General features: G+C 44.1%; 1 protein-coding gene across 1 annotated transcript; it reads left to right on the forward strand.

Moving 5' to 3' along the window:
* Positions 1–6,443: 6,443 nt before the first annotated feature.
* Positions 6,444–105,038, forward strand: CHRNB4 (cholinergic receptor nicotinic beta 4 subunit). The gene is made up of 6 exons (XM_077473751.1): positions 6,444–7,513; positions 34,831–34,976; positions 65,974–66,018; positions 66,867–66,976; positions 76,710–77,664; positions 104,564–105,038. The coding sequence occupies exons 1-6, from the start codon at positions 7,462–7,464 to the stop codon at positions 104,702–104,704; spliced, it is 1,449 nt and encodes a 482-aa protein (XP_077329877.1). The 5' UTR covers positions 6,444–7,461; the 3' UTR covers positions 104,705–105,038.
* Positions 105,039–144,179: the final 39,141 nt, after the last annotated feature.

Genomic DNA, 144,179 nt, shown 5'->3' on the forward strand with positions numbered 1-144,179 from the left:
TTGAGGGGCTGCAAACTCTGCAGGGCTCCAACACACACTCGCTGCTATTCCAACCCTTCACATGTTTCCACATAAACTTCCCTCCTGGCATTAAACTTTGCCAGGTATTGTGCTCAGCTTACCACCCCAAACTGATGTTCCTCCCTCAGCTCACCTCTCTCCCTGCATGTCCTGTGAGCAGAATAGCTGTGCTCCTCCTCTGGGTTCTCTCATCATATGGCACTGAAGATAGAGGAGGGGGGATTCAGTGGGAAACACAGAGCAAGTATGCAGGAGACTGGGGGGGGGGGACGAGGAGACAGAAAATCAGGAGGGCCAGCAGGGAGGAGCGCATCACGAGAGGTCTGACTAAATACAATCTCTTAGCAGCAGGAACCTGATCTACCCATCTGCTAGCTGTGATTGACAGGTAGATCGAAGCGGAAGCTGTCATGGGTCCCCCTACTGGCAATGCCTGAATGGTCAGGTGTGCGGCACGTGCTATTGCGAGCTGTGCACCTGACACACAGCTCGCATACTTCAAAGTCTTGCAGGACACGGCTGCTAACAGGAACTGAGTTCCAGTTGTGGAAAAAGTACAGAAACTTCGTTCCCCATGCGTTCCTGCAGGACTTGAGCCCTGCTCTTGTTATTAACTTCAAATGATTAGAAATGTTATTTATTAGCAAAATATATGTATAAAAAAAATAGCTGTGCGCCGCTAAAGTGTTCGGGTTTGACTTGAAGAAAAGGTGGCAACCCTATACTATACACAGCATGGATGCAACATGATAACATTTCCTTAAAAGTGATACTGGACAAAGTAAAGTGGACACTTTGCAAAGTGTTCACATATATTGAGCCATTAGAGTTTGGTAAAACAGACCATAGATGAGTCTTTTTTTTTTTTTCGTTCAACCAGCAGGTGGGTGGGGGAATCCTTCCTGCTGAACTAATGTATTCTGATGGTGGGGAGACTCCCCCACCATCAAAACACACTGATGATTGCTGCCGAGTATAGCCTGTGGCGCTAAATAAAACTGAGATTCAATTAGGAAAATCAGACAAGGCGATTGTACAGAAATCGATTGGTAGATCATCTTTTGTACAACTTCCCTGCCTATACATGGTTTAAAACTTGGCTGGTCCCTGCTGAACTGGCTGAATTATGATTCATGTATGGCCAACTTTTGACTTATATGTTGTTATTACTATTGTTATACAGGGTTTATATAGTGCCAACACTTTACACAGTGCTTTACAAAGTATACTGTTGTCTTATAAACATTGAACAGTCACAATACATTACAATACAAAAGTTAATTTAACTCATAATATTCTCTCAAAAATATCAACAGATACTTCTTCAGTGGGATTTGTTTTCTTTGTACATACAATGGGTATTTACTAATTAAAAGTGATATCACGTAATTGTTATTATATCTCAAAATGTGTTTTTATCTGCTCCTTTTCCAGCCATCCTCATTTACCACTGAACAGTATTAAAGAGGAAGTAAACCCTGATGGGTTTACTTCCTCCTTTTTTCCCTGCAAAGGTAAAGCATAATGGACTACTATGCATCGCATAGTAGCTCATTATGTGTCACTTACCTGACACAGGAGCCAGCGAAGTCGCCGCTGTCCCCTGTAGTCCGCCGCATCCATGTTGCTTGTGGCGTCTCGCAGCTCCGACGAATCACAGCGGCGCAACCGCGATGACGTCACTCCCGCGCATGCGCACGGGAGTCGCGCCTCGCAGCTCCGCCGCTGTCATACGGCGAAGCCGCGATGACGTCACTCCCGCGCATGCGCACGGGAGTCGACAAATTTGGCAAATCCATTCTTGGATTTGCCGCATTTAGTGCGCATGCGCGCCGCTGTCTACGGCGCATGCGCCGTAGACAGCGGTGCCCATTTTCGGGCAAATATCTCCTAAACCATATAGGTTTAGGAGATATTGCTTGGACCTACAGGTAAGCCTTAATCTAGGCTTACCTATAGGTCCAAGTTGTTTGGAAGGGTTTACTTTCTCTTTAACCACTTGCCTACTGGGCACTTAAACCCCCCTCCTGCTCAGACCAATTTTCAGCTTTCAGTGCTCTCACACTTTGAATGACAGTTACTCAGTCATGTAACTCTGTACCCAAATGAATTTTTTGTCCTTTTTTCCCACAAATAGAGCTTTCTTTTGGTTGTATTTGATCACCTCTGGGTTTTTTATTGCTTGCGCTATAAATGAAAAAAGACCGAAAATTCTGAAAAAAACAAATTTTTCTTTGTTTCTGTGATACAATTTTGCATATTATTATTTATTTCTTTCATGAATTTTGGCTGCAATTTATACTGCTACATATCTTTGGTACAAATAACCCAAATTAGTGGATATTATTTGGTCTTTGTGAAAGTTAGAGAGTCTACAAGTTGTGGTGCAAATCATAAAAAATTGATCACACCTGATGTACTGGTGGCCGATCTCATTTCTTGTGACCCGAACAAGCCAGGAAAGTACAAATACCCCCCAAATGACCCCTTTTTGGAAAGTAGACATTCCAAGGTATTTAGTAAGAGGAATGGTGATGTTTTTGGTGTTGTCATTTTTTCCCACAATTCTTTGCAAAATGAAGATTTTTTTTTTCCCCACAAAATTGTCATTGTAATAGGTTATTTCTCTCACATGGCATGTGTATACCACAAATAACACCCCAAAATACATTCTGCTACTCCTCCTGAGTATTATGATACCACATGTGTGGGACTTTTTCAAAGCCTGGCTACTTAGAGAGGGAGCGCCGTCACATGTTCTAGGAGCATAAATTACGCATCTAACTTGTTGACTACCTATTACACTTTTGAAGGCCCTGGAGCACCAGGACATGACACGTGGCACTGATGGCAGATGGCACTGATACGTGGCACTGATAGCATGTGATATTGATGTGACACTGATGACAGATGGCACTAATACGTGGCACTGATGACAGATGGCACTAATACGTGGCACTGATGACACCTGACACTGATGACAGATGGCACTGATACATGGCACTGATGGCACGTGACACTGACAGGTGGCACTGATATGTGGCACTGATGATACGTGACACTGATGACACGTGACACTGACAGGTGGCACTGGGGACATGTGGCACTGGGAACAGGTGTCACTGATAGGTGGCACTGGGGACATATGACACTGATAGGTGGCACTGGGAACAGATGGCACTGATAGGTGGCACTGGGGGCACATGGCACTGATAGGTGGCACTGGGGATACATGGCACTGACAGGTGGCACTGGGGACAGATGGTACTGATAGGTGGCACTGGGGACGGGTGGCACTGGGGACAGATGGCACTGATAGGTGGCACTGGGGACAGGTGGCACAGGGGACAGATGGCACTGATAGGTGGCACTGGGAACAGGTGGCCATGTGTGTGTGTGTGTTTCACTGTGTGCGTTTTACTGTGTGCATAATGCATAATAATGATACTACTGCATGTGTGTTGAGCTCCATGCACACTGAGCTTAAAATAAATGGCAGTTCTCTTGGCAAAAAAAATTTACTGTTTTTTCTGCCAGAAACTGACAATCAGAAACGCAAACCAGAAGTGTCTTTTTTCCTGCATATAAACGCTGAGCTTTAAAATATGCCTGTAATCATCCTAATGTGCATGGACACATAGGATAACATTGAGCTGCTTCTACAGGCAAAACACAAAACTCCTGTAGAAACAGCGATTTTTAACACCTTCCTATCTGGCCTATAGTAAAATGATGACGGGGGCAGGAGCACTGCTGTTCTGGGAGAATGTCAATGTCAGCTGAGGACTGATCACTGTATCGGCCCCTTGCCAATGTCATGTGATCGATGTGACCAATCACAGCAGACCACATGACAATAGTAAATAGTGGATGGCTTTCTTTTATGCCATCCATTACTTACAATTGTGTTACTAGCTGAGGTTGGTCACAGTGATCGCATGGTACAGACCGGGCCAATCACAGCCCATCCATACCATGTGTATAGCTATGGCCAATCACAGCTAATCACAACAAAACAAACTGAATGATTCGATTTCATTCAGTAAAATGCTTGCTTATAGCAATCAAATTCACTGCTGTAAGCAATCATATTGTGTAAAAAGAAAACAAATCCCGATCACCTCCCCCCTGTAGTACAGTGTTACTGTTGTAATACTGTATTGCTCTGGTCACAGTGTGTTAGATACAAAATTGTAAAAAAGAAAAAAAAGAAAAGAAACAAAATTGTTACAATTTAGTTTTTTACATACTTTCACTAGTCAGTGTCCCTAATCACTGCCACACCAGTTATATGATAACACTCAACTGCACTGGTGACAGTATGTAAAAAAATAATTGTGAATTGTTTTATTTATTTATTAATTTTCCAAATAATTTTAACAAAAAATTGCAACTTCAAAAAACTCACTGTGCCTCTTAGTAAATACAATGGACTGTCTTCTTTCAAAAAAGGGTAATTTGGGGTATTTGTACTGTTCTGATATTTTCAAGCCCCAAGTACATCAGGAATGAGCAATTTTCATATATATGCACCATAGTTTGTGGGCTCTATAACCTTCCTAAAGCCCCATACACATGATCGGACTTTGTACAAACTTTCCCATGGACTTTTGTACAGAGGGCGTTGACCGTAAGTTTGTATTGCATACACACAATCCGACTTTTTAGGCAACAAACATGAACGTAGTGACATTTCAACATACTGACGACACTTCAAAAGAGGACGTTCAATTACTCCAGCGCCACCTTTGGTCAACTTCTGTATTGTTATCTGATCTTTTGCATTAGTTCTGAGCATGAGTGTTTGTAAATAGAAATGTAGTTACGGTGCTCTCCTATACTGGTGGAATGGATCACTTGCAGCTCATAGATGAAAATCGCATGAATAAAAAATCGCATGTGAACTGGGTTACCCCTATTCTACCTTTTCAAGTGTTAGTGTTGCTGAATCGCAGTGGAAACAATATATATTGATACAAATTCTTTAAAAATCTATAAAGAACTTATATAACAGTAAAATAAACATAATAGAAAAAACATAATGTAAAAATTAAAAATACTGCTGTGCAAGAAAGTGCTGACGTGCTACAGTGTAAATTAGTGCATCTAGTGCCTGACTGTCTTACGTTTACTTTACATAAACAAAACTTTCTTTTATAAGGTTCTTTTAAAAGGATCGGACTTTGCTCCATCGGACTTATGTTGTCAAAAAGTTTGTCCGTTCGCACAGTCAACATAAGTCCAATGAAAACTGAAAAAGTTTGTCCGTTCACACAGTCAACAAAATTCCGATGAAAACCGAAAAAGTTTGTCTGATGAAGCGTACACACGGTCGGATGTTGCTCCAAAACAGCTAATTTGCATGTTTGTTGTCAAAAAGTCTGATTGTGTGTACGGGCCTTAAGACTAAATAAATAAACTAAATAATAAACAGGGATTTGGGTGACTTTCACCAAAGAAATGTAACAGAATACATTTTGACCTAAATTTATGAAGAAAGATTATATATTTGCAAAATTTTATAACAGAAACTAAGAAAAACTTGTTTTTTTTTGTAGAATTTTACATCTTCTTTCATTTATTTAGCAAAAAATAAAAAAAACTAGTGGTGATTAAATACCACCAAAAGAAAGCTCTATTTGTGTGAAAAAAAATGTTAAACATTTCTTATGGGTATAGTGTTGCATGACTACGCAACTGTCAATCAAAGTGTGACAGCGCTGAAAGCTGAAAATTGGCTTGGGCAGGAAGTGGGTGAAAGTGCCAGGTAAAGAAGTTGTTAAGTCAGGGTGCATGAGCCCTTATGGAGACAAGCGGAGTCCAAACTAACAATTTAAACTTTTTGGAAAAAGAAAATATGCCTGTAATCGTCCTAATGTGCATGGACACATAGGATAACATTGAGCTGCTTCTACAGGCAAAACACAAAACGTCTGTAGAAGCAGCGATTTTTAACACCTTCCTATCTGGCATATAGTAAAATGGTGACAAGGCGGGGGTACTTGTGCCCTTTCTTTAGGGTCCTTAATTAACAAATGTTTGGGATGTTGGCAATGTCTTAGTGAGATTATTATAATTCTTCCTGTGGTTCACATACTCAATTCTACTAAGAAGATGTGCACACTTATGCAACCACATTATTTAGTTGTTTTATTTTTCTTTGCTTCTCCTCCCCAAAAGATATGTTTTTTTTTTTCCAATTGAGTTGTACAGTTTATAGGTACTGTATTGTACTGTAGAGAGAGTGGTGCTCATTATAAGGTCAACAGGACACAAGTAATGAGCTTACAGAATCAATGTTCTCATATTCTCAGCCATGCACTATTAACCACCTTGATCACAGATGCTCCAAGTGCCTTCAACCATTGCTGGTTTTACAGCTAATAATGTGCAGCAGACATGAAGAATGCTGAGGACTTCCGACCATTAAAACACACAGTGCTAAATTGCTGTGCCGTCTAAAGTCTGGAATCCCAGGAGTCATCCATATGTACTATTGCTCGGCATATTCCTATGTAAAGTCCATTATTGGTGCGCTGCCTCCTTGCCATCTCACATGGTATGTCCAGCTTTCTCCTAATTAGCAGGACATCGCTTTATGCACACTGCTCATTCATTGCATCCGACCTACCCTGCAGGTGCGAACATAGAGGAGGACAACTTACCTGCAAGTGTGTGTTGTGTACTACCCTCCTCCTCCTCGCCTTCCCCCCGCTCCTGAGCGCTGCATTCCCCGCTCCAGGAAAACTTTACCAGCTGTTCTATTATCCATACTCGGGCTGAGTGTTATTGGATGAGCATCTTCTGCCTTCCACTTGTCCCCGTCCCATTCCAGGGTCCTGTCCCCGACCCATCCCTGTTTCCTGTCTCCAACCTGTACTGGAGCCTGTCCCCAACCTGTACTGGAGCCCTGTCCCTGACCCATCCCTGATCCCTGTCCCCGAACTGTACTGGAGCCCTGTGCCTGACCCATCCCTGATCCCTGTCCCCGACCTGTACTTGAGCCTGTCCCCAACCCATCCCTAAACCCTGCCCCCGACCCATCCCTGTCCTCGACCTGTACTGGAGCCTGTCCCTGACCCATCCCTGATCCCTGTCCCCGAACTGTACTGGAGCCCTGTCCCTGACCCATCCCTGATCCCTGTCCCCGAACTGTACTGGAGCCCTGTCCCTGACCCATCCCTGATCCCTGTCCCCGACCTGTACTTGAGCCTGTCCCCAACCCATCCCTAAACCCTGCCCCCGACCCATCCCTGTCCCCGACCTGTACTGAAGCCTGTCCCTGACCCATCCCTGATCCCTGTCCCCGACCTGTACTGGAGTCCTGTCCCTGACCCAACCCTGATCGCTGTCCCCGACCTGCTCCAGCGCTCTGTCCCAGACCCAGCCCCTGGCTCCTCCAGTACATGAAGAGTACTCAGCCATCGCACAGGACATACCATGGGGGATCTGAGCGCTCTGCTTCTCCTCTCTGCCCTCTTCCTATGGGATTGTGAGTAAACCTATCCTATATTCCATGTTCTGATTGTTAGGAATGGGATCACTATGTAGGACATCATCTTATATATATTTCTAAGTGCATAGACAACGCTGGTTATACAGATCCACACTCTCACCCTGATACTTTGTATGTATTTGACATTTTATGACGTGTATCGTTTGTTGGTTTGTATGCATGCTCAGTTCAATTAGTTCAGCTTCATTTACAGAAATATATACATATTATCTCCAGAGAAGTGCAGACAAGGAACAGGATGGGGGTCAGTGATGCAGAAGAATACATTGCAAGGCTTCTATTTGCTGTTCTGTATAGTTAAGGTCATTTCAGTACAATATTTTCCTAACACAATGCCAAAAAATGAGCGCTGTGCTGTTGTGTGTGTGAGAATTAAAGGATAAACACTTTATTTCCCCCAATTATGCAATTAAACAGCTATAATCTGATTATAAAAACATCACACTGCACTGTCATGACTATATTATTGTGTATCAATGTGCTATGCAGGGTTAAATAAATAATAATAAAAAATATTTATTGATCAACAGATTTACAAGTCAATACCATCACCTATATGTATTTTCTATATAATCCACATTCTGCATGATATATACTGTATGTGTACATTGGTTTGCTGCTTGTCACAGTGCTTTGGCAGGTATATATATTATAGTTGTCTATTTTATATAATATAAACCATGAAAAGTAGTTTTGTGGATTTAATACCAGTCCCTTACATGGAAAGTGTGTCTGCAGTTATACACATACACATGTAATATGGTCAGTTTAGACAGGTTTGGTACCTGACAGGTTCCAAATCTTAAAATTTATAGTCAGCGATGTCTGGAGCAAAGTCTTATGTAAATCATTCTGTATTAATTATCACACAAATATACTCTGTCATACATTAGTAACCTTATTAATATATGGAGGTATCCTTAAACAAAAATTCAGGTCTTGGGGATCTTTTGCTAATAATTGTTATATGTACAGCTCTCAAGACATTACCGGGAACAGATGGTTGTACATATAAGATAAAGGAATCAGGTGTACTTTTTGACACACAGGGCTGTTGGACATGAAAAAATTATTTCAGCAATGATAATGAAACAAGTAATAATGATGGCCAGAAAAGAAGACAATGACAACTGTAGTGCTCCCTAACATTAGTGGTCAGTGGCGTCCCTCTAGTACACTGGCTGTCAGTTGGAGGAAATAAGCATACATTGCTAGGTAGGAAGTGGAAATAATGCTCCTTGCATTGGTGGTCAGCGGAAAGAAAGTTCCTTAAATTGGTGGTCAACTGAAAGAATGTTCCTTACATCAGTGGTCAGTGGAAAGAATGTTCCTTACATTGGTGGCTAGTGGAAAAATGTTCCTTACATTGGTGGTCAGTGGAAAGAATGTTCCTTACATTGGTGGCTAGTGGAAAGAATGTTCCTCACATTGGTGGTCAGTGGAAAGAATGTTCCTTACATCAGTGGTCAGTGGAAAGAATGTTCCTTACATTGGTGGCTAGTGGAAAGAATGTTCCTTACATTGGTGGTCAGTGGAAAGAATGTTCCTTACATTGGTGGCTAGTGGAAAGAATGTTCCTTAAATTGGTGGTCAGTGGAAAGAATGTTCCTTACATTGGTGGCTAGTGGAAAGAATGTTCCTTACATTGGTGGTCAGTGGAAAGAATGTTCCTTACATTGGTGGTCAGTGAAAAGAATGTTCCTTACATTGATGGCTAGTGGAAAGAATGTTCCTTACATCGGTGGTCAGTGGAAAGAATGTTCTTTACATTGGTGGTCAACTGAAAGAATGTTCCTTACATTGGTGGTCAATGGGCGTAATGTCCCTTATCTGGGTAGTCAGTAGAAAGAATGCTCCCTACATTAGTGGTCAGTGAAAGGATGTTCCTTACATTGGTGGTGGTCAGTGGAAAGAGTGTTTCTTACATTAGTGGTCAGTGGGAGGAATGTTCCTTACATTGGTTGTCAATAGAAATATTGTTCCTTAGATTATTGGTCAGTGGAAAGAATGTTCTTTACATTAGTGGTCAGTGGGAGTAATGTCCCTTACCTGGGTAGTCAGTGGAAATAATGTTCCTTACATTGGTGGTCGGTGGAAAGAATGTTCCTTACATTAGTGGTCAGTGGGAGTTATGTCCCTTACCTGGGTAGTCAGTGGAAAGAATATTCCTTACATTGGTGGTACAATTAAAGAATAAAGTTCCTTTGTTTTATAGATGATGTTATATGTTTATTATTATAGGACTAACACACTTACCCATTATACATCTATACTTCTTTTCAGTATTGGGTGGTATACATAAGAAGGTTAATATTGTGGTGTTCACCAACATAGGGGATGACTTATGCATTAACCTTTGCTCCTGACTAGGGATGAGCTTCGTGTTCGAGTCGAACGTACGTTCGACTCGAACAATGGCTGTTCGTCCGTTCGGTGAAATCCGAACACTTTGGTCCGTTCGCGTCAAATTCGCGTGGCGCTCACGGCCCACAATGCACTGCGATGGCGCAGTGCATTGCTGGCTCATGATTGGCCAAGCATGCACTGTGACCCCGCATGCTTGGCCAATCGCAGCGCCAGCAGCGAGGAGAGCCATGATTGGCCACAGGCAGGATGCCTGTGGCCAATCATAGCTCAGGCTGTGTAGTGCACACCCCACACTATATAAGGCCGCCATTGCGGCGGCCTCGTGTAGTGTGTTGGCGTCTGAAGCAGTGGGTGTTCTGTGTACCTTCAACACAGTACACACCGATCGTTTTCGGCTGATTTTCTATCTTGCTGTTGTGTAGTGGTTATTGTCTGCGTGCCCTGACCGCAGTATACACCACTATATTCACGTCACCTATATAGCTAGTGATCTATCTTTAATAATAGAGCTTGCAGTCAGTAGTGTTAGGAGATAGTGTGTGCTGTCTGCCTGCTCTGTACCCAGTACATACCGTTATATCCACCTACATAGCTGTTCTCTATTTGAGCCCAATTGCCATCTGCAGGAGTTATTGGAAGTTGTGTGTGCCTCCAGCACAGCACAGTATACATCTGTATATACCCCTTTATCTCTGCTGTTTTCTGGTTGTTGTCTGCGTGCCCTGACCACAGTATACACCGTGATATTCACCTCACCTATATAGCTAGTGATCTATCTTTAATAATAGAGCTTGCAGTCAGTAGTGTTAGGAGATAGTGCGTGCTGTCTGCGTGCTCTGTACCCAGTACATACCGCTATATCCACCTACATAGCTGTTCTCTATTTGAGCCCACTTGCCATCTGCAGGAGTTATTGGAAGTTGTGTGTGCCTCCAGCACAGCACAGTATACATCTGTATATACCCCTTTATCTCTGGTGTTCTATAAAAAAGGCATCTGCAGGAGTTAGTGGGTGTTGTGTGCCTCCAGCACAATATAAACTACCCAACTGCTGTTTTACCCAACTCCCTTCAGGCCATTACCATGTCTGGAAGGCCAGCAAGGAGAGGCAGACAGGCGAGAGCTGATAAAAGAGGGCAAGCAGGCTCTGTGTCTAGAGACAACAGTGCTGGTCGTGGACGCGGTGCATTGTCATCAGCACGTGGCCATGGGACATGATTGTCCTTCTTTTCGGCAGCTGGACATGTTGAACCGCAACATGCCAACGACTTGGTAGAGTGGATGACCAAGCCCTCTTCATCCTCCTCATCCTCTCTCACCCAGTCTCAGGGTAGTAGCAAAGCAGCTGCCAACGCATCGTCTTCCCTCCTCTCAATGTCATCATCAGTGACTCCTTCCCTAGACCCACCACGTCCTCCTGAGGAGTCTCCTGAACTCTTTGAGCACAGTGTTGGGTACATGCTCCAGGAGGATGCCCAGTGTTTTGTGGGCTCTGATGATGACACTCAGCTAGAGGAAGGCAGTAGCGTGAGCGCAGACAGAGGGGATGCTCAAGAAGGACAGCAATCTGGCAGTCATGTTCCACAAGCTGCAGCATACTGCCAGGTTTGCTACAGCGATGAAGAGGGAGGGGATGATGAGGGCACTGACTCCACGTGGGTGCCTGGAAGGAGGGAGGAGGAGGAGGAGGAGGCACATGTCCAACGAGGCAGGATGCCCTCCGGGGGCCAGCTTAGGGGCAGCACACCGACTGAATCACACCGCAGAGCTCCGTCTGTGCAGAGCGCTGCCTCTGCGCGTTATTCTAAAAGTTATTTGGTGTGGGCCTTTTTTGAGACGAGTGCATCAGATCACACCGCTGCTATTTGCAACATATGTCTCAAGCGTATCTCACGTGGCCAAAACATCAGCCGCTTGGGCACCACATGCTTGACCAGACATATGTTGACCTGCCATGCAGCTCGTTGGCAAGCGTACCTCAAAGACCCACACCAAAGAACAAAGCGGACCTCTCCTTGCTCCTCATCAGCTGGCATCTCCAACCCCACTAGACCTTCAGTCCTCTCTGAAACCTGCTCTGAGAGGAATGAAGGTGTAGAATTATGTGTGTCACAGCCAAGTGCTTCCGGGAACTCTGCTAGCGGTACACCCATGTCCGATTATAGCAGGCAAATGTCCCTGCCCCAGCTGCTGGACCGGCGGAAGAAGTTCACTCCCAGCCATCCACATGCCCAGCGGTTGAATGCTAGCTTGGCTAAATTGCTAGCACTTCAACTGCTGCCTTTTCAGTTGGTAGACTCGGCCCCCTTCCGTGAGTTTGTACAATGTGCGGTTCCTCAGTGGCAGGTCCCCAAACGCCACTTTTTCTCACGGAAGGCGATTCCGGCTCTCTACCGGCATGTGGAAGGCAATGTCCTTGCCTCGCTGGACAGGGCGGTCAGCGGTAAGGTGCATATTACCGCTAACTCATGGTCCAGCAGGCATGGACTGGGACGTTACCTGTCTTTCACGGCCCATTGGGTCACTCTTCTGGCAGCTGGGAAGGATGCAGGACAAGGTGCAGTAGTGTTGGAGGTTGTTCCGCCACCACGCCTCCAAAATGCTACTATTGGTTGTGACACACCTCTCTCCTCCACCCCCTCCTCTTCTTCTTCCTCCATGGCCTCTTCCAGTGCTCTGTCCTCAGAACCAGCGGTGCTCCGTAGGCGTTCCAGGGGCTACGCAAGTACGCAGGCAAAACGATGCCATGCCGTGCTTGCGCTGGTTTGTTTGGGGGACAGGAGCCACACTGGGGCGGATGTTTTGTCAGCTCTGCAGGGGCAGGCCGAGAGATGGTTGACGCCACGCCAGCTTAAGCCAGGAATGGTGGTTTGCGACAATGGCACCAACCTCCTCTCCGCCCTCCGACAGGGACAACTGACCCATGTGCCCTGTGTAGCTCACGTCCTTAACCTGGTGGTGCAGCGGTTCTTGGGCAGGTACCCCGGCTTACAGGATGTCCTGAAGCAGGCCAGGAAAGTCTGTGTGCATTTCCGCCAATCATTTAATGCCTGTGCTCGGCTGGCTGAGCTCCAAAAGGAGTTGAACCTGCCCAAGAACCGCCTTATATGTGACATGCCCACCAGATGGAACTCAACATTGGCCATGCTGCAGCGGCTGCACACGCAGCAGAGGGCCATCAATGAGTACCTGTGCGACTACGGCACCAGGACAGGGTCAGGGGAGCTTGGTTTTTTCTCACCACGCCAGTGGGGCATGATCAGGGATGCATGCACTGTCCTGTCACCGTTTGAGGAGGCCACAAGGATGGTGAGCAGTGACAGTGCATGCATCAGTGACACTGTACCTCTTGTCCACCTCTTGGAGCATACGCTGCGTGGAATAATGGACAGGGCACCTGAGGCAGAACAGAGGCAGGAAGAGGAGGACTTCCTTGCCTCTCAAGGCCCCCTTTATCCAGACAGTGTTCCTGCTGTGCCACCCATCACACAGGAAGAGGATGAGGAGAAGGAAGAGGAGGAGGAGGATGATTGTGTCAGCATGGAGGTGGAGGCTGGCACTCAGCATCAGCAGCAGCAGCAGCAGCAGCAGTCCTGTAGGGATGATTTACAGTCCCAAGAAACACGTGGACTTGTACGTGGCTGGGAGGAGGTAGCTGCGGATCATGTTGTCCTTAGTGACCCAGAGGACTCCGGACCGAATGCCTCAGCTATCCTACGCTGCATGGCCTCCCTGATCCTGCAAAGCCTGCGGAAGGATCCTTGTATTCTTCGGATCAAGGAGAGGGACCATTACTGGCTGGCCACTCTCCTTGATCCACGGTACAAGGGTAAGGTTGCCGACCTTATCTTGCCATCGCAGAGGGAGCAGAGGATGAGACATCTCCGGGAGGCCTTGCAGAAAGGTCTGTGCAACGCGTTCCCAGAGACTGGGAGGTTACAAACTCCTGGTCCTGGACAACGTGTTGCTGAGGCATCGGTCAGAAGGAGCGGTGGAGAAGGTGGCCGTCTGACTGATGCTTTCAGACAATTTTTTAGTCCGCAGCCCCAAGGTATGATCGGTTCCAGCACCCATCGCCAGCGTCTGATTTACATGGTGCAGGAATACCTAGGGGCAAGGTCAGACTTGGACACCTTTCCCACCGAAAATCCTCTGGCTTACTGGGTCTTGAGGATGGATCACTGGCCAGAGCTTGCACAGTATGCAATTGAGCTACTGGCCTGTCCTGCATCCAGCGTTCTTTCGGAACGCACCTTCAGTGCTGCTGGTGGCTTTGTTACCGATCACAGGGTGCGCCTGTCCACCGAATCAGTTGATCGACTGACCTTCATCAAGATGAATCAGTCTTGGATCACCCACAGCTACCAAGCACCTGAAGCTGATGTAACCGAATAATTTTTTTTTGAAATACCACATCCCTTCAGGACTGCCTATGCTGATGCTGAGTGACTGTCCTGTTATGTTGATTGTCTATCCTCTTCCTCCTCCGCTGATATGTTGGAAGAACATTTCTGGTTCTGGTTGATGCCATCAGCCCAATTTTTCTGCCCCTGTTTAACAGGGGCGTTTAAGTACAATTTTTGATGTAATGCTTTGCAGCAGGGCTAATTCCTGCAATAAAAGTAGAGTATATGGCAGAGGTTGCAGTGTGGTGGCACCAGCACCAGTGCCTAAGGCCCAATTTTTCTGCCCCTGTTTAACAGGGGCGTTTAAGTTCAATTTTTGATGCAATGCTTTGCAGCAGGGCTAATTCCTGCAATAAAACTAGAGTATATGGCAGAGGTTGCAGTGTGGTGGCACCAGCACCAGTGCCTAAGGCCCAATTTTTCTGCCCCTGTTTAACAGGGGCGTTTAAGTACAATTTTTGATGCAATGCTTTGCAGCAGGGCTAATTCCTGCAATAAAACTAGAGTATATGGCAGAGGTTGCAGTGTGGTGGCACCAGCACCAGTGCCTAAGGCCCAATTTTTCTGCCCCTGTTTAACAGGGGCGTTTAATTACAATTTTTGATGCAATGCTTTGCAGCAGGGCTAATTCCTGCAATAAAACTAGAGTATATGGAAGAGGTTGCAGTGTGGTGGCACCAGCACCAGTGCCTAAGGCCCAATTTTTCTGCCCCTGTTTAACAGGGACATGTAATTACAATTCTTGATATAATATTTCACAGGAGGGCCCCTTCCTGTGCCCACCCAGAGTAACGGTGAGGACTTATAGTGTTGTGGCACCAGCACCACAACCACCAAAGGTCAATTTTTCTACCACTGTTCAACAATGGCATGTAATTACAACTCTTGATATAATCGTTCACAGCAGGGCGCTCCAGCGCCCACCAAGAGTCACTTTGAGGGCTTACAATGTTGTGGCAAAACCAACACCTTGTTCCGCCATTTCTGCAGAGCATATAGGGCAGGCCCCTACTTTCAAACATCCAATTTACAAACATCTCCTACTTGCAAACGGAAGGAGACAACAGCAAGTGAGATGAAAAAAGATGGACGACAAAACAAATTATACAGGGGTGATAACCCTTCCCTATGTTTTCCAAAAAGCTTAAAAATAGTTTTTTTGACTGGAGCTACACTTTAAAAATGTACCAGTTGAAAATTACAAACAGATTCAACTTAACACAACAAACCTACACAGTCCCTGTCTTGTTTGCACCGCCTGTATACTGCTGTTCTGAGTATATAGGGCCTGGGGCCACACGCATTTCCTTTTTTTAATATGGGTACGGGGTTCCCCTTAATATGCGTACAAGACCTAAAGGGGCTGGTAATGGGCAGGGAGGGCTACCCATGCCATTTTTCTCAATGATTTTCAACCATATTGCAGGAACCAGATATAACATTAAAACCGCAAGCAGTTTTAAATGGTGTTATTTCCGTTTAATGTCATTTTGTGCAGGGACTGTTCTAAATACGGGAAACACGTGGCACTTCACAGGCATCCTACAGACACCCCCCAGGCACCATATTTAAAGGAATATTTCACTTTTTTTTTTTCACTTTAATCGTCATTAAAATCAGTGCTCCCGCCAAAACGGCCGTTTTTAAAACTTTTATTTGCATTGACCCATGTCCCCTGAGGCAGGAGTCAGGTCCCCAAACCCTTTTTAGGACAGTATCTTGCATATTAGCCGTTAAAATTAGCACTTTTCATTTCGAACGTTCGAGTCCCATAGACTTCAATGGGGTTCTAACGTTCGTTCGAATTTGCGGTCCGTTCGAAAGTTCTGGTGCGAACCGAACCGGGGGGTGTTCGGCTCATCCCTACTCCTGAGGCCGCGTACACACGGGCGGACTGTTCGTCCAACTTTGTCCGCTGAACAGTGTTTCAGCGGACAGTCTGCTCGTGTGTGGGCTTCAGCGGACAGTTTCAGTGGACAGTCTGACGAACAAAGTTTTTCGGAATTTCCGTAAGACTGTCCGCTGAAACTTGGTTTGAGCGGACAGTCCGCTCGTGTGTAGGCTTGTTCGGCAAACTAAGTCTCGCGCATGCTCAGAAAGAATTTACACGGCGAAGGTTGCATTGCAGTGTATCGGACGCCGAATTTCTCGTCCCGTCGTACGTGCCGTTCACGTCATCGCGCAAGTTTTCAGCGGACTGTTCGTTTGTCGTGTGTGGTCAAGTCCGTTCATGCTCATTTTGAACGGACTGTTTGACGAACCTAGTTGGGCGGACAGTCCGCCCGTGTGTACGCGGCCTGACACTTCCAGAATGACTCTTGCTTTACAGTCTACAAGAGTCCAATGACAAAACACAATAAACGCAATGTCACAGTCCCACTAAAAATCGCTGATCACCGCTATTACTAGTAAAACATTTTTTTTATAATAAAAATGCCATAAATATATCCCCTATTTTGTAGATGCTATAACGTTTGCGCAAACCAATCAATATATGCTTATTGCAATTTGTTTTACCAAAAATATGTAGAAGAAATGATTTTTTTTTTTAATTTCTGGGGATACTTATTATAGCAAAAAGTTAAAATATTGTTTTTTTTTCAAAACTGTCGCTCTTTTTTTGTTTATAGCGCCAAAAAATAAAAACCGCAGAGGTGAATAAATACCACCAGAATAAAGCTCTATTTGTGGGAAAAAAGGACATCAATTTTGTATGGGTGCAATTGTCAGTTAAATTGACGCAGTGCCGTATCACAAAAAATGGCCTGGTCAGGAAGTAGGTAAATCCTTCCGGGGCTGAAGTGGTCAAAGAGCTTACAATCTAAGGTCTCTACCCAAATGCATATATACACATACTAAGGCCAATTTACCTTCCTGCATGTCATTGGAGAGTGGGAAGAAGCTCACGCAAGCATGAGGACAACACGAAAACGTAAAGTATAACTAAGGGCAAAAGTTTAGGTTTTGGATTGGATGGAGGGGGATTATAGTGCCTGTGAGGTCTTCCTTGCTGTCTGTGATTCACCCTCTCTATTTGTCCTGTTTATCATTATCACCGAGAGTGAAAGTAAAAGAAAATCCTCAAGTTTTGGGTTGCCACTAGAACAGAGGAGAAATTTTCCAATTGGGACACTAGTTTTGGTGACATAGGGATTCCCTGTTTTTGGAGGGATTGATTCACTACCACTTCCTGTTATGGCCACATGACAGGAAGTGAAGGAGCTTACAATCTAAGGTAATCATCTCACGTGTGAGAAAATAAAAAAAAATTATTGGGATTTCAAGTGAACACATCTTCAACATTTCACTAAGATTCATGTAGCAAAAGTGAAGACCCTTTATTCCTTTAGTAAATGAACCCCAGTAGCTTGCTTCCATGTTTCCCCCTGCCCAGGAAAGGGGGAAAATGATGGACTGCTAGAAGAGAAATAAAAAATGTTCTTCAGTTAGCCATTTAGACTCATATTGGGGTCCCCTGCCCCTAGGGTCTATCTACTGCCAACATCCCACAACTGGCCCTACCTGTACCGCACACTTTCTTAAGCCTGGTGCTCACTGTGAGTTTTCGCTGGGTTGAACGAAAAAAAGCGGTCAGCTCGGGGTCGGAGCTGTTGTACTAACTATGCAAAGTTAGTATAGCGATCTTCCCTACTAAGCTGTTGTGTTATGACAGGGGGACGCACCCCCCCGCACCAGAACACTCCAATCAACGATCTCTGCCATTGGCTGAGTGTGCTGATCGGGAGTTGGTCGACTGCTGGTTTTCCAGCATGTTTGTACGACAGAAGCTGGCCAAACGCCCAGCTTCTGCTGGACAGGGTGGCATACACATGGGCCAAATGTCAGCTTTAGTTAGTATCATGGTCCCACTCTAACATTCCTAGTTCCTCATCCAAACACTTCTATTGGAGATGATCTCTGCGATATGGAAGTTGGATAAGTGTAGCTCACCATTGGGATGATGTGGCATCATTTCTTAGGAAGGTTGGACTCAGGGTCATCTTAATAGCATCACGGGCAACAATTTTTGCACCTACTCTTAAATAGGAAGTAAACCTTGATGGGTTTTACTTCCACTTTATTTCCTTGCAAAGGTAAAGCATAATGGGCTACTATGCATCGCATAGTAGTCCATTATGTGTCACTTACCCGAAACCAAAGCCTGCAATGTCACAGCTGTCCCCACTAGCAGCGAGAGTCCATCTTCACCCTTCTTCCTTCCGGGGTTGCTCTTTGACTGGCCAGAGTCGCGTGATGTCACTCCTGTGCATGCACGTGGGAGCCGTCAGTCATGGCTTGACCCCCTTTAGAAACTGCGCAATCTGCCTTTTCTGAAGTGCGCATGCGCTTTAGACAAGGCTTTATTGTAAATATCTCCTAAACCATGGAGGTTTAGGAGATATTTCCAGCACCTACAGGTAAGCCTTAATAAAGGGCCTACAACCACTTTAAGAATGAGTATAAATAGTTGATATAATTAAACATATATTTATTAGTACTTTCAATAGAATCAATTTTAAACAATAAGAAAACATGCCATAAATCAAAGTCAAATCAACACAAAGGGCACAGTACTGAGGAGGGAGCCAGGAGGGTACAGTACAGGCAGGACAGGGGGCAGGAGGGCACAACAGTATAGAGGAGGCGGGAAGGCACAGTACACAGGGGCAGGAGGCACAGTATAGAGGAGGCAGGAAGGCACAGTACATGGGCAGGAGGACACAGTAGAGGGAGTTAAGAGGACACAGTATGGGGGGGGGGGGGCAGGAGGGAACAATATGGGAGGGGGGGCCAGAAGGGCACAGTACAGGGGGTGCTGGAATGTACAGTACGAGGAGGCAGGCAAGCACAGTACAGGGGGTCGGAGGGTGCAGCAAAGGGGACAGAAGGGCACAGTATGAGGAGGTACGATAATACAGTACCGGTGGGAGGGGCAGGAGGGCACAGTATAGGGGGCAGTAATGTATAATACAGATACAGTCTCCTCAAGCAGAGCAGCACAGGGAAGCTGCTGTCACAGATCTTCCTTCTTCCTTAACCCCTGCATAGTGCCAGAAGAGCGACAGAATCTGTAGGAGGAAAGAAGCATGGGAAAATGTCATTCTGATTGAAGATTTAACCCAATGACAGGCTGCCCAGGGGTGCCCACACTGCCCATGCATTAAGACAACCATGGATGGACCTAATGCCGTATATCCATTAATCTGCCTGATGTATGAAAGTCAAGGTGATAATCTGCAGCAACAGAGCCCTATCTCTTAAATACTTTGACTTCTAGATGTATTTATAGCTAGTATAAAGAGAATCACAGGGCAGTGACAGAGGATGTGGTGAATAGCCACAAAAGCCATAAATAAAGAGCAGCCAATGTACAGCAGTCAATAGGATAAAAGTCATGGAAAGTAAATCAATGTGTGAGATCAACATATTACAGACCTTATTAATCATCTGAGGGTGACGACTGTTTTATGTTGTGCCATAAGATTCAGGGCCCGTTCATTTCCTGTTCACGCTAGTGCAGATTCTCCTTCATCTGCCATCAGGCTACAAGGCACAACAATGGAAATCACATGTCAGTTTTTTAAAAGTGGACTCCACTGCAGCACTAAGATGGGATCACACACTATGGGGGTTATTTACTAAAGGAAAATCCACTTTGCACTGCAAGTGCACTTGGAAGTAAAGTTGCTGTAGATCCGAGGGGCACATGCAAGGAAAATAAAAAACAGCATTTCAGCTTACACATGAATGGATGATAAAATCAGCAGAGCTTCCCCTCATTTCAGATCTACCCCTTAGATTTAGAGCGACTGCACTTCCAAGTGCACTTGCAGTGCAAAATGGATTTACATTTCGGAAATAACCTCCTATATTTCTTCTGGAGAAGTTGTACACAAGCACTTGTAACACATGCATAAAAACAGTGTAAATAAACCCTCAGAATTTCATTCTTCAACTATCACTTTCCAGTGCAGGTTGGAAGCTGATAGGTGGATGCTGTGCCTGGACATGGTCGTTTAGAGCCCATGCCAAATTGCGCCCCTCCCCCCCAAGATATATAAGCATTATGTGTTAGCGAAAATCCCCTCCCCTCCAGAAAAAAGCACTAATCTTTACACTCACCCCCTAAAAATTCCTCCTCCTCCCAGTACAAATCTGCCTCCTGCTGAAATTCCCCCTCCCAGCAGAAATCTTTGTCCCCCCCAAGCCACCCCCCTTAAAAAAAGTCCCCCTCCTAGCACAAATCATCTACTCCTTATATTACCCACCAAGCACAACATCCCCCGCTCCAAATACCCCCCTCGCCCCCTTCCAGCACCAATTTCCCTCCACACTCCTTGCACAAATCCCCTCCACAAATGTATTTTCCTAGCACAAATACCGCCCCCAATCATCCCTACTAGCACAAATCCCCCCCTACACTAAAAATATTTCCCCTTTACTATATCACATTTATAGCAAAGAAACAACAAATAAAAAACCCAAATCCCCCTCCTACCACAAATCCTCTTCCCCCATCCCCCCACCCAACATAATTCACCACTCCTAGCATACCTCCCCAGTTTTGCCCTCATAGAGCAATTCTTACCCCTTGCCCCCCCCCCAAATTTCGATTTTCTCAAAACACAAATCCCCTCCCCTCAATCTCCTTGTGGTCCCCCCTCCTGCACACACACCACCTCACATGATACCGCAGTGCTCAGTGCAGCTGTTCCTCCTACTCACCTCTTGTCCCAGCCCTGGGTGGATGCAAATCAAATACATTCCTTATTCTAGACAAAATAATTGGGACTGAGATATGGTTTAACATTGGGCTGTTTGTCTAATTAGTTCACACAACAAATGGAATATTAGATAATTTTCTATTAAGATTTCACTCTGAGTCATTCTGATTTTATAGACAGAGATTTAAAGAGGAGTTCCGCCCGTCCCTTTAAAATTTAAAAGTCAGCAGCTTTTAACATTAGGGCACTTACCTGTCCTGGAGTCCAGTGATGTTGGCACTGCAGCCGATGTTTACATCGGCTAGTCAGGTGCTACCGCTGGCATTGCTGGTAAGGGAACCTGGCAGTGTACCAGAGGCATAACTAGAGCCTTCAGGGCCCTGGTGCAGGAAACCATTAAGGGCCCCCCTGACCCCCGTTCTGGGCCCTTCCCTGCAAGCCCTGTGGCAGAAAACCAGGGCCCAGGTACAAGTGTGAACTTTGTGACCCTAGTAGTTCCGCCACTGGTGACGGTAGGTTTTTATTTTTGTTATTTTATTTTTTTTATTCTTTTTTTTACCATTTTATGTCATGTTATTACATTTTTTTTACAATTTTATTTCTTATTATTTTTTGAAATATTTTAAGGGCCCCTTTGAGGGGCTTTGGTGAAATATCAGGCATCTAAATTGACCTCTGATGTTTCACCTTTAAGACAAAGAAAGGAGAGGAACAAGACAAAAGAAAAAAAGTGCACATCTCATAGTCCAGTACCGTGAGATTTAATAATAAAAACCAATACAATATTACATTCACAAACAACGAGAGAGGGGATGCGGTGGGAAGCAGGTTGCTGGAGGTGATGTGAAGTCCATGCAAAGGAGGTCTGGCTCTCTGACATGGCCACAGGCTGGGGAGAAGTGATGGCTACTGCTTAAGATACCGATGCTGCAGGAAAAGATGACAGGAGCTGCCGGGGTCCAGGAACTGTCTAGAAAACCACCTGTAGTACTCCACAATGCTCCTCTGGTAACAGGAACCCGTTTCAAAGCAATTCATCTTCTTTATTAACACAGCCCTCAACCTCTCTCTCTGCAGCCTCAGCCTCAAGAATACCTATGTATGGAGCTTCCCATTCATTCACAAACTGAAACATAGTAAACACAGTTTATGTTATGCTTCAGTTATAAATGGACAGAGTCAGCGATCAGTACAGATCACTGAGTCTGTCCATTCAGACATTGCCTGCAGCAGCTGGCGAGAGGGGAGAGAGAGGAAGCAGGCTGTGCTGTGCTGGGGGGGGGGGGGTAGGGCAGGACAGCAACAGGGGGGCACCAAGACCTGGATAGGAGGGGCGGGATGTGATGTAGAGAAACTGAGGCAGGGAGAGGAGGAGAAGCAGTATTTTGGCGACTGCAGTGGGAAAATGGAGGGGTTCGCTTTCTCTACATGTCACCCCTGCCAGACCTCCACGTGTACAAGGGAGCCGCAAATTCCCCCTGGAGCAAGGAGTAGGATCACAATTTCCCATGAGATCCCTGCAGTTAGGTCGCTGTTCCTCACCCTATGCAAATTATTTTCTTGTATGTTTGTGTGTATGGAGGACCACCTAGGGTTGCCACCTCATCCCTTTAAACCCAAATACATAATAATTACACAGGTTCTGTGGCTGATTAAGGTGGTAATTAAACTTACTTGGTGCCTTATCTGCATTAAATTAGACTCAGAACCTGTGTAAATCATATGTGTTCAAGTTTAAAGGGATAAGGTGGCAACCCTAGGACCACCCCTTAAATATATTGCAGTTACTATATGCTATTTACTATATACTGTACAGTCCATAGAGCAGTATTTTAAATAGCAATGTGTTTGTATGCAGTCAAGTGTGTTTTGGATTAAAAGTGGGCATACATGCTTTGATAAAAGATCAATTTCATCAATTTCATTTTTGATCCATCGCTCAATCTATAGCCGACAGCCCACTCATGAATATAACACACACGAGGAAGTAGATTTAGATCAATAATTGGAAGATACCATGGTGAGCTATTGATCTCATGTTTGTTTCTGTCGGGCAATCTCATAATCTCATAATCAATTGAAATCATGTACAAAGCATCTCTGTGCTGCTGAATGATGCAACATTATTAATAGTTTTCCGAGCTCACTGATCGGATTTGATTGAGTCTAAATAGATCAGAAGGGAACGGTGTGCCTGTTTGATGTTTACCAATTTGAAAATTTTGATCAGATCACACATCAATCGGATAATAAAACCAAAGTGCGCACGTCCACCAATATTTTCCTGTGCTGCTACTCTGAATTCCGCATCACTTCTTAGCAGTTGGTTGCAGTAGTCTGCTATATCAGTGTGTTACTATAATTATTGTAATTGATACGGTGGTGTTGTAAGAAATGGTGAGAAAAGTTATAGAGTTAAACTCCATATGCTCTGTATGCTTAGATTATTAGTTTACATAGACATTGTAATAAAGTTAGAAAAGCATGTGACATTCATCACAATGCTGACATCTAGTGGTATGTTTGATTTGGAAATTAATCTATGAGCTACGAATAACTGAAAGTCACAAGCTGCATTATCCAAACATGCAGATTAAATTTGGCATAGTCACTCTAGACAACCTATTTTACTAAATGGAAATCTGTTACTATGGACGATAGCTAAAGTGTCGGTTTCTTCACCAAAATATTTTCCATCCAAAGAAGGAATAGATACATTTGTATAGTAGCCTTTCTTATGCTCTGTACACACGGCTGGACTTTCCGATGACAAAATCCGTCGGATTTTTTCCGACGGATTTTGCCCCAAACTTGTCTTGCATACACACAGTTGCACAAAGTTGTCGGAAAATCCGATCGTTCCGAACGCGGTGACACACAACACGTATGACGGGACTATAAACAGGCCAGTAGCCAATAGCTTTCGTCTCGTAAATTTATTCTGAGCATGCGTGGCACTTTGTCTGTCGGAATTTTCTACACGCGATCGGAATTTAAATGATCGGATTTTGTTGTCGGAAAATTATAGATCCAGCTCTCAAACTTTGTGTGTCGGAAATTCCGACAGAAAAAGTCCGATGGAGCCCACATACAATCGGATTTTCCAACAACACGATCCAATCGCACATTTTCCATCGGAAAGTCTGAACGCGTGTACAGGGCATAATTCTTTTTTCTCATAGAGAAACCCTTGAACTCTATAGCTATAGCTCTATAGCTTACGGTACATTAAATGTTGTAGGTTTATTGTTAAATAAAATTATACAAAATGTGGAGTACACATTTGTATTTGGCACCCAGAGAGAATTTCTAACAATTCTCTATATCTATATGACATATAAGCTGTTTTTTTAGTAATTATATTTACATAGAAGAATAATAATAATGTCCAGTAAATGAAACACAGAAAGTAAAAACTGTAGTGTCCCTTAAAAATGGTGTAGAATAGAAAGACTTGGATACCGCGTTCTTACATTGCGGTCAGTGTAGAAGTAATACCCTTACATTCTGGTCATTTGAAAAGTACTATATTATATAGTTGGTCACTATAGAAATGCCGCTCTTTCTTTGGGATCAGTGGAAAAGAACCATCTTACATTGTTGGTCAGTGTAGTAGTGCCACTCTTACTTTGGGGTCAGTAGAAAAATATCATCTTATATTGTTGGATAGCGCAGAGGTGCCACTCTTATTTTGGGGTCAGTGGAAAAGATCCATCTTACATTGCTGGACAGTATAAAAGTGCCACCCTTACTTTGGGTCAGTGGAAAAGTACAATCTTACATTTGTGGTCAGTGTAGAGTTGCCACCCTTATTTTAGGGATGGTGGAAAAGAGCCATCTTACATTGGTGGTGTCACAGTCTAGGATCAGGCTCGAAGGCCAATGGCTGTAACAGTAGAGAGGTTCATGAGTAGTCAGCAGTTAATATACCAGCAGATCCTCCTTGAAAATGATGCGGGTTCGGCCAAGGTGCAAGTTCTAAGTATTAGCTGGTATTTACCAGAGCTTCTGATGATGGAGATGGGTTTTGCTAAATGCTACTACCAGGTTGCAGTCCTCAGGATCACCCCACCAGGAGTTGAGCAAGCCAGGGTCCGGTAACAGATTTAGCAGATAGGGTCAGTAAACAAGTCAAAGGTCGGTAAGTAGTAACTGGATGGGATCAGATAGATGCCTAGTCAATGAATAAGCCAAGGGTCAATAACGATGGTAGCTAAGATAAAGACAGCAGCAGTTATGCAAGGAGTTAGATATTGGCTGGAAAGAGCATAGTAATCTGTCCAAAAGGAAGTGTAAAGGCTTGCCTTGAATCAGGAAGTTCATGGGAAGAGCAAAGGGTTTAAGGTTCACGGGAAGCAAGAAACAAAGCAAGGTTGTCCAAGGAATCAGGCAAGGAGCTGTACAGTATCCCTAGTGGCACAGCAAGCAGAGCCACAGCCAGACACTGCAGAGGACAGTGTAGAAGAGCCATCCTTACTTTAGGGTCAATTGAAAAGTGCCATATTACATTGGTGGTCAGTATAGATTTGCCACCCTTACTTTGGGGTCAGTGGAAAAGTATCTGGATCCTGACAGGTGGTCAGTGTAAAAGTGCACCTGTTGCACTGGTGGCCATTGCTTATTGCTCAAGGAACCCCAAACAACCTAAGGAAGATCCCCAGGGTTCCATGGAACCCTGGTAGAGAAAGGCTGCTCTGAAGGCATCCACTCATTTTTCTGCACACATTGCTATTCCATTTTTAACCCCATATATTATCAGTGCTATAAACAGGGAGGTAAGGTCTGATCATTATTCTCTATAAGCCAGTCTGCTATAGTCACCCTACCTCAGTACAAGCCCCTGCCACTGTCAGAGATATCTATAGCTAAAGTAAACACTGCAATGGAAGAAAACAAGCAACAGAAGATGCACCAGCCTAGTCCATTATCCCAGGGGTACTTTATTAAATAAAGGTTAAAAACATACTCACAAACAGTTAAGACATACAGCATAATAAGCCACCATTTCGGGGCACAGTGGATAGAGGGACCCAGGGTAGGGCTACATTGAGGAGATGCCACCCGGGATCCAAAAACGGTATACACGTTTTGAGGGTAAACACTCTTTATCAGAGTCAAGCTTTTGGCTCTGATGAAGAGGGTTTACCCTCAAAACATGTAAGCCATTTTTGGATCCTTAGTGTAGGACTACCCTGGGTCCCACTATCCACTGCGGCAGGAGATGGTGGATTATTATGCTGTATATCTTCACTGTCTGTGAGTATGTTTTAAACCTTTGTTTAATAAAACACCCCTGGAATCATACACTAGGCTGGTGCACCCTCTGTTGTTTGCTTTCTTGCAGTTGTTATCAGACTACCGCAGTCAATAAAGGGCAGCAAGGTTTGGCATTTCCCTTGATGTTGTTTGAAAAGGAAGCATGTGCTAATTGACCTTAGTCCACCACACTTATGTGCAGGAAGTGTTATATCGTTTCAGCATTAAAACACTGCATTGGCCCTGAGCTGGAATGGGGTAACAGAGTTATTGTATAAGAGGGTTCCATACTCTATATAGTTTTAAGCAGCACAGTCGAGGAAAAGTTCTGTATTGGTTCATTTACTGTACCTCCTTTTCTTGCAGAGGGATAAACACTAATATACAGACCATGCTGATTGATAACATTTCCCATAAATATGCCAGGATACTATAACGTGAGAGGAAAAAAAATGGCAGTGAACCTTGTGTGCTGTCTAGGGTTGAGGTTTATGTACTTCTTTCTACCTGGCAGGACTTTTTGCAAGAAATAGGGGGCATGGGGAAATTTGTCAACTACAGCAGAGCTGATACTGAACCAACAGGGGAAGTTCCTCATGGGCAGAGAGCTTTTTTCCTCTGAACAAGGAGAGAAAGAAATGGCTGCAGACCCTCTTCCATCCAATGGATTTATTGAACATACAGGAACTCGCATCACGCTGGCTCGCGAGTTCTCCCATTTGACTTTTATATTGTTTGGATACTGCAGTGATTTCTCAGAATGACACACCACAGGACACCAGTCACACTTTTAGATTAGTGAAAGACAAGCCATTACAAGCAAATATACATGATACTTCACACTTTGTCCACCTGCTCTTTCGCTCTGATGAGCATCCTTGTGACTTCCACAAAGAAAGAAATGGAGGCATTGCAAGATGAAATATTGGAGCTACAACAAGCCATCAGACCATTGCAAAGTGCACTGGAATTTACAGACCTTGACAAACATCTAAATGACATGTTAAATCATCTGGAATAAAAAGAAAAGATGCTGCGAGACTAAATCGATTTTGACACAAATAATTTATACGCATGGAAGTGAAGGCGTCCATAGTATAGCCCCTTAACACCGGCCGGTGTCTCCAGCAAAAATGTCAGTTTCTCAGATATGGAAATCAAAAAAGTATTTGATGAAACTTTAGCAGCCTCAGACTCGGATGTATCACCTTCTCGTGTACCCCTTTCAAATTGTCAGGGAGGGGCTAGTGGAGATCCTCCCCAAATAATGGGTCTGCCCGGTGCACAACCCACAAGAAAAGTTGGAATAAGCATGGAGGAAAACACGCCGGGGAAATAAAAGAAAAAAACATTGAGGAAGGCAAGAGATATCCCTCTCGATCACAGCCACAGAGGAAATAAGAGACACATCCAATGTCCTTCATGTTTCTGACAGAGTGCGTACCCATCATGAAACCTCCCTTTTGTCAATAGACACTAGACACTTCAATCTCTTTAAAACAATTCTAAGTGTTTGTGAGAAATCTCACTATTAAAAAACACTATTATGCAGCAAAAAAAGATATTGGCACAGACTGGTCTACACCAAAAGACACTAATGCGATTGTAACAGGTTTGATGTTTAGAGAGTTATGTACCATTAGAGACTTGGAAGACTTAGCCCAAGAGAACATCTCTCGCTCACTGATGAAGGGGGGTGATTGTCTGGCCAGACCAGCATTCATCAAGATTAGATCTGAATTTTATTCAGTTCACCCTCGCACGCCTGATATGGGTCTGTTTCAGAGATTGGTTGAGGGAGATTTGACTGTATTGAATCATCAGGCCACTAAGGGTCTGCTGTCCTGGTGGGACAACCACTCTAGGAGAGAGTGATTGGCCTTAAAATGTCAAGAAGAAGATACGTCCATGATCATCATTCGAAATTCTGACAAGGGAGGCATGATAGTTGTCATGAATGTGGGATCCTATTTGGATGAAACTGCCTAACAGCTGTCGGACAACCACAAATACATGAGACTTAAAGGAGATCCACAAGAAAAATGTTATCTATATTAACAGAACTAATCAACAAGGGTTTTAGGTTGGCCATTTTTAATAAGAAGGAAATGGAGTTATTCATTTCAGAATATCCCACCATCCCCACGTTCTATCATTTACCTAAAGGCTCCCTAAATGAGAGACTAGGACAATGGCTGGATAGGTATTTACAACCGTTGGTAGTGCAACTTCCTGAAAGACACCAATCACTTACTTCAACTCATGAGAGACTTCACATGGGAGACAGATTTTTCATGGATCACTTGTGATTTCACAATTCTCTACTCCTCGATTCTCCATCATCTGGCCGTAGAGGCGGTTTCCTTTTATTTAGAGTCTGGTACGGATCTGATACCTGTACATCACATACATATTCTGGAAATATTAGAGTATTTACTATCTCACAGTTATTTTGTATTCAATGATGTGTTTTACCTTCAAGGTTGCGGGGCTGTGATGGGAGGCAAGTTTTCTCCCTCTCACGCCAACCTCCACATCTTTGGAGGTGAGAACCCATTTAGACCGTACATCAAACTCTAGCTTAGGTACATTGATGACCTTCTGTTGGTGGGGGATAAGGGTGTGGAAACATTTGGGTCCTATTTTAGAGTATATAAATGTCAACAACAAAAACTTGTCATTTACAGGCATGACAGATAGCAGAGAGTTCTGTTATCTGGATGTGTGCCTTACAGGAAAAGGGTCGAATATTGAGACTGCCCTCTATAGGAAACCTCTGTTGGGTAACACATTGCTCCTAGCCCAATCAGGGCACCCTAAATATACCATCAAGGGTATCCCCGTAGGACAGTTTTTGTGCATCAGATGCATTTGCAGCAGAAAAACAAAATTTGAGATGGAGGCTGCTTTGCTTGATAAACGCTTCCTAGCCTAGGGGTATTTGCGATGGATGTTAGAGGGGGCTTTAAAAATAGCAAGGAGTGAAAAAAGGGAAAATCTGTTAAGACAGAAGAAGAAGAAAAAAGAAGATCTGTATCATAGTAAACTCACCCTTTCTACTAATTTCAGTGCAGAATTCATCCAGGTCAGGGATATCATTAATAAATATCTACCTATCCTGAATACGGTTGAAACCTATGCTGGAGATTCTAAGACATGGAGTCAATATAGTGTCTAGAAGAGCACCCACAGTGGGTCGGTCTTTATCTCCAAGTTTTTTTTTATCTCCAGCAAACAAGTGCAGTTGTTTACTTGGCTGTACTTTAAAGGGAATTATAAATGTGGAGCCCATGAATGCACATGCTGTAGTCACATTCTGGGGGTCAACACATTTCAGGCCACAGCCACTCAAAAAGAATTTGAGATGTCATCATTTTACAACTGCAACATTAGGTATGCGGTCTACCTAATCATGTGTGACCTGTACCACATACAATATGTGGGAAGGACCACAAGACAGTTGAGGGATTATTTCTACGAACATGTATACAGTGCACAGAAAAACAAAACCACAAATGTAGTCAGATATTTTGGAGGGTTACACCTCTGTCATGAAAGTCCAGGTCATTGAAAAGATCCTCAACCCCCCAAGAGAGGTGGAGATATGCAGCTGCAAGGAGTGTTCTGGATCTTTCTGCTCCAGACTCGCATTCTCTCTGGTTTAAACTTTGAGTGAATGTAAGACATTATTACGACTAAAATAAAGTGATAATTCAGTTTGACTGTGTCTTCCCACTCAGGTCCTCAACATACTGGCTATTTGCCTATAGGTGTCTGTCAGGGGTTGGTGATGTTGGTGGCCAGGTAGAGAAATGGATTAGTGGAAATGCCATATTATATCATTTTCTCCTACCTTGGTTTTCAATTTAGATTTTTTTCTATTTTTTCAAAATATTTATTTATGTTATTAAATCAGATTTTAGCCAGCTCTGCATATACCCAGACAGAGTATTTGTGGCTATACTCTTATTGCTTTTCAGATATTTTGCATCATACAGTGGGAGTTATTTACGAAAGGCAAATCCACTTTGCAATGCAAGTGCACTTGGAAGTGCAGTCGCTCTAAATCTAAGGGGTAGATCTGAAATGAGTGGAAGCTCTGCTGATTTTATCATCCAATCATGTGCAAGCTAAAATGCAGTTTTTTTATTGTCCTTGCATAATCCCTTCGGATCTACAGCGACTTTACTTCCAAGTGCACTTGCAGTGCAAAGTGGAGTTGCCTTTAGTAAATAACCCCCAGTGCCTTGCAAAAGTCTTCAACCCCTTGGCATTTTTTTGTGTTTTGTTGCCTCACAACCTGGAATTAACATGGATTGTTTGAGGATTCGCATCATTTAATTTACAGAACATGCACACAACTTGGAAGATTTTTATTTTTTTTTTAACTTATGAAGCACACAACAAATAGAACAAAATAACAGAAAAAGTAAATGTGCATAACTATTCACCCCCCTAAAGTCAATACTTTGTGGAGCCACCTTTTGCGGCTATCACAGCTCCAAGCCGCTTTGGATAAGTCTCTATGAGCTTGCCACATCTTACTACTGGGATTTTTGCCCATTCCTCCTTGCAAAACTGTTCCAGCTCCTTCAAGTTGGATGGTTTGCGCTTGTGAACAGCAATCTTTAAGTCTGACCACAAGTTTTCTATTGGATTGAGGTCAGGCCTTTGACTAGGCCATTCTATGGAAAGGGGGAGAGGAATCAATAGCAGGAGAGGGTTATATGGACAAATGGGCATCGTGGAAAGAATTAAAAAAATCATGGAGATATGTAGAGGAAATTACACAATAAGTTGGGGAAAGATAATACCTAGCCAGAAAAGGACGATTCAACTATGAACCTCGTGAGATTTCTGCAAGGAAGGGGGCTGGGTAGGTAGAGGGGTAATAAATGTTAAGTTTGGTATGTATAAACCATTAAGACATTAAGATATGCTGGTATTTGTGGAATAATGCATTTTATACTTTGCTGGATAAGAAAAATATCAAAATAAAGAATATAAAAAAAAAAAAGTGTTGCTTTAGCAGTGTGTTTGGGGTCATTGTCCTGCTGGAAGGTGAACCTCCGTCCTAGCCTCAAATCACACACAGGATGGTACAGGTTTTTGCTCAAGAATATCCCTGTATTTAGTACCGTCCATCTTTCCCTCAACTCTGACCAGTTTCACAGTCCCTGAAAAACATCCCCACAGCATGATGCAGCCACCACCATGTTTCACTGTTGGGATGGTGTTCTTTGGGTGATGTGATGTGTTGGGCCAAAAAGTCAAATTTTAGTCTTATCAGACCAAAGCACCTTCCTCCATACATTTTGGGAGTCTCCCACATGCCATCTGTTTCTATTGAAGAAAATTTCCATCATTTTTTGTCCCAGTGACACCCAATCTTTGGGACAGGAAGTGAGAGGAAACTTTCCCAGGGACACCTGAACAGCAGTAAAATCTTGACAGGGGTTCAAACCCTTCCATGTTATATCCAACAAAATACTGTATAATGAATTATGTTTTTTTAGTGTAAGTTATTTTCCACCCCACATCTGATCATTTTTTCTACATTTCTGTTTGCTGTACATGTTAAAAAGACTCATGGCATTGCCTTCTGATTCCTCCTGTATTGAATTGTATTATAACTGCACTGACTGCCCTCTTGTAAAGTGCTGCACAAACTGTTGGTGCTATATAAATCCTGTATAATAATAATAAAAATGATAATAATAATGGCATGGAGGGGAAGGAGGCAAACTACTGTAGGAATCAAGTGCAGGCTCTAAAGGCTCCTCACATATTGGAAGTAGCCTCCAAAACATTCATAATACATTTTACAAATGGTGTGCAAAATGTTACAGATTTTTTTTTCTAGAAAGCAGCCACAGTCTGAGTAGAAAAGCCTGTCCCCTGCCCGAATGCTTCAGAGAATGACCCTTGCTCTCTGTGTAGAAGCAGTGGCCTCTCTGCAGAAGTCTGGCAAAGGAAAATCTGTCTAATCATGACCTCTGCTGATTGAAGAGCTCTATCTTTGACCCAACCGCTCCTACTCAGGCAGAATGTTAATTTGGGCTTTCAGCACTTAATGCTCATTCACATGTTTTAGAGTGTGGCATAGGCAGGGGGTGTGCCTGGGCACACCTTAATCACTACGTGCTGATTCCCCCTATTGCCCGGGTCTTCCCCCAGTGTTCTGCCCCCCCCTCCCAAACCGTCAGTGCTGCTGGTTTCCCTCCTCTCCTCTCCCCCTGGCTGCTGGGGGGGGGGGGGTGTTTCAGGATGGAGAGGGGGGGAAGGGACTAGTCAATATAGAATTTACATCCCTTCCTTTTCTAAATGAACACAGTAAACACACTTACTCACTGTGTTCATTCATAATGGAAGCATAGTAAACTCTGTGTACTATGCTTCAATCTGTGAATGAACAGGAAGCCGCTCAGCACAGAGCACTATCCCGTTCATTCACTGTTCAGTGCAGCTGAGGCTACAGAGAAAGGCATGTGTGTTTAAGCTTTGGGGTGCACACCCTAATGCAATAGGCTGCACACACCTATAGCATGCAGGCTAGTGTTTGATGTGCATAGGCAGTAGGTGATAGTTTGGGGGGGGGGGGGGGGGGATGTCTTGCATTGTTAAAACACAAGGTTTCCCTTTTTCTTTTTTAACTTTATTGAAATATCAAAAATTACATTTCATTCAAGCGTATGTATAGCAGATCCACTAAAGTGCGATAACTGGCAGTGACGTCTTGTGAGCTGCCATGCATTGCTAAAATGACATGTCTAAATTTTATGCAACACACTGCAACCCACTTCAAGGCCACATTTTGGGGTGAACAGGGCACATATATAAAACAACGGAAAAAAATGCATTGATCTGTACAGATTAATGCAGGTCACCATATATGGTGTGAATGAGCCTTAACTGTGGAAATTTGCCTGTGCATTCCTATTGGCTGTTGGAGCTGTATCAATGGGAATATGTGGAATGGAGTTTAGCACCAACCTGGAAACTTTTCAGACCTTTGCTTCTTAGAACATCTAGCATGTTGCTATAAGTGTCCTCTAGGTGCCTGCACTTTAGACCTACACCAGTTCATCCCTCTTCCCGAGAGACTCATTGAGCTGCTGGCATCCGCGCTATGGCCAAATGGCGGCCACAGCGCAGATGTGAATTTATGGGAGGCCGTCATATGACGGCCTCCACTGCGCACGCTCCCTGCAGGGCGTGCGCGGAGAGCGATGTGATCACCGAGTCACTGAGACTCGGGTGATCACCGATCCAAGTAGGGGGATGGTCCCAGCCCCTTACCATGTGATCAGCTGTCAGCCAATGATGTAAACAAAAGCTCAGTGATTGTTTTTTTTTCTCCTCACGCTTTCAATCACCGGCTTATCTTAAAGAGACATCAGTCCTGAAGAGGAAGAGGCAATTATGGCCTCATTTATAACAGTAACAGTGCCCACAAGTACCACATATTGATGGTGCCACCTATCGATGCCCACAAGTGCCACCTATCAATGCCACCTAGAAGTGCTGCCTATCAGTGTAACTGATCAGTGCCCATCACTGCCACCCATCAGTGCCCATCACTGCCGCCCATCAGTGCCCATCACTGCCATCTATCGTGCCCTTCAGTACCGCCTCATCAGCGTACATCAATGATGGCCAAAAATTACACGTTTATAAAATAAAACAATTAAAAAATCGCACAGGTGATCAAATACCACCAAAAGAAAGCTCTATTTAGGGGAAAAAAATGATAAAAATTTCATTTGTGTACAGTATTGTATGACTGCGCAATTGTCATTCAAAGTGAGACAGCGCTGAAAGCTGAAAATTAGTCTGCATAGGTGGGGAGTTTAAGTGCCCAGTAAGCAAGTGATTACAAGGAATCTGTCAGGATAGGAATATGGGAATTGCTATTTCTACTTTTGAAAAATTCCAAGCTGCAGAAATGTCATCCTTAATCCTTATATTTGCTTCACTGTTTAGGGAGTCACTGACCCAGAACCTGCATATGTGTAGTAGATGCCCAAATACTGTACCTCCCAACTTTTTGAGATGGGAATGAGGGACACCTATCAGCAAAAGTATGCAGGCATAGGACACACCCCTTGTCACGCCCCCTTAAAGGAGAATTGTACAAAAAAACAAGATTGGTTAAACCCACAAGTGCTTTTTTTTACCACTACTATTTCTATATTTTATATACATCTATATGAATCAGACCAAAATGAAGGACACAGGAGGAGGAATGAAGGAGAGAGGGACATTGCTCCAAATCAGGGACAGTTGGGAGGTATGAAATACCAGATAAAAGGTTGTCCCAAAACAGTGCCCCCTCCTGGATAGTGATGGAGGGACAGGGATGACAGGTCTGGAGCCTATATTGTCAAGTCAATCCTAACAGGTTCCTTGTAGACTATTAACTGGAAGTGGTAAATTTCCTCCTAAGATGAGCCTGCATAAGACAACTATTTCATTTGAAGCTGTTATTTTTCTTGAAGTGACTGATGTAATGTTTATGGTTTGCACTCTCATTATCTAGATAGCAGAGCAGCAGATTCAGAAGAGAGACTGATGAACACCCTTTTGAGGGAAGACAGATATAATAAACTCATCCGTCCTGCTTATAACAATACACAGCTGGTCATCATCCATCTCCAGTTGTCTCTGGCCCAGCTGATAAGTGTGGTAAGATGATTTTCAATTGTTAAAGAGCCAAATACATGTTGGTTTATGGAAAATAGTTTTTCACAGTATTCATGGATAAATGATCATTTAAAATTATCAAATTATCTGCATCCTTACAAAATATAATCGCATACTGACAGCTGACAATTCTAACACGCAGTGAAAGGTCTCTTTGCTGAGCTTTGCTTGTCCCCAAGTCTCTCGCTAGTTGTATGTATCATCAATGCAAAATCAGGTACAGAAAAAAAATACTTAAATTTGAACTCCAGGCACAACATTTTTATTTTTAAATATATTCTTTTGTAGTTGTAAAGGATATAAATCCACTTTGTGTTCACCAAATACCTTTGCGAACCTAGTCATGATCTTGTTTTAAAAGCAGTGACCAGGGCAGGGACAAGGGGTGGGCAGGAGGGAAAATTGCCCTGAGTGCAGTGAATCAAAGGGGCAAAAAATGGATGCAGGGTGGTAACCCATTCTATGGCATGTATTAATAGTGGGGGAGGGATGCAATTCTGCATCATTGCCCTGGGCTCTGGATGCCCTGTCCCGGTACTGGCAGTGACATCATCACTAGGGTTGCCACCTTTTCTTCCAGTCAAACCCGAACACTTTAGTGGAGCATGCCAATTTTTTTTTTTTTATAGTATAAACTTTATATATATTTTGCCATTAAATAACATTTCTAATCATATGAAGTTAATAACAAGAGCCCCCCTTTACATCAGAGTCCACAGAGTTCCCCTTTTACATCTGAACTCGCAGAGTTCCCTTTCGCTGTAAGGGGGGGGGGGGGTTCTGCAGACTCTGATGTAAGGGAGAACTCTGGGGCCTCTAACATAAGCAATTCTCTGGGAACCCTGATTTAAGGGGGAACACTGAGAACTCTGATGTACGGAGAGGACGCTAATGTAAGGGGGAACACTGTGGCTTCTGGTGTAAAGGGGGAACTGTGATTAGGGTTGCCACCTGTCCAGGATTCACCCGGACAGTTCGGGTTTGGAATCCTGTGTCCGGGTTTCAGTCTGCCTGAAACCCGGACACATTATTTAGACTGGGCTGTGGCTCCCCAAGTAGCTTAGATAGTAACACAAAAATCTGTTGCCATTCAGGATCTGCTCTCTGATTGTAGGTTTGGCATCACTGGGGGGGGGGGGGGCATGATGTTAGTAAGAGCAGTTTGGCCACACCCACTGTTTGCAGCAGCGCACTGCATTACCACTTTCCTTGGGGGGCACCCAAAGGTGTCCCAGGTCTTTTGTAATCCTATAGTGCAGGGATATCCAATTAGCGGACCTCCAGCTGTTGCAAAACTACAATCCCCATTAGGCATAGCAAGAATCTGACAGCCACAAGCATCACACCCAGAGGCAGAGGCATGATGGGGCTTGCAGTTTTGCAACAGCTGGAGGTCCGCTAATTGCATATCCCTGCTATAGTGTATACTATGAAAAAAATGTGCCCATGTGCCGCTAAAGTGTTTGGGTTTGGCTTGAAGAAAAGGTGGCAACCCTAAGGGCCGGTTCACACAGCGAGGCGAGGCGAGGCGACACGGCTCGCCTCGCTCCCGCAAGTCGCCCCCATTCAGTACTATGGAACCGTTCTGAGAGGAGCGACTCGAGTCGCTCCGACTCAGAAAAAAGGTTCCTGTACTACTTCGGGGCGACTTCGGGGGCGACTTGCATTGACTTCTATACAGAAGTCCTCTGCAAGTCGCCGCTGAGCTCCCCGCAGGTCGCGGCGAGGTAAGTCGGAGACGCCTCGCCGCGCATCGCTGTGTGAACCGGCCCTTACTGTGATATAAGGGGTGCTCTGGGAACCCTCATTTACCTTAGTGTACTCACTCAGAGGCAGGAGAGAGAAGGGGGGAGACTTCAGTGACAGACAGGGATGGATGGTGAGCTCCCTCACCCCTTGGCAGTCAGCACCTCTCATCCAGATGTAGTCGAGGCTGCCGAATTGAAATTTCCGACCCCAAATTTCCTTTTCTGAGGCACAGCACTGGGGATTGGCGTGTGGGCAGACACAGAGGGGTAGGGGCGGGATTATGAGGGGCTGATCGAGCCCTCTCTCTTCTCCGATCTGTGTGTGTGTGTGTTTGAGGGGGTGGATTGTTAGTGCTGGCTTTGGGCAGTGTGAAAGAGTGTAACAGACACTCTCAGCCTAGACAACTGCAGCCAGCAACCCTGCTGGGAAGCCATAAGTCCAGTCTAAATAATGTGTCCGGGTTTCAGGCAGTCTGAAACCCGGACGCATGATTCCAAACCCCGAACTGTCCGGGTGAATCCTGGACAGGTGGCAACCCTAATCATCACTGTTCTGTACATAGCCTGTGCAGAGAGCAGAGCTGTGGGAGGGGCCCAGCAGGTCCACCCACTACAGGCTGCCTGCGATAACTACAGGAGGGGGCAGAGAAAAGACCAGTCACCCTGCATGAGAGAGAGCAGCACTGACCGGTCTTTATTACAGGAAGCTCTTCAGACAAAGTTTCACACTGGATTACTGCACAGATCTGGAAGAAATAAACAGAGCACACCAAGATTCAAGTAGGAATACACAAAGGTCTTGTATTAAAACAATATTTGCTTATAAGCTTTAATTGTCAAATCTGTAGAAGAGTGGTGCACTGTAGCACCCACGAAATGTGAGTACCCGATATAAGAGGTTAATGTTTAATAACAAATAGAGTTTAAACGATATCACACTATCTAGTCTCTCTTATTTTATACATGTGGAAAACATGCCATCAACCAGCCCAGGATCCCGGTACAAACACTGAACCCAGAGGTGGTTCAGATACATGCTTTGACCGTGCTCTAAAGTGAGCACATATACAGAAGAGGGGAGCTCCTGAGTGGACACAAGGACACGCTTACTATCACCAGTTTTTTTTTTTTTGGATTTGATTATTTTGAAAGGACTTTATATATAATTTTATATCAACACATGTTTTCACATGAATTTGTCAACATAGCACTTTGCACTTGAACACGTTTGTGTAGACAATTTGAGCACTTATATAACGGACTTTCTCTTATGACAGATGATGATATTATAGGACTATGATATTATAATAAGATATTATTTCACATGTTGCATTATACTGTGGCACAGAGTCACTTTATTGATAGTTGTTTTGTCACTAGAGCACTTTATATATTTATTTGGCTATAGATATATTCTAGAGTGTGTATATATATATATATATATATATGTGGAAATACACAGGGAAACAATAATTAGTACAGGTCAGCGCAGCACTTTCTTTTATTTTTATGCTGATTGCACGATCTTATGGGACGTGATCAGTGCTAGCAGCTTTCCACATAAGAACTCAATATATGTTTATGGTAGCTCGCAAGATTCTCAGTACTTAGATTATGGCCATTCAATTATTTGCATATTATTAACACAGTAAGGCTGCTTTCACACTGGGGCGGGAGCAGCGTCGGCGGTAAAGCGCCGCTATTTTTAGCGGCGCTTTACCGTCGTTTTAACGGCGGTCTGCGGGCGCTAGCGGGGTGGTTTTAACCCCCCGCTAGCGGCCGAAAAAGGGTTAAACCCGCCCGCAAAGCGCCGCTGCAGCGGCGCTTTGCCGGCGGTATTGCCGCGGTGTCCCATTGATTTCAATGGGTAGGAGCGGTATAGGAGCGGTGAATACACCGCTCCTTCACTGCTCCAAAGATGCGGCTAGCAGGACTTTTTTCACCGTCCTGCCAGCGCATCGCTCCAGTGTGAAAGCCCTCCGGCTTTCACACTGGAGGGAAAGGGGCCGTTTTTTTTCAGGCGCTACACAGGCGCTATTTTTAGCGCTGTAACGCCTGAATACCGCCCCAGTGTGAAAGCAGCCTAAAAGAGCTTTCAGGCATGTTCCCACTCAACTAGCTACATTTAATGTGAAGTTATTCATTTTCAAAGATCACAACAGAGATTCTGACGTTGGGTTTCAGTTGGCTATAAATAACTTACTTATGTACTGTTTGATTGCATGTGAAGGCTGCCATGCTACAAAGATCTTCTCTCTTAGGCCGCGTACACACGGGCGGACTGTTCGCCCAACTTTGTCCGCTGAACAGTATTTCAGCGGACAGTCCGCTCGTGTGTGGGCTTCAGCGGACAGTTTCAGCGGACAGTCTGACGAACAAAGTTTTTTGGAATTTCCGTAAGACAGTCCGCTGAAACTTGGTTTCAGCGGACAGTCCGCTCGTGTGTAGGCTTGTTCGACAAACTAAGTTTGGCGCATGCTCAGAAAGGATTTACACGGCGAGGGTTGCATTGCAGTGTATTGGACGTCGTATTTCTAGTCCCGTCGTACGTGCCGTTCACGTCATCGCGCACGCTTTCAGCGGACTGTTCGTTCATCGTGTGTGGTCAAGTCCGTTCATGCAAATTTTGAGCGGACTGTTTGTCGGATTGTTTGACGAACAAAGTTGGGCGAACAGTCCGCCCGTGTGTACGCGGCCTTAGAAACACACAATGGGGTTGATTTACTAAAATTGGAGAGCGCAAAATGTGGTGCAGCTGTGCAATCAGCTTCTAGCTTCAGCTTGATCAATTAAGCTTTGGCAAAAAAACTGGAATCTGATTGGTTTCTATGCAGATCTGTACCAGAGTTTGCACTTTCCATTTTATTAAATCAACCCCAGCGCCTGTGTGAACTCTGAAAATAAATTAAAACTATGGGAATAATAAAACATAGCATATCTGTTATTTTTCAATTTCCTTTCAAAGCCCAAGCTGTGCAACAAAATTGGCAGTTACGGGGTTGAGGCAAACCATATAACACTGACAGGGGTGCTTACAATGATAGGCTTTTATTCTTTTAGATAACATCCATTCAGTTTATTCCAATTTTTCTCTGTAACTGCTCAAAAGGTGTTAGCTGGGGTTAGGCTATATTTCCTGCACATCTGCACATCTGTCCCACCTCTGTTTCCCCTGCTCTTCTGCCCCACCACTGTAACCCCCTGCTCATGTGTTCCACTGATGTACCTCCTTTCTCCTCTGTACATCTGCCCCACTGCTGTAACCCCCTGCTTATCTGTCCCACCAATGTACCTCCTTTCTCCTCTGCCCCAACACTGAACCCCCTGCTCATCTGCCCCACCGCTGTACCCTCCTGCTCGTCTGTTCCACCTCTGAACGCCTCCTGCTTATTTTCTCCACCGCTGTATCCTCCTGCTCATCTGCTCCACAGCTGTACCCTTTTCTCATCTATGATATGCAGAGTGGTGAAAGGAAGCAGAGATGAAACACATCTACCTGTTCTGGCACACTCATCCTGCTGATTTACCTCTCGCATCCAGCCCACGTGTTTGTATGTGATGTATGGGATGTATGTGATGTCACATACAAGCATCTGGAATGGGTGTCCAATGATGAGCTCAGGTCAGGGGCATTTTCTGAAAGCAGTGGGCCTGTATGCAAGATCATAAATTGGGCCCCCGCAGCTGAGAAAAATTGGTTGGGTGTGATTTTCATTGCCCTGAATACTGGCTGTAGCTTAAAGGGACACAGAGTGCCGGGGTTCAGTAGTAAGTGACACAAAGGTTCAGGAATAATTGCAACAAAGTTCCCAGAAGCTCAACAGTAATTCCACAAACTTTTACCTGATTGTGGTTTTCTCAATCACAGGGAAATTCCTTCTTTCTGAGATTGGTAGTGGCAACCAAGCGAGTCGTCTTCCTCCAGAAGGTGGAGGTGGCTAGCAGGACTGTGATTGACTTTAGAAGTGGCCAAGACAGTCCTCCTCCTCCTGAAAACAAGGACTGCCCCCCCAAGCAGGGCCGTTTTTAAGGCAGGGCAAAATAGGCAGCTGAGCCCTGTCATTGTTGTGGTTCTCAAAGAAGCTGCCTCCTACTTGCCAACTATCCTGGTTTAAATTCCCTCGCCTCTTGAAGTTTTAGTCCTGTGCTGTGTCCCAATATCTCAGTGTGAAGTGCTGCTACTAATGCTGCCCAACTCTGCCCTATTGTTGTGTACAGATGACTCACCTGCAGACCCCATGTTTACATGAAATTACCAACATTCATATGTAAATAGCAGTGGCATTCATATGTAAATAGCGGCAGCTGGCGGCATTGATAGGTATATCATGCCCCCTGAGGTCATAACCACTGTAATCTCTAGCAACCAATCAACAAGCAGAAATCATGTGCTGTAACCTCTAGCAACTAACCAGTGAGCTGTAATGTGTTCTGTAACCTCTAGCAACCAGTCAGTCAGCGCTAATGATATACTGTAACTTCTAGCAACCAAGCGCAATAGCTGCCTGATCTGATTCAGTAAACTGATTTTGAGTCTAGCTGCTATTTATTGTATGTCTCAGGGCAGGTGGAGAGAAAAACTGCATGGGGGGCCCCCCCAAGAAAAGTTTTGCCCAGGGTCCAGTCAATATTAAAGACGGCCCTTCCCCCTAGCAGAACTGCACCTACTCTCTTCCCCATTACAAAAGCTGATGATCGCAGCTACAGCAAAGTTTCCCATCTTTTACAATGTGTGGGGGCACGGTGCCTCCCCCTCAGTGTATGTACGGTGTGGGGAACTCTGAGATTGGAATGCATTCGTGTCTCATTGACACTTCCCTGCACTTCTCTGCTAATGGGGAGGGAGTCGAGTGGCGACAAAAGAGGCATTGAGTCCCGCTTGCGGCACTAGTGCCAGGGGTTGCCTACCCCTGGCCTAGGCCATCTTTATATAGAGCAAAAAATGTACATTGTTACATTGTAGCAAAGTGTCATTTCTTCAGCGTTGTCACATGAAAAGATATAATAAAATGTTTACAAAAATGTGAGGCGTGTACTCACTTTTGTGAGATACTGTATATCCATATGATACTAGTGTGTAATTAAAACCACCTACCCCTAAAGAAGAGGAACTACGTAATCTCTCAAAACACGTTGGGTACTAATCTGATTTTGGTTGTACCATTGACAGGGAACTGTGGTTATTCATTTTGTAATCATTATGTATTTACTATAACACATCAATTGTATCATTTTAAATCTGCACCACAATTTTTTGGCTTTTAATATTTTTAATAATATTTCCAAATAAAAACATTTTTGGACCTTTTTAATGATAAATCCTACTTCTTTGGAATTTATGCCCTAAAAAATCCCACTAGAGGGTTTTTCTGTAGATTGGTTAAAGCGGTTGTATACCCGCTGACACTTTTTTTTGTATACCTCTGTAAGGCAAAAGGCATAATGAGCTAGTATGCACCGCATACTAGCTCATTATGAAATACTTACCTTAGAATGAGGCCCCGACATCTCACCCGATCCATGCCGAGGGAGCTGACATGTTCCCTCGGCGTATCTTCCGGGTATCATGGCTCCGGTGCTGTGAGTGGCCGGAGCCGCAATCTCATCACTCCAGCGCATGCGCGCGGGAGACTTCTTTCTGGCAAGGTCTGGCCAGGCTTTCAGCTGATAATCCCCTGTGCGCATGCGCCGCTACAGTCAGCGGCTCATTGCAAAGGGAATATCTCCTAAACCATACAGGTTTAGGAGATCTTTTTTTTTTGCCTACGGGTAAGCCTTATTATAGGCTTACCTGTAGGTAAAAGTTCAAATTTTGACTATACAACCACTTTAACTGGAGAAGTGGGCATCTTCTAGTCCCTTTCACAGTAATCAGCACATCAAAGTCCCAGCAAAAGGGAAGAATTCTAAAAAGCAACCAAAGCCTCCCATTGATATATAATAGACTTCACTGGATCACACTGACCCAAGCGTAGTACGACTACTATAGGCAAAAGCAAGGAAAAGAGGTTGAAGTGTAATTTAAATTATCTTCCACTTATCCGTGAATAGTTATTATTTACACATCATGGAAAAGGCACTCTTACTACACTTTTGAAAATATGGCACCCTGTACTGTTGGGAGAGCACTGTATGAAGACCTTGTGTCCTTGAAAGGTATTGCTATTATGTTATTTAAATGGTTGTTATCTGGGAACAGACCTGATGTTATAATTCAATTGTGAGTTAACCTGGTTATGTTGGCTTCTAGTAAATGCTCCTCTCTGTGACAGATCATATCTGTTTACTGTCATGCTTTCTGTTTTGCTGTTCTTTGTTGGCTGTCACTGATTGTTACATTCTTGGCTTTACAAGTGACAGAAATCATTTGGTAACTACATGAAGAATGCTTAAAATAGAGTTTCTGTGTCACGGAGACAAAACCCCTGCAGCTTTCATATACAAAGTAAGGTTTTTTGACATTTTCACCCAATGGGATGAAATTATCGGAAGGGCGGGTTGAAGTGTAAAGATCGACTTTTTGAAAACGTACTTCTGTATGTCATCTACCCCCAAAAAAATCACTAAATGGACTTCACGATCTTGAATTCATTATGAGTGAATATTTCCATTAAAAGAGAACTCTGCCTCCAGCAGGATAATGTTTTAAAGTAGTGCCAATAGGTTTACCTCCATTACTTGCAATAGAAGAAAATGAATATGTATCCAAATGCCATCCCTAAAACAGATGTATGGGCAAAGCTTTTTAGCCTTATGTCTCTTCTGGGACATAGGAGTGCACTCACTTACTTAGGCTCTCCTGTGATCCAGAATCATTCACTTATACAGTGCCTTGAAAAAGTATTCATAATGCTTGAAATTTTTCCACATTTTGTCATGTTACAACAGTGGTCATCAACCCTGTCCTCAGGACCCATTAACAGGCCAGGTTTTATGTATTACCTTGGGGAGATGCAGACTAGAATACTGGAATCACTGAGCAGCAAATGATATCACCTGTGATGTATTTCAGTTATCTTGCAAACCTGGCCTGTTAGTGGGCCCTGAGGACAGGGTTGATGACCACTGTGTTACAACCAAAAACCTAAATGGATTTTATTTGGGATTTTGTGTGATAGATCAAAACAAAGTGGCACATAATTATAAAGTGGAAGGAAAATGATAATGGTTTTCAATTTTTTTTTACAAATAAGTATCTGAAAAGTATGGCGTGCATTTGTATTCAGCCCCCCTAAATTAATACTTTGCAGAACCACCTTTTGCTGTAATTACAGCTACAAGTCTTTTTGGGGATGTCTCTATCAGCTTTGCACATCTAGAGAGTGACATTTTTGGCCATTCTTCTTTGCAAAATAGCTCAAGCTCTGTCAGATTGGATGGAAAGCATCTGTGAACAGCAATTTTCAAGTCTTGCCACAGAATCTCAATTGGACTTTAACTGGGCCATTCTAACACATAAATATGCTTTGATCTAAACCAATCCATTGTAGCTCTTGCTGTATGTTTAGGGTTGTTGTCCTGCTGGAAGGTGAACCTCCACTCCAGTCGCAAATTTTTTCAGACTTTTACAAGTTTTCTTCTAAAATTGCCCTGTATTTGTCTCCATCCACCTCCCATCAACTTTGACCAGCTTTCCTGTCCTTGCTGAAGAAAAGCATTCCCACAACATGATGCTGGCACCACCATGTTTCACCGTAGGAATGGTATGTTCAGGGTGATGTGCAGTGTTAGTTTTCCATAGTGTTTTGCTTTTAGGCCAAAAAGTTTAATTTTTATCTCATCTGACCAGAGCACCTTCTTCCACATGTTTGCTGTGTCCACCACATGGCTTCCAGAAAACTGCAAACGGGACTTCTTAAGGCTTTCTTTCAATAATGGCTTTCTTCTTGCCACTCTTCCATAAAGGCCAGATTTGTGAAGTGCATGACTAATGCCGCGTACACATGACCAGACTTTTCGATGGTCTTCCCGACTGACTATCGGCAGAATTCTGGTGGACTTTCCAAATGAACGGACTTGGACACACACAATCACAAAAAGTCAGACGTATTCGAACGTGATGACGTATGACCGGTCTAGAATAAGGACATTCATAGCCAGTAGCCAATAGCTGCCCTAGCTTAAGTTTTTGTCCGTCGGACTAGCATACACACGAACAGATTTCTCGATGGGAACTGGGTTCGGTGGAGTTCCAGCCGAAAATTTTGAATTCTATTTCTAAAGTCCATCAGATTTTTTGACAGCAAAGGTTCGATGGAGCACAAACACGATCAAATTGTCAAACGGAACAAATCCATCGGACCTTTGCTGTCGAAAAGTCCTGTGGACAGATTCTCCACCTAAACTGTGGATCCCTGCAGCTCCTCCAGAGTTACCATGGGCCTCTTGGCTGCTTCTCTGATTAACCACCTCGATACAGTGCACTTACACCCCCTTCCTGCCCAGATCAATTTTCAGCATTCAGCGCTCTCACAGTTTGAATGACAATTACTTAGTCATGCAACACTGTACCCATATGAAACTTGCGTCTTTTTTTTCACACAAATAAAGCTTTCTTTTGGTGGTATTTAATCACTAGTATTTTTTTTATTTTTTTGTGCTGTAAATAAAAAAACACGTCCATTTTGTGAAAAAAATGCTTTTTTCTTTGTTTCTGTCATAAAATTTTGCTAATTAGTAATCTTTCTTCATACATTTTGGCCAAAATTTATACTGTTACATATCTTTGGTAAAAAATAACCCACATTAGTGTATATTATTTGGTCTTTGTGAAAGTTATAGAGTCTACAAACTATGGTGCCAATCTCTGAAAATTGATCGCATCTGATCAGGCCTACAGTACATTAGGTGAATCTCATTTCTTGAGACACTAGTTAGTTAGTAAGGTTGAATAAAGACACCAGTCCATCCAGTTCAACCTGAGTGAGCGTCTACAATTGTCCCTATCCCTGTATATTGCATACTCAGTCCCTACCCTCAAGGAGCCAACAATCCAAGGTCCCCATTCATATACTAGGGCCAATCTTGGACAGAAGCCAATTAGCCTACCTGCATGTCTTTGGATTGTGGGAGGAAACCAGAGTACCCGGAGGAAACCCACGCAGGCACATGCAAACTCCAGGCAGGTAGTGTCATGGTTGGGATTTGAACCAGCGACCCTTCTTACTGCTAGGTGAGAGTGCTAACCACTACACCACTGTGCTGCCAAACTACATCACTGTGCTTTCCTGACTAACAAGTCAGGAAAGTACAAATACCCCCCCAAATGACCTTTTTAGAAAGTAGACATTCCAAGGTATTAAGTAAGTAGCATGGTGAGTTTTTTTAAGTTGTCATTTTTTTCCCACAATTCTTTACAAAATTAAACTTTTTTTTTTTGACAAAATTGTCATATTATCAGGTTATTTCTCACACACAACATATGCATACAACAAATTACACCCCAAAATACATTCTGCTACTCTTCATGAGTGTGGCGATACCACATGTGTGAGACTTTTACACAGCCTGGCCACATACAGAGGACCAACATTGAAGTAGCACCTTCAGGCGTTCTACGAGCAATAATGACATATCTAATTTCTCAACCGTAAGGATGAGCCGAACACCCCCCTGTTCAGTTCGCACCAGAACCTGCGAACAGACCTAAACTTCGTGTGAACTTTAGAACCCTATTAAAGTCTATGGGACTCGAACGTTCAAAATCTAAAGTGCTAATTTTAAAGGCTAATATGCAAGTTACTGTCCTAAAAAGTGTTTGGGGACCTGGGTCCTGCCCCAGGGGACATGTATTAAAAATTGCAGTTTTTTCAGGAGCAGTGATTTTAATAATGATTAAAGTGAAACAATAAAAGTGTAATATTCCTTTAAATTTCCTACCTGGGGGGTGTCTATAGTATGTCTGTGAAGGGGCGCATGTTTCCCGTGCTTAGAACTGTCCCTGCACAAAGTGTCATTTCGCAAGGAAAAAAGTCTTTTAAAATCACTTTGAATTGTCGGCTCCCGTAATACAGAGAACACTCAATGAGTGTTCTCTGTATTATGGAGCCGACAATTCATTCATTGATAAAAAAAAAGCATGGGGGTCCCCTAAATTCAATTACCAGACCCTTCAGGTCTGGTATGCGCATCCCTACTCAACCCCCTGTTACACTTTTGAAGGTCCTGGAGCACCAGGACAATGGAATTGCCCACAAAATGACCCCATTTTGGAAAGCAAACACCCCAACGTACAATCTGTGAGGCATGATGAGTCTTTTGAACAGTTCTTTTTTTTTTTTTTGGAAAATGTGGGAAAAAAATGAAACCGCATTTTTTTTTTTTTTACACAAAGTTGTCCATTTATAAGATATTTCTAACACATAGCATGTAAATAGCAAAAATGTCATTCCTACCTATCACACTTTTGAAGGTCCTGGAGCACCAGGACAGTGGAATTCCCCACAAAATTACCCCATTTTGGAAAACAAACACCCCAACGTATATTCTATGAGGCATGGGCTGCAAAAAGGTACTCGGGTACTCTGATGGGCTGCAAATAGGTACTCGGGCACTCTGATGGGCTGCAAATAGGTACTCGGGTACTCTGATGGGCTGCAGATAGGTACTCGGGTACTCTGATGGCCTGGTGACAGGTACTTGGGTACTCTGATGGTCTGGTGACAGGTATTCGGGTACTCTGAAGGGCGGTGACAGGTACTCAGGTACTCGGGTACTCATATGGACTGTGAAAGGCACTCAGGTACTCATATGGACTGTGACAGGTACTCGGGTACTCAGATGAACTGTGAAAGGTACTCAGGTACTCATATGGGCTGTGACAGGTACTCAGGGACTCGGGTACTCAGATGAACTGTGACAGGTACATGGGTACTCAGAAGGACTGTGACTGGTACTTGGGTACTCAGATGGACTGTGACAGGTACTCAGGGCCGGCGCTACCACTAGGCGGACTAGGCAACCACCTAGGGCGCACTGCCGCCTAGGGCGCCTGGCCGCTGGTTATTTTATTTCTGGCTGGCTGCACTGTCCTTGCTGCAACTACTACCATGCCAGTGCCATGCAAGCAACAGCGCCATCCGCCCTCCCATCGCCCCGCTCTGGCTTTCCAGTAATTCTCTCTTCTGCTATAGTATCACCTCGCTCACGCAGTGAGCCAGTAACCATCATGTGTCCAGTCACAGGGCACCGCCTCTCAGTGTCAAACGCAGCAGCCGCCCGCCCCCCTTCCTCAGCTCCCTGTCAGTCTGTCTGTGACTGTGTGACATTAGTCATGATGATGATGATGACACACAGCAGCAGACACAGACCGTCGGACTGACAGAGAGTGGAGGGGGAGGGGGCGGCTGCTCTCTGGGCTTGGGGTCAGGTGCGCGCAGCCTGGCCTAGCTGGAACAGGAAGAGAAGAGGCACCACTCCACACGAGGCAGGTACACAGGCTGGCAAGTACAGTTGGTGCCAGCAACAGGTTACTGGTGTGACCGTGAGGTAAGTAAAAAACTGTTGTTTTCTCTCTGTTAGGCCCCTTTCACACTGGGGCGGTTTTCAGGCGCTACAGCGCTAAAAATAGCGCCTGTGTAGCGTCTGATAAAACCGGCCCCTTTCACACCAGTGTGAAAGCCGGAGGGCTTTCACACTGGAGCGGTGCGCTGGCAGGACGGTGAAAAAAGTCCTGCTAGCCGCATATTTGGAGCGGTGAAAGGAGCGGTGCATTCACTGCTCCTAAACCGTTACTACCTATTGAAATCAATGGGGCAGCGTGGCTATACCGCCGGCAAAGCGCCGCTGCAGCGGCGCTTTGCGGGCGGTTTTAACCCTTTTTCGGCTGCTAGCAGGGGTTAAAACCACCCCGCTAGCGACCGCAGACCGCCCCTAAAACAATGGTAAAGTGCTGCTAAAAATAGCAGCGCTTTGTGCCGACGCCCGCACCACCCCAGTGTGAAAGGGGCCTTAATGAGAATAACATTATGTGAGTGTATATATATCTATTATGTTGACTGATCTGCCAAATGTCCCCACAAGTCTGTAATTTATGGGCGCTGGTGAAGTGGCATTGATGGGCGCTGGTGAGGCGGAATTGTTGAGCGCTGGGGAAGCAGTATTCAGGGGGTGGAGTCAGGGGTGGAGCCAATGAGGGGGCGGCAAAATTAGGTTTCGCCTAGGGTGTCAAAAATCCTTGCACCAGCCCTGCAGGTACTTGGGTACTCATATGGACTGTGACAGGTACTTAGGTACTCATATGGACTGTGACAGGTACTCGGGTACTCAGATGGACTGTGACAGGTACTTGGGTACTCTGATGCACTGTGACAGGTACTCGGGTACTCGGATGAACTGTGACAGGTACTCGGTACTCTGATGGACTGTTACAGGTACTCAGGTACTCTGATGGACTGTGATAGGTACACAGATGAACTGTGACAGGTACTTTGATGGGTGGTGACAGGTCCTCTTTTTTGGGGGGGCAATCAGTGTCATTGGTGTACACTGTAAGCGGTAACGAGATGTTACCACAATCTCCTTCTCAAACACGATCGAGGAGAACCCAGTAACAGCTAGTTACTGCGGTTTGTTGACATTTAGTGATAGGATGTGAAAGGATCACAGCCGATCACGTGGGTAAACAGCCGGCCAATGGCTGTTTACCAGCGTTGGTGATGAGCAGTGTTCCTGGGAATGCACTGCCACCGACGTGCATGGCAGCACACTCGCGATCGCGTGCATGTGCCGTGCACAGTGGGGTGGAACCATCTGTTCATCACGGCCGATCATGTGGTAAACACCCCCCTCGGTGGCGAGCGGTGTCTCTGTGACTTTCCGCCACTGAGGGAACAGGGAATGCGCACGCACGATCACGCACATTTCCTGTTTAAATGTCATATGATGTCCTCCTGCAACAAGAGCCACGCCACCTGGACGTCATATGACAGCCGGCGGTCGGCAAGCAATTAATGCTCTCCTTGCCAGGCCTGTCACTTTAGGCAGACAGCCATGCTTGGTAGGTTTGCAGTTGCTCCATTCTCTTTCCATTGTCCAGTGATGTATTGAACAATGAGATGTTCAAAGCTTGGGATATTTTTTTTTAACCTAACCCTGCTTTAACCACTTCCCGACCAGCGCACGACGATGTACGTCGACAGAATGGCACGGGCAGGCATATTGGTGTACAGGTACGTCCAATATTCAATGCCGCCCTGCCATCGGGCTGGTCGGGACCCCCGTGAGTCCGGTCGCGGGACCCGCGGACTCGATCGCCGCGGGCATCCCCGCGATCGTCTCACGGAGCAGCCGAATGGAGGAAATGCTGTGTAAACAACATTTCTCCATTCTGCCTAGCAACTAGTGACGCTGATCTCTGCTCCATGTGATTGGAGCAGAGATCAGTGTTCACTAAATGAAAGCCCAACCCCCCCACAGTTAGTAACACACCCCTAGGAACACTTAACCCCTACACTGCCACCCACTGGTTAACCCTTTCACTGCCAGTGTCATTTACACAGGAATCACTGCATTTATATAGCAGTGATTACTGTATAAATGACAATGGTCCCAAAAATGTGTCAAAAATGTCCGATGGGTCCCCCACAATGTCGCAGTCACAATAAAAATCGCTGATCGCCGCCATTACTAGTAAAAAAAAATAATAAAAAATTATTAATAAAAATGCTATAAAACTATCCCTATTTTGTAAACGCTATAACTTTTGCGCAAACCAATCAATAATCGCTTATTGCGATTTTTTTTTTACCAAAAATATGTAGAAGAATACGTATCGGCCTAAACTGAGGGAAAAAAATGTTTTTTTATATATTTTTGGGGGATATTTATTATAACAAAAAGTAAAAAATAATGCTTTTTTTCAAAATTGTCGCTCTATTTTTGTTTATAGCGCAAAAAGTAAAAACCGCAGGGGTGATCAAATACCACCAAAAGAAAGCTCTATTTGTGGGGGAAAAAAGGACGTCAATTTTGTTTGGGAGCCACGTCGCACGACCGCGCAATTGTCAGTTAAAGCGACGCAGTGCTGAATCACAAAAAGTGGTCTGGTCTTTGACCAGCAAAATGGTCCGGTCTGCAAGTGGTTAAATGTCTCCACCTTTATCCCAGGTGTGTCCATTGGCCTTCGTGATGCTGTTTGTTCACAAAGGTTCTCTAACATACCTCTGAGGGCTTCACAAGACAGCTGTATTTTTACTGAGGCTAAATTACAGGCAAGGTCACTCTATTTACTAATTAGGCAACTTCTGAAGGCAATTGGTTCCCCTAGATTTTAGTTAGGGGTATCAGAGTAAAGGGGGCTGAATACAAATGCATACCACGCTTTTCACATATGTATTTGCAAAAAAATGTTGAAAACCATTTATCATTTTCCTTCCACTTTACAATTATGTGCCACTTTGTGTTGGTCCCAACAAAATCCATTAACGTTTTTGGTTGTAACATGACAAAATGTGGAAAATTTCAAAAGGTATCAATATTTTTTCAAGGCACTGTCTGATATCTGCCAAATAGACAGAGAGGAGAGATTTCACCTACAGGCAGGCAGACAATAAAAAGTCAACAGAGTTTCAGACCCAAAACAAATCCCTACAGCTTTAGTCAATCCACTTACCTGTAATAAAGGATGTCCCAGGTTGTGAAGGCAGCTGTATCCTGGATAAATCTTCATTGCGGGGGTGCCGGTCCTCTTCCTGTCTTTGAACTTCCAGTGGTGCAATGGTTTAGAGCTTCAGATCTTCAGACAGAACAGCAATAAAGATGGGGGCATAACCCCTTCTGCCTTCTCCTCCATTGAGAAAAGTTATTTCATTGATTGCTCTACTTGTAGCATGATCTGTGAATGGGGGAGATTCTGATCAGTCACAGCATTATCTATAAACAGTATAATCAACAAAAGGACTTTTCTCAGTGGAGGTGGAGAAGAAGGGGGCATGTTTCCATCAAACCATGTTTACTGCTATTCTGTCTGAAGACCCTAAGCTTTTAATCATTGCAATGCCAGAGGTTCAGAACAGGAAGAGGACAGGCATCCCTGCAGTGAAGATTTTTTCTTGTCCAATTTTTTTATTAAGTTTTGACAAAATATACAATCAAGTTTAGTTGCAGCAACAAAGAAGGGGATATTATCTTATTATCTATCCCCGGGAATGGCCCCTGGAATCACCTTATATATTTTTTTCACAAGCGCTGCATTTTATTTTTTTATTTAACCACTTTCAGACCGGACCAATTTGCTGGTCAAAGACCAGACCACTTTCTGCGATTCGGCACTGCGTCGCTTTAACTGACAATTGCGCGGTCGTGCGACGTGGCTCCCAAACAAAATTGACGTCCTTTTTTTCCCACAAATAGAGCTTTCTTTTGGTGGTATTTGATCACCCCTGCGGTTTTTATTTTTTTGCGCTATAAACAAAAATAGAGCGACAATTTTGAAAAAAACGCATTATTTTTTACTTTTTGTTATAATAAATATCCCCCAAAAATATATAAAAAAACATTTTTTTCCCTCAGTTTAGGCCGATACGTATTCTTCTACATATTTTTGGTAAAAAAAATCGCAATAAGCAATTATTGATTGGTTTGCGCAAAAGTTTTAGCGTTTACAAAATAGGGATAGTTTTATAGCATTTTTATTAATAATTTTTTATAATTTTTTTTTTTACTAGTAATGGCGGCGATCAGCGATTTTTATTGTGACTGCGACATTGTGGGGGACCCATCGAACATTTTTGACACATTTTTGGGACCATTGTCATTTATACAGTAATCACTGCTATATAAATGCAGTGATTCCTGTGTAAATGACACTGGCAGTGAAGGGGTTAACCAGTGGGTGGCAGTGTAGGGGTTAAGTGTTCCTAGGGGTGTGTTACTAACTGTGGGGGGGTTGGGCTTTCATTTAGTGAACACTGATCTCTGCTCCAATCACATGGAGCAGAGATCAGCGTCACTAGTTTCTAGGCAGAATGGAGAAATGTTGTTTACACAGCATTTCCTCCAGTCGGCCGCTCCGTGAGACGATCGCGGGGATGCCTGCGGCGATCGAGTCTGCGGGTCCCGCGACTGGACTCACGGGGGTCCCGGTGCACTCCCGATGGCAGGGCGGCAAATTTAAAGGGACGTACATGTATGCCCATTTGCCTGCCCGTGCCATTCTGTCGACGTACATCGTCGTGCGCTGGTCGGCAAGTGGTTAAAGAAGTGACAAATTGAAATACAATTGTGGAGGTAGCTCCAAAATAAAATTTTAAATTATATATATATATATATATATATATATATATATATATCATAATCTGATCATAGGTATGGTGACTGAGAAAATTAATTCTTGGTAATGCAGTGAAGATTTCTCTAGGATCCAGCTGCCTGCACAATGTAGAATATAGTTCATTACAGATAAATTATGTAACTAAAGCTGTAGGTAAAAAAAGAAAAAAAAAAGTAAGTATAACAATTAGCAGGGCTTTATTTTTCAGAGAATAAGTGCAGGAACTCCCCCTTTGGGAGTTACCCATTGCCTTTGCCCCTACCTAACTCTGAGCACCAGTCCTCAGTTCCACCCACTACCCACCTTCGAGCACTGCCCCTTTTAGAGAATACAGAACCAAGTAACATTTCTGGTACTAAGAAATCTGTATGGAATTTGTTATTGATAACAAGAAAAGCAGTAAAATAGACCCCCCACAGCAACAATAGATCCACCCCTACAACAATGGACCACCTAAACAAAATACAACCTAGCAACAATAGACCCTCCAGCAGCTAGCTATAATAGACTGCTCCCTCAACAGTAGATCCCTCCCACGGACAACTACCCCCCAGCAACATAAGACCCACCCCAGCAACAATAGACCCCCCACCAGCAACAATAGACCTCCCAGTCCCAGCAGCAATGAACCCTTCTGAAGAAATAGATCCCCTCCAGCAACAATAGATCCATCAGCAGCCAGCATCAATAGACACTGTAGCACAACCCAGCACTCCTTGCCATTACATACATTCAGTGGTAGAGGTGCCGGAACTACGTTCCCGCTGAAAAAAAGCCCTGACAATTAGTGTTGTCAAAAGTTGTACAGATACATAATCTGCACTAGTGATGGACGAACGTTTCGCCCGGCGGTCGTTTCGCGGCGAATTTCCGACATTCGCGGTCCGCACGTTCGAACGCCTTTTTCCGTCGTTCGCCGCGGCGGACTTACGTGTTTAATGTATACAAGAACTTTAACCTTTGGTGACACGTTTATCATGTGATACAGGACAGCCAATTGAGACATGACAGCACATGGACACTTGTACATTCCCCCTAACCTATAAATACACCCGATCCGGTGGCCATTTTACATTCTTTCTTCTGTTACGATAGGGACAGGTTCCTGTGTGGAGTAGGGAGAGATAAACCACTAGCTATTTGGTACACAAAAGTTCTTTTCAGGACTGGTATAGGTGTTAGGTGTTGATAGGTTTGCTGTGCTGCTGATTCTTGCAGCAGCCTGAGTGTCTTTTGTTAGTTTAGAGAAAGGGAAAGGACGGTGTATGCTACAGGGACAGCCAGATTAGTCTTTCATCATCATCATCATCATCATCATCATTAGCTGTTACTATCAAGGTCCACAAAAGAGCTGTTCCAGTAACCACTAATCGTTCTCTTTTTTTGCCAATTTGTATAGGGACAGGAAGGAAGCAGTGTTGTCAGGCAGTGAGGGTAATTTTAAAGACTTGCTGTTATTATTAGTTCCACAAAGGTTCTTTTCAGGACTGGTATCAGTGGTACAGTAATAGGCTTGTACATGTATAATATTCTTTCTTCCAAATATAGAAAGGATATTATACTTGACTGCTGCCCTTCTGCTGCAGTCTGCTAAACATTCACAACTCACTTGTTCCACAAAAGTTCTTATAAGGACTGGTAACTTGGTATAGGGTGCTACGGTACATAGGCTTGAGTGCGGTACAGTCTGCTGTTCTGTAAGGACCGCTATCGGTCCACAATAGATAGGGTTGACGTGCACCACTGCTGACCGCTGCCCTATACTGCAGCAGTCCTTCAGCGGTATAGGGACTGACGTACAGTCTGCTAATCACTAACACACAACCTGCTTGTTCCACAAAAGTTCTTATAAGGACTGGTAACTTGGTATAGGGTGCTACGGTACATAGGCTTGAGTGCGGTACAGTCTGCTGTTCTGTAAGGACCGCTATCGGTCCACAATAGATAGGGTTGACGTGCACCACTGCTGACCGCTGCCCTATACTGCAGCAGTCCTTCAGCGGTATAGGGACTGACGTACAGTCTGCTAAACACTAATACACAACCTGCTTGGTCCACAAAAGTTCTTATAAGGACTGGTAACTTGGTATAGGGTGCTACGGTACATAGGCTTGAGTGCGGTACAGTCTGCTGTTCTGTAAGGACCGCTATAGGTCCACAATAGATAGGGTTGACGTGCACCACTGCTGACCGCTCACCTATACTGCAGCAGTCCTTCAGCGGTATAGGGACTGACGTACAGTCTGCTAATCACTAACACACAACCTGCTTGTTCCACAAAAGTTCTTATAAGGACTGGTAACTTGGTATAGGGTGCTACGGTACATAGGCTTGAGTGCGGTACAGTCTGCTGTTCTGTAAGGACCGCTATCGGTCCACAATAGATAGGGTTGACGTGCACCACTGCTGACCGCTGCCCTATACTGCAGCAGTCCTTCAGCGGTATAGGGACTGACGTACAGTCTGCTAAACACTAATACACAACCTGCTTGGTCCACAAAAGTTCTTATAAGGACTGGTAACTTGGTATAGGGTGCTACGGTACATAGGCTTGAGTGCGGTACAGTCTGCTGTTCTGTAAGGACCGCTATCGGTCCACAATAGATAGGGTTGACGTGCACCACTGCTGACCGCTCACCTATACTGCAGCAGTCCTTCAGCGGTATAGGGACTGACGTACAGTCTGCTAATCACTAACACACAACCTGCTTGTTCCACAAAAGTTCTTATAAGGACTGGTAACTTGGTATAGGGTGCTACGGTACATAGGCTTGAGTGCGGTACAGTCTGCTGTTCTGTAAGGACCGCTATCGGTCCACAATAGATAGGGTTGACGTGCACCACTGCTGACCGCTGCCCTATACTGCAGCAGTCCTTCAGCGGTATAGGGACTGACGTACAGTCTGCTAAACACTAATACACAACCTGCTTGGTCCACAAAAGTTCTTATAAGGACTGGTAACTTGGTATAGGGTGCTACGGTACATAGGCTTGAGTGCGGTACAGTCTGCTGTTCTGTAAGGACCGCTATCGGTCCACAATAGATAGGGTTGACGTGCACCACTGCTGACCGCTCACCTATACTGCAGCAGTCCTTCAGCGGTATAGGGACTGACGTACAGTCTGCTAATCACTAACACACAACCTGCTTGTTCCACAAAAGTTCTTATAAGGACTGGTAACTTGGTATAGGGTGCTACGGTACATAGGCTTGAGTGCGGTACAGTCTGCTGTTCTGTAAGGACCGCTATCGGTCCACAATAGATAGGGTTGACGTGCACCACTGCTGACCGCTGCCCTATACTGCAGCAGTCCTTCAGCGGTATAGGGACTGACGTACAGTCTGCTAAACACTAATACACAACCTGCTTGGTCCACAAAAGTTCTTATAAGGACTGGTAACTTGGTATAGGGTGCTACGGTACATAGGCTTGAGTGCGGTACAGTCTGCTGTTCTGTAAGGACCGCTATCGGTCCACAATAGATAGGGTTGACGTGCACCACTGCTGACCGCTCACCTATACTGCAGCAGTCCTTCAGCGGTATAGGGACTGACGTACAGTCTGCTAATCACTAACACACAACCTGCTTGTTCCACAAAAGTTCTTATAAGGACTGGTAACTTGGTATAGGGTGCTACGGTACATAGGCTTGAGTGCGGTACAGTCTGCTGTTCTGTAAGGACCGCTATCGGTCCACAATAGATAGGGTTGACGTGCACCACTGCTGACCGCTGCCCTATACTGCAGCAGTCCTTCAGCGGTATAGGGACTGACGTACAGTCTGCTAAACACTAATACACAACCTGCTTGGTCCACAAAAGTTCTTATAAGGACTGGTAACTTGGTATAGGGTGCTACGGTACATAGGCTTGAGTGCGGTACAGTCTGCTGTTCTGTAAGGACCGCTATCGGTCCACAATAGATAGGGTTGACGTGCACCACTGCTGACCGCTCACCTATACTGCAGCAGTCCTTCAGCGGTATAGGGACTGACGTACAGTCTGCTAATCACTAACACACAACCTGCTTGTTCCACAAAAGTTCTTATAAGGACTGGTAACTTGGTATAGGGTGCTACGGTACATAGGCTTGAGTGCGGTACAGTCTGCTGTTCTGTAAGGACCGCTATCGGTCCACAATAGATAGGGTTGACGTGCACCACTGCTGACCGCTCACCTATACTGCAGCAGTCCTTCAGCGGTATAGGGACTGACGTACAGTCTGCTAATCACTAACACACAACCTGCTTGTTCCACAAAAGTTCTTATAAGGACTGGTAACTTGGTATAGGGTGCTACGGTACATAGGCTTGAGTGCGGTACAGTCTGCTGTTCTGTAAGGACCGCTATCGGTCCACAATAGATAGGGTTGACGTGCACCACTGCTGACCGCTGCCCTATACTGCAGCAGTCCTTCAGCGGTATAGGGACTGACGTACAGTCTGCTAAACACTAATACACAACCTGCTTGGTCCACAAAAGTTCTTATAAGGACTGGTAACTTGGTATAGGGTGCTACGGTACATAGGCTTGAGTGCGGTACAGTCTGCTGTTCTGTAAGGACCGCTATCGGTCCACAATAGATAGGGTTGACGTGCACCACTGCTGACCGCTCACCTATACTGCAGCAGTCCTTCAGCGGTATAGGGACTGACGTACAGTCTGCTAATCACTAACACACAACCTGCTTGTTCCACAAAAGTTCTTATAAGGACTGGTAACTTGGTATAGGGTGCTACGGTACATAGGCTTGAGTGCGGTACAGTCTGCTGTTCTGTAAGGACCGCTATCGGTCCACAATAGATAGGGTTGACGTGCACCACTGCTGACCGCTGCCCTATACTGCAGCAGTCCTTCAGCGGTATAGGGACTGACGTACAGTCTGCTAAACACTAATACACAACCTGCTTGGTCCACAAAAGTTCTTATAAGGACTGGTAACTTGGTATAGGGTGCTACGGTACATAGGCTTGAGTGCGGTACAGTCTGCTGTTCTGTAAGGACCGCTATCGGTCCACAATAGATAGGGTTGACGTGCACCACTGCTGACCGCTGCCCTATACTGCAGCAGTCCTTCAGCGGTATAGGGACTGACGTACAGTCTGCTAAACACTAATACACAACCTGCTTGGTCCACAAAAGTTCTTATAAGGACTGGTAACTTGGTATAGGGTGCTACGGTACATAGGCTTGAGTGCGGTACAGTCTGCTGTTCTGTAAGGACCGCTATCGGTCCACAATAGATAGGGTTGACGTGCACCACTGCTGACCGCTCACCTATACTGCAGCAGTCCTTCAGCGGTATAGGGACTGACGTACAGTCTGCTAATCACTAACACACAACCTGCTTGTTCCACAAAAGTTCTTATAAGGACTGGTAACTTGGTATAGGGTGCTACGGTACATAGGCTTGAGTGCGGTACAGTCTGCTGTTCTGTAAGGACCGCTATCGGTCCACAATAGATAGGGTTGACGTGCACCACTGCTGACCGCTGCCCTATACTGCAGCAGTCCTTCAGCGGTATAGGGACTGACGTACAGTCTGCTAAACACTAATACACAACCTGCTTGGTCCACAAAAGTTCTTATAAGGACTGGTAACTTGGTATAGGGTGCTACGGTACATAGGCTTGAGTGCGGTACAGTCTGCTGTTCTGTAAGGACCGCTATCGGTCCACAATAGATAGGGTTGACGTGCACCACTGCTGACCGCTGCCCTATACTGCAGCAGTCCTTCAGCGGTATAGGGACTGACGTACAGTCTGCTAAACACTAATACACAACCTGCTTGGTCCACAAAAGTTCTTATAAGGACTGGTAACTTGGTATAGGGTGCTACGGTACATAGGCTTGAGTGCGGTACAGTCTGCTGTTCTGTAAGGACCGCTATCGGTCCACAATAGATAGGGTTGACGTGCACCACTGCTGACCGCTGCCCTATACTGCAGCAGTCCTTCATCGGTATAGGGACTAAGAGTTTTGTCACAGGGTCATTTAAAAAATGACAGGCAGAGGAAGAGGCAGGCCCTTCCGCAGGGGTGGTAGGGGTAGGGCAGGAGCAACAGGCTTGAGCCAAAGTGGGAAGTTGCAGAAGGTGCGTTCAATTACTTTAAAGGATGCACCAGACTTGGTTGAGTGGCTCGCTCAGCCTTACTCTTCTGCACCCTCCTCATCCTCTCGATCTGCACCCTCTTCTTCACTCTCTGCTATGTGCACCCCCAAAGACACTACCACCAACAACACGACCACCACCACCACCACCACATACCTTCCGCTTGAGTCACTGGAATTATTTTCCGATCCATATCAAGAGGACATTTCTGATGCGCAGCCACTCTTGGTATTGGATCAGGAAGAGGAGGTAGCAACAAGCGCTACTCAGCAGTCTGACGCCAGTACCCAGATCAGCCCAAGGAGGAGGTTGGTCCCCGGTGTTGCTGCCTACTCCGAGATCTCTACTTATAGCGGTGGGGAAGGTGACGTTGATGATGACGTGTCTAGTGATGTCACGTGGGTGCCCACAAGAGAGGAAGAGGAGGGGAGTTCAGAGGGAGATATGGACCAGCAGATAGGGAGGAGAAGCAGCAATGACTTACATTGCACAGCAGGGACAAAGCAGACTGCAAATGTATCAGGAGCGAGTCATCGACCATGTACGGTCACATCTGGCGCTCCCAGGACACCGGCACATGGCTCCGCAGTGTGGGCTTTTTTTAACGTGTCCGCTGCTGACAATAGCGTTGCCATCTGCAATCTTTGCAGTCAACGCGTTAGTCGCGGTAAGCCCAATACTCACCTAGGGACGACCGCCTTAAGAAGGCACATGAGCAGCCATCACCGAGCCCAGTGGGAGCAACGGAACACACAAAGCCACACTGCAGGCTCTCACCGTCCAGCCTCGTCTTCTACTTCTCCTTCTCCTCTCTCCTCACAATTGTCCTCCACTCCACCTTCCATCACGCCAAGCTCACATTTTTCTGCAAAAAGGCAGGCTTCCGTGGGCCTAATGTTTGAGCGTAAAAAAATGATGACGCCGGATAACCCTCTTGCCCAACGGTTGGCGGCTGGCTTGTCAGAACTCATAGCCCGCCAACTACTGCCATATAAACTGGTGGACTCGGAGGCCTTTCGCAAATTTGTGGCCATTGGAACACCACAATGGAAGGTCCCAGGAAGGAAGTATTTCTCAGAGAAGGGCATCCCAGAGCTATATGGCCATGTTCAGCGGCAAGTGAATGTATCTCTGGCACACAGTGTCGGTGCCAAGATACATCTGACCACAGACACGTGGTCTAGCAAACACGGGCAGGGAAGGTATATCAGTTTTACTGCCCACTGGGTGAACCTTCTGACGGCCGTCAAGCATGTAACCCGTGGCACCCGTGTAGATTTGGTTTTACCGCCACGGATTGCATGCAGGCCTGACTCTTCTTCTCCTCCTCCTACTCCATCCTCCTCCCTCTCCTCCTCAGCTGCCTCCTCCTTTTCCGCTGCTAGCGTCTCTTCCACTGCACCGCCCAAGCTCCCCAGAACCTATTCCACATGCCAGGTGAGACGTTGCCATGCCGTGCTGCGTCTGTTGTGCCTGGAAGCAAAGAGCCACACTGGCCCGGCACTCCTTTCAGCTTTGCGTTCACAGGCAGATGAGTGGCTAACACCGCTCAATTTGACAGTTGGTAAAGTGGTGTGTGACAACGGTGCCAATCTGCTTAGCGCATTGAAACAGGGCAAAATCACGCACGTGCCGTGCATGGCACACGTCTTAAACTTGGTCGTGCAGCGATTCCTTGTCAAATACCCTGGGGTCCAGGACATCTTGCGGCAGGCAAGGAAAATCTCGGCCCATTTCAGAAGATCTTACACGGCCATGGCTCGCCTTGCTGACATTCAGCGGCGACACCATCTGCCGGTCAGACGTCTTATTTGCGATTGCCCGACGCGATGGAACTCAACCTTCTATATGCTTGATAGGCTGCTCCAGCAGAAACGTGCAGTTAACGTCTACCTGTATGAACTCTGCGAAAGAAACGGTTCTGGGGAGCTGGGTTTTTTTTCACCGCGCCAGTGGCTGCTCATGCGCGACACATGCAGACTTCTGCGGCCATTTGAGGAGATCACCAAACTGGTCAGTCGCAGCCATGGCGCCATCAGTGACATGGTACCTTATGCCTTCTTTCTGGAGCGTGCATTGCGTCGTGTCATTGATCAGGCTGTGGAGGAGCAGGAGCGGGAAGATGAGGAAGTCGCAATGCTGGATGAATTCCCAGGGGGGGCTACTCTATCTGAGACAAGTCAACAACAGGAGTCTGATGAGGAGTCAGAGGAGGATGGTGCCGGGGCGGATGAGCAGGAGCAAGAAGAGCATGCTTTAAACCTTTCTGGGATCCCTGTTGTGCGAGGATGGGGAGAGGAGAATGAAGAGGACGACATTATCCTGGATGATGAGCAGGAGCCAGGCCACCACACCGCTTCCACTTTAGTGCAAATGGGGGCCTTCATGCTCCAGTGTTTTAATAGGGACCCCCGTATAAAAAGCATGAGGGTCAAGGACCAGTACTGGGTGGCAACGTACTTAGACCCCCGGTACAAACACAAAATGGCGGAAATGTTACCGCCGTCGCAGAGGGCTGTCAGAATGCAGCACTTCCAGGCCTTGCTTCGAGAAATGCTGCATTCTGCTTTTGCGTGCGCTGGCAGAGGAGCAATTCCCACTCCCAGAGAAGGATTTGCGGGTACCAATCCAACAGCGCCTGCAAGAAGAGGCCGGTTTGAAGATGTGTTGGTGACTTCGGATATGAGGTCATTCTTTCAGCCGACCCATCGACAGGTGTCATCCGGATCCAGCATCAGGGAACGCCTAGACCGTCAGGTGTCCGACTACATTGGGTTAACGGCCGATGTGGACGCTCTGAGGAGTGATGAACCCCTAGACTACTGGGTGGGCAGGCTTGACCTCTGGCCAGAGCTTGCCCAATTTGCAATCGAACTGTTGGCTTGCCCCTCATCCAGTGTCCTGTCCGAAAGGACGTTCAGCGCAGCAGGGGGGATTGTGACCGATAAGCGTACTCGCCTAGCTCACCACAGTGTTAACTACCTCACATTTCTAAAAATGAATGAGGCATGGATCTCGGAGGAATTCAACACATGTGACCAGTAGACCATGTATATGTCTATAAACTATTTTTTTAATCAAGCACACAGACCTTCTTAATTCATTTGGCTCACTTCCTTGACCCAAAAAAGCACACCGTACTATATGCCCCTACCCTCCTCTTTGAAGAGGTTGAGCGGTGTCATATTTCTACTGGGGCTGCTTATGATATCCCTGTGCTGTGCTGACTTCCTCCTGGGGGTTCTTATTATGAAGGGATCACACTATCCCTGTGCTGTGCTGACTTCCTCCTGGGGGTTCTTATTATGAGGGGATCACACCATCCCTGTGCTGTGCTGACTTCCTCCTGGGGCTGCTTACGGTGCTGCTGTCAGTGCTGTATGTCACGGTGCTGCTGTCAGCGCTGTATGTCACGGTGCTGCTGTCAGCGCTGTATGTCACGGTGCTGCTGTCAGCGCTGTATGTCACGGTGCTGCTGTCAGCGCTGTATGTCACGGTGCTGCTGTCAGCGCTGTATGTCACGGTGCTGCTGTCAGCGCTGTATGTCACGGTGCTGCTGTCAGCGCTGTATGTCACGGTGCTGCTGTCAGCGCTGTATGTCACGGTGCTGCTGTCAGCGCTGTATGTCACGGTGCTGCTGTCAGCGCTGTATGTCACGGTGCTGCTGTCAGTGCTCTGTATTACGGTGCTGCTGTCAGATGCCTCTATCACGGTGCATGTGTCATTCCGGTATGTCACGCTGCTGGTGATCATCTCCTGCACCCTCTTCTTTGCCTACCCTGGTCCCTGACCTTCCCTCTCCTCCATTGCCTTCATTAGCTCCATAGTCCTGAATTGTTAGAACAATTTCCCAAATAAAATAAAAATGCTTGTAGTTATCGATCCCAAATTCACCTCATACATGTATTATGTCATTGTCCAGATGGTGGGACTACGTTTTACCCCCTAATAATTACCACGTGGCCGCAAATTCGACATGAAGGTTTGCAAAGTTCGCCTCCCATTGAAGTCAATGGGGCCCGCGGCGAACGTTCGGTTTCGCGAACGTTTGGGTCCGTTCGCATTTCGCGTTCGCGAAACGTCCCGTCGGAAGTTCGTCCATCACTAATCTGCACAATCAGCAAACTTTCTATAGGAGGACATCCTATGAATCCATTTATTGAAGTAGGTCCTGGATTACTGCATGACTCTCAAACACAGATTACAGTATACGGACTCCGTACAGGATATATGCATTAGGTCACCATTGCATTGTTACTACTGTAATTATATCCACTGATTTATGTTCCCACTAATAAGAGAGCAGAGAGAGCACACTGTTAGTATAATGTAGAGATTTACAAGGCAGTTGGGGAAATGTGCACTTTATAAAAACAGTGACGTGCTTTCAAATGTAATTATGAGTTCTATTTGATTCTGTGTGCATTACAGTTATTATTGAATTAAGGCACATAATGTTCTCTAGCTCTGGCTACATGCAGCTGTGTAACTCTAAATCACAATATTGTTGTACTACTGGTTTCTGTGTAATGATGTGATACCATACCCAAATGTAAGAGACCTTTGAGGGGAGTAGACATTTTTATTTATTTTTTTGGAACATTCGTAATGGCAAGTTAAAATGATGATTTTGAATTTTTGGAAAACCCTTTCTGGGAAATGTGTGAAAATTAGAAATTTAAAGAACACAGAGGAAGATGGGAAGTAGGGGGAATTGGCACTGCATTTAGGGTTATCGGGGTATGCCAGGCACACTTGTCACCCCCCCCCACTGCACACACCTATGATGCAGACGCTGGTAGGTCAGTAATTTTTCGACAGTCTTCTTGAACAAAAGTGAATTGAACAAATGATTTTGTCAAATGGAGTGGTTCTATCAGGGCTATACACTGCTTGAATTGTGGCTGAAATGTGAGCTGTGTATGGCCAGCTTTATTATAGACAGCTTATAGTGACAGCTCTGCAACTGTGTGCGGTTTATGTAGCATTATACTTGTGACTGGAATCAGTTTAAAGCCTCATTCACAAAAGATCTAAGCAGCAGTGCCCTCTAGTCTCTCCTGTATTGATTTGTATTGTAAGTGTACTGTCTGCCCTCATGTTGTAAAGCGCTGCGCAAACTGTTGGCGCTATATAAATCCTATAGTAATAATAATAGCCTTAATAAAACCAAGGACAGTATGTAAAAATCCCTTTTTTTACATCTGTCTCTGAAATGTCCCTTACCGACATCCTTTTGATCTAAAAATCCAGAGATTATAGCTGCCCCACATCTCCAGTACCTTCTCAGCCAATAGAAACATGTCTGTGTGTACTGTGTGTACGTGTATGTGTATACTGTGTGTGTGTGTGTGTGTACACTGTGTGGCCCCATTATCTCCTATTGCCCAGGGCCCCATGAGTTGTCAGTCCGCCCTTGGCTGCACGGACACATCTGCTGGTTCCAGTTTGACAGCTGTGAGGATGTGGGTGCGTGTCCCTGAAGCACACGGTTTGCATTTGAGGACAGGCTCCTGCCCAAACTGGGAGCAGCAGCTGTTTTTGTGCAGCCGCTGTGTACCAACAGCCGTGAATGGGACTGCGTGCATACAATTGTATGGGACACCTATGCATACCTCCCAACTTTATGAAAAGGGAATGAGGGACACCTATCAGCAAAAGTATGCAGGCATAGGACACACTCCTTGCAACGCCCCCTTAAAGGAAAATTGTACAAAAAACAAGATTTGTTAAACCCACAAATGCTTTTTTTTTACCACTACTATTCCTTTATATTGGCTTTTGGAATTGACAAATGCAGCAATTTACAAATCAAATGAAAGGTTTAGCGCTGGAAAACACTTTTTGATAGATAAAAAGTGCATTTTATATACAACTATATGGATCATATCAAAATGAGGAACAAATGAGGAGGAATGAGGGACAGAGGGACATTGCTCCAAATCAGGGACAGTCCCTTGAAATCAGGGACAGTTGGGAGCTATGACTAAAAGACGAGGTGTGATGACTCCATTAATCAGCTTCAACCCATGAATGTTACGTCCTCAGTATAATGAGGACAGCTATACACTAATGGTGTAATCCAGTGGTCATCAACCCTGTCCTCAGGCCCACTAACAGGCCAGGTTTTATATATTGCCTTGGGGAGATGCAGACTAGAATACTGCAATCACTGAGCAGCAAATGATATCACCTGTCATGTATTTCAGTTGTCTTGCAAACCTGGCCTGTTAGTGGGCCCTGAGGACAGGGTTGATGACCACTGGTGTAATGAACCTGGGAACGAGTAGGGTCCTCTTTGCCTCTATGATTATTGGTAATTACGGCTATGCTTTTTTACAGCTGACTATTGTGCATTTAATACAAATCAACTTTTAGTGTACATTTCTAAATTTCTTTACACTATTAAAGACCATTTACTAAAGACACGTAGGCAGTTCACTTAGTAAAGTGATCTTTCACTGTGCTAGTAAATATTCACATAGCTAGTGAATGAGGTAAATTCATCCAATTTTGTGCAAGCAAAAAACCCTGTGGCCCTATTCACTTGAATATGCAAGTAGTATTGCTGCTGCACACAACAGGAGGATAGTTTTTGCCTGCAACATGTGAACCCCACCCCCTTGCTACCATAGCAGCTTAAGGGGGAGTAGTTTGGGAGACTTTAAAAATGTGCCTCAACTGCCTATTTTTACTGACCCCCCCTCCCCCCAATCGAAAGTATAAACCAAGCCTTAGTAGTACATCTATCCCACTGTTCTGGTAATTCATATAAAGTACTGATTAACAAATATACAAGATGCAGCTGGTAATAACTGATTCGTTTGTGTGTATCTGCTTTTTTGTAGAATGAACGGGAACAAATTATGACAACTAATGTGTGGCTCAATCAGGCAAGTACAAATTATTTTCACATCACTAAGTATTTATATTTAGTTTTTTTAAGAATTCATTCATCGGTTAACTAGATTTTTAAAACTTGCTTATACATTGTTTCTTACAAATTGTGGCTATTTAAAGACATGGGGAAATTTTTCCTTTATTGCAAATAAATACATCTAAATTAAAAGCATTATGACAGGTAAACTTCAAATGTGTCTGTGCATGAAACATAAAATTTTTGCCCTGTACACATGGTCGGACTTTCCGATGTGCGATCGGATCGTGTTGTTGGAAATTCCTATCGTGTGTGGGCTCCATCTGACTTTTTCTGTCGGAATTTCTGACACACAAATTTTGAGAGCCGAATCTAAAAATTTTCCGACAACAAAATCCGATCGTTTAAATTCTGATCCTGTGTAGACAATTCCGACGGACAAAGTGCCACGCATGCTCAGAATAAATTCCAAAACGAAAGCTATTGGCTACTGCCCTCTTTTTAGTCCCATCGTACGTCACCGCGTTCTGAACGATCGGATTTTCCAACAAAAAAAATCAGACGGATGTCCGACCGTGTGTATGGGGCATTACAGTTTTTTTGTTCTGAACATAGGAAATAGATATGTACAACATTCCTTTTTAACACGTTTCAAATGTAAAAAGATGAACTGATTGTGTCCAGAAAGTCCAGAAGGAACATGGTATGTTTGCGCTATTAATCGGGGCGCTAAGAAACAAAATGAAAAATTCAATGAAATGATTACATTTTTTTTAAGAGTAATGAATAGATTATTTTTCACACTGTTTAATACTCTGTAATCTCCATTTGAAAATAAAAAAAAGTTCTGTATCACATCTATAGGAGTGGGTGGACTACCGGCTGACCTGGAACCCAGCAGAATATGATGGCATAAGGAAACTTCGTATCCCCTCACGAAAGATTTGGCTACCCGACCTCGTACTCTATAATAAGTAGTTAATTTATCTTCTTTACATGTTTTATAAAATGTGTCCAGTATATATGACGATAAAGACCATAAAGACGGTGTTTCTCCAAATGTTGGGACACGTTTCACTTAGAAATCAATAACAATCTGTAACGCTGCCTCCAGAGCTCATGTTCTCCCGGTCTCCTATTTGGGTTTGCGCTGTTCAGCCCCTTCAATGGTCAAAATGATGGCAATCCCACGTCAGTTCATCAGGACACAGAGCGGTGCCATAAGTGTACTCTGAAATGTGCATGCATAGTGTACATTACCACTGATAGGCTGGGACCGAAGTGATCAATAGTCACCAATATCTTGTCTGTCAGCATTTTTTAAAAATGTGTTTAATTCCGCTCTAAGGCTCATATACTAAAGGAGTTGAACCTTCACTTCAATTATCCAGTCATGTGAAGATGTACATTATTTTATTTTTTATTTTATAGACCCGACCAAAATAGAAAAAATATTTACAAAACTTCTAAACTATGCCTATAAAGTTGGTACCTGAAACACTTTCCAAAATAATCAGTGTAACCTGTATTGCCATGTAAAGAATCCATGATAATGATCCATGATAATGGATAGTTAAGTGTAAAGCTTTAGGTGGATGCTTTATGGCAGAGGTGCTCAACCTGTGGCTCTCCAGCTGTTGCGGAACTACAAGTCCCATGATGCATAGCAAGACTCCGACAGCCACAAGCATGACACCCAGAGGCAGAGGCATGATGGAACTTGTAGTTTTGCAACAGCTGGAGAGCCACAGGTTGAGCACCCCTGCTTTATGGGGTTCCTTTACCTACAGATAATGTTAAAAAAAAAATTAAAGGGAAATTGGAGTATAGTTTCAGTGAACACATACCATTGTATCTTTAATCATTATTGCAGTGGTAATCAATTTTTACATATACGCTGTGCCCTTGGGTGCCATTTTGTAAACTTAGCATTAAGTAGCTAAAGTAGTATTAATAGAAATGAAGGTTTTAAAGCTACTCTCCAGGTAGCCCCAAACCCCTTCTAATTTCTGTAATACAAAAAATCTCTCCAATTGTTTGGGGCATCCAAGAAAAAATCTGAAAACATGACTTCACCCCAGTCCTCAGCAGTCCAATCCCTGTACCTTATGCAGAATATCAGTCGGCCCCTGATGTTTTTCTTGGAGAGAAGTGGCATCTTTGCTGGTGGTGCCCCCCGATCCTGCAGCTGAATCAACTGTAGGAGATGGTCCTAGTGCTTGCTGGACTTTCTTGGGTGTCCTGAAGTCTTCTTTATAACAATTGAACCTCTCTCCTTGAAGTTCTTGATGATCCGATTTAGGTGCAATCTTAGTAGCAGCAATATCTTTGCCTATATCCTTGCCTTTGTGCAAAGCAATGATGACTGCATGTATTTCCTTCCAAGTAGCCAAAGTTAACAGAGGAAGAACAATGATTTTGAGCACCACACTCTTTTTAAAGCTTCCAGTCTGTTATTCTGACTCAATCAGCATTACAGAGTGATTTCCAGCCTTGTCCTCCTCAACACTGACACCTGTGTTAACGAGAGAATCACTGACATAATGTGTCAGCTGGTCCCTTTGTGGCAAGGCTGAAATGCAGCGGAAATTTATTTTTTGGGGGATTAAAGCAGAGTTCCGGTCACATAACTTTTCTGGCCATCCCATCATAATGCACTATTAACCAAAATAAAGGTTATATTTGTTTGCTAGTCACTCTGAATTTTATATATTTTTTATACTTAGAATTAAGAAAATCCTCTTCTGGCCGTTGCAATGATGATTGTGGGCATGTGAAGCCCAATTGCAACCTCTTCCGGGATTTGCGATGGAGAGGTGCATGCTGTTTATTAACATTATGAAAGGACTGTCAATATGTAAAAATATTTTTAGGGTGGAACTCCGCTTTAAATTAATGTTCATGGCAAAAAGGAACTTTTCAATAATTGCAATTGTCAAAATTAATATTTGCATCATTCTCAAAAAAATGGATGGGAGATGGGTGGGATGCTAGAGTGGGAGGCTTTGTAAATTATGCATGGAGATCAGCTTTACCTTATTTTAAAATGTTTTAAAAGTAAATACCAATTAAAAAGGAAAAAATATCCCATCAAAATTTAAAATGTCTATATTGTGTATTTACTTGCAGGTTGTAAGCCTATAGAGAAAAGATTTCTAAGCATAATCTTATTCTGGTTACAAAGTAGGCTTTTCAGACAATAAGATAGAAGGGAAGGGAGGACATGGACAGGATACAACAAATCTAATAAAATTATTTTATGGGAAGGAGAAATGTCATAACCGTGGAACAAGAATATAATAGAATTTGAGTGGGTGCGAGAAAAAGATGATGACTTTCATCACATTTTACAAATGCAACTTTTCTAAACTGTAGCCTCTTAACTGGACAGTGAGAAGCCAAAGGGAAGCCGAGCTATAAGAATATCTGTACTACATGTAGCAGCTTGTATTTTTCAATATCAGATTAAAGCAATATTAAACCCAAGAACAAAAGACTAATATATTGTAGCTTACCTATCCTTAAATGTGGTGGCTGCATTTGATTTTTTTTTAGGCTTTTTCACCTTCAATTTCACCTGACATTTCAGCCAGTAACACACTTCCTATCTTAGGGTGTCTTCACTCTGGATGGAGGTGAATAGGAGGCACCTTTGGCATCAGCATTGTCAATCCAGGGAGAGGGTAGTATATGATATACTACCAGATTTAGATGGACTTGACTAACAAATTAAAGCCAAACTTTAGCTAACCCCTTTTAAACACTAACAGTTTGTTTCCTTTTGGGATTAAGGTTTTACCTAAATGAATAAAAGTGGATTATTGTAAGCACCCCTGTGAGTGTTAAATGGCTTCTCTCAACCTTCTTACTTATTTAAAATATTAACACACTAGAGATATAAACTATATTACCAAAAGTAAATGGACGCCTGACTTTACACGCACATGAACTTTAATGGCATCCCAGTCTTAGTCCATAGGGTTCAATATTGAGTTGGCCCAGCCTTTGCAGCTATAACAACTTCAACTCTTCTGGGAAGGCTGTCCACAATGTTTAGGAGTGTGTCTATGGGAATGTTTGACCATTCTTCCAAAAGCGCATTTATGAGGTCAGGCACTGATGTGGATGAGAAAGCCTGGCTCGCAGTCTCCGCTCTAATTCATCCCAAAGGTGTTCTATCTGGTTGAAGTCAAGACTCTGTGCAGGCCTGTCTTTCTGGACCTTTTTTGTGCACTGGTGTGCAGTCATGTTGGAACAGGAAGGGGTCATTACCAAACGGTTCCCACAAAGTTGGGAGCATGAAATTGACCAAAACATCTTGGTATGGTGGGCCAATCCCAACCCCTAAAAAACAACCCCACACCGTAATCCCCCCGCCACCAATTGATTTGGAACAGTGCACAAAGCAGGGTCCATAAAGACATAGATGATCGAGTTTGGGGTGGAGGACACCTAGAACACCTTTGGGAGGAATTAGAGCGGAGACTGTGAGCCAGGCCTTCTTGTCCACATCATGCCTGACTTCACAAATGCGTTTCTGGAAGAATGGTCAAACATTCCCATAGACACACTCTTAAACCTTGTGGACAGCCTTCCCAGAAGAGTTGAAGCTGTTATAGCTGCAAAGGGTGGGCCAACTCAATATTGAACCCTACGGACTAAGACAGGGATGGCATTAAAAGTTAATTTGTGCGTGTAAAGGCAAGCGTCCCAATACTTTTGGTAATATAGTGTATATCCTTCAATTAAGTAGCAGCTAAAAAATCTATGCAGTCCCAGTAGAGGAAAGCATAACTTATAAGTTCAGCACTAGCAATCAATGTTCTTGGCACCACAGTCCACAAAATGTAGTTCTAGAGATCTTCAAATTCTTGTCCAATAAAAAGAATGTATTCTACACCGTCCTCTCTATTCTTGGGTCTAATAGGACTCCAATCAACAAGATAATCAATCTCAGAAAAAAAAAGAGGTTATATAATGCAGTATGTCTGACTCAACAAATACTGTACATAAACTATATTCTTATATGGTGCTCACATCAAAACAAAGTGTCACACTGTCTTCATTAAGGATGAGCCGAACACCCCCAGATTCAGTTCGCTCCAGAACCTGCGAACAGACCTAAACATCGTGTGAACTTTAGGACCCTATTAAAGTCTATGGGACTCGAACGTTCAAAATCAAAAGTGCTCATTTTAAAGGCTAATATGCAAGTTATTGTCATAAAAAGTGTTTGGGGACCTGGGTCCTGCCCCAGGGGACATGTATCAATGCAAAAAAAAGTTTTAAATAATGCTTAAAGTGAAACAATAAAAGTGTAATATTCCTTTAAATTTCATACCTGGGGGGTGTCTATAGTATGCCTGTGTAGGGGCGCATGTTTCCCGTGCTGTCCCTGCACAAAGTGTCATTTATGCAGGAAAAAAAGTTATTTAAAATCACTCGCCGCTATAATGAATTGTCATCTCCCTGTAATACAGAGAACAGTCATTGAAAAAAAAAAGCATGGGGTTCCCCCAAATTCAATTACCAGGCCCTTCAGGTCTGGTATGGATATTAAGGGGAACCCCGCGTCAAATAAAAATTCCCGCCCCCCCTGTTTGAAATGGTAAGGAGGTACAAAAGTTTCACAAAGAAAGTGTAAAAAAATGTTAAAAAAGACAGACACCGTTGGGAAAAGTCCTTTATTAAAAATCAAATTTTTTAAAAAGATTCCAGCGGTGGTAATCCACTCTTGCTCCAGCGACGGATGATCATCTCTCCGGAGTCCAGCGATAGCTGATCTGATCCAGCGATGGGTGATCTCTCCCTCCAGAGCAGCACATCCATCCTGTCTCCACCGGAGACACTGCGGGAATCCCGACAGCCTGACACTTCTTACCCCACCCCCCTCTGACGCAAGGGGAAAGCCGGGCTTCCCCAGTAATGTACGGGTGACCCGCCCCCCTCGGATGTAACGCAGGTTTCTGTTACAGCCTGGTAATTGAATTTGGGGAAACCCCACGCTTTTTTTTTTTTATCAATGACTTTCAATGACTGTTCTCTGTATTACGGGGAGCCAACAATTCATTATAGCCGCGAGTGCTTTTAAATTACTTTTTTTCCTGCAGAAATGACACTTTGTGCAGAGACAGTTCTAAGCACGGGAAACATGCGCCCCTTTACAGGCATACTATACACACCCCCCAGGTACAAAATGTAAAGGAATATTACAGGAATCACTGCTCCCGAAAAAGCATCAGTTTTTAAAACTTTTTTTTGCATTGATACATGTCCCCTGGGGCAGGACCCAGGTCCCCAAACACTTTTTATGACAATAACTTGCATATAAGCCTTTAAAATTAGCACTTTAGATTTCTCCCATAGACTTGTACAGGGTGTTCTGCGGCTTTTCGAATTTGCCGTGAACACCCCAAATTGTCCGCTGTTCGGTGAACAGGCGAACAGGCAATGTTCCAGCCGAACATGAGTTCGACTCGAACTCGAAGCTCATCCCTAGTCTTCATATTCCACACATGTGCTCTTAAGTATGCACCTTCCAAATGTCAAAAATCAGCCTTTCATATAACTCCAGTAAATTCTCTTCTTATAGTGCCTTGAGAAAGTATTCATACCCTTTGAAATTTTCTGCATTCTGAAATTTTCTGCATTTTGCCATGTTACAACCAAAAACGTTAATGTATTTTATTGGGATTTTATGTGATAGACCAACACAAAGTGGCACATAATTGTGAAGTGGATGACAAATGATAAATGGTTTTCAATTTTTTTCTCAAATAATTATCTGAAAAGTGTGATGTGCATTTGTATTCAGCCCCCCTGAGTCAATACTTTGTAGAACCATCTTTCACTACAATTACAGCTACAAATGTTTTTGTCTCTACCAGCTTTGCACATCTAGATAGTGACATTTTTCCTTGCAAAATAACTTAAGCTCTGTCAGGCTGGACAGAGAGCGTCTGTGAACAGCAATTTTTAAGTTTTGCCACATATTCTCAATGGGATTTAGGTCTGGACTTTGACTGGGCTATTTGATTTTAGATGCTTTGATCTAAACCATTCAATTGTAACTCTGGCTGTATGTTTAGGTTCATTGTCCTGCTGGAAGGTGAACCTCCGGCCAGGGCCGACCCTGGGGTCAGAAATATTTCTGGCGCCCCCACATGGGCGTGGTCATCTTACTAACCCCTCCCCTTTACAAATGTTTCTATAGCAAAGAATCAATGGCACAACACCTAAGAATAATGCTCAACAGCTTATCACTGGTAATTCTAAACTTTTGAGTTTACAGTTGTTTCAGTAAGCCTAAACTGCAAGCATGCCAACCATATCCTGAATTTTACCAGCATGAACTAATCAAAGCTCTACTATTTAGCAATGTAGGAATTTGGAAACAAGAAATAAAGAAATTGAATGCAGTAAAAGTCTGCAGCTTCCATTGGCTCCTTCAACATTTCTAACACTGCTCAAGGAAAATGTCACTTGCCACCATTGCCTGCCACTTTCCACCATTGCATGTCACCAGATGCAGCCTTTCACTTGCCACCATTGCCTGCTACTTCCACCATTATGAAAAAGAAAATACTGGCACTCAAATAATATTCTAATTATATATTACACTAGTGCACTGCAATCAAGTGAGCCCCTTCTAAGAAGTGAGGAAAAATGATGTATCAGATTATAGATTGTGCCACCTACTAAAAAATATACCTATAACTTCTATTATTGACTGCGCTCAAAATTATGCCTAGGCATATATCACGTACAAGCCTTAACGATACCACCTGCTTAGTATTATGTTAATTCAGTGCTTCAATACCAACTTGTCAAACTTTAACAAAAGCCAAAGCTCATGCACATAAAAAATATGTATACATATGTGAACGGAAAAAAAAAAAAGGTGCAACCCAAAACACCAACAAAAAAAACCCTACCACAGGTCCATATATACTCTCAATATCAATATCAAAGATGTGTATATAAAAATAGGGTGCGTCTCCCCAATTCTAATTCCAATACTTCCACAATTACTTGTCACCAGATTGTCATTTGCCCCCATTGCCTGTCACCAGATTGTAGCCTGTGACTTGCCACCATTGTCTGTGACTAGATGCAGTGTGTTACTCATAGCCTGACACTCTCTCCCTCCCCTTCAGCTGGGCATGTTTGGGGCTGCAGTTTCCCCCTAGCATTGCAATGGGCCAGCCAGCCCTTGGGACTACATGTCCCATGATGCTTTTTTCTCCTCCTTTTTGTTTGTTTTTTTCCCATGGCCAAGGGGGAGTAAACATAGTGGCTGGTTGTCCTGGCAAGTGCCTCTGCCGAGAACAGCAGCATGAGGAGGAGAGGGAGGGGGGAAAGAAGAGCCTGCAGCTGCTCTCTCTCCACACAGAGAAACAGTCACTCTGATTTGTTCTGGTGCCCACTGATAGAAGGAGGAAAGGGGAATTGGCAAGAAATAGAGCTTTCTTCTAACAGCGCTGCCTCAAGCACAGGGGGGAAGAGGGAGGCAGCACAGTTTCTCCTCCTCTGACCAGCTCGCCGCTCTTATCAATTGCCAGCAGGGAGAGCAAACGGGAGGGGGATCCGTGGCACCTGAGCTTCGGTGCCTTCTCTGCCATAGCTCGCTACGCCCGGGCCGGCCCAGTCTTTTGCAGAACCTAACAGGTTTTCTTCTAAGATTGACCTGTATTTGACTCCATCTATCTTTCCATCATTTCTAACCAGCTTCCCTGTCCCTGCTGAAGAAAAGCATCACCACAACATCATGCTGCCACCACCACCATGTTTCACGGTGAGGATGGTGTGTTCAGATTGATGTGCAGTGTTAGTTTTCTGCCACACATAGCATTTTGCTTTTAGGCCAAAAAGTTACATTTTGGTCCCATCTGACCAGAGCACCTTCTTCCACATGTTTGCTGTGTCCTCCACATAGCTTCTCATAAACTGCGAATGGGACTTCTTATGGCTTTCTTTCAACAGTGGCTTTCTTCTTGCCACTCTTCCATAAAGGCCGGATTTGTGAAGTGCACGACCAATAGTTGTCCTGTGGACAGATTCTCCTACCTGAGCTGTGGATCTCTGCAGCTCCTCCAGAGTTACCACTTTTCTGATTAATGCTCTCCTTGTCCGGCCTGTGAGTTTAGGTGGGCGGCCATGTCTTGGTAGGTTTGCAGTTGTGCCATTCTCTTCCCATTTTCGGATGATGGCTTGAACAGTGCTTCATGAGATGTTCAAAGCTTGGGATATTTTTTTATAACCTAACCCTGCTTTAAACTTCTCCACAATTTTATCCCTGACCTGTCTAGTGTGTTCCTTTGTCTTCATGATGCTGTATATTCACTATGGTTTTCTAACAAACTTCTGAGGGCTTCACAGCTGTATTTATACTGAGATTAAATTACACACAGGCGGACTTTTTACTAATTAGATGACTTCTGAGGGCATTTGGTTCCACTAGATTTTAGTTATGGTTATCAGAGTAAAGGGGGCTGAATACAAATGCACACCACACTTTTCAGATATTAATTTGTAAAAACATTTGAAACCCATTTAGCATTTTTCTTCCACTTCACAATTATGTGCCACTTTGTGTTGGTCTATCACATAAAATCTAAATAAAATACATTTACATTTTTGGTTGTAACATGACAAAATGTGGAAAATTTCAAGGGGTATGAATACTTTTCCAAGGCATTATATGTGTTTGTATCCTCACTGGAAAGGTCCTCCTCACTCTCCTCCCAATGGGTGTTATATGTTCCCAAAAAGGAACCGTAAAAAATGTTTTCAAAGAAACTATAATTTGTCCTGCTCACATTAAATGCATGTGTATGTCCCTGTGAACCCAGTCATAATTTCACCACTTGTATTGAGGTCCACCACTCACTCCATGCACCTTACCAAATATCAAAAATTTTAATGTGAAATCAACCAATCTTCTGTGATGAATATTCCTTCCCCTTGATTCCAGGTATATGCATGAAAGAATCTCTGAAAACAAAAATAGAATATATAGTGTGATAGTGCTTTAAACTATAAAATGTGCAATGGTACCATATCCACTCACATTAGCATGCAAAACCATTTGCTTCCTTAAAATAACAATTGAATTGTGTTTCCAAGCCCACTAATCATCATATAGCCACTCCATAAACCTTATCAAATGCTGAATATAAGCACCCTTTTCCACAAAATCTTGCCATTAACAGTCTTCCAGGTAGTCCATTTCTTAACATCAGGAATCTCCATGCAAAGATATCAAAATGGGCCCATAGTGCAGCAATATCTCTTAAAATCAAACACTTGGGCACATAATAAAACAAATTCAGCCACCACATCTATGAATTGGTAAGCTGCAATATATTAACATTTTTGTTTTTGGGTTTAATACCATTTTAAACTGAAGGATGTCTCCCTGGTTTGAAATAATTTTAATCTGCCTTCTTGTTATTTACGAAAAACATCCTTTAAGCAAACTAGTAAACACAGAGAGGGAATTTAATACAACCCTAAGGAATTCATTCTATATATCATATTTGTAATATTAATGCCTTTTGCCTGTGTATTATCAGTGTTATGAATTGTGGTCTGGCTCTCCTTCAGAAATATGAATATTTCATTATGTAATAATCTATGTTCATCAGAGATTTGCCTGTTTTGTATTATCTATCATTGTCTCTGATATGTGTTATTCATTTTTGTCAGTGCTGATGGTACGTACGAGGTCTCCCTGTTCACCAATGCAATCGTGCAAAACAATGGCAGTATCTATTGGCTGCCACCTGCCATTTACAAGAGCGCATGCAAGATAGAAGTCAAACATTTCCCATTCGACCAACAGAACTGCACTTTGAAATTCCGTTCGTGGACTTATGATTATACAGAGATTGACCTTGTTCTTAGTTCAGATTCGGCAAGTATGGATGACTTTACACCAAGTGGTGAATGGGATATCATAAAACTGCCAGGAAGGAGAACAGTCAACCCACTTGATCCAAAATATGTTGACGTAACTTATGATTTCATCATCAAAAGAAAGCCTCTCTTCTATACTATCAACTTGATCATACCTTGCATTCTTATTACTTCATTGGCAATACTTGTGTTTTATCTTCCATCAGACTGTGGACAAAAGATGACCTTGTGTATATCGGTATTATTGGCCTTGACTGTATTTCTGCTTTTAATTTCTAAGATTGTTCCACCGACTTCCCTCGATGTCCCGCTTATTGGAAAGTACCTGATGTTCACCATGGTTCTGGTAACATTTTCTATTGTCACTAGTGTCTGCGTCCTTAATGTCCATCATAGGTCTCCTAGTACACACACAATGCCAGTTTGGGTAAAGAACTGTTTTCTGGAAAAACTCCCAGTGTTCCTTTTCATGCGACGTCCAGAGAATAACACATGCAGTCAGAAACTCCGCAGTTACCAGAGGAACACCCAGGCAGAATCATGTAGGAACTCAGGCTGCTTTTTAAATGCTGCTACTGCAAAGACATATGATCAGAGACTTAATGATCAACCTTCCAATGAGCAGCATAGAAACCAAGAATTCAGATACAGGCACTCAAAAAAGTTCTCTCCACAAGTTCAAGAAGCAATGGAGGGTGTAAGCTTCATAGCTGACCACATGAAGAGTGATGATGAAGACCAAAGTGTAAGTGTCACCTTTATGTGTGTGGAGCCAATATTACATTTGTACAATGTGCTTGTGTTGTAGCAAAGGGCAGGATTTGATCTATGACAGCCCTATTATATGCCAGGATAGGCATACTAACCAGATTAACCACTTGCCGACCGCCTCACGCCGATGTACGTCATCAGAATGGCACGGGCAGGCATAAGCACATATATGTACGTCCTTTGCCTCCCGCGGGTCGGGGGCCCGATCGGGCCCCCGCCCGGTGCCTGCGGCGGTCGGTTTTCGTTCGGGAGCGATCCCGGACGAGGGGACGGCCATTCATTCATGGCCACCCCCTCGCGATCGCTCCCGACGAATGGAAATCCCCGGTGACATCACTTCCTCTCCTGTAATGTAAACACAGGAGAGGAAGTGATGTATTCTCTCCTCCGTGTCGGTATTTTTCGTTCCGACACGGAGGAGAGCGGATCAGTGAGTTGCACCAACACATCCCACACACAGTAGAACATGCCAGGCACACTCACACCCCCCCTTTACCCCCCGATCACCCCCCCAATTACCCCTGCCCCCCAGTCACAGTGACACCAATGTCATTTTTTTTTTTTTTTTTTTTTTTTTTTGCATTGGTGTCATTTGTGACTGTAATAACTGTTAGGGCAGTTAGGGTTAGCCCCCTTTAGTTCTAATGTACCCCCCTAACCCCCCCAATAAAGGTTTAACCCCGTGATCACCCCCCGTCGCCAGTGTCACTAAGGCTGGGTTCACATTGCAGCGGTTTATGAGAACGAATGTGATTCGCACCGCACTGCAGTGCAAATCACATCCGATCTCTGTGCGATTCGAGTTCAGCCATTCGCCGCACCCGCCACACCCGCCGCACCCGCCGCAAATTCGCACGGGACCCTTTTTTTGGCCCGCAGCAGAATCGGATCGCATGGGTGTTCACACCATGCGATCCGAGTTTGCAGATCGCACTGCGATATGCGAACTGATCTGGGGGTGTCAGTAACATTTCACTGACACTCCCAGCAGTTCGCATAGGGCAGTGTGAACTGCCGCCGGGAGGCATGCGATGCGGGAACCCGCCGCGGATTCGCGGCGTTTCCGCATCGCTCCAGTGTGAACCCAGCCTAATAAGCGATCATTTTTCTGATCGCCGTATTAGTGTCACAGGTGACGCTAGTTAGGCAGGTAGGTATTTAGGTTCGCCGCAGCTTTTTATAGCGCTAGGGACCCCCATATACTACCGCATAAAGCCCCCTGATTGCCCCCTAGTTAACCCTTTCACCAGTGATCACCATATAACTGTTACAGGTGACGCTGGTTGGTTAGTTATTTTTTTATAGTTTCAGGGCACCCGCCATTTATTACCTAATAAAGGTTTAACCCCCTGATCACCCGGCAGGTGTCATTTGTGACTAATAACTGTTAGGGCAGTTAGGGTTAGCCCCCTTTAGTTCTAAGGTACCCCCCTAACCCCCCCAATAAAGGTTTAACCCCGTGATCACCCCCCGTCGCCAGTGTCACTAAGGCTGGGTTCACATTGCAGCGGTTTATGAGAACGGATGTGATTCGCACCGCACTGCAGTGCAAATCACATCCGATCTCTGTGCGATTCGAGTTCAGCTATACAGATAGTATGGCTGAATTCGTGTCGCACCCGCCGCAAACTCGCACGGGACCCTTTTTTTGGTCCGCAGCAGAATCGGATCGCATGGGTGTTCACACCATGCGATCCAAGTTTGCAGATCGCACTGCGATATGCGAACTGATCTGGGGGTGTCATTAACATTTCACTGACACTCCCAGCAGTTCGCATAGGGCAGTGTGAACTGCCGCCGGGAGGCATGCGATGCGGGAACCCGCCGCGCATTCGTGGCGTTCCCGCATCGCTCCAGTGTGAACCCAGCCTAATAAGCGATCGTTTTTCTGATCGCTGTATTAGTGTCACAGGTGACGCTAGTTAGGCAGGTAGGTATTTAGGTTCGCCGCAGCTTTTTATAGCGCCAGGGACCCCCATATACTACCGCATAAAGCCCCCTGATTGCCCCCTAGTTAACCCTTTCACCAGTGATCACCATATAACTGTTACAGGTGACGCTGGTTGGTTAGTTATTTTTTTATAGTTTCAGGGCACCCGCCATTTATTACCTAGTCTCACTAGTGTACCCCTAAATTTAGGGGTGTCTACTTTCTAAAATGGGGTCATTTGGGGGGGGGGGGTTTGTGCCATCTTGGCATTTTATGGCCTTCAAAACTGTAACGCCCTTAGAAAGCCTGAAGGCGGTGCTTGGTTTTTGGGGCCCCGTACGCGGCTAGGCTCCCAAAAAGTCCCACATATGTGGTATCCCCGTACTCAGGAGAAGCAGCAGAATTTATTTTGGGGTGTCATTTCACATATGCCCATGGCATGCGTGAGCAATATATCATTTAGTGACAACTTTGTGAAAAAAAAAAAAAGTTTGTAATTTTCCCGCAACTTGTGGCAAAATATAAAATATTCCATGGACTCAACATGCCTCTCAGCAAATAGCTTGGGGTGTCTACTTTCTAAAATGGGGTCATTTGTGGGGGTTTTGTGCCATCTTGGCATTTTATGGCCTTCAAAACTGTAATAGGTAGTGAGAAGTGAACTCAAAAAATTACGCCCTTAGAAAGCCTGAAGGCGGTGCTTGGTTTTCGGGGCCCCGTACGCGGCTAGGCTCCCAAAAAGTCCCACATATGTGGTATCCCCGTACTCAGGAGAAGCAGCAGAATTTATTTTGGGGTGTCATTTCACATATGCCCATGGCATGCATGAGCAATATATCATTTAGTGACAACTTTGTGAAAAAAAAAAAAAAAAAAAAAAGTTTGTAATTTTCCCGCAACTTGTGGCAAAATATAAAATATTCCATGGACTCAACATGCCTCTCAGCAAATAGCTTGGGGTGTCTACTTTCTAAAATGGGGTCATTTGTGGGGGTTTTGTGCCATCTTGGCATTTTATGGCCTTCAAAACTGTAATAGGTAGTGAGGCGTGAAATCAAAAATTGACGCCCTTAGAAAGCCTGAAGGCGGTGCTTGGTTTTCGGGGCCCTGTACGCGGCTAGGCTCCCAAAAAGTCCCACATATGTGGTATCCCCGTACTCAGGAGAAGCAGCAGAATTTATTTTGGGGTGTCATTTCACATACGCCCATAGCATGTGTGAGCAATATATCATTTAGTGACAACTTTGTGTAAAAAAAAAAAAAAAAATTTTTTTTTGTCATTATTCAATCGCTTGAGGCAAAAAAATAAAATATTCAATGGGCTCAACATGCCTCTTATCAATTTCCTTAGGGGGTCTACTTTCCAAAATGGGGTCATTTGGGGGGGTTTTGTACTGCCCTGTCATTTTAGCACCTCAAGAAATGAGATAGGCAGTCGTAAACTAAAAGCTGCGTAAATTCCAGAAAACGTACCTTAGTTTGTAGATGTGACAACTTTTGCGCAAACCAATAAATATACAATTATTGACTTTTTTTTTACCAAAGACATGTGGCTGAATACATTTTGTCCTAAATGTATGACTAAAATTGAGTTTATTGGATTTTTCTAATAACAAAAAGTAGAAAATATCATTTTTTTTCAAAATTTGCGGTCTTTTTACGTTTATATCGCAAAAAATAAAAATCGCAGAGGCAATCAAATACCATCAAAAGAAAGCTCTATTTGTGGGAAGAAAAGGACGCAAATTTTGTTTGGGTACAACATTGCATGACCGCGCAATTACCAGTTAAAGCAGCGCAGTGCCAAAGTGTAAAAAGACCTCTGGTCATTTACCAGCAAAATGGTCCGGTCTGAAAGTGGTTAAAGTCAACCATTTTACATTTTGGAAAGTAAATATTCTACGCAATAAAAGGTTCCACAGGTAGCCTAATCAGATACATTTGGTGGTAGAAGGCTCCACATCCAGAATGCTAACGTCATATACTAACCAAAAGGAAACACAGATTTTGAAGACACCACACAAAGAGATTCAAATTTCTTTAAAAACATTCATCATTTATTTAAATGGCCATTAAATATATTACTTTTGACAAAACACAAAACCCATAGGAACACAGGGTCTTGTTATTGTGGTTTTTACATCAGCTAATTCACTTTATGGTTTATGTTGAGTGAAAAGGCTAATAACAAAACCACGTGTTCTTATGAGTTTTTGTTTTTTGTTCAAAGTAAACCATGGAGTGAAAACACTGATGTAAATCCATTATAACAAGACTCCGTGTTCTTACAGGTTTTTGTGATTTGTCATTAGTAAAATATATTGATGGCCATTTAAAGAAATTATGAATGTTTTTAAAGAAATTTGAACCTCTCTGTGTGATATCTTAAAAATTCATGTTTCCTCTTGATTAGTATATGATGTTATGTTCCGCAAAAAAATATGCTGTTAGGTTTAATAATCAGAAAACCCTCTCCTGTACACCTCAGATTTAATTTCTCTTTGTTACTAGAATCCTGACTTCCCTGAAATCTGGGTTAGCGTGACACTAAACTCTGGTTTTAAAAAAATGTATTCTATTCTAGTATGCATTCTTAAAGCATACGTGCTGTTTACGATAGAAATGCAAGGTAAAGTATTTGTGTGCATTTACACAGGGGTGTAGCTAAGGGGGGGGGGGGGGTTTGGGTGAAGTCGCAGCCGCAGTCTCTGGTAATTTCCTGAAGTCGCATCCTCAGCCTCTGGTCATTTCCTGTAGTTACTTCGGCAGTCTCTGGTCATTTCCTGTAGTCACAGCCATAGTCTCTGGTCATTTCCTGTAGTTGCAGCAGCAGTCTCTGGTCATTTCCTGTAGTCACAGCCACAGTTTCTAGTCATTTCCTGTAGTCGCAGTCATAGACTCTGGTCATTTCCTGTAGTTGCAGCAGCAGTCTTTGGTTATTTCCTGTAATCGCAGTTGCAGCATCTGGTCATTTTCTGTAGTCACAGCTGCAGTCTCTGGTTATCTCCTGTAATCCATCTGCAGTCTCTGATTATCTGTGCATTTGGCTTGTGGCTGTAGTGACTGTGACATCAATAGGCAAGTTTAATAGCAGCACCGTGAAGCTAAGCATTGATGCCATGGCAATGTGTAGTCAACGATGCAGTTACTATGTTCATTTAGAGGTAGGTGGTCAAGGGGTGGTACTGTTTAATCATCCCCTTTGAGTCCTCATTCACATTGACTTTGAAATCATGCAGCTTCATCTGAAATCGCATGATTTCAAAGCTGCATGTGAGTGTGACTTCAGGTGTGACTTGGAAGATATCTGTGCGGCTTCATGTACAGATGTCTATGCAAGTCGCACCTGAAATCACCATAAGTAGTGCAGGAACTACTTTTTCAAATCATTGCGACATTTGAAGATGGCCATTGCCAGCAATAGGGTGTGACTTGTCATGCGATTTGACAGGTCAAATGGCACAAGTTGCTCCAATGTAAACGGGGGCTTAGGCCATTCTTATACCCAATCTGGTCATGCCCACTACTCTCTGTGGCATACTCAAAAGAATTTGTTTTTCAACTGTATCCCAAGAGGGCTGGTATTTTGTCACACTACTTTAATCTGTAGCAACCAACCAGTAAGCGGTAATGATAAGCAGTAATCTATCACTACCAATCAGTGAGCAGTAATGTGCAGTAACCTCTAGCAGCCAATCAGCAAGCAGAAAGGATGTGCAGTAACCTCTAGCAGCCAGTCAGTGAGGAGTAATGATACACTGTAACCTCTGGCAACCAATCACAATCACTGCCTGATCTGCCGCAATAAACTGATTTTGAAAATGTTTGCCAGGGTCCATTTAATTTTAAAGAGGGTCCTGGCTCTCACTTCTCTGCCTCCGCACCTCGGTGACTCCGAGCCCCTTTATATGAGATCATGTCTTCTTGACTTGTCCAACCGCAGCCACCAGGACAGGAGGCGGCACTGAGCAGAGTGGGAGCGACTGGCATCTACCCGCCCACCAGTCCTTTCTATTTACATTGGCTCCGCCTCCTTGCAGTGCCGCTTCCCACCTCTGACAGTTGCTTGAGTAAGGAGCTGGACCCTCAACGGTGCTGTTAGCCACCAGCCCACCACATGGACATAGATGTGGATAATGTTCTGAAGTGCTGCTGGCTGCTGCTGCTGTCCGTTGACCCAGACCCCCTCGGGTTACTAGGTGTGCCTCTTTCCCTTGTGTCCTCCTCAATCAGGCTAGCTTACAACTACAGTGCTGCAGAATTTTTTTCAGTCATTCTACTGATATCTGAAATTGCGGCAACTGCTGGCAAAGTTGGTCAATTGAGGCACTGGACTGAGTCTTCCATAATTGCTGTTGTGTTAGCCTGTTAGGGACCTGTAGGGATTTGGGATCATGGGCAGAATATTGCTGTGATTCTGCCTGCCACCGCACCTAATTCCAAATCACACTGCAATGCTTGCAAAACACAGCCCATGTGTTTGTGGTCCATTCATTTTTACTGGCACCACAATGTGGTGTCTTTTTGCTGTGATTGTTGAGCGATTTATCACACAATAAGCATCCAAAACCCACACTGTGTTTTCTGAATGGAACACAAACACATGTGCTCCATTTTGCCACCATTGCAGTGTGATTTGGAATTGCGGACAGAATCACAGCGATTATGCCCACAATCCCAAATCGCTACATGTGAACAGTCAGGGCCTAACAGGCTAACACAACAGAAATTATGGAAGAGTCAGCCTCAGAATATTTTATAGGTAGAAGGAAGCCTTGGTTTTGTTTAACTGTGTCCCTTAAGACCCTCCCTCTATCATGTTTGGCCACACCCACTTTTTTGCAGTGGCGTGCTGCAAGCGCCGCAGGACACTGCTTCCCTGTCATGCCCCACATTCTAAAGCTCAAAAGTTTATAGGTATGTTCTGTATGTATGGACTCTGCACAGTACCACTTCTCTTGGCTAGTATCCTGGGTTAACAAAAAATCAGTGTGTGCTGCCTTCCACCAGATGATGCCCTTTGCAGCTGCCCATTAAGATTAAGTATTACAGTGCACCACCTTGTGATAGGCAGTCCAATGGCAGAGAGCACTGATCTGACAAGTTTTTTTAGTTTTTCGTTCAGTGTGTACCAGGCCTTATGCCGTATACACACGACTGGACTTTTCGACAGCAAAGTTCAGACGGAACAAATCCGTCTGACAATTTGATCGTGTGCGGGCTTCATCTGACCTTTTCTGTCGAAAAATCTGACGGACTTTAGAAATAGAACATGTTTCAAATCTTTCCGCCGGAACCAGTTCCTATCAAGAAAACCGCTCGTCTGTATGCAGGTCCAACGGACCAATAAGGACACAAGGGGAGCTATTAGCTACTGGCTATTGAACTTCCTTTTTCTAGTCGCGTCGTATGTCATCGCGTTAAATGATCGAACTTTGGTGTGATCGTGTGTAGGCAAGTCCGCTGAAAAGTCCGTCAGAGGTCATTCCGACGGAAAGTCCGGTCGTGTGTACACTGCATTAGACTGGACAATAGCCAGCCTCACTGGGCAACATTCAGTAAAACTGGAAGAAGGCAAAACTAAAGTCTGGATCGATTTTCAAGAGAATCTGAGAAAATAGAATTAACCACTTGCTTACTGGGCACTTAAACCCCCCTCCTGCCCAGACCAATTTTCCGCTTTCAGCGCTGATGCATTTTGAATGACAATTGCGCGGGCATACAACACTATACCCAAAATACATTTTTATCATTTTTTTCCCACAAATAGAGCTTTCTTTTGGTGGTATTTAATTACAGCTGGGAGTTTTATTTTTTGCTAAACAAACAAAAAAATAAAAAAATAAAATCATGTTTAATAGTTTGTTATAAAATTTAGCAAACAGGTCATTTTTCTCCTTCATTGAAGTGCGCTGATGAGGCGGCACTGATAGGCTGCACTGGTGGGCACTGATAGGCTGCATTGGTGGGCACTGATAGGCTGCACTGGTGGGCACTGATAGGCTGCACTGGTTGGCACTGATAGGCATAGTTAAGGCGGCACTAATAGGCACAGATAAGGCGGCACCGATGGGCACAGATAAGGCGGCACTGATGGGCACAGATAAGATGGCACGGATGGGTGGCACGGATGGGTGGCACGGATGGGTGGCACTAAAGGGCACTGATAGGTACCACTGATAGATGGGACTGATGGGCACTGATAGGTGGCACTGATAGGTGGCTCTGATAGGTGGCACTGCTGGGCACTGATGGGCGGCACTGATGGGCACTGATGGGCACTGGTAGATGACACTGATGGGCACGGATATGTGGCACTGGGGTGCAGCACCTTTGTTGAGGCAGATTGTGGGCACTGCTGGGTGGCACTGTGGGCACTGCTGGGTGGCACTGCTGGGTGGCACTGTGGGCACTGCTGGGTGGCACTATGGGCACTGCTGGGTGGCACTGATGGGGGGCACTTATTTTTTATTGAGGTGGCACTGGCAGGGGGCAGGTGGGCACTGGCAGGGCTGGCCGTGATCGGGACTAATGTCCCGATCACGGCCGCAGGTGATCAGCTCTCTTTTTTTCTCCTCGCGCTGTCAGCGCGAGGAGGAATAATAGCTGATTATCGGCTCCGTTGTAGCACATGATCAGCTGTCATTGGCTGACAGCTGATCACGTGATAAGGGGTCGGGATCGACCCCTTGCTCGGATCGGTGATCAGGCGAGTCTCATAGACTCGCCGATCACAGAGCGCGCCGCACGCACCCCTCAGGGGGCGCGCAGGCCGCTCATGCACGGGACGACGTCAATAGACGTAGTCCCGGCAAAGGAAGTCCGCGCTGTAGCCGTCATTCGGCTATAGCGCGGGTCTCAAGTGGTTAAGGATGTGATTGCTTACTATGAGCAACACATAGCTTTTCCTTTTTCCAGTCTTAATGAATTTGGCGCAATTTGTTTTGTTTAAAAATACTTTTACTTAGTACCCGCTGCTGAACCCCCCCGAGCAAAAAGTTATCTACAGCCCTGCATATACACTATATTACCAAAAGTATTGGGACACCTACCTTTACATGCACATGAACTTTAATGGAATTCAAGATTTCAATATTGAGTTGGCCCACCCTTTGCAGCTTTAACAGCTTAAACTCTTCTGGGAAGGCTGTCCACAAGGTTTAGGAGTGTGTCTATGAGAATGTTTGACCGTTCTTCCAGATGTTGGACAAGAAGTTCTGGCTTGCAGTCTCCGCTCTAACTCATCCCAAAGGTGTTCTATTGGGTTGAGGTCAGGACTGTGCAGGCCAGTCAAGTTCCTCCACCCCAAACTCGCTCATCCATGTCTTTATTGACCTTGCTTTGTGCACTAGTCCAAATCATTTGGTGGAGGGGGGATTATGGTGTGAGGTCGTTTTTCAGGGTTTCGGCTTGGCTCCTTAGTTCCAGTGAGGGCTTGTGCCTGACCTCATAAATGCACTTCTGGAGGAATGGTCAAACATTCCCATGGACACACTCCCAAACCTTGTAAACAGCCTTCCCAGAAGAGTTGAAGCTGTTATAGCTGCAAAGGGTGGGCCAATTCAATATTGAACCCTACGGACTAAGACTGGGGTGCCATTAAATGGTTTGTTAATGGTTGTCAATCAAATCCAGTGACATGGGAGCTGGGGGCGGGCCGAGTCCTGCTATCTGTGTCAATGGATGCAGCAGTGAGACTCACACGCCCGCACAGGTGTCCCCATGGAAAGCGGCTCTCCGTGGGGGCACCCAGTAAAGAGAAGGAACTAGGAGCCGCCCCCGGGGCACCCCAGAAAAGGAGGATCAGGGCTGCTCTGTGCAAAACCCTTGCACAGAGGAGATTAACATGTTTTTTATTTAAAAAAAAAGGGGACCTTTACAATCACTTTAAAGTTCATGTGTTGGTAAAGGCAAGCATCACAATACTTTTGGTAATATAGTGTATATGTAGCACAGACCCAAGACTGGTCTGACTGTAAGGTCCCAGGTTCCATTTCCTGATAGGCACACGTCAGCCAGGCACTGGAAAAACTGGAACCTGCAGAATCTGGTGCAGCTGTGCCTAGTAGCCAATCAGCTTCTAACTTCAGCGTGTTCAGTTAAGATTCAACAATAAAACCTAGAAAGCTGATTGGTTTCTATGCAGAACTGCACCAGATTATGTGTGCACCGCACCGCTTTTAGTAGATCAACCCCACTATGTCCTGAATACTGTGTTGCCACCTGTAATACACACGCGGGGACTTTTCGCCCAACTTTGTCCGTCAAACAGTTTCGGCAAACAGTCCGCTCAAAATTAGCATGGACGGACATGGCCACACACGACGAACGAACAGTTTGCTGAAACCGTGCGCGATGACGTGAACGGCACGTACGACGGGACGAAAAATACGACGTCCTATACACTGCATTATAACTTTCGGTGTGTAAATCCTTTCTGAGCATGCGCGGAACTTAGTTTGACGAACAAGCCTACACACGAGGGGACTGTTCGCTGAAACAAAGTTTCAGCGGACAGTTTTTCGGAATTTCCGAAAAACCTTGTTCAGCGGACTGTTCGCTGAAACTGTCCGCTGAAAGCCCACACACGAGCGGACTGTTTGCCGAAACACTGTTCAGCGGACAAAGTTGGGCGAACAGTCCCCTCGTGTGTACGCGGCCTTAGTCAATTTCTGTACTTGAATTGCCTGTGTCTAGGATCCTTAGAAGAGTTTTCTGCAAATATTCAAAAGGCTAGGCCAGAGGTCCCCCAGCCAAAGCAGAAGCTGGGACCCCAAAGAAGGATTCTTGCAGCTGCAGATGAATTCCAGGGAGGCCTCTGTTTTGGTTAGGATCCTTCCATAGCCTGTTCTGAGTCCTCCCCTATTTATACCCCTCTCAGCCCCCTGCTGGTCACACATTCCCCTGACCAGGGCTTGGCTTAGGAGGCATGAATATGCAGTTTTGATTTTTTTTTTTTCACGTTTTTGGGAAGAAGAGTGAATTGTGTTGATATACTTGGATATTAAGAGACTTTTTCTTTTTGGTACACTCATATTGTGTTTTATGTATTTTATATTTTCACTTTACTGATGATTGCACTGTACTAAATATATCCTATATATGTTCTTCCACCCACTATATCCCATAACTCAGTGATATGCAGGGGAAAATAACTGAGCCTGCACCAGCAGTACCCAGAACAGAAACTATTAAAGTGGTTCTTAAGGCAGAAATGTTTTTTACCTTCATGCATTCTGTGCATGAAGGTAAAAAACCTTCAGTATGCCTCTCCCCCTAATATTTACCCAAGCCCAATTGCGGTCCAGTGATGTGCATTCGAGTGGCTGCTATCCCAGGTCTCTGCCTCCTGATTGGTTAAAATAAAGCAGCAGGAGTCCTAAGCCCCTACTCCTGTCAATCACAGTTCACAGCCAGTGAGGAGGGAGCAGTGAGTGGGGCCGAGACCCATTCTGTGTGTCTTGTGGACACACAGATCCGAGCTTGGGAGCGAGCACACACAAGTGCCCCTCTAGCAAGCAACAATTATTGCTTTCCTTAGCTACAGGGAAAAACGCAATTTAACACTAGTAGCCTACTGGGGCTATATACAGTATCTTGCAAAAGTGAGTACACCCCTCACATTTTTGTAAATATTTTATTATAACTTTTCATGTGACAACACTGAAGAAATTACACTTTGCTCCAATGTAAAGTAGTGAGTGTACAGCTTGTAAATTTTCTGTCCCCTCAAAATAACTTAACACACAGCCATAAATGTTTAAACCGCTGGCAACAAAAGTGAGTTCACCCCTAAGTGAAAATGACCAAATTGGGCCCAATTATCTATTTTCCCTCCCCGGTGTCATGTGACTCGTTAGGGTTAGAAGGTCTCAGGTGTGAATGGGGAGCAGGTGTGTTACATTTGGTGTTATCGCTCTCACTCTCTCATACTGGTCACCGGAAGTTTAACATGGCACCTCATGGCAAAGAACTCTCTGAGGATCTGAAAAAAATAATTGTTGCTCTACATAAAGGTGGCCTAGGCTATAATAAGATTGTTAAGACCCTGAAACTGAGCTTCAGCACAGTGGCCAAGACCATAGAGCGGTTTAACAGGACAAGATCCACTCAGAACAGGCCTCGCCATGGTCGACCAAAGAAGTTGAATGCACGTGCTCAGCGTCCTATCCAGAGGTTGTCTTTGGGAAATTGACGTATGAGTGATGCCAGCATGGCTGCAGAGGTTGAAGTAGTGGTAGGTCAGCCTGTCAGTGCTCAGACCATACGCTACACACTGCATGAAATTGGTTTGCATAGCTGTTGTCCCAGAAGGAAGCCTCTTCTAAAGATGATGCACAAGAAAGCCCACAGTGAAGCTCTGGTGAACTCCATGCCCAAGAGGGTTAAGGTAGTGCTGGAAAATAATGGTGGCAACACAAAATATTGACACTTTGGGCCCAATTTGGACATTTTCACTTAGGGGTGTACTTACTTTTTAGACATTAATGGTTGTGTGTTGAGTTATTTTGAGGGGACATCAAATTTACACTGTTATACAAGCTGTTATACAAGCTGTACACTCACTACTTTACATTTTAGCAAAGTGTGGGAGTCTATGCCCGGAAGTGGGTGCAAATACCTGTCTTAGACAGGTATCTGCACCCCCCTCCCACCTGAAAGGTGCCACATGTGACACTGGAGGGGGGAGGGTTCCGAAAAGCGGAGGTTCAATTTTTGTGTGAACCTCCGCTTTAATTAACAAAAGCCAAGCTTTACAATCACTTTTATTTTAAATATCCAGTCATGTGACAAACCCGTTTCATTTTCACATTACCATGTGATTTTTAAAGTGTACACATGTGCACATCACTAATGTTTCCACTGTAGTAAAGTAGACCCTAGCTCATTAGACTTCACTCATTAATAAATCATACTCTAAATATAAATAAATAAATTTAAACCTGTGAGTTCATAGCAGGCATTAATTACTGCTTCTGAACCTATGCAAGCTATTCTACATTTAGGCACTTTTGGGGCTAGACCTTGTTTCTCTTTGTGGTTATTGAGGATACCATTAACATTTTACTGATGGATACAGACAGCACAATAATTATACCTTAAAGCGGTAGTAAACCCGCAAATTTTTTTTTTTTTTTTTTAAACCTGTAAAGCAAAAGGCATAATGAGCTAGTATGCACCGCATACTAGCTCATTATGAAATACTTACCTTAGAACGAGGCCCCGACATCTGGCCCGATCCACGCCGAGGGAGCTGACATGCTCCCTCGGCGTCTCTTCCGGGTATGGCAGCTCCGGCACTGTGAGTGGCCGGAGCCGCGATATCGTCACTCCCACGCATGCGCGCGGGAGATTTCAGTCCGGCCGGACGAGCGCTGCCGGATTTTCACGGCGAGAACCCCCTTGTGCGCATGCGCCGCTGCAGTCAGCGGCGCATACCGAGGGGAATATCTCCTAAACCGTATAGGTTTAGGAGATATTTTTTTTATCTACAGGTAAGCCTTATTATAGGCTTTCCTGTAGGTAAAAGTTAAAAAAATTGACCATACAACCACTTTAAGTACCCTTTTCACTTTAACTATTTCGCCTCTAGAGTAATTTTTGCTTTTTTTTTGCACTCATGGTAAAATCTGCAGTTTTGGCTATAGAACCCCCAAAACACACACACACACATATATATATATATATATATATATATATATATATATATATATATATATATATATATATTCTGAAAACAGAGGCCCTGTAGAATTAAAAGATGACTAAATAAAATGACTTTTATCTTTTATTGCACACAAAAACATCTAGCCACGTACAGATAAAAGTAGGGAACAGCTGTAAATTTTACATGAGTAGATCTCCAGATTTTATGCACATATACGCCTATAAATGCACATAAACGTCAGTTCTCTAGGCATGTATTTTATGCAGGATCTTCTAGCTCTACCAGCAAAAGCCTTTCATGCAGAAAATATGCGTATGTCCAAGTGAATAGACCCTTAGAGGCCTTTACAACTCAGTTTATCATAAACAGTAAATGATGGCCTTAGAATTATTGTTCTGACTCTGATATGTGTGCTGGTACATAACATGCTAACACATGTTCACATTTGCATTTACAGGGACGGAGCTGTTTTTCTTTTTTTTTTGATTATTTTAAATTCATTTTATGAAAATTATGTTTTTTACATTTTTATTTTTCATATAACTTTATTGCTATAAGAAGGGTGCTTCCAAGCCCCATGTGATAGCATTGTGCGGGTGACAGGTACTCTTTTTTTGGAGACATAATGTCTACCCTGCCCTCTGCTCCTTCCAACAAAGCAGGGGATTGTGCTTATTTATCTGTACAGCTGGCAGCGGAATAACTTCCTTATAGGATGTCTCCAATTTACAAGCCAATCTCAATGCACTGTCTGATTGGGCAACTATGTGGCAAGGGGGGTTTAATGTTGATAAATGTAAAGTTATGCACTTGAGGGCTAAGAATATGCCTGCATCATACATACTAGGGGGAGTACATCCATAGTGGAGGAGGATCTGGGAGTTGTGGTAGATCATAAGCTTAACAATAGCATGCAATGCCAAGCTGCGGTTTCCAAAGCAAGCAAAGTCCTTTCTTGTATTAAGAGAGATATGGACTGCAGAGACAGAGTTATCATTTTGCTCCTGTACAAATCATTAGTAAGACCTCATCTCTAATATGCAGTTCAGTTTTGGGAACCAGAAGGATATCAGGAAACTGGAAAAAGTGTAGAGAAGGGCAACCAAACTGATAAAAGGCATGGAGGAGCTCAAATATGAGGAAAGATTAGAGGAACTGAATTTATTCTCTCTCCTCTGGATCAACTGTGGGTATACAATGTGTATATTAGATTGTATGATCTTATTGGATGAACTAGATTTACTTGTGTCTTTTTTTTCAACCTGACTAACTACTGGTATCTAACTATGTAAGTTTTGAACCAGAAGTGCTCAGAGCTGGGCACCTCCTAGATCACAGTGCTGCAAAAGGGAATGGGTAACAGATGTTCCACTCGCCAACCTTACATTAACTATTGTGGTCTTGGGGTCCTGGGAGTAGCGGGAAAGCCCAGGAACCACTGGCACTGGGCAAGGGGCGGTCAGCACTTGCTGGTCAGGTACAAGTGATTGAGTGGCTCCACCACCACACAGATATCGTTTACCTAAAAGCCCAGAGGCTGCTGATAAAAATTAAAACAGGCTCATGTGTCACGTACCTGGTGGTAGAGCCCGACTTGCAGAAGGAGACCTCTCTTGCGGCTCAGACTCAAGGGCCCTGGTAGTGTATACAGGTAACACAAGAGTCAAGAGGGGCACGAGTGTCTGGCAGGATCAACAGCTGGATCAGGGAGTGCTGGAATCGGAGGGAAACTGGATCAGCAGGCAGGTGCAGGAAGCTGAAGCAGAGCAGCAGGCAGAGAGGCTGAACCAGGACACCAATGCAGGAACTCTGGCAGAGGCAGGACTTCAGGCAGGTGCTGGAACCACTACTGGAGATTGAGCAGCAGACGGCACCGGAACAGAAGGCTGGAAGCAGAGCAGTCAGACAAGCCGGGTCGGAGGTCAGGCGGTCAGCAGAGGTACCAAGGATCAAGCAGGTGGATGGTCGGACGAGCCGGGTCGGTAAACGGGCAGGCAGCAAGGCACCGAAGGAACAAGCAGAAGGAAGGTCAGGCAGGCCGAGGTCAGATGCAGGCGGATAGCAGGAGCAGTAGGTAAACAAGCCGGGTCAACAGGTCACAGAAGGCAGGTTCTCAGAATCAGGGTACTCGCACGCTGTAGATCAGACAGCAAGAACTGGATGTGACCAACTGAGTTAAATAGCCCGCCTGGCGCCAACGAGCGCCTACGCGCGCGCCCGCGCGCACGCGCACACGCGCACAGACGCACACGCGCACAGACGCGCACGTGCGCACGGCCGCGCACACGCGCAAGCGCGCACCCGCGGACGCGCGGGGGAAGGTCCGGACTGACCACTGCTCGCAGGATCCTCGTGACATTGCCCCCCCTCAAGGGGCAGCCTCCGGATGCCCAACCGGGCCCATCTTTCAGGGTGCAATCTCCTGAAAGCTTGGATTAAAGTCTTTGCATGGATATTCTCCACAGGCTCCCAAGAATTCTCCTCCGGGCCATAGCCTTTCCATTTAATTAAAAATTGAGCTTGGTTATTCCTTTTCCTACAATCCAGTATAGCTTCAATTTCAAATTCTTCCTCCCCATTCACCATTACAGGGTCTGGAGGGTTCACATTCCGGTCAGGAAAAGGATTGGGGACAAAGGGTTTCAACAGGGAGACGTGAAAAACAGGGTGGATTCTGAGTGAATCCGGGTGCTCCAGCTCATAAGCCACCTCGTTAATTCTCCTCTTTACAGGGAAAGGGCCCAGGAATTTGGGACCCAATTTCCTGGAAGGACAAGACAATCTAAGGTTCGCAGAGGATAACCATACACGGTCACCTGGTTCGAGCAACAATTCACCCCGCTTCTTCCTGTCGAAGACTTCCTTATTCTGCTCCTGGGATCTTGCCATGGTCTTCTGTAATAATTGGTTTTTCGAAGAGAAAAAATGTATAGTTTCCAAGACTGCTGGCACAGAACATTCGGGAATGGAATTAGGAAGGAAAGCTGGATGAAAACCATAATTAGCAAAAAAACGGACTTTGCTTGGTAGCAGAATGCATGGAATTATTATAAGCAAATTCGGCCAACGGAAGCAGTGTGACCCAGTCATCTTGGGAAAAGGATGAAAAACAACGCAGGTATTGCTCGAGGGTCTGATTGTTCCTCTCGGTCTGACCATTCGTCTGAGGATGGTAAGCGGTGGAGAAGGATAGCGTAATTCCCAGGACTTTACACAGCGCTTTCCAAAACTGCGAGGTAAATTGCACTCCGTGGTCAGAAACTATATTGGTCGGAATTCCATGAAGTCTAATTATTTCCCTGATAAACATCTGGGCAGTCTCGGAAGCAGAGGGGGTACCCTTCATCGGAATGAAATGGGCCATTTTAGACAGCCGATCTACCACCACAAAGATGGCAGTATGCCCAGCTGCAGGGGGCAGGTCGACGATGAAGTCCATAGACAACATCTTCCAAGGCCTATCTGGAATGGGCAGAGGTTTCAGTAACCCCCAGGCTCTGGACCTACGGGTTTTGCTCCGAGCACAGGTGGTGCAGGACTCCACGTAACTCCTACAGTCCTTAAGTACTTGGGGCCACCAGAAAGTACGCTGAACAAGATCAGCAGTCTTATAGGCACCAAAGTGCCCTGCTAGTGCATGATCATGGCAAAGTTCGAGAATGGCCACTCGTAAGCATTCGGGTACAAAGATTTTGCTGCCGTACCAAAACAGTCCATCCCTGACCTGTAACTCAGTTCCAACGGTGGGTGTTGACCCCATGGAAGCTTGTTTCAACCGCGAGAGCAGATCTTCCTGTAGCAGGAGAAAGTTCCCTGGGGCCAGGATAGTGTCAGGGGGTGAAGTTTCTTCGGATTTGTGAAACATCCTAGAGAGGGCATCGGGTTTCGTGTTCTTGGAGCCGGGCCGGTAAGTAACATGGAATGAGAACCTGGAAAAGAACAAGGCCCACCTAGCTTGTCGCGGTCTCAGCCTCTTTGCAGACTTCAGGTATTCCAAGTTCTTGTGATCTGTGTAGATCAGGATAGGATGAGCAGCTCCTTCTAACAGATATCGCCATTCTTCCAGGGCAGATTTTTTTGGCCAGTAATTCCCGATCGCCTACGTCATAATTTCTCTCCGCGGGGGACAGCTTTCGGGAAAAGAAGGCAACTGGAAAAAGTGAAGCTTTGGTACCTTGTCGTTGGGAGAGGACAGCTCCAACAGCGATTTAAGAGGCGTCTACTTCCAGGACAAATGGTAGAGAAGAATCGGGATGTTTTAAGACATCCGCGGAGGTAAACAGTCTCTTGAGGGACTCGAAAGCGACTTGAGCTTCCGGGGACCAATGAAAACGCACCCCTTGCTTGGTTAGTTGCGTGATTGGGCAGATGATAGCAGAGAACCCCTTGATAAATTTCCTGTAAAAATTGGCGAAGCCAACAAAACGTTGGACCCCTTTCTTGTCAGTGGGAGCTGGCCAGTCAAGAATTGCAGAAATCTTTTGTGGATCCATCCTTATTCCTTCAACAGAAATAACTAGGCCCAGAAATGAGATACTTTCTTGTTCAAAAGCACATTTTTCAGCCTTGGCGTACAGCCCGTGTTGCCGGAGCCGGTCCAGGACACATTTAACATGTTTGCGATGAGAGTCTAGAGAAGGGGAAAAAATGAGGATATCGTCAAGGTAGACAATGACAAACAAGTCTAAATAGTCCCGGAAGACATCATTAATAAAATACTGGAAGGTAGCGGGAGCATTGCACAATCCGAAGGGCATCACCAGATATTCGAAATGCCCAAAGCGGGTACGAAAAGCTGTCTTCCACTCATCCCCACTTCTGATACGAACCAGATTGTAGGCCCCTCTGAGATCCAGCTTAGTGAAGGTAGAGGCAGTTCCCAGTCTCTGAAATAATTCTGGTACCAGAGGAAGCGGGTATCGATTCTTTACTGTTATCTTATTTAACTCTCTGTAGTCAACACAGGGCCGGAGGGTATGGTCTTTCTTTTCCACAAATAAGATGCCTGCACCCGCTGGGGAAGTGGAGGGTCGAATGAAGCCTTTCTTCAGGTTTTCGTCTATGTACATTTTCAGAGTCTCAGGTTCCAGTTCGGTCAGTGGAAAGATCCTGCCAAAGGGAATTTCAGCCCCGGGGAGGAGTTCAATGGGGCAGTCATATGCCCGATGGGGCGGCAGAGTTTCTGCCCCCTTCTTACTGAAGACATCTAGGTAGTCATGGTATACTTCAGGAACTGCTTGGCGAAGCTCAGAATCAGAATCCAGACATAGTAAGGCAGAGGATTGGCCAGGATTCTTCAGGAGACAGTACTGCTGGCAATAAGGAGAGAAAAATGTGATCTCCCAGGTCACCCATTTTATAGCAGGGTTATGGGCCTGCAACCATGGCATGCCAAGGATGATTGGAAACAAAGGAGATGGAATAATGTCCAAGCGAAGCAGTTCCTGATGCAGATTAGAGACAGAAACTGAAAGGGGGGTAGTCTCTTGCGTAACTGGTCCAGATTTTATCGTGGAGCCATCGGCCAGGTGGATAGAGAGTCCTTGAGCCTTGTACAGCAAAGGGATTTGGTGTTTACTGGCAAAAGAAGAGTCCATGAAACAACTACAAGCCCCCGAGTCAATGATAGCGGGGACCTGCAAAGTCTTTCCCTGGAGCTGCAACGAGACAGAAAGGGCGAGGTGAGAAGAGGTCTTAAGCCAAGCAGTAGTAGAGCCAGGCGAGACAGACATGCACTTACGGAGCTTGGCAGGACAGTTCCTGACGTAGTGCCCAGGTTCCCCGACGACGTTGGCGCTCCTCCATCGTGAGAGCAGGTCGAAGGACTCCGAGCTGCATAGGTTCAGAAGTATCAGGTGCTGGAACAGGACTAGGAATGGGAGCCGGATGAGAGTAGTTAGGTACCCGAGGCAGCATCCAGGTGGGACGAGTAGGCCCAGCACCTCTCTCAGCTCTTCGCTCCCTCAGCCGTCGATCAATTTGAATGGCCAGATTAATCAAGGCATCCAGAGTTTGTGGGACTCCCACACGAGCCAGTTCATTTTTCAGTGGGTCTGAGAGCCCCATACGAAACTGGTAGCGAAGGGCCGCATCGTTCCAGTCCGTATCTGTACTCCAACGGCGGAACTCAGCGACATAGTCCTCTACGGCCCTACGCCCCTGTTGAAGGGTATGCAGGGCGGCTTCGGCCGTGGCGGAGAGTTGAGGGTCCTCGTAGAGCTGGGCCATCGTATCGAAGAAGGTGGTCAGGTTGGTTAGGACCTCTGCTTTCTGTTCCAGTAAACGATGAGCCCAAGCTTGAGGATCTCCCAGGAGCAAGGACACCACGAATCCCACCTTGGTGGCCTCAAGTGAGAAGGTGCGAGGCTGAAGGGCAAAGTACAGTTCACAAGAGTTCCGGAATGCTCTGAATTTACTTCGCTCTCCAGAAAACTTTTCAGGCGTGGGAACCCTGGGTTCGGGAGGCAACATTACCACTGTCGGAGAAGAGGTGCTAGAGACGGCAGTGGACGGAAGAGGCCCCTGAGCGGTTGTGGGCGAAGTGAGAGCTTGGACCTTTTCCTCCAAACGAGTGTATCCCCCCTGGAGACTCTTAACAGCCTGGGTGAGGCCAGCCAGATGCAGACAAAGTTCGTCCATGGGAGAGGCTCCCTGCGCGGGCTCGGACATGGCTGTCTGATACTGTCACGTACCTGGTGGTAGAGCCCGACTTGCAGAAGGAGACCTCTCTTGCGGCTCAGACTCAAGGACCCTGGTAGTGTATACAGGTAACACAAGAGTCAAGAGGGGCACGAGTGTCTGGCAAGATCAACAGCTGGATCAGGGAGTGCTGGAATCGGAGGGAAACTGGATCAGCAGGCAGGTGCAGGAAGTTGAAGCAGAGCAGCAGGCAGAGAGGCTGAACCAGGACACCAATGCAGGAACTCTGGCAGAGGCAGGACTTCAGGCAGGTGCTGGAACCACTACTGGAGATAGAGCAGCAGACGGCACCGGAACAGAAGGCTGGAAGCAGAGCAGTCAGACAAGCCGGGTCGGAGGTCAGGCGGTCAGCAGAGGTACCAAGGATCAAGCAGGTGGATGGTCGGACGAGCCGGGTCGGTAAACGGGCAGGCAGCAAGGCACCGAAGGAACAAGCAGAAGGAAGGTCAGGCAGGCCGAGGTCAGATGCAGGCGGATAGCAGGAGCAGTAGGTAAACAAGCCGGGTCAACAGGTCACAGAAGGCAGGTTCTCAGAATCAGGGTACTCGCACGCTGTAGATCAGACAGCAAGAACTGGATGTGACCAACTGAGTTAAATAGCCCGCCTGGCGCCAACGAGCGCACACACGCGCGCACGCGGACGCGCGGCGGAAGGTCCGGACTGACCACTGCTGGCAGGATCCTCGTGACATCATGGCTGCTACTGGCTTGTTTTAAACAGTTCACTCTTTGGATGCACCACACACGTCCAAAGAGGCAAACTATCTTATCACCTTTGTAGTGGGCACCCCCAAAAGGACCCGCTGATTTGCCCCATGTTCCTTTTCCATATTGGTGCAATAACAGCCAAGCACACAGCAACAGACACTCTTCTGGCTCAATAAACAGTATAGGGGTTGCCTTTTTAAGGTTTATTACTGAATAACTTAGATGGGGCGTAGGGAGCTGTGGGATACTTAGTGAATGGTGAGAACTAAATGTAGGTCACTGTAATACTACTTCCCAGACATTTCCTTTAGCAAAGGCTCAGTAAATGGTCAGCACCTGAGACACCTTTAGAAATGTCCCAGGCTAGGCAAGCACTAGTATTGAGATGGAAAAATAAACCGCGCTCGGGTGAGAACAAAACACAAAATAATCTAAAACAAAGGGCGCAGCTCTAAGTGGGATACACACACTCAAATACACTGGAAAAATGTCAAAAGCTGCGCCAAAACCAGTATTGAGATGCCAGAACTAACAGTAGAAACATTCACTAGGATCTCCTCGTTTAGGTTTGTACTTACGTCCCTGGATATTGAATGCCTCCCTTTAATACCAGACAGACAGTTCCCCGTGGATTTTCCCAGCAAAATCCCTTGCTAAGCATCAGAGATTTTTTTTCCTCTAGCAGAAACAGCCCCCTCTAGCTCTGCCACAGCTAGGGCCTCAATGAGCACAGGTAGAATTTTCAGCTGGGATGCCCAGAAAGGCAGCAGCCCTTCCGGCTGTGAACTTCTGTTGGACAAGGACTAAGCTGCCTCAGGCCCCATACTATTTATGCACTCTGCAGCCACCTATTGGGCACCCTCCCCAAGGGATTGGCTGAGACCACATAAATCTTCAGACTGCTGATTTGCATTGTCCCATCCCACTACATTCTGGAATACACCAGAAGACAGGGGAAAACAATCAAGCATGCAGCCTGCACTGTACAGTACAGCCCAAAGCAATCACACACTGCTCCACTAGTTACAGTGGAGCCAAAATGAAGTAATTTTGCCTAGCTTTCTTAGCAGCCTATCTAGGAGGGTGATAAACCTTAAAGGAAAAGTATAGTGCATTTTCTTTGAGCAAACATTATTATTATTCAGGATTTATATAGCGCCAACAGTTTGTTCAGCGCTCTACAACATGAGAACAAACAGTACAGTTACAATACAATTCAATACAGGAGGAATCAGAGGATCCTGCTTGTTAGAGCTTACAACCTAAAAGGGAGGGTCATCTGATACAAAAGGTAATAACTGTGGGGAATGAGCTGATGGAGAAAATAAAAGTACAGTTGCCAGGTGGAGGTGGCATAGGCTTCTATGCCCCCTCCACCTGGAGGATTGCCTAAAAGTAGACAGGTTATGAGATAGTTGGACAGATTGGGTTAGGGAATTCCATAGGATAAGAGAGGCTCAGGTGAAGTCCTGGAGGCGAGCATGGGAGGAGGTGACAAAATTAACTACAAAGAAGGAGGTCATGGAAGGAACAAAGAGAGTGATCTAGTTGGTATTCAGAGACTAGGTTAGTGATGTAACTAGAGGCAGAGTTGTGGATGGCTTTGTAAGTTATTGTTAGTATTTTGAATTTAATTTGTTATAACACAATTTTAAGAAAGTGCTCTCAGTAGCTCAGTACATTTACTCCAACTGTCTTTTAACTGTTAAGATATGATATTGGCCACCCAGGGAGTGCATTGTTTTCACTGAGCCATCTGACCAATAGAGATTGATTTTCCAAAGACAAATGGACTGGTCACTTTGCAAGATAATTTGCATTTTGGAAGAGAATTTTCCATTAGCCTAGCAAATACGATGAAAATTCACTTTACAAAGAGCACCCAATCACACATAATCAAATGAAAAAAAAAGTATTTTTGCTTGCACATGGCTGGATGATGGAAGGCAACGTAGTTTCATCTCATTTACTAAGCTAAGGGCACATTCCACAAATTCCCTTGCAAAGTGAACAGCCTATTTGCCTTTAGTAAATCAACTACCTTTATGTAGCACTGCAAAGCCAAAAGCAGAGCCTACAAATGTACTTATCAAATGAGAAAATTATTCATAGAATAATTTTTTTTTATGTTCACATATTGATAAATGTTTTACCACTTACTGATCATTTACTTTTCTTATCTAAAATGCTTTGAAGTGACTATGCATTGCTATTATTTTCTCATTGGTCAGAAATGTATCTAATAATCTTGACATTTGTGTTAACCACAGTGAAAATTATACATGGGCGCCATCAAAAAATTTGTTTTGTTTCGTTCTGTTTCGTATTTAAAAAAATTGGAATTCGTGTCCAAAATTCAATTTGGATTCGTACGAAATACAAATTTTCGTTAGATTCGTAAACTTTTCGTTTCGTGGGGTTTTAACTTTTAGGTTTGTTAACTTTTCGTAACAATTACGAATTTTCGTTATGATGAATTTATCATTATGAGGGGTTCCCACCATCCCTGTGCTGTGCTGACATCCTGGGGTTTTAACTTTTAGGTTCGTTAACTTTTCGCAACAATTACAAATTTTTGTTATGAATTTGGATCCGAAATTTGTAAACAAAATTTTGTATTTAGCACAGAATTTGTATGCATAAAAATTTGTATTTCGGATTCAAATTTTCGATTCATATGAAACGAATCGCACATGTCTAGTGAAAATCTCTCTATGGGCAAACATCGACCAATGTGTGTGCAGGGGCAACTTAAAGTAGGCACGCTCAGTCAGGGGTGTATGCAATAAAGAAAGCTTGTGAAGACTAGCCCGAAATAGCACATATATCCTTTCTTTCTTTAGTGAGGAACAGAGCTACCCTCCCTTACCCTTCTCCTACTTTACTGCACAGCTATTGCAGCTGTTAATATTATTAATGTAATTTTTAGTACTCCCTATGTAGCGTTTAAATACATCGGTCCATAAAACGTTTTCCAATATGTACATATTCTAGATTTAGGAAGGTGTTTTACATTTCCTAGTGACTTGATGCCAAGTCTTAGGGCTATATTGGATGGAGGATTTTATTGTAATGCAACTGAGCTAATTAAAGCAGTAGTAAACCACAAAAAAAATCTTCTCCCTGCAAATCAATGTCATAATGTGCATTATGAAAGACTTACCTGACAACCAAGCCCTTCAGTGGCACATTGTCCCTGCTGACAGGGCTTCCATCTTCACCCAGTCTTCCTTCCATGTTCGCGGTCTGCGGCTGTTTGACTCACCAAGCCACAATGACGTAACTCCTGTGCGTGCACATGAGGGTCACGGCCGTGGCACAGCTCTCTCCAAGGATGGACGGCATGCTGTCCTTCGAGAGAGCAGTGGGCATGCCTAGCTGACATCATAGGTGCTGCTAAAGTAAATACCTTCTAAACGGTGAACAAGAGCACTGAGTATGTACTGAGCAGTTGCCATAACCTGCTCTGAAATTATACTGAGGAAGCAGAGGCAGAAAGCTACACAAGAAAATAGTAAAGAAAAGATGAGGAAGAAAAGAAAGAATGTGTGTATGTGGGGGGGAAATAAATAAATGTAATCGGAGACAAAGAAGTGGATAAATGTATCTAGGTGTACCAAAATTACAAACAATTTCGGTAGTGTTCATGGAGGCAGGCAACAAGCTCTTCCTTCCTCATAATGTGGGTAAAGCGGTAGCAAACCGCAGTTAAAGAAAAAAAGAATCCCCTGCAAGGCAATGCTATTGCATACTAGCACATTATGAGAGACTTACCTTTAAAGAAAGCCCTCCAGCGCTGCGCTGTCATAGCTGAGAGGGCTTCCATCTTCACCTATCTTCCTTCTTGGTTCACGCCCTCCGGCAATATGAGTGTCTAGGGACATGATGACATCACTCCCGCGCATGAGCGTGGGAGCTGCCATTTACAGTAAGAGCTCTACCATCATTGTGATGTCACCAGCTGCATGCTCTATGAATATCTCCTAAACTGTGCAAGTTTGGGAGACATCCACAGTACCTACAGGTAAGTCTTATTACAGGCTTACCTGTAGGTAAAAAAAAAAAGTGAGTTTACTACCACTTTAATTTCTGACACCCACTGTTTAGCCATCATTTTTATTAAAACAAATCTATGCTTAAAATGTTCATTTACAGAAATGTCTTTCTGGGATTGATAAACAGAGAGAGAGATAGAAGGGCTAAAATGCTTACTAGAATGACTGCTCCAAGTGTTCTCTGGCCAGGTAGGCTCCAAATCAGACACATTTCTGCCCACCCCCAGGAGCAATCCTGTATGTGACAACCCGGATCACCACGGAGCATGGGGATAACCTGCCCATTTGGCAATTCTGGCTACAGGGATTCAACATCCTCCATTCTTAAGGCATGTAGCCCACCCTCTTAGCCTTCTCCTCTATAATGTGTATATTTCCACGGCCAATGTACAGAGCGGGTAAGTATAACATGTTTGTTGTCTAAAAAAATTATAACTTTACAATCAGCTTTAAAAATGCACAAAACTGCATAATGCTTTCATTTTAATAGGCCTGCTTAACAAGCATAAATGCACAAATTCTATGCTTTTGAATATGCACTAAGCTGCAGCACACAGATATTTTACATTACATTTATGAATTAAATTACTTCTTGAAATATATTTTCATGCATTAAAAAGGGTGCTTTTTACTACAGGAAAGTGGAAAAGTATGAACTCTACTGCATTAGCTTAGCATGTTATTCATTTTAGTTAGTGTTCTTTTGTCACATAAATATGGAGAACAAAGATCTATCTGCACGATTAGGAGTTAATTGGCAAGGGGAGGTCTGGGATGTTTGGTATGGGAGGTGAACACAACCAACTGGCCCTATAATGGTAGGTACAACTTCCTGGGAACTAAGGAGAGTGCACACAAAGTGAACCATGGTACCACTGTGATTGGTAGAGATGGTAAAGGTGGGTGTTGTCTTAAAAAGCAAATTTATTGTAGCATACTGTTCTGTAAAAAGAATATATGATCTCACTGTAAATACCAGATAAAATACCATGCAATAATGCAAATAATCCATACACTTCAGCATCCATAAAGCCATAAACAGGACACATTTCACAGTTGTGCATTCTTTCAGCATTGACTTCCTTGTAGCACACTGCATTAAGTTGCATATCACCTCAGAGCCACAAAGTAGAAAGACTTTGATGATGGTATATTTACCTTTGTGATCACAAGTCTGAACATGGCCCATGATGTAGCTATATAATGTCTGGCAACTGTACCTATCTGCAGGTCCTGTTCTGAATGTGGCAGTATGTCCACTCAGGATCACCAGCCCAATATCTACTACAGTATTTGCAATGGCCTGGGTAGAAAATGTCCTCAAAGCCTAGTCCTCTTCTGTAATTGCCATCCCTACACTTGTGACAGGGTAGCAAGAGTTTATTTGCTGGGCTGATTCAGTTTATTCTGGGAGGAATATGATGCGATTTAAGTTTAAATGACAACCTTGAAAGTAAATGCTTATTGGTTAGGTCACTACACCGTTTCAATTATTAAAGAGAAGTAAAGTTTGAGCTACTGAGCTTAGTAACAGTTGGATTTTGTTTTCAAAAGATGCAGCTTAGAATAGACAGGTGCATTTGTAAAAAGGGACCTAGAGTTTGGCTGTCTAGAAATGAAAATACAAAATATGCAATGGTTCACTCTTGCCTGTCTACAAGAAATTCCATCTGTTAGTTCTGATAATATTAAATAAAAACTCTATAGTACCCGGAAAGACAAAAACTGTAATTAAAACGAATATTGTACAATTATTTATTATTATTCAGACCACTTTGGTGAATGTCACTTGTTTCATATTATTTTTTTCCAGATAATTGAAGATTGGAAGTACGTTGCCATGGTTGTGGACAGACTCTTTCTATGGATATTTATCATTGTTTGCGTTGTGGGAACAGTTGGACTCTTCATGCAGCCTCTACTACAAAACCATATTCCATCTGGAAGTCATTAGTGAAAAGAAAGCTGCAGAACATTACTGTAATTTTGACAATGCTTCCTAATTTGTATCTTTACTGAAGTCCAAAGGATAACAGATTTTTTTTATATATTTTGTTTTATAAGTGCATTTATGGAAAGGTCAGGGAACTGCTTTTCCGCACAGCTTATTCTGGAATGCTTGGACTTACTTTGCATTTTTAGCCAATATCCAACTTTTTATGGTAAAGTATAATGATTCGCTCAGTAAACTAAATAAAAAAAACATTTTTTTTAGTAAAATGTAAACGAGTATCTATGAGTTGAAGATGAACTATAGCGAAATAAAGAAGCGTTAAGCCTTTTATACACATTGTTTGGAGCCTGCACATTCTGAAGAGCCATGTCATGGAAGTGTGATTATAAAATTAAGTCAATCTTGCACACATTTATTTTACATTAGGTATCTAAATGTCTTGTGTACAGTACACTATCATTACATACATCGGTATGTATCAGTACATACCTGTAGGTTGTCATCCCTTCTAAGTGGCTTCTAAGTCACTGACACAGAGCAAACACGTGGCTAGTAAAATCATTTTTTTTTTACCGTAGAAAAGTTCTATTGAGAGTTACAGTGAAACAAAATGACAAATCGTCAAAAGATCTTATCACAAATCATACACAGTCTACAAAGAATGTCATACCAAGAGATATATTACCTGTACAAGCCTTGCAGACTGTTAAAAAAAAATCACACAGGTTGCATTTGGTTCTAGTTTATAACAGCAGCAGTCTAAACATATTAAACCTTTGAGAAAGAAAGGAGAAGGGAGAAAGGAGAAGGGAGGGCAGGGGAGGGAGAAGGAAGGGAGATGGTCAAGTGGGAATCCATCCATGCTGACCAAATGTTGTCATATTTGACAGCCTCTCATCATATGTGTTAACTTGTATATAAAAAGTGGGGAGTTAATCACCGAGCATCAAATATTGTAGGATGGCGGGGAGGAGCGTTTCCACTTAAGGAGAACTTCTAGTATAGTAAGATGCATAAGAGAGTTGCAATTTAGAATGTTTTTGAATAGGAAGAGCATCATAAAGGCCCGGTAATAGAACAAGGAGATCATGTAATACAGGTACAGTAGATGAAGTTCTGTTTGCATTCTATTCATGATTTAAATCCAATAAGCAAGAACGACTGGACAACTCCATACCATATGATTAAAGGTGCGAGTGGCACTCTGGCACTTGTGCCAAAGCAGGGAGAGCGTTGGGTAAATGCAATGCAACTGTTGGAGTGTATAATAGATTCTATGTAAAAATTCAGTTGGGTAAGTTTGTCCTTTGCAAAAACCATGAGTTTAGCATACTGGGCCACCACATCATCCTATTTGTCTTGTGAAAGTATAGGGATATTGATCATCAACCTCTGCAACAAAGAAGAGGTCTTAGATTTGTGATAAGTTATAAGATGGGTGTAAACCAAACAGAGGGGTTTAGGTCAGAAGCTCTCAATAGAGGTTTTAAAGGATATTGCTGAAGGGTGGGTTTCTGGGGAAACTGGGCCCTAATACAATGCCTAAGGCCAGGTTCACAAGTACGAGGCTGCGGTTTGCAGTCCAGGATCCGGTGTGTTTCTGTTCACAGGCTCAGGTGGAGTTCAGGTGCAAATTTTTTCCTGAATTCGCACCTGAACCAGACCCAAAAACATACAGGACCCATTTTGAAACTGCATGGCAGCTGCACTGGACATGTGTGAACCAGCTCCATTGAGAGCTGGTCACATTGATGCAGTATAAAATGCATCCAATTCGCATATACTGTATATCACAAAAGTGAGTACACCCCTCACATTTTTGTAAATATTTTATTATACCTTTTCATGTGACAACACTGAAGAAATTTGGTGTTATCACTCTCACTCTCTTAAACTGGTCACTGGAAGTTCAACATGGCACCTTATGGCAGAGAACTCTCTACATATCTGAAAAAAAAAGAATTATTGCTCTACATAAAGATGGCCTAGGCCAGTGATGGCGAACCTATGACACGCGTGTCAGTGCTGACACGCGTAGCCATTTGGGGTGACACGCACAGGATTTCATGCGATTCATCCTCGGCTCCTGCACGGCCGCCGAGGATGAAAGAATCTGTGCTGGAGGAACGCGGGGGGGCGGGACGTGTGATCTCCCCCGCCCACACTCACTTACTGTATCGCCGCCGCCCCTTTCTGAGCGCAGGGGCTGCTGGTAAGGCGTGCGTGCCGTGCGCACACACGTCATCAGCGCGGCGAGGGAGGACCCGCAGGAGAGGAGCGCGGGAACAGTGCGCGCCTCTCTCCAGTCAGGCCAGCACAGAGAGTCTACTCCTGGGACTGTCAGTTACGACCGCACCACAGCAGGGAACAGCGGAGTGCCAACGGGAACTGTGAGCGTCATTAGCAGCAACTATTGGGGTGCCATGGACTTGCCCACAATAACTGAGATAAGTGAGGGGGAGGTTGTGTTAGCTTGTTAGGCTAGTTAACCCCTAATTGGCTATCTATAATTCTATCTGCTGTCACTGGCCCACTGATGGAGCACCCAAAAAATAAAAAACAAAGGTTAAGTAAAGGGAGTGGTAGTAGCAGTGGCCGACCCTTTCAAGAGACATGGAGCGAGATGTATGGCATTATAGAAAAAAATGGCAGATCATTTTGCGTTCTATGTACTGAAACGGTAGTAAGCAGAACGTGGAATATAAATAGACATTTTGAAACTAATCATTCCCAGCTCTTGGAAAAAAGTGAGGATGATAGGAGGGAATACATTTCCAGGAAGCTACACCTTTATAAGAGCCAATCTAACTCCACCTTATTCTCAGCATTAAATAATATCAAAACCAACAAAAGAAACAGATTGACAGATGAGGTTAGTAGCGCTTTCTTGGGCCTGAAGTGTACAAAATACCAACCTTCAATTGAAGATTTAGCCAATGAAATTCAGCAACAAAAAAGTCACTAATAGGCAGGTTAGTTAAAGAATTCGCCCTCCCCCTCACTTATCTCAGTTCACGGCAGGGCTGTGGAGTCTGCTGCTTCCAGCTCCACGTCCTCATCAACATGCCGCTCCGGCCCGTCCCCGCTATGAATATTCATAATCATCGCCCTCGCGTCACTAGGAATATTCATAGCAGGGGCGGGCTGGAGCGGCATGTTGATGAGGACGTGGAGCTGGAAGCAGCCGACTCCACAGCCCTGGTTCACGGCACCCCAAACAAGTTCAATAATATCAAGGGCAACATACGAAATTGACTGATGAACAAAGAAGTTACTAAGCAGGTATGTTAAATAATTTGTTTTTGGTTTATTAAATACAATTATATATTGCAATTATACATTTTTGTAGTTTAAACTATAAATTGCGCAAAAATTATGTTTTTTTGTCGAAGTGACACACCACGCGAGTTATGCTCGATTTTTTGCCGATTTTTGACACACCACACCAAAAAGGTTGCCCATCACTGGCCTAGGCTATAAGAAGAAGGCCCTGAAATGAAACTACAGCATGGTGACCAAAACCATACAGCGATTTAACAGGACAGATTCCACTCAGAACAGGCCTCACCATGGTTGACCAAAGAAGTTGAGTGCAGGTGCTCAGCGTCATATCCAGAGGTTGATTTTGGGAAATAGGCATATAAGTGCCAGCATTGCTGCAGAGGTTGAAGGGATGGGGGGGTCAGTCTGTCTGTGCTCAGACCATACGCCGTACACAGCTTCAGATTGGTCTGCATGGCTGTCGTCCCAGAAGGAAGCCTCTTCTAAAGATGATGCACAAGAAAGCTCCCAAACAGTTTGCTGTGGATAAGCAGACTAAGGACATGGATTACTGGAACCATGTCCTGTGGTCTGATAAGACCAAGATAAACTTATTTGGTTCAGATGGTGTCAAGCATGTGTGGCGGCAACCAGATGAGGAGTATAAAGACAATGGGTGTCTTGCTTACAGTCAAGCATGTTGGTGGGAGTGTCATGGTCTGGGGCTGCATGAGTGCTGCCTGCACTGGGGAGCTACAGTTCATGGAGGGAACCATGAATGCCAACATGTACTGTGACATACTGAAGCAGAGCATGATCACCTCTCTTCGGAGACTGGGCTGCAGGGCAGTATTCCAACGTGATAGCAACCCCATATCTCCAAGACGACCACTGCCTTGCCAAAGAAGCTGAGGGTAAAGGTGATGCCAAGCATATCTCCAGACCTAAACCCTATTGAGCATCTGTGGAGCATCCTCAAACAGTAGGTGGAGGAGCGCAAGGTCTCTAACATCTACCAGCTCTGTGATGTCATCATGGAAGAGTGGAAGAGGACTCCAGTGGCAACCTCTGAAGCTCTGGTGAAAATAATAGTGGCCACACAAAATATTGACACTATGGGCGCAATTTGGACATTTTCACTTAGCGGTGTACTCACTTTTGTTGCCAGTGGTTTAGACATTAATGACTCTGTGCTGAGTTATTTTGAGGGGACAGCAAATTGACACTGTTATACAAGCTGTACACTCACTAGTTTACATTGTAGCAAAGTGTCATTACTTCAGTTTTGTCACATGAAAAGATATAATAAAATATTTACAAAAATGTGAGGGGTGCACTTTTGTGAGATGTATGTGAACTCAGCCTTAGTTGCATATTCCTCCTTCAATAAATTAAAGGTGCAGAACTCACCTGCCAGAAAAAAGGTAATTGAGCATCTGAATGTGCACTCTATTCAAGGCAACAGGATCAGGAACACTATTATGATAAGGGGGCATGGGGTTGTCCCAAAGAGGGTATGAGGGGACTGTACCTCAAGTAAAATCAGATTTAAGTTGGAACTAATAATCTGTGTAGTTGTATTTAACAGTGACTCAGAAAGTGTTTTAGCCATTGGTTGATCATGACAGGCAACTAGTAGTTTTCTTATAGCGGGTTTTGCTAAAGAATAGGTATCACAAAGTGTCTGCTATTATCTTCGATAAAACCCTTTCCTGTACCAAGCAGGTTTATCTCTGCTAGAAAGAACTAAACCTTCCTGACTTAAGTCCCCTACCCAATGACGAATCCCTTAATATCAACTGATTTGGAATCTTTGGCCCTTACATGGTAATGATATCTATAGGCTAAATAAAGTGTATCCTACAAAATGTGCCATGGTGAAACAATGATTGGTTGGCTTAAAGAAAGGTGGGTGTTCCTAAAGAATATGGTTTATCATAACACAACTTTTCACATCTTCCAGTATCAGCTTCCTTTGTGGCTCTTGGCCTTGAGTAACATGAAATCCCAGAGCTACAAAGGAAGTCAGTGTTCTCATTCTCGATATCTGAACAGTAAAAACATCTACATTCTGGGCCACCAGCCCAACACATCATATTTGTACTGGACCAGGCAAGTCAACTCCTGGTATATACAAAGTTGCTATGCACTAAAAATTTAACTATAACACCAGAAATTCATACTAAGCTGCTGTGCTATATTTCAATGTATATATGGTAAATATTAAAGAGATAGTATATACTCCTACAAAAACTACTGCCAATTAAAATTTTTAATGCACAAGGTTTTATAAATTGGTAGAAGTTTATAGTTCTGTGCAATATTTTTTTTTAAATGTTTACAGTCCACCACTAGGTTGGCAGTTGTGGCATAGCTTTGAGGGTATAGCCTATCCACAGTCAGGAAAATTGAAACCATACTAACAGAGTCAACCCAGCATCAGCCACGTGCACAACAGTACCCAAAACCAACCAATGAACAACCAGAACATGCCTACATATAAAATTAGATATTACCCTCAATTACCATAATATTTGCAGTCTAACAATAGGTTAGTGGATGTGACTTAGCATGAGGGTTTATAGAAAAGTTAAAACCATACTAACTAAATATCAGATATTACTTACAATCAGCATAATCGGAATACTCTGTAATTCTTGGTATCCACAACACACGCATACCACTTCACAGGGTCAGTAGGAGGACAGAAGAAATGTGCTTCCCAAATCCTGTGCTGTTTAACTATCTCTCCATTTCCCTGCCAACGGTCCCATTCAAACTTGCAGGTGAAGTTTGAGGCTTACTGTTCGTTTTGAGAAATATGTTTGTATATTTTTTTTTTTTTTACATTCTTCTGGGAGAAAGAGAAAAGTGTGTTCCAAGATCACCAGATTTCCATTAAAGGTATTGAGCTGGTTGGGTGCACTATTGCAATGCTGGAGTTTAAGACTGGAGAGCTAAACAGATAGGTTGGCTCCTTGTATGCACTGTTTTAGATTTGGATGGGGTGATCAGGGATTCAAATGCCTGCCAATTGTTTTTTTTTCTGTGTCCCCATTAGAGAAAATTCACTTTTTCAATTTGTCTTGTTAACCACTGTCACCAGGGAAATTAATTGACAATTATGGCACACTATTCCTTTAAATTTAGTAGTATTATCTCTCCAGAATGATTTTCCTGCCCAAATATATTTATTTCTTAAAAAGGTATTCCCCTCATTCCTCCCTAAGCAGCATTTAGAACAGTGGTTTTCAACCTGGGGGTCAGGACCCCCTCGGGGGTCAAATGACAATTTGCCAGGGGTCACAGAATCCTAGGCTGTTCCTGAAGCTCGTACTGCTCTCCCAGCCTTTTCACAGCCGCCCAACAGGGCTCTCCCTTGAGCCTGCAGCCACCCACTCAGCCTCTTCGCAGCCTCCCATTCAGTTCATGGCATGGGTGAAGGGCAGGGACTAGAGGTTAGCTGACTGGCGATGAACGTGAAGTGGGAGGAGCTAGAGGAGACCCATCTCCTGATTTCATCATAGGGGTCACTGCTGCGAGACACCAAGAAGTCAGAGACACAGTCAGTAACACTACCTGTGATTAGAGTTGCCATTAAAAGTCCCCACTACAGTTCTCAGATCAGCAGATGACCTTGATCAAAAGCACCTAAGATGGCTGATCAGAACAGCACCCCACAGCACTGCCACTCATCCTAGCTTCCCACCAGCATTCCCATCCCCCCCCCCCCCCCAACCACCACCACCAAGGAGTAAGAGAAGGAATGAAAATAGAAAATACATGGAAGGGATAGGAAAGGAAGGGGGGGGGGCAAAGAAAAAGGGAGAGAAAGAATGAGAGAAAGATCAAGAAATACAGCTATAGAGGGATGGGGAAAAAAAACAAGAAAATAGGATAGAGAGAGATAAAAGGGAAAGAAAGGAGAACAAAGAGAAAGAGTGGTACATCCTAAAATGTACCATAAGGGGTTTTAATACTGTACGAGTGGAAGGGACTCTAAATGTCCGTGTGTTAGGGGTGCAAATTACTTGTCTTGCCTTGGGTGCTGACAACCCATGGTACAAAAATAATTTTACTGTTAGGGGTCCCCACAACTTGGAAAATTTTAAAAAGGAAAAGGGTTCACGGCACTAGAAAGATTGAGAACCACTGGTTTAGATAGAATAGAAACCAATGTATTTAATCTGGCAAGGCACCCACCCACACTTTCTAAAGCTGCTCTGCAAACATGCAATTGATATGGGTGGCCTAGCTTTTCCCAATGAATTAAACTACTTTCTTCTCAGCTCACTTTAATGCACAACTATGTAGTTTATTCAGATAATGCTGCTACTCAGGCTAAAGCCACAGTATTAGTATTAGTATTAGTAGATTAGTAGATGTTTCAGTCTTCTCTTGGCACAAAGCCAGGTTACTACTGGTTGGAAATTTAGACCATGTCTCATTCAGATCCCTTATGGGATTCAATCCCAATTTTACGTGCATTACATAATCATCCTAATACCAGCTGGAGGGCTGCCAATGAGATAAAGTGCTTGACAGAACCTTTATTATAATGGCATTCTTATTGATTTTCAGATGCTTAAATTGGAGAAACATATATTGAGTAAAATGTTTTTTAAATATTTTTTGCTTAGACATGCCGTAAAGATGCAATTTAGTTCACTCAAAATATTGTTTGGATGATTTTCTCCATGACTCTACTCAGCTGAAAGTTGTAACCGATATCTACAGTCTCCTGCAAAGAATTAGCTCTCAACCTTCTGACAACTCCTTCAAGAAGTGGACGTTATGGCACCATGGTCACTTCACCACAACACACGTTTTTCGCACCTGCCTCTAGGGCCGAGCCTTTTGGCTAGGATCAGAGGAAATTTTTATTCCTGGCTGGAGGGCTGGCAATTGTATTACACAATGGTCACTTTCACTCTCTCCCACTTCCTTCTCCCCCACTTTCTTTTATTTATACCCCTTTGTCACTTTTTTGGCTTCTGGCTTGGTTCGCCCTCTCACAGGGGGTCTCCTTTCGGGGGAGCCCCAACCGAGTACTTGGTTGGGTCTATTTCGGCACACCTTCCAGAGAAAGGGTTCATCTGGTTTCAGCCAGATAGACCAAGTAAAGTACCTCAGTCCCCATCTGGAGCCTAACGCCCCGGGGGATCAGGGTAAGGTCCTTCCTAGTGGAGGACAGTGTTACACCCGTTGCACATTTTGTGTCTCACTCTTTATGTGTGTACACTTTTTTTGGCACCAGGTGGAGTTTTTGGGTGTGTTTCACACGTCACTGGCTTTTCAAAAATAAAAAAATAAAAGAAAATTGCTATATTACTACACTATCCTCAGACATGTTGTATAAACTGGCTGTTGGTTAAGTGATATCATCAATACAACCAATAAATGAATTCAATTTAGATTGATCCACTGCTTATATTATACTTTCCATCACCTCCATAAATAAGGCTTATTGCCTCAAAATGCACTCAGATCTCATCTCTATCATCTTAGATAATATGTCCTATTACTGGCCTAACAGTCACAAAATTGTAGGCTTGTCTAGGAATGTTACCACTTGGAGATATTTCTCTTGGGATATATTACTAAATGTATCATCACCTCTTCTGCTAGAACATACTTTTAACTGTAAACTTTTATGCTAGTAAAGCAATTTTACTCCAGTGGAGGGACCCCAATCCCCATCCAGAGCCACTTGTTCCAACCTAGAAAATGTAGTTCTACCAATGTGCAAATGAACATAACAGACTAGATTGAAGTAATTGTAAATGATCACCTTGTAAAACAACCCATTCAGTTTAAAATAGAAAGGCAAAACATTTTTGCATAGATAAAAAAAAAACATTGCTCTTAGTAACACTATGGGCCTGGAAAACCCGCTGTATGAATGAGAACATGGTAATTTCACCACTCGTGTTTTCTGCACAGTGCTTCTTTGGGCTAGGCCTTTTGGCTCAGTGTGGGGCAATTCTTGCTACCAGGCCTTCAAGGCCTAGCCAATGCACTCTGCACTAGCACTTATTTATTTAATTAATTTTTATCCACATGTTTGTCACTTTGCACTTTTGTCTTTGTATTTTTTACTTGGATGGAGGGTATAAGGCCTTGGGTCTACCCTGAATTTTAGGGCGAGGATGTGTGGCCATCAGATTTATTGCTTCTCTGAATGGGGGGGGGTCTCTCTTCAGGAGAGCCCATCACCTAGGGCTCGGTGGAAAGATTATGCTGACTATGAGGACAGGGGTCCTCCAGGCCTTTTGGCTAAGTGGACCAAGTTGTGCCTTGCCCCTGTCAGGAGCTTTGTTTGTGCTAGGTAGTTTGTAATTAGGGTAAAGTCCTACTTCTTCAGGAGCTAAACTAGAGACACACTCTTAAGAGCACTTTTTTGTGGGTGTTTTTCACATGCACATTTTTCTTTTGTTCACCTTTCTGCTGAAGAAACATGTAAATTTACAAGAATGAGCGGTGGGATACGCATCATTAGAGGTACATATTTTTTTACAAAACAGTAAGTGTTTTAAGTAATAATTATTTGCAAAACCTTCTGCGCCTTTCAAAAATCCTGTCCACAGCAACCTCACTAAACCAAAAATATATATGTACAGTATCTCACAAAAATGAGTACACCCCCCATGTTTTTGTAAATATTTTATTATATCTTTTCATGTGACAACACTGAATAAATTACACTGTACTACCATGTAAAGTAGTGAGTGTACAGCTTGAAATAACAGTGTTAAATTTGCTTTCCTCTCAAAATAACTCAACACACAGCCAGCATGTCCTAACTGCTGACAACAAAGTGAGTATACCCTTAAGTGGAAATGTCCAAATTGGGCCCAAAGTGTCAATATTTTGTGTTGCCACCATTATTTTCCAGTACTGCCTTCACCCTCTTGGGCATGGAGTTCACCAGAGCTTCACAAGTTGCCACTGGAGTCCTCTTACACTCCTCCATGACGACATCATGAAGCTGATGGATGTTAGAGACCTTGCACACCTTCACCTTCCATTTGAGGATGCCCCACAGATGATCAATAGGGTTTAGGTCCTGGTGAAAGGCTTGGCCAGCCCATCACCTTTATCCTCAGCTTCTTTAGCAAGGCAGTGGTCATCTTGGAGGAGTGTTTGGGGTCGTTATGATGTTGGAATACTGTCCTGTGGCCCAGTCTCTGAAGGGAGGGGATCATGCTCTGCTTCAGTATGTCACAGCGCATGTTGGTATTCATGGTTCCCTCAAAGAACTGTAGCTCCCCAGTGCCAGCAGCACTCATGCAGCACCAGAACATGACACTCCCACCATGCTTGACTGTAGGCAAGACACACTTGTCTTTGTACTCCTCACCTGGTTGCCACCACACACGCTTGACACCATCTGAACCAAATAAGTTTATCTTAGTCTCATCAGACCACAGGACATGGTTCCAGTAATCTGCTTGTCTTCAGCAAACTGTTTGCAGGCTTTCTTGTGCATCATCTTTAGAAGAGGCTTCCTTCTGGGACAACAACCATGCAGACCAATTTGATGCATCTGAGCACTAAGCACCGACAGGCTGACCCCCCACCCCTTGAACTTCTGCAGCAATGCTGACAGCACTCATACATCAATTTCCCAAAGACAACCTCTGGATATGACGTTGAGCATGTGCACTCAACTTCTTTGGTCAACCATGGCGAGGCCTGCTCTGAGTGGAACTTGTCCTGTTAAACTGCTGTATGGTCTTGGCCACCATGCTGCAGCTCAGTTTCAGGGTCTTAGCAATCTTCTTACAGTCTAGGCCAGGGGTAGGCAGCCTCAGCCCACCAGCTGTGATGAATCTACAAGTCCCATGAGACATTGGAAGACCCTGACAATCACAGGAATGACTCCTAGAGGCAGAGGCATGATGGAATTTCATCACTGCTGGAGAGCCAAGGTTGCCTACCCCTGGCCTATGCCATCTTTATGTAGAGCAACAGTTCTTTTTTTCAGATCCTCAGAGAGTTCTTTGCCATGAGGTATCATGTTGGACTTCCATTGACCAGTATGAGAGCGATAACACACCTGCTCCCCATTCACACCTGAGACCTTGTAACCCTAACGAGTCACATGACACCGGGGAGCGAAAATGGCTAATTGGGCCCAATTTGAACATTTTCAATGAGGGGTGTACTCACTTTTGTTGCCAGCGATTTAGACATTAATGGCTGTGTGTTGAGTTATTTTGAGGGGACAGCAAATTTACACTGTTATACAAGCTGTACACTCACTACTTTATATTGTAGCAAAGTGTCATTCAGTGTTGTCATGTGAAAAGATATAATAAAATATTTACAAAAATATGAGGGGTGTACTCACTTTTGTGAGATACTGTATATCTTATGCGTTCATTCATTTACCACAAAAGTAGAAAAAACTCTCAAAATAACAGAAACTGCTGACACAAAAATGCATACATCCACCTGTGCATATGCAAATTGACAAACCAAAATCTGAATAGTGCAGTTCAATTCTTCAATATACAGTATGTGTATAAACTACTCTGGTTTAGGCTCTAAACCTTTAGCCTAAACCTGAGCCTAAACCTTTGTAAAAAAAAACATTGGGCGCAACGCGTGAGTTAAGTGGGCACATAATCACGCTGGGCAGAGAAGTGGAAATGGAGATTTTTGCTTAGATATACTGTCTGATCACTTCTGAAATGTGAGCCTAAAAATTTGAGAAAGCCCATTGGATGCAACACGTGAGATTGACGGTGACATAATCACCCTGGGCGGAGCTGAGTGAAGCCGTGGACACTGAGATTTTTGTTTAGATATGCTGTCTGTTCACTTCTGAATTTGAAGTGTATCAGATATTTAAATAAAATATTGTTACAAGCGATCTGCATTATGGTATCTTCCTCTCGTTTTCTATATGAGTGACACCAGGCTGAGGGTTGAGGATCGTGACTGTTCAGCTGGTGGAGCAGTGCCATTATTAGACTGTTAAAGTGCATACTAACCACCCTTAATCAGAGGGGTCTATCCAAGCATATGAGAGGACACTCAAAGGTGGGGTGAAGGGCACTGTGGTAGATAAGTGAAGTAATCTATGGTGTACTGTTACGGGATTAAACATTCACTGAAATTGTATACAGGCAGTCCTGGGGGTTACAAACAACACCTACTTACAAACAGAGGGAGACAACAGGAAGTGAGAGGAAATCTACACCTAGGAAGGGAAACTGGAAGAGTTATCATAGAAAAAGGTGTCTCCACTGAAGATTTATCACCAATCCTTGTTTCCACAACAACCCAAAACATTCAAAATGCAATTGTCACAGGGACAGAATGTGAGGTGAAATCTTCTGAACAGGGCCAAAGACAGCAAAACAAATGACACTGGAGTGTTAACCCTTCCCTATGTGATCCAAAAAACTTATTAAAATTATTTTTTTGGCTGAAGCTAAACTTAAAAAATTTACCTTTTCTGAATTCAATTTAAGAACATGCCCACAGACCCTAACTTGTTTGTAACCCGGGGACTGCCTGTACTTCTTTCTTTATGGACTCTTTAGATTGCTATTTTTATTTTATTTTTTGTTTATTTTTTTAATTGTATGAGATTTTATTGATGGTTTACAGCACTTTTCAGAGTTTTTAGAGCCATTCTCCTGGGGGGTCTGCTGTTAAGCCTCATACACACGATTGGATTTTCCGCAGACAAAACCTCAGACTTTTGTCCAAATGCATGGGCCTGAATTCTGTCTTGCATACAAACAGCAAGGAATTGTCAGCCAACAAACACAAACACACTGACATACTACCTGTTTTTTCAGCTCTTTAGCACCACCCTTTGAGCTCCTTCTGCTAATTTCATATTAGTAGAAGTTTGGTGAGTGTTGATTCGTGCTTTTCATTTCGTGCTTTTCAGTTTGCGCTTTTCAGTTCGTTTCTGAACATCCGTTTGTCAACCAGACATGTTGCGGAATTGGAGGAGATAACGTGTTATTTATTATTGGCCTTGGAGTTATTGCTTTGACCCAAGTCCAGTCCAAGAACAGGAGGAGGAGGAGTTGTTGGACCAAAAATTGGTTGCTTTATTAGTCGTGACCAATTATGTCATATGCCTTTACTGTGGGAGCTCCAGGAGAATAATCCAGATGATTTTTGGAATTTTCTCCGGATGACGGACCCCTGCTTTCATCAACTCCTGGCATTGTTGACCCCCTATATTAAGAATCAGGACACATGCATGAGGCTTTTATTTTATTTTTTGGTTGAATAATGATTTAATTTGGTTTATTTTCTATATTTTTGGATGCATAGAATGCACTTTTTGGTTAAGTTCTATTGGCAGCATGTCTAGCATGTCTAATTTTATTTGTTTTCTTTTTTTAATGTACAATAAAAAAATTGTGTAGAATAATACTTGGCTATGTGTTTTACTTCAAATGACAGTTTGGGAGTAGGCAGTTACATTTAAAAAATAAAATGCAAAATTGACAGCAACATAGTTGTATCTTTAATCTTAAATACAACGGGATAATGGTGTTGTGGTAATTTGCCCAAAAAAAAAGTATAATATTATTCTTGAAATCACTAGAAAAAAAGCCTTTGAAGATTAATTTGCAATAACTCCATCAGTATCACCAGCAAAGCAGCTTCATTATTATCCCATTAAAGAAGAAAAGAATGGGCGCTGCATTTTGAGATTTCATAATTTGCCGCGTCACGAATGTTAATTCTCCATTACAAACACTAGTTTACAAGACCGACCGCTTCCAGCATGTCCTTGCTTCCAAGCATGCGTGTTTGTACTTTGGACTTTTGTCCGATGGACTTGTGTACACACGCTTGGCAAATCTGACAACAGACATTTGTCCGTGGAAAATTTTAAAACCTGCTATCCAACATTTGTCTGCGGAAAATCCAATGCCCAATGGACCGTACAAACAGTCAGATTTTCCGCCAACAGCCTGCCATCACACATTTGCAGTCAGAAAATCCGATCGTGTGTATGAGGCATAACACTTACAAATCTGCAGCAACTGTGTGATCCTACCATGTCAATATGGACCAAAATCTCTGAAGAATGTTTTCGACACCTTGTTAAAACATTCTGATGTATCGACATTGCTGATTTCATCTGCTTTGTGTGCCCCAATGTGCCCTGGGGCTTTCTCAGTTCTAGCAACACCCCTGTCAACAGCTTTATTGTTTTGTCACACAGTTCATATTTGTTTGATTAAATTACTATTTTTGTTTTAATTGTGATAAGCTATATTATAGCTATATAAAAGTATACTAATAAACCCGAAATGTAGTTAGATTCATCTTTTCATGTTTCCAGCGTGACTCTGCAACTAATTTGAATTTACTATTTTCCCCTTGGCTGCTTTAAGTTACTGTCATGGAACAGATGGGGCGGGTCTGCATAATATATAGGTGTAATCTGTGAAATTGGTATATGATACTAAACAGCTCCCACAGGAGACATTTGAATACATCTGTTCAATAATTACAGATTCCATAAAAAGTTTTATCTTATAAAGCAAAACACTACATCTGAATGTACAGTAGATCCTTCATAATTTCAGAATTATTTTGAACTGTCATTGCTGAGCCAACAATGCAACAAAAACCATCTGTTTATACAGATTTACTTGCTGTTTTTAGCTCCTGCATGCATTCCATTGTCTAGTCCTTTCCCAGGAACATCTTATTAACGTAAAGCGGAGGTCCGCCCACCCCTGCAAAAAATTAAAAGACAGAAGCTACAGTTCCTGACTTTTAATAATAGGACACTTACCTGTTCTGGAGTCCAGCGGTGTCGGCACTGCAGCTGATGTTTTCATCAGCTGCAGGGTGCTGCCGCCGCCATTGCTGGTAAGGGAATCCTGCAATTTAGCATTACAGCTTCACGCCGGGTCCCTGCTGCGCATGTGCGAGGCACTGCTGCACTCTCCTACTGGCCCGGTGCCGGGGGGGAAGGAGGAGGGAGGAAGAGGAAGCCAAGTTGCTGACGTACACAATTGTTACAGGCATACCCCACTTTTAAGTACACAATGGGGTTTATTTACTAAAGCAGAAAAGTGCAAAATCCGGCTCACTTCTGCATAGAAACCAATGAGCTTCCAGGTTTTATTACCAAAGCTTAATTGAACAAGCTGGGCTTAGAAGCTCATTGATTTCTATGCAGAAGTGAGCCTGATTTTGCACTTTCCAGCTTTAGTAAATAAACACCATTGTGTACTTAAAAGTGGGGTATGCCTGTATATGAATGTCACTTAAGCAGGTAAAAACACTGTCGCCATTTTTAAATGGATTTTGCACCAAGCAACAAATAGCATATAAGGACAGCATAGCTGCACGCACTTTATGATTTCAAAAGCAAGAAGCTAAAAGAAGACATGATGAGGTAGATAAAGGCAAATAGACTGTGCACTTTGCAAATGCAGTAGCACTCTTCAAGTGCAAGTGCTCCAGAGCTTAGTAAATGAGGTAAGGCTTCACTTTGCAAAGAATACCCAATCACGTGCAAGGAAAAAAAAAAAAAGCATTTTTGTTTGCACACGATTGGATAATGGAACTCAGCAGAGCTTCTGCTCATTTACTAAGCTCTGGAGCAACTGCTCTTGCAGAGTGCAAATGCACTTTTTCAAGTGCACATACTGAAAAGTCACATGGAGGTATAAACCAGAGAAGCTATAAAACTATAACATTCATTGCTAAAAGACTCCCCCTAAAATGTTTCCTCAGTTTGGGCAATCTCTCATGTCTTCTTTTAGCTTCTTGTTTAAGAATTACAAGAAACCATGTTGAAAATGTCCAGCTGTGCGTTTTAAGGCTACTTTCACACTGAGGTGTGTTTCAGCCACTAAAGGGCTACACATAGCACCTGTAAAGTGCCTGAAACCCCCCCCCCCACCCCCAAGGCGAAAGCCCGAGTGCTTTCACAATGGGGCAGTGCTGTTGCAGGACGGAAAAAAAAGTCCTGCGAGCAGAATCTTTGGGGCGCTGCGGAGGCTGTGAATACAGCACTCCTAAAATGCCACTGCCATTAAAATCAATGGCCAGTGCTGCCGAACCACCTGCACAGCGCTTCGGCAGCAATGCTTTGTGGGTGCTTTTAACCCCTTTTTCGGCCGCTAGCAGGGGTTAAAAAAGCCCCACTAGCAGCCGAAAAGTGCCGCTAAAACGATAGTACCGAAGCCCTCTGCCACAGTATGAAAGTGCCTTAAGTATGAGTTTTATTTTCACACCTGTATGCACTAAAAAAATGTGCATCACTGTGATATAAATATAATCCAATAGTATAGTGTAAACAAATAGCTCATACAAACCATATGATTTTACATAAAAATGTGCAAATGTCTACACTGTGATATTACTCAGTGTCACCCATTTTACAACCAATACATGTATCAAAACAATCCATAAACTTTACATAATTCAAACATGTCCTGCATTAGTGGATGCCTTAGTTTTCTTTTTTTAGAATGATTTTTCCCTTCGTTGTCGCCTGCTCATCTGGCCAGTAACACGCCTCCAGTATTCGAGTGCCCTTGTGAAGGAGCAGAGGGGCACCTTTAGACAGCAGCATTGTCAGTCGTTGAGGAGGGGGGATTGTTTTAGATGTACTAGCAGATTTAGATATATTACCAAATTGAAGCTGCATTCCAGCTCACACTGTAGTTAGCAAGAGTTTTTTTTTCCATTTGGGATACATGTTTTACATAAATATGCAGCGCTACCCCCAAAGGGGTCATTAGTATTTATTGGTTATTCCCCAACAAGTTCCAAGGGCTGGCAGCCCCCCCCCCCCCCCCCCCCCCGACAACAGTACATTCATTCTGGCTCCAATAAGCAGTCTAGATGCTGTTTTTTGTGACTTATTGCTGATTACATTTTTATTATTATTAAAATAATAAAAATATTGTGACAGACTCAGCCGGGACAGAGGTTTTTGGAGGGGACTGAATGCTAGCCTCTTGCTTTCCGACCCGGTGTTCTGCCATATAGAGTCCGGCCATCAAATGGTGTCTGCTCCGTATTGCGCATGCGCAGTACGGAGCAGACGAAGCTTCGTAAAATCTCCGAAGCTGAACGGCGCCTGCGCCATGAGTGGAGGTGGTAGCCCCACCATCCAAGCGGACATAGGGTTGTGAATTTGAGAGGGCCCCTCGCGGGCGAGCTTCGCTTGCCACGCTTCGGGCTCGGCCTCGCTGCGCTCGGCTCTTTTTTATTCTAACTCTATGTCCACTTGGATAGTGGGGATAGAACCTGGACTCACGGCGCAGGCGCCGTTCATCCTCGGCATTTTTCGGAATCTGTGTTCCTGTGTACTGCGCATGCGCAGTACGCAGCGGACACTATCCGATGGAGGACGCTATTTGACAAGACACCGGCCCTGGCATTTGAGGGAGCTGCAAGCATTTAGGAAGATATTCTGTTATGTAATGCAAAAGGACATTATTAACCACTTCAATACCGGGCACTTATATACCTTCCTGCCCAGACCAATTTTGAGCTTTCAGCGCTGTCGCACTTTGAAAGACAATTGCGCGGTCATGCTACACTGTACCCAAACTACATTTTTATCATTTTGTTCCCACAAATAGAGCTTTCTTTTGGTGGTATTTGATCACCTCTGGGATTTTTATTTTCTGCTAAACAAATAAAAAAAGACCGAAAATCTTGAAAAAAAAAATTTTTTTTGTTTCAGTTACAAAACTTTGTAAATAAGTACGTTTTCTCCTTGATGGGCACTGACGGGGCTGCAATGACGGGCACTGATAATGCGGCACTGATGGGCACCGATGAGGTGGCACCAATGAAGTTGAATGAACCACTGATAGGCGGCACTGATAGGCGGCACTGATATGCGACACACATAGACACTGATAGGTGGCACAAATAGGCACTGATAGGTGGCACGGATTGTCATGGATAGGTGGCACGGATTGTCATGGATGGGCGGCATGGATAGATGGCACGGATGGGCATGGATAGGTGGCACGGATGGGCATGGATAGGCAGCACGGATGGGTGGCACAGATGGGCATGGATAGGCGGCACAGATGGGCATGGATGGGCACTGATAGGTGGCTAGGATGGCACTGATAGGCTGCTAGGATGGGCACTGATAGGCGGCATGGATGGGCACTGATAGGCGCATTGTAATTTAAAGTTTTGTAGGGATGGATGCCAATCAGTGCCAAACAATAATGCATGCCAATCAGTGATGCCCATTGTGGGCACTGATTGGAATCCATTATGGGCACTGTTTGGCATTCATTATGGGCACTGGCTGGCATCCCTGGTGGTCTGGTGGCGTCCCTGGTGGTCCAGTGTGGACATCCTCGGGGGGGCTGTGCTGATAATCAATCAGCACAGACTCCCCCTGTCAGAGGAGCTGCCGATCGGCTCTCCTGTACTCACGTTTGACAGACACGAGTGAGAAAAAGCCGATCACCGGCTCTTCCTATTTACACTGTGATCAGCCGTGATTGGAAACGGCTGATCACGTGGTAAAGAGTCTCCATCGGAGACTCTTTACCGAGATCGTAGTTGCAGGGTGTCAGACTGACCCCCCGCAACAACGGTCGCCGCGATACGCGCCCTCTGGGGTGCGCAGCGACTTAATATCCTGATCACGTCATATGACGTCCGTTCAGGATATTACAACCACTTTGCCACCGTCATTTTGCTATATGGCGGGCGGCAAGTGCTTAAGGAGGTCATGATAGTGTCTGCCAGCTTGAGACTCAGTGGACAGATGTATGTGAAAGGAATGCTGATTAATGAGATCTGGAAATCCCGGCTCTTTCATCCAATAGTTTATTGTCTCATCTCTTTGCTGGGTTGTTTGGGGTGTGGCTGTATTTCAGTGTTCTATTGTGTCTGTCTGCCTTGGATATTATGGGATGTGTATATAGATTAGCTGTGAGATTGGTGGGGGTGAATTCCTCCAACAGCTCTCCCTACTGATTGGACAACCTACCCCACCTGGAATGCAAAGGGGGGGATTGTCCCGAGTATTATCTGTGTACCTGTGTTTTCAATAAACAGTCCATGTTCAGCAACCAAACGAGTATTGTCTTGATTGTGGTTGTTAGTGGTTGGAAGATCTGATATCTATATTCAGACTGGGAGAAAGCGGTATATGACGAAAGCACTCAAGCGGGGTGTGGGACGTTTCATTACAAATATTATTATGATTATGTAGCACTGACCCCGAAGGAGTGCCTGGTTTTCTTGGGCTTACCGTTTACCTCCTCCGCCTTGTAGCTCATCGTTCTTGGCTAGGGGTTCCCAAGGTTGATGGCCCAATAACTGCAGAGATCGATACTTGAATCCCTTTTGAGGAATTTTTATTTGCTTAAAACGTTGAACAGTAACACAGTCTCTCAGTTGGGAATAGAGGGTATACGTATGGAAGTTCAGGCACATTGAAACTGCTCACACTTAATAAAGGTCTCACTCTAGGTAATCCAGGGAGTAGCCACTCTCAGCTGGATATTTCCACTGTCGGATAAGTCCTGGTTTTAGGGATTTAGTCGACACATGAATCAAACGTGGGACAACGAATCTGAAGTCTCCTGTATGTCTGAAGCAGGAGCGAGCGGTCCATAAGGGGTGCAGGGATGCCGCCCCCCTAGTTTGCATGTAGATATGCATCAGACTCATAGGTGTCTATGAGTTTATTTTTTCAAGCCACGTGATTAGAGCCAAAGGCTCTAATTAGCTTGAAAAAGGTTGGGATTGGAACACAGAAACTTGGAACCCACATACTTGTGACCCTAGTGAATTAATATTCGTGTTTTCAAAGGCTTCTCTTTTGCCGCCGCCCCCCCAAAAAAAAAGTTTAGCACCAGCCTCACTGGTCTGATGTCAGCTCTTCCTAATTGAAAATATTGCAGGGAGTGCATTGTCAGTGTCAGCAGCAACCTCTGCAATCCTTAAAATACACAGAGATGGATATGCATTATCTTCACATACATACAGAGTTTCTAGTTCATGCAATTTTAACTTAAAGTGATTGTAAAGTTTAATTTTTATAAAAATAACAAACATGTTATCTGTGCAATGGTTTTGCACAGAGATGCCATGATCTTCCTCTTCTGGTGTCCCTTGCCAGCGATCCTGGATCCTCCTGCCAAGTGCACCCATAGCAAGCTATGGGGTACTTGTGTGGGCTTGCTACTGAGCAGCAGTCTGTGTGCCTTTTGATACACAGAGCACTGCTCAGTCCCACTCCTTGCTCCCTCCTCACTGGCTCTGATTGACAGCAGTGGGAGCCAATGGCTCCCGCTGCTGTGTCTGAGCCAATGAGAAGCAACATGAATGTAAAAAAACAAAAGTTATATTACAATTAAATAAAGGAAAAGTAAAAAAAAAAAAATTTGCTACCTGTGCTCAGCTGGGGGGGATTTACTTCCATGTTCTGGAGACCCAATGACGCAAAAGAAATGAAGGGTAATCTTTAAAGTAAACCAAGTTCCTATTTATGACAAATGTCACAGGTGCAGGTATCTCTATTGGAGGATTTTCATCACCTCTTGTTCTACAATTCTACAATCTTTTTGTTTTTGTCCCTTTCTGTCTTGGTGACAATGGTTACCAGGAAAAATAGTGGGATAAATCTCTCCAGCAGGACAAAGACAACAATAAAAAGTTGACCAATGGTCAAACACCCTTCCCTTCTTTATCCCTACTTTATCTAACACTCAACCCTTTCCTGCTTTATCTAATACTGAAAACAAAAAATCAATTAGAATCCATTTTGTTTTCCCAACAATAATTTGAATATAAGAAAAAGGAGAGGAGCAATCAATAAAGGCTGGCCATTAGAAACTCTGGGAATATGCAGTCTATGTTTCTGCTTTATCATTCTTAAGCCTCATACACACGATTGGACTTTGTACAAACTTTCCCGTGGATTTTTGTACAAAGGGCGTTGGCTGTAAATTTGTATTGCATACACACCATCAGACTTTTTAGGCAACAAACACGAATGTAGTGACGTTTCAACTTACTGATGACACTTCAAAAAAGGACGTTCAATTACCCTTTGGTCAACTTCTGTATTGTTGTGTGATCTTTTGCATTGGTTCTGAGAACGCGTGTTTGTACGTTGTACAAAAGTCCGATGGTTTTGTGTACACACGATCGGACTTTGCTCCATCAGACTTTTGTTGCCGGAAAGTTTGTCCATTCGTACAGCCAACAAAAGTTAGATGAAAACTGAAAAAGTTTGTCCAATGGAGCGTACACACGGTTGGATTGTTCCTTAAAACAGCTAATTTGCATGTTTGTTGTCAAAAAATGTCATGTAAATGAAAAGACTTAAATGATGAGGTTGGCCTCTCTTTTATATCCAGGCCAGGCCCAACTGAAAGTGAAAAAAAAGAGAGTGCTGAAGGACAGGAGAGTGCCTGCAGATGTAGATTGAGGGACTTGCAGCAGGAGATATGGTTCCAAGGGAACAGGAGAAACATCAGGTCAGGAACAGTAGCCGTGAACAGTAGTCCAGCTGAGGTTAATGAAGCACTCTACTTGTGCTGCAGGGCCGGAACTTGTCGCTGCTCAGAGCTTCCAGCAGACTTGCAGCAGGAACACTCAGCAGGGAGCAGAACTGCAATAGTAAGCGGACAGGCAGACACTCGAACGGGTTGGGAAGCCAGGATCAGAGAAAGAAGCATGGTCACAGGATTAGTCAGAGTCATCAACAGGTGGCAGAGAGGTACCAAATCAAGAGCAGAACGAAGTTAGGAACAAGCCAGGTCAGGAAAAGGTAACAAGACAAAAGCAGTATTCGAGATGAGGTCAGGAGTAAGCCATGTCAGCAACGAAGGGAACACACTGGAAGTACACAGGGAATAGCTGTAGAGGAGTCAGCACTTGAGCATAGGCAGGGGCATCCTTAAATAGTCTGTCTGGTGCCAACATGCATCGTGCGCGCGTCCAGGTGCGCATTCAATGCGCGCCTGATTGCCATGCTGTGGACATGTATGCATGCATGCACATTTCTATTAGGCAGACGACTCACAAGAATTCCCTGAGACTTTCTCAGACTTTGATGATCAGCCTCCAAGGCTCAGAGACTGAGAATCCCCAAACACTCTTCCACTGTGGCAGAGGTGCCACTCTCACTCACACGGGGTGTAACGATTTCAGAGACTTCCTGCTACAGACTATTGACTCTCCTTCTGTTTTGTAGGCTTGTTCTGTTCTTCTTCTGATAGTAAAATTGTCTGTTATTTGTTGCACAATTTAGAAATGTTCCATCGCCTTTTAACAAAAATAGAAGATAGGGTCTTTGTGCCTTTAATTTAGATATCTGCTATCAGTAGCAGTTTGGCATTTGTGTTCCCCATTACTATCAATATCTTTATCTTGTTTTACAAGATGGCCAAACATAGATTCTATTGGTCCACAAAATCTTTCCAAGTCTCTTTCTTTCTTTCTTTTCTTTTTCTTTCTAACTAACCAGCGATTTGTTTCAGTAATCCCTCTGTAGTGTTTGTAAAAAAGAAAAAAACTGAAAACAGTGAGTGCTCAATATGCAAGTGAAAAGGAAAGCAGCCAGCACTCATTAGGTGACCGCACTAATAAAACTGTAAACAAGCCCAACCAGTGCAGCGCCAAAAGACAAATTCATATAACTGTTGCCTAGAAAGATATAAACTGCAGAAAATATTGAATCACATGTTTACAAAAAAATGAATGTCAAAATCGATATTTCAACATATAAAGTGTTCTAATAAATAGTTTTCAATTACATCATTCAAAATGTGCAAGTCCATTCAAATAGTCCACACTAAGATTCCCAAGAGCATGCGAGTATTTCCACTTTCAACCACAAAGTGCTTTTGTACAATAGAAAAAGTGCATGTTCAATCCATATCCAATATTACAAATCTCCATAATATTGCACTCACCAGTAGACTAATTGTAATTAGCCTGTGTGTATAATCCACCCTTTCAGTGCAATCTGCAGTGATTAATTATGCTGACCTTTGTGAGAGCAAGCCCTGCGTATTTGTTGTTGTATGACTGTTATTCACGTAGAAAATCTGGGAAATGTATCCTTGGGCTAGATCACGGATGACGTGTGCTTTATTACCTTCATTAAATAAAAGGTCAGAAAGATCCTGTAGCCATTGAAACGGTGTCCCTCCTTCATGTAAAATGCATTTTTTCTCTGTATATCATGCTCTGTGTGGCATCTGGATATAAATGCTACCATAAGTATACACTAAATAAACTTTATGCTTCACAGCTGTGTCAGAACTCCAGCTAAACCATATTTCTTCTGGTTTTGGTAGAACGGGCAAGGATTTCATTTTTTGGCAGACATTATTTTTGTTCCGTGGTCCTGTTCATGTTCCCATTCATGTGAAAATACAAGTGTGCCCCATTGAAATTGTTGACCTTTTCAACATATTTGAACAGGCAAACATTACATTCCATTCAAACAGTTCCTACAGGTAAGGTGATAGAATCGAAGAAAAACACAAGCAAGATTTTTACTTTCAACCATTTATTCAGCAAAAATATCAATAATTATAATGGTGTACTGTGGAAAAAGGTAACTGGATCCCTGACCTTTAGAAGTTGGTATTGCCCACTTTAGCAGGAATTACTTGTAGGAATTTTGGATACCCGTCCACCAGTCATCACTGTCATCACTCACTCCTACATATAAACTTCCTTCATTTGATTTGGTCAAACTAATTTTACTGTGTATGTGTTGGGGGTGGAAATTCAAATCAGGGCTTTGACCAGACTTATCCATAACCCTCAATTTCTTTCTTGTTTTTGTTTTTTTGAGCCAGTGTTCTTTGCATCCTTGTCATATTGAAAGATCCACTTCCGGTTCAAGGCTTTGATATGATGCAGATTTCATAGTTGCAAGGTGCCCATCCCCTAAATCTGCCCAGGCCCTGAAGCAAACCATACCACTTCCACCACCACCACCACAATGCTTCATTGTAGATATAAGTTTAGGTCTTTGTCTATATGTTCATTTGAATGTGACTGTATCACTATTTCAGCAGGAATTGTCACATTTACAAATGCATATATTTTTTATCCATACACAATACAGTACATATTAAGATTCTGTCACCTTGGAAGACTCACTTTTTTTATTTTCGTGGGGATTGAAAATGGTTTTAAGGGTTACAATTGATCTGTTGTTTTTATTATGCTTAAATAAAATGATGTGCTTTTATATAAGCGATACGGCTGATTTTTTGTCAGGGAATTTTGTGGTGATACTAGATATACATTTTCACTGGCTAGCACACACATTGGTGCAGTCCCTTTTTGGGTTTATATTATAATACATACATTTCAATATATGAACAGGTTTTTTGTGGATTGCAATATGGGTAGGAGGGTGGTGTACGTAATCAGTATCCCCAAAACATGGATAGTCTCAAACACCAGAGGAGGCTCTAATTTCTTCTTAATCTCTCATCTCTTTTTGTATATCCTACAAACAGACTATGCTGGCTGGACACTTAAAAACAGAGGCGGCTCTAGGTTTTGTGAGGCCTTAGGCAAAACTTAGACATGAGGCCCTCTCACGCCCATAATTGGAAAAATAATTCAACCGATAAAAATGAATACTACATTGCAATGTACAGTGTACAACTAACTGATAGCAATCCACCCATGGCCAGTCCTCAAAGATTCTAGAATGTTATTGGATCATATCACACCAGTGAGCGCACCCAGATGGCCCACCCCCCTTTCGCAGGCTGTGCTCGGCTCTCCCCTGGGAGTGTCTTGTCAGCAGATTGCCATTTGTGAACGGCACATAGAGATAACTTTGACAGCTTGAGGTGGCAGAATCATCCTTCTTCCCGATATTGGGCTCTCTCCTCCAGTGGCGTAGCATGGGTTGTCAGTGTTTGGGGCAAGTCAAGTGATTGGAGCTCCCTAACCGAGGACTTATAGCTCCGGTCTGGTCACATGATCCACTGTGTCAATCAGTATTGGCTGCAGGGGAGAGGAGAGAGCACTTCACAATCACTGGTAAAGCCTGGAGCAGTGACATCACCCACAGGTTCCCATGTCCCATCTGTTGTTGGCGGTTGTATGGTCACATACCTCTAAACCCCTAAACCATAGGTGCTCCATTATGCAAATCTTGACCAGCCACTGTTGTAGAACGCTTGGGCCTGCACTCCACCTTACTGGTAAAGGAGGCCATCCATCAAAGTTATAAGCCAATAACAACCATTGGAGCCTTACCACTTCCTCTGGCTGGTCTAGATCTGTATATGATAGAGTTCTTGGGGAGTCAGGTCTCCTGAATTTTCCACCAGGTAGATAAGAGGAATGCAGCACCTATAGGACCTTTTTCATGCCCTGAGATAGCTTGGAAGGCTTAAAGAGTAAGTTCACCATTTCACACAAAATTACATGCTGAACTAACTCCAAGTGTCCTGGCCACCCCTCTAGACCTCGCTGTTCATAGTGTCCATGAGGCCCCATGCTTCTGGAGTAGAGGTCCATAGGCCTTTACACAATACATGATCCTGGAGGAGAAGGGAGAGGGGGGACAGGACAAATAAAGGGGAGTAGAGGGGAAGGGGAAAGAGGACAGAGGGAGGGGAGGGAGAAGGAGAGAGGGCAGAAAGGGGGAGAGAGAACGGGGAGAAACAGAGAGAGCGAGGGGAGGGAGAGAGGACAGAGAAAGGGAGGGGGAAGAGGACAGAGAGTAGACAGAGGGGGGAAAGGAGAGAAGGAGGGAGGAGAAAAGGCAGGGGGGCAGAGAGGGGGAGGGGAGGGAAAGAGAGAGGGGAGGTGAGAGTGAACAGAGGGAGGGGGGAGAGGATAAAGAAAGTGGGGAGAGGAAAGAGAAGACAGAGGAAGGGGGTTAGAGAGAGGGTGGGGGGGGATCAGATCGGACAGAGAGATGTGGGAGAGGATAGAGCAAGGGGAGGGAGAGGAGAGAGGATACTGAGGGGGGAGGATATAGAGAGTGGGCAGAGGGAGGTGGGGTAGAGAGGGGGTGTGGGGGAGATCAGAGTGGACAGAGGGAGGTGGGAGAGGGGAAAGGGAGAGAGGGGGAGGAGAGAGAGAGGGAGGGAGGAGAGAGAGGATAGAGGGAGGGAAGGAGGAGAGAGAGGATAGAGGGAGGGAGGGAGGAGAGAGAGGATAGAGGGAGGGAGGAGAGAGAGGATAGAGGGAGGGAGGGAGGAGAGAGAGGATAAAGAGAGGGAGGAGAGAGAGGATAAAAAGAGGGAGGAGAGAGAGGATAAAGGGAGGGAGGAGAGAGAGGATAAGGGAGGGAGGAGAGAGAGGATAAAGGGAGGGAGGAGAGAGAGGATAAAGAGAGGAAGGAGAGAGAGGATAAAGAGAGGGAGGAGAGAGAGGATAAAGAGAGGAAGGGGGTAGAGGAGAGAGAGGGAAGGGAGAGAGAAGAGCGTAGACAGAGGGAGGGGGGAGATGATAGAGAGGGAGAAGGAGAGGACAGGGGGAGGGGAGGATAGCGTTGTCAGAGGGAGGGGGGTGAGGATAGAAGAGAGAGGGAGGATAGAGAGAGGGAGGGGGAGAGGATAAAGTGAGACAGGGGGGAGATGATAGAGAGAGGGAGGAGAGAGAGGGAGGGGGGAGATGATAGAGAGAGGGAGGAGAGAGAGAGAAGGAGAGAGGGAGAGAGAGAGAGAGGAGAGAGAGAGAGAAGGAGAGAGAAGGGGAGAGAGAGAGAGAAGGAGAGAGAGAGAAGGGGAGAGAGAGAGAGAGAGAGAGAGAGGAGAGAAGGAGGGGAGAGGATAGAGAGGGGAGAGAAGGAGGGGAGAGGATAGAGAGAGGGGAGAGAGAGAAGGAGGGGGAGAGGATAGAGAGAGGGAGGAGAGAGAGTTGAATTCTATTCAAATTCGAATTTCAGAAGAAGGTTGTATATTCTTTCTATTTTATTCCATTAAATTATATTTTTTTTCTATTCTGTTCTAATCTTTTCTATTTGAATTAGAAATTTTGGAAGATGGTTAGTTACTTATACTTACATATACAGTGCCTTGCGAAAGTATTTGGCCCCCTTAAACTTTTCAACCTTTTGCCACATTTCAGGCTTCAAACATAAAGATATACAATTTTAATTTTTTGTGAAGAATCACCAACAAGTGGGACACAATTGTGAAGTGGAACGAAATCTATTGGATATTTTAAACTTTTTTAGCAAATAAAAAACTGAAAAGTGGTGCGTGCAAAATTATTCGGCCCCTTTACTTTCAGTGCAGCAAACTCACTCCAGAAGTTCAGCGAGGATCTCTGAATGATCCAATGTTGTCCTAAAGGACTGATGGTGATCAATAGAATCCACCTGTGTGTAATCAAGTCTCTGTATCTGCACCTGCTCTGTGATAGTCTCAGGGTTCTGTTGAAAGTGCAGAGAGCATCATGAAGACCAAAGAACACACCAGGCAGGTCCGTAATACTGTTGTGGAGAAGTTTAAAGGATTTGGATACAAAAAGATTTCCCAAGCTTTAAACATCCCAAGGAGCACTGTGCAAGTGATCATTTTGAAATGGAAGGAGTATCAGACCACTGCAAATCTACCAAGACCTGGCCGTCCCTCTAAACTTTCAGCTCAGACAAGGAGAAGACTGATCAGAGATGTAGCCAAGAGGCCCATGATCACTCTGGATGAACTGCAGAGAACTACAGCTGAGGTGGGAGAGTCTGTTCATAGGACAACAATCAGTCGTACACTGCACAAATCTGGCCTTTATGGAAGAGTGGCAAGAACAAAGCCATTTCTCAAAGATATCCATAAAAAGTCTCGTCTAAAGTTTGCCACAAGCCACCTGGGAGACACACCAAACATGTGGAAGAAGGTGCTCTGGTCAGATAAAACCAAAATCGAACTTTTTGCCCACAATGCAAAACGATATGTTTGGCGTAAAAGCAACACAGCTCATCACCCTCAACACACCATCCCCACTGTCAAACATGGTGGTGGCAGCATCATGGTTTGGGCCTGCTTTTCTTCAGCAGGGACAGGGAAGATGGTTACAATTTAGGGGAAGATGGATGCAGCCAAATACAGGACCATTCTGGATGAAAACCTGTTGGAGTCTGCAAAAGACCTGAAACTGGGACGGAGATTTATCTTCCAACAAGACAATGATCCCAAACATACAGCAAAATCTACAAAGGAATGGTTCACAAATAAACGTATCCAGGTGTTAGAATGGCCAAGTCAAAGTCCAGACCTGAATCCAATCAAGAATCTGTGGAAAGAGCTGAAAACTGCTGTTCACAAACGCTCTCCATCCAACCTCACTGAGCTCGAGCTGTTTTGCAAGGAAGAATGGGCAAGAATTTCAGTCTCTCGATGTGCAAAACTGATAGAGACATACCCCAAGCGACTTGCAGCTGTAATCGCAGCAAAAGGTATTAACGCAAGGGGGCCGAATAATTTTGCACGCCCCACTTTTCAGTTTTTTATTAGTTAAAAAAGTTTAAAATATCCAATAGATTTCGTTGCACTTCACAATTGTGTCCCACTTGTTGGTGATTCTTCACAAATAATTAAAATTTAATATCTTTATGTTTGGAGCCTGAAATGTGGCAAAAGGTTGAAAAGTTCAAGGGGGCCGAATTGTTGTGTATTGTATTTGTCCACTTGCCACATCACCTGCCACAAGTTGTGTATTGTCCACTTGCCACGTCACCTGCCACAAGTTGCGTATTGTCCACTTGCCACGACACCTGCCACAAGTTGTGTATTGTCCACTTGCCACGACACCTGCCACAAGTGCCACATGACCTGCCACGAGTGCCACGTGACCTGACACGAGTGCCATGTGACCGGCCACAAGTGCCACATGACCAAGCTGTGGATTGTCCACTTGCCACGTCACCTGCCACCAAGTGACCCCAGATATGGGCAATATGCCAAGTACTTTTCTGCAGCAGAGAATGACATTTTGCAACCCGAATTTGGGGCCACATATCTCGAGGTCACTTATAGCTAGAAACACCAAATTTGGTATGCAAACACAATAGAACTAGCACTACAACATCTCCACAAGTCCGACCAGATGGGTCACTGTACCTAAGTCAGTTTTAAAGTGAACAGTGGCTATAGGATACTCCCAGGTATCCCCATGTACACAGATCGCAGCAACTTTTTTAGCATGAAAATTCACAGTTTCAACCATCTCAGCTTTAACCAAAGTCACTAGACTTCCAGAGTCCAGCAAGGCCATATAAGACTGCCTTCTAATAGCTATGTCACACTGCATGGGTTCATCTGTCAACGGATAGTTTGCTGCAATATGTCCCAGTTCTTGGCAACGGAAACACCTGATGTTGCCCCAGTTTGATTTGCTGTCAGGCAGTAACTTCCTTACTGCTTACCTGTCAGGGCTGGCTTAGCCCTTCCTTCTTTGGGCTGGCCACTCAGCTGTTGGCTAATTGCCAGCTCTCTTCTCTCTCCACAGTTACCAGCTGTTCCTGATGATGCTCGTCTGACCTGCCTACTTAAAGCCTTCCAGCTCACTTCACCTCTGCCTTCACCTTGGTCACATCATTAGAAACCATCTCCTGTGGTTTGTTTAAAGACTGGCTTGCTGACATCCCTTCTGGCTCCTTATCCAGCTTGCTGTTGCTCTACTTGTATCCTTGACTTCTGGCCTGGCTGACTACTTGATCTGGTTACTGGACTCTGGCTATGCTTGACTACGCTTTTTCTATTTACCCTTTTATTTTTATTAATAAACAAGTGTGATTTAATTGTACTTCTGTCTCAGTCTGATTCATGGTTTCTGACATTACCACCCACTTCCCCTGGAACAGTCTTACCGGTTGCCTGGGGAGACTGTGGCTTTGGGTGGAAAGTGCGTGCAGCTGTCGAGGTGGTGACCAGGCTCTCTGCAGCAAAATATCTCTCTTTGAGCTCCACCAGGTTGTCTGCCAACTTGAGGTCTCCTTGACTCACCCGCTTCTGCAGGGGAATTGGCAGTGACCTCAGGAATCAGTCCATGAATCAGTCCATGATCACACACTTCCTGGGGGAGAGGACCAAGATTTGAACTGGATCGTGGATCAGAGATCCCTGAACGTGTATGAGAGGAGCCTGGGAGATGTATAAATCCCAAACAAGACTTTTCCTGGCTCTCTCTGGGACGCTCTGCTACACCCTGTACTTTACCTTTCACTATAGAACACCTCTCTCCCGAAGAAGCATTAAAGGGGTTGTAAAGGTAAATGTTTTTTCACCTTAATGCATTCTATGCATTAAGGTGAAAAAACATCTGACAGTGCCAGCCCCCCCAGTTCCCCCGTTTTACTTACCTCACCCCTCGAAAGTCCCGCACTCGTCCTCGACTTCCTCTTCACCACTCAGCCTGGCCGCTGATTGGCTGGAGTGGATGGATGTAAAGCAGCGCAGCTATTGGCTCGCGCTGCTGTCAATCACATCCACTGACGCGTGTGATACAGCGAGTGGCTATAGCCGCTGGCTGTATCACAGGAGCGCGCCCACAGATGCTTCTCACCATGCGAGGGAGCTCGCATGAACGTGAGAAGCACCTGCGGGAGGAAGCAGAGACAGCCGCCGAGGGACCCCAGAAGAGCAGGTTCGGGGCCACTCTGTGCAAAACGAGTTGCACAGTGGAGGTAAGTATAACATGTTTGTCATTTTTAAAAAATAAAATTTTTAACTTTACAATCCCTTTAAGCAAAACACAATTAGATAAAGAGCTCTTTCACGGCCAACATTTATTTTTCACTATATGACGTACATTGTATGTTATTTTTGGAATTTGGGAGGTTATGATCATAGTCGTTCCTGGGTTGGATCAACTATTTAATATTATGCTGGAGATGGACTTCTAACGGGTTCATTCATAGGGGTCATACACTTTGTATTTTTTTACTATTATGTGTTATTTTTTGTTCCTTTTTTAACATAATGTTTTAACTTAATTGCTGGTTAAGTTGTAACAATAAAAATTGGATTTAAAGAAATGTGCCACCTTTCAAATAACTACATTTTGTAATACATAAACTTAATATATTGAGTATTGATGATTCTTTGAAAGATAATGCACATCAAAAATCCAACACACATTTCCTTTGGTGTTGTTGTTTAATACCATCAGGATGTGGTGGTAAATTTCTTTATTTTATACCCCTGGAATTGAAATATACATCCCTATACTGTCAAATTAGATGCTTATTTCAAGGGTTGATTTGCTGTTGTTTAGCATGTAAAGCCTAGGGCATGCATTACCACAGCCAGTAAAATTATCTCCCCCATGCTTCACATCCGGTGTTTTATATCCTCCTTGGGACCCTCATGATATGGAGATGCCTCTACTGAGACCACCCAACTGAAGGTGTAGGTGAAGGGAAGCGCTGACAATTTTAAGAAATTTTGCTTATCCACATGTGTTACAGGTCAATCTAGACCACACACTTATTTTCAATTTACCCATTGTATACACATTGGGCAACATTATGGTGCATTATATTTTATATTGATGTGGGTTTTTCCACCCTTTACATAGAATCAGCATTCCTTTACTCTATCAATCTCAACTGAACGTAACAGATTACAACATATGTAAGAATTTGGGGACTTCAACACTGACTGCAATTCCTAATTTAAACCGATAGGTTCTGAAGCGCTATAATAATTGCTATACGTAAAGGCATAGATTATAAATTCCTGAAAACATCATCATGTGCTATTTTATAGTTATTCATTTGAGTTAGTGCCTGAGAGCATCCTGTGGTTTAGACTTTACTTTATGTGTGTGTGTTGTGGTTTTTCAAAGCATTTGAGAATTGGGAAAGCAGTGCTGTGTGCATTATGCAGCTATACATTACTTGTACTTTAGGAATTAATGTTTTTAACTATTAATTATTGTATGTCTCTAATAGGTTGTAGCAGCATTCTCACCACACACAGCACTTGTAATTATGATATTATAGCAGATTTAAAGTTATGTTTTGCTGACTCTGCAGTGTGTGTGTGTGTGTGAGAGAGATCTGTAAGTGATTTTAATTGGTTTATAAGTGATTTTAATTGCTTGAGTATTGCAATCATCAATTTATTGTCTACAGTATATTTACCTATGAGGTACAGGAAAACCATAAGTACCACTTCCTATTTTCCCAGAACATCTGATTAGCATCATTAGTGAACATAAACCACAGATGGCCACACGAAGAAAAAAAAAAAAAAAACGGGTTGGACGCCTATTAAGACAATTGGAAGGTCGCTTGCCAAAATACCACCAAATATCATGGTGTTGTATGGCATAGTTTTTTTTAACATTGCACTTTCTCTCCATCATGGTACACATTGCACTTATGCAGCGGATGAATATTCTCTTTTAATAGCTGGGTCCCTTTTTGTACTAACGGATATGCTCTTCTTCCACCAGAGCAGCTGAACACTCTAGATGGGATATGCTTTTGTAGCACTAACCCCCGAAGGAGCTGCTGGTTATTTTTTGGGCTTACCGTTACCTTCCGTTCTCCTTGTTTCATGTCTAGGGGATGTCCCGTGGTAGATGGCCCAGTAACTTGAGACTGACAACAGATCCACTTGAATGGATTTTATTTGCAAAAAACTCGAACCATTGAACAGTCTTTCAACTTGGGATCAGAGGGTTGGGAAAGAGGTTCAGGTACTCTCAATGTCAAAGTCTATAAACGTTAAAGAACTTGCTTACTTTGACTGCATCCAGAGAATAGCCATTCGCAGCTGGATGAACACTCAGGTTGGACAGTCCCTCTCTCACAAGGCCTAGCAGCCAACAAGGTGCTTATTCAAGAACAAAGTCTTTGTCACAGACGTTGTTGCAGAACATAGGAAACTAAGCTGTAGAACACTTGTAGGATACCTGGATCTTTCAGCCTGCTTGGCGATATCCACAAGACCGGATTCTCTCGGTTACTTCAGCCCTTCCAGGCCCTTGTTAAGAAAACCAAACTCACACGTGGTGTTCTTCTAAAGAGTCCTCCCCTGGAATGCTTGAAGTACAATGGGTCCCTCCTGAACTGGAGACGGCATCCAACCACCTCAGAATCATTCTTTAGTTTCCCTGCCTCGGGCTAGCCAGCCCCAAGGCATCAAAGTCAGGTGGATCCGCACCCCAGGCCATAGCCTTCCTGGGGGCTGGTCAGGAGGACCAGGACCAAGTAGTCAGCACATCATACTGGACCTGAACCCCGAACCACGTGACGTCCGTATCTTAAATACCCTCTCCCAGAAGGCATAGAGAGAGGACCGCTCCCACTGACCTGGCTCCGAAAAAGAGTAACTTAAGCGCCTGACCAGACCATAGTTCCACGCCTGCCACAAGAGACAGTGCCCCCTTGTGGTCAGGCTGAACATCTCACAGCCCAGTCAGACTGACACAGAAGTCAAATTTAGAAAAATAGACCCAAAACAAACTGTAGCTTGGGTAAAGTTTTAACTTTGAAAAACACATAGTGCGTGCTCTTCAGGAGCCCGCCGCTACACTTTTTTACAGTGCCCACTGTCCACGACAGAATATCATAGCATTTAGCCAAGTTCGGCAACAGTTTGAGTGTGTTTTACCTGCAGATGTTGGACTATTTGATTGTTCAGTGCTCCAACAGAAATTCAAAATAAGCGTAGGGATCATATTCTACTCTTTGAATTTGTTGTTGTTTGTTAATTACCACAGAGTTATAGACAGGTACTTCCTGTCCTTGCTAGCTGGGTCAGAAACCCTAGTTGGAGGATTGTGATATCTTACAAAACGGGAAGTTTCCAGGAATTAGACACAGAACTGAGCCACATCGACCTTACAACTCCTAGGTTTTATTGTCAAAGCCTAATTGAACAATCTAAAGTTAGAAGCTGATTAGTTACTATGCATAGCTGCACCAAATTATGTGTGCACCAGTTTTAGTAAATCTCCCCCACAGTATCTCTGTCCTATTATTAATATTTCACATGACATACACAGTGCCACATAGCTAGGTCTGTGCTACTGTATGTGTGTAGTGGTCACCTTTCAGTATATTAGTAAGTGAACCTGTCAATTGCAATTGCAACTCCCAAAATTCTAGTTAACCCTGTCCCTTACTGTGGCTCTTGCTCCCTACTATAGCTTCAACTTCACAAGAAATCCCTCTGCATTGCACTCTGTTTGGTGCTCTGGGATGGTGGGTCAAAAAGCCCAAACTGCGATCTACCAGTCACCTGGCTGCGATCTACTGGTTGCTGACCCCCGGATTAGAGGAAAAGTGGAGAGCTTATACTTGAGCACAACATCCCTACCTTGTTAATACTGAAAAAGCCTCTACCTAACTCTGGTTCCCATCCTACCAGCCTTTCTGATCCCACATCACAAACAGCTTGAAGGAGCCAGTCACATGTTCAGGTAAGTAATAGGCACCAACAATTAGCATTTACTGCAGATTTTGGAGCATATTGCATGCTGCGAATGTCCTAAGCACTCTTAGCCCTTGTACACACGGTCGGTGATTCCGACAACCAAATCCGTCGGATTTTGTCCGTCGGATCTTGTCCTAAACTGTTGCATACACACGGTCGGACAAAGTTGTCGAAAAATCCGATCTTTCAGAACGTGATGACGTAATTTCGTTACGATGGGACTACGTTCAGGCTAGTAGCCAATAGCTTTGATGTAGGAATTTGATCTGAGCATGCGTGGCACTTTGTCCGATCGGAATTCTCTACACATGATCGGAGTATGTCCTATCGGACCAGTTTGTGGGAAAATATTTCCAGCAAGTTGGAAAATTTGGTCCGACGGATATTCCGACGGAAACAGTCCGATGCATACCACACACAGTCGGATTATCCAACAACACAGTCCGATAGGACACATTCCGACGGATTCTCCGACCGTGTGTACAAGGGCTTACATGGAAACAAGATCCCAAGCTCAGGTGGGGGTCTTTACCTTGTAAAAGGATGGGCGCCAGTCACTTTAGTAAGCTCAGTACATGAACAAGTTTATTATAGATTGCAATATGGGATACAGAATCAGGATATCCCCAAAACATAGATGCCGCAAACACCAGACAAGGCTCTAATTTCTTCTTAATCTCTCATCTCTCTCTGTATCTCCTAAACACAGGCTATGATGACTGGACACTTGCAGAGCTGTGGCTCCTTGGCTATTGGGGTTCAAGAGATATCTCAATCTTTATGTTCCAAGGCTGGACAAAATTTACTTTTCTTGTGGGGGACAGTCGCAACTTATTTAATCAATGTGCCCTTTCTAAAGGGCATGCCCACCATTGTTTTTATAAAGCGCTTTGAAGTTCTTTCTTAAATGTAAGTGTACTACTTTTAATAAATATTTTGCTATATTTACGGAATTACGCTATGTGGACCTCTTTCTATTCCTCCCATCTATTGAGTACAAATTATAAGTTTAATATAATAAGTTTGATAAGTTTTGGGACGAGATCCTGACAGGTAACATCCCAGCTGCCAGTGGACACCATAAAACCTTATTGACTCATAGAACATATGTTCTTTTTGAGTCCGAATTTTCTGGTAAGCTTACATCCTCATTGGTGGTGGTGTTGTCACATAGTACAAAGCTTTGATCACTACGGTGGACTTTTTCACGAATGTTTTTGGACTTTGATTAAAAAATTACTGTTTATATATTTCACTAGACACATGTGAGTGTCGCTGTAATGTATTTTTTTTTGCGTTTATCAAATAAGTGCGTTGTTAAAGTGTGTTAATTTCTTCACCTGTTGTGCTTTTTGGTTTATGTCACAATATTTCACTCATACTCATGCAAGATTTTGTTATATAAATCTAGTGAGTTTTATTAGCGCTGCACTATATGCACTTTTTACACTTGAGAGCAAATTTATCTGTTTGTTGTGCTGCTAACTTTGTTCTTTTCCAGTTTTGGTTGCCCGGGATATTCTGTATATTGTATTCCCCCACGTTTTTTGATTACACACTGCTGCAGCCCTGAGTTGAAACACACCATTGTAAAGATGGATGTTTTTGATTATCGCGCATCCCATAAGGTTAATACTGATGGCATTTTTAGTGCAACAGGTAGCGATACAGAAATAGGTGGGTTGTTCTTAAGATTAAAAAATGTTATGACAACTGGGCTCCATCTACAGTGGGACCTAGTGTTTCTGCAACAATACATTACAGAACACATGGTACCCAGAAGTTTAAGATGGGATGTGCATCCTCAACAAGGGGAATCAGACCTAGACTCTTGGTATAAATATTTTAATGATGCGGGCACCAATTTCTTGAGCTTCCTAATTTCAAAGAAAAATATTAGATTACTTTCTTTAGATAAAGAAATTAAAGAGCTAAAGGATAAACTTTTTGTACACAAAAACTCTTTAGAGTATAACTCACTCTCCTCCAACTTACAGAATCATCTTGAGAAAGAGGATCGTGATCAGAGTTATAAAAAGCAGAAAAAATATTCTAGAGATGTTGGTGATTACAAAATGGGTACAGTTTTTGGTTGGCAAAAACTTCTTAACACCCCCCCCCCCCCCCCCTTCAGGTCTGGTATGGATTTCATAGGGAACTCCACGCCAAAATTTAAAAAAATGACGTGGGGTCCCCCCCAAAAATACATACCAGACCGTATCCGAGCAATCAGGAGCGAGCGCCCCCCTCCTGAACTATATCAGGCTGCTTGCTCTCAACATGGGGAGGATGCTTTGGGGTCCCTTGGCTCAGTGGTTGTGGGGGTGTGCAGGCGGGGGGCTTATCGGAATCTGGAAGCCCCCTTTAACAAGGGGGTCCCCAGATCCCGGCCCCCCCATGTGAATGGGTACCCCTACCCATTCACAAAAAATGTGTCAAAAAGTAAAAACCACAAAGGACAGTTTTTGACAATTCCTATATTAACCACTTCCATACCAGGCACTTTCCCCCCTTCCTGCCCAGGACAATTTTTAGCTTTCAGTGCTAAGACACTTCGAATGACAATTGCACGTGCAATACTGTACCCAAACTACATTTCTATAATTTTCTTCCCACAAATAGAGCTTTCTTTTGGTGGTATTTTATCACCTCTGCACAGTTTTAAATTTTTTCGCTATGAACGAAAAAAGACTGACAATTAAAAAAAAAAACTGCCGGGCACTGATGGGTGACACTGATAGGTGGCACTGTTAGGCCACACTGATGGCACTGATAGGTGGCATTGATGGGCACTGATAGGTGGCACTTATGGGCAATGATAGGTGGAACTGGATAGGCAGCAATGATGAGGAGATACTGACAGGCATTACTGATGGGGCACTGATTGGAGCTTTTTTGGGCACTGATTGGCACTGTTGTGGGCACTGATTGGCACTGTTATGGGTACTGACAGGCGTTTATTATGGGGACAGGCTGTCAGGAGTTGAGCAGCTGATGGGCACCTTTTGATGGGGGCTTTGCTGATGATCAATGTGCTGATTAACAGCACAGACCCCCCCTGACAGGGAGAGCCACCAATCGACTCGCCCTGTCAGTGTGAACCGAGGAAAGCCGTTTACCGGCCCTTCCTGGTTCACACGATGATCAGCTGTGATTGATCACAACTGATCACATGGTAAGAAGCCTCTATCAGAGGCTTCCTACCATGATCCGAGTTGCGGTATGTCAGACTGACACACAGCACCTCCGATCGTCGTGCTGCGCACACCGGCTGTGTTATCTGGTCAGGATATCAGAACCACTTTGCCGCCGTCATTCTGCTATATGGCGGGCAGCAAGTGGTTAAAAAATAAAAAAATAAAAAGTATCCCGCAATGTCAATCTATAGTCAATCACACTGTTATAAAAGCAAGGGTGGGGTGGGACAGCAGTCGGCAGGATGCCTCCCATCGAGGCAGAGCTTTTTTTTTTCAATTTTTCGGGTCTGTTGGGCGCCATGATTGAAGATAGATGGACATCGCGGGACACTTTATTTTCTTTTTTTAATAAAGGAATTGTCAAAAACTGTGTATTGTGGTTTTTATTATTTGACACTTTAAGGAGGGGCTGGTATAGACTGGGGGGGGGGGGGGGGGGGCATGCCCATGCCATTTTATTTCTTAATTCTGTCATAGGGTTCCCCTTAACCACTTCAATACACTGTATTATATACTGTACGCTGACTACACTGTATATACAGTATTTCACAAAAGTGAGTACACCCCTCACATTTTTGTAAATATTTTATGAAGAAATTACACTTTGCTACAATGTAAAGTAGTGAGTGTACAGCTTGTATGTAACTGTGTAAATTTGCCCTCTCAAAATAACTCAACACACAGCCATTAATGTCTAAACCCCTGGCAACAAAAGTGAGTACACCCCTAAGTGAAAATGTCCAAACTGTTCCCAAAGTGTTAATATTTTGTGTGGCCACTATTATTTTCCAGCACTGCCTTAACCCTCTTGGGCATGGAGTTCATCAGAGCTTCACAGGTTGCCACTGGAGTCCTCTTCCACTCCTCCATGACCACATCACAAAGCTGGTGGATGCCCCACAGATATTTAGTAGGGTTTAGGTCTGGAGACATGCTTGGCCAGTCCTTCACCTTTACCCTCAGCTTTTTTAGCAAGCCAGCGGTCATCTTGTAGGTGTATTTGTGGTCGTTATCATGTTGTAATACTGCCCTGCAGCCCAGTCTCCAAAGAGAGGTGATCATTGTCTACTTCAGTATGTCACAGTACATGTTGGCATTCATGGTTCCTTCAATGAACTGTAGCTCCCCAGAGCCGGCAGCACTCATGCAGCCCCAGACCATGACACTCCCACCACTATGCTTGACTGTAGGCAAGACACACTTGTCTTTGTACTCCTCATCTTGTTGCCGACACACATGCTTGACACCATCTGAACCAAATAAGTCTATCTGTCTCATCAGACCACAGGACATGATTCCAGTAATGTCCTTAGTCTGCTTGTCTTCATAAAATTGTTTGCAGGCTTTCTTGTGCATCATCTTTAGAAGAGGCCACAATGCTGCAACGCAGTTTCAGGGTCTTTTCAAACTTCTTATAGCCTAGACCATCTTTGTGTAGAGCAACAATTCTTTTTTGTTCAGATCTTCAGTGAGTTCTTTGCCATGAGGTGCCATGTTAAACTTCCAGTGACCAGTATGAGAGCGTGAGAGCGATAACACCAAATGTAACACACGTGCTCCCCATTCACACCTGAGACCTTGTAACACTAATGAGTCACATGACACCGGGGAGGTAAAATGGCTAATTGG

This window comes from Lithobates pipiens, unplaced genomic scaffold (assembly GCF_037356315.1).
Source record: "Lithobates pipiens isolate NorthernLeopardFrog02 unplaced genomic scaffold, aLitPip1_a1.2 Scaffold_8, whole genome shotgun sequence".
Lineage (NCBI taxonomy): Eukaryota > Metazoa > Chordata > Amphibia > Anura > Ranidae > Lithobates > Lithobates pipiens.

Coding starts and splice junctions, on each gene's coding strand:
- CHRNB4 (XM_077473751.1), top strand. CDS start 7,462: ATGGGGGATCTGAGCGCTCTGCTTCTCCTCTCTGCCCTCTTCCTATGG. Junction 7,514..34,830: donor TGCCCTCTTCCTATGGGATT/GTGAGTAAACCT, acceptor CTCATTATCTAG/ATAGCAGAGCAGCAGATTCA. Junction 34,977..65,973: donor TGGCCCAGCTGATAAGTGTG/GTAAGATGATTT, acceptor GCTTTTTTGTAG/AATGAACGGGAACAAATTAT.